Consider the following 144,179-nt stretch of genomic DNA (forward strand, 5'->3'; position numbering starts at 1 on the left):
AGGCAGCTGGCCTCCAGGACAGAGAAGCAGCCGGTACCGACAGGCACCCGGCTGCCCGCACACAGCCACAGGCACCCGGCCGCCTGAACGCACCCGGTCGCCACACAGACAGCCCACCCGGTAAGCTATATTCAGATTTTAAGACGCACCCCTCATTTCCTCCCAAATTTTTGAGAGGAAAAGTGCGTCTTATAATTTGAAAAATGCATTAAATACATTGAAAACGGTAATAGAAAATGAGTGGGACTCAGCACCAATATGGATGAATAAAAATCTTCATGCTTTATTTGAGAAATTTAAAAATAAAGAAAAAGGTCACAAATCATCCAAAATCGCCATGCGACTTGCCGTGCGGCTTGACGCGTTTCGGACACAAAGGGGGGAATTTAAAAACAGTCCTTAATCATAAGCCATGTAGAATGGGAGGCAAGAGATATATATAGCACCTTGGGTGAGCTGAATACTTTTTTCTCTACTTTCCTTGTTAAATACATTGAGCCTTACTCAGAACAACACTCCATAGTTTACTGCCGGTCAGAGCTGAGTTACTAATGCCACCGCTCATGAGGAATTCTGGGCTGCCATTGACATACAGTGATCTATACAGCCTCGGTCTGAGAAAGTTCAGAGAACAAAGCCCCATACGAATCGATGGACATTGTAGGACAATATGCTTTGTATTACATCGGAGCTTCCAGGATTTACTGTATTTTGAAGTAATGCAATGGTGAACAAGGGAGTATGGGGGAGTCTATATTTATCAATTGTATTATGTCGTAGCATCAAGGAATTTTTTACTAATAATTTGGACAATGATGGCATGTGGGGGAGGCATGTGGGGGAGTGTTTTTTCAAATAAACTGTTTTTTTCTCTGTCAGTGGTTTTTTTTTTAACTCTGTACTTGCCAGGTTAGTAAGGGGGGTGTCTGATAGATGACAATCCCTTACTAACCCCTGGGCTTGATGCCAGCTGTCAATTCACAGCTGACATCAACCCCAAAATTACTGCCACTAAACCGGGACAATTGGGAAAAGCCAGGCACAGCGCCAGAATTGAATTGATGCCCCACTTATGGGGTGGCTGCGGGCTGCTATTTTCCGGCTAAGAGAAGCCAAGTAACCATAGGCCTTTCCAGCCTTATAATATCAGCCTCCAGCTGTCTTCCTACTTTTGCTGGTTATAAACAAAAGGGCAGAGCCTAAGCTGTTTTTTTTAATTATTTATTTAAACAACTAAAAACAAAACGGCATGGGATCAACTGTATTTTTGATAACCAGCCAGGGTAAAACTGACATTTGAGGGCTGGTTATCAAACATAGGCGGGATCCCACTTTTTCTAATTCCTTATGCACATTTGTTTGCAGGGCAGTTGCCCCATTTTGCTTCCTTTTACAGCCCCTAGCCCTTACTACAACTATTTTACAGAACACAAGTTAAGGTCTCCATTGACTTAAATGGGGGTTGGCGTCTGTGGTTAAGTTTGATTCAAGTTCAGATCTCGAATCAAACTTTTCTTTTACATGCCAATTGAACCCAGGAAACCCAAACATCCACAGATCCGCTCATCCCTACAGTGGACCCTATCAATTGAATAAGGGTCTAAATTAGCTAATTTCTTCAACTGTGTAGACATAATTGTCTGCTCAGCTCTTGGCTTAGGCTGCTTTCACACATCCGGCTTTTGCAATGCGGCACAATCCGGCACTTTGCAGGAAAACCGCAACCGTTTTTTTTTGCTGCCGGTTGCGTTTTTCCTGCATAGACTTTAATTAGTGCCGCATTGTGCCGCATGGACTTGCGTTCGGTCCGGTTTTTGCCGCATGCGGCAGATTTAGCCGATGCGGCGGCCGGATGGAACGTTCCCTGGCACGTTTTTTGCTCCGGCAAAAAAAACCGCATTGCGCCGCATCCGGCCGATGCGGCGCTTTTCCCAATGCATCCCTATGGATGCCGGATGCGGCGCGATGCGGCAAAAACCGCATCCGGCCGCCGCATGCGGTTTTTGCCACTGCGCATGCTCAGTAGCATGCCGCAAGCGGCAAAAACCGGGCCGGCCGCATGTAAAAAACTTATGCAAAGGATGCGGTGTTTTCACCGCATCCGTTGCATAGGCTTCACAGCCGGATTGAGCCGCAGAGCTCAAACCGGATGTGTGAAAGTAGCCTTAAACATCCCTCCAATGAAAATATTCCATGACATGTAGCAGACAATAATGAAGTCACATGCTGAGTGATTCGTCCGTTAAATCAAGTCTTACAGACTAATTACAAATAATTGCTATTATACTTGACAATGCTAATCTTATAAATGTAGTTGCCTCTGTAGCGATTAAGCCTTAGTTAAAAACCTTTAAGGTCTATTTAGGAAGAGTTCTACACCCTGCGCTCATGATCAGATGAAAGATCAATAAAAATGTCCTTAGTAGAGATGAGCGATGTTCGAGGCTCGAGGTTTGCCAATTTCATGTTCGAGTGATTTTGGGGGGTGTTCGAGACTAGAGATGAGCGAACCGGTCGCGGTTCGGCTCGAGTTCGGTTCGCCGAACGGGGGTCCCGTTCGAGTTCGGTTCGTCGAACGTTCGACGAACCAAACTCGAACCTATAGGCTATAATGGGAGGCAATCACAAACACATAAAAATGCATTATAAATGTACACAAACAGTTAATAAACATTGCCATAACACTTACCGGTCCCCGCGATCCCTTCTGCACTCTGTCTCTGCCGCTATTCCATCCGATGATCGCTGAATGCTCCCGGTGACCGACACTGCAGCAGTGAAGCAGGACCTATCGTGACGTCAAAATAGCCATGTGACCAGTCACGTGGCTATTATCTCATTGGCTACAGACTGGTCACATGACTATGACGCGTCATGTAGGACCTGCGAGTGCATCTCTCCGGTACACGGTGCACATATGTGTATCGCCGTGTACCGGCGACATGCTCTAGCACACGGTCGACTCCCCATTCCGTTAGGGACTGGCTGACACAGCCGGTCATTAACGGAGGTTGCTATAGCAATGCAGTTAGCGGTGACGTCACCGCTAACCGCGGCTCCGAGAGCACCGTTGCTATGGTAACGCGTCTATCAGCGTTACCGCTAGCAGCACTGATCACTCACGGAGTTAAGGCTGCACGCTGCTTCCCGATTGTAGTGAGGATTGTAGTGAGGATGGAGGTTCCTCAGCCCCAAGTGATGAGCTGGGTAAACTCATCCTCACTACAATCGTCACTACTACTACACTAGTGAGGATTGTAGTGAGGATGGAGGTTCCCCAGCCCCAAGTGATGAGCTGGGTAAACTCATCCTCACTACAATCGTCACTACTACTACACTAGTGAGGATTGTAGTGAGGATGGAGGTTCCCCAGCCCCAAGTGATGAGCTGGGTAGACTCATCCTCACTACAATCGTCACTACTACTACACTAGTGAGGATTGTAGTGAGGATGGAGGTTCCCCAGCCCCAAGTGATGAGCTGGGTAAACTCATCCTCACTACAATCGTCACTACTACTACACTAGTGAGGATTGTAGTGAGGATGAGGTTCCCCAGCCCCAAGTGATGAGCTGGGTAAACTCATCCTCACTACAATCGTCACTACTACTACACTAGAAAGAAAGAAGACAGAAGAGCAGGATCGTGGAGGGCTGACAGGGGGTAATAAAGATGGAGTCTCTAATGTGTCTGTGTATTTATTTCTATTAAAGTATTTTTTCTCTGTGTGGTGGTTTTTTTTAACCCTTTATTGGAGATTCTTAATGGCCGGGTCAAACGTGCCTGACATTAAGAATCTCTGGCTTAATACTGGCTAGTAAAACAAAGCCAGTATTAACTCATGATTACCCAACAAGCCACCCGGCTCCAGGGCTGTTGGAAGAGTTGGATACAGCGCCAGATGATGGCGCTTCTATGAGAGCGCCATTTTCTGGGACGGCTGCGGACTGAAATTCGCAGCAGAGGCGCCCAGAAACCTCGGGCTAACCTGTGCTGCGGATTCCAATCCCCAGCTGCCTAGTTGTACCCGGCTGGACACAAAAATAGGGCGAAGCCCACGTCATTTGTTTTTTAATTATTTCATGAAATAAGTGAAATAATTAAAAAAAATGGGCTTCCGTATATTTTTGGTTCCCAGCCGGGTACAAATAGGCAACTGGGGGTTGGAGGCAGCCCGTGGCTGCCTGCTGTACCTGGCTAGCATACAAAAATATGGCGAAGCCCACGTCATTTTTTTGGTGGGCAAAAAAATTCTGCATACAGTCCTGGATGGAGTATGCTGAGCCTTGTAGTTCTGCAGCTGCTGTCTGCTCTTCTTCATACAGACAGACAGCAGCTGCAGAACTACAAGGCTCAGCATACTCCATCCAGGACTGTATGCAGAAGTTTTTTGCCCCCTGAAAAAATTATGTGGGCTTCGCCATATTTTTGTATGCTAGCCAGGTACAGCAGGCAGGTACGGCTGCCCCCAACCCCCAGTTGCCTATTTGTACCCGGCTGGGAACCAAAAATAAAGGGAAGCCCTTTTTTTATTATTTCATGAATTTCATGAAATAATTAGAAAACAAATGACGTAGGCTTCGCCCCATTTTTGTGTCCAGCCAGGTACAACTAGGCAGCTGGGGATTGGAATCCGCAGCACAGGTTGGCCTGAGCTTTCTGGGCCCCACTGCTGCGAATTGCAGTGTGCAGCCGCCTCAGAAAATGGCATTTTCATAGAAGCGCCATCTTCTGGCGCTGTATCCAACTCTTCCAGCACCTGCCTGCTATACCTGGCTAGCATACAAAAATATGGCGAAGCTCACGTCCTTTTTTTGTAGTTTTTTGGCAAAAAAAATAAAAAATGCTTCCCTGGATTTTCCATTGCCAGTGAAGGTAACACCAAGCAGTGGGGGTTAGCAGCCAGTAGCTGCTTGGATTACCCTTACCTAGCAATACAAAAAATGCAGCGGGAGGCCATATATTTTTTTATTTATTATTTATTTAAATAACTAAAAACAAAATGGGCTTCCCTGTATTTTGATTGCTGGACATCACAGTGCTGTAAAAATAAATCTTTAAAAAAATGACGTAGCGGTCTGCGGTATTTTTGATTCTCAGCGCAGATAAAGCAGACAGCTATGGGTTGCCACCCCAGTCTGCCTGCCGTTACCTTGGTTGGCAATCAAAATACAGGGAAGCCCATTAATTTTTTCTATTTAAAAAATAGTTAAAAAAAAAATGACGTTGGGTCCCCCCATTTTTGATAGCCAGCTAGGGTAAAGCAGACGGCTGTAGCCTGAAAACCACAGCTGGCAGCTTTATCGTGGTTGGGGATCCAATGTGGAGGTCCCCTCAGGCTCTTTTTTATAATTATTTTATAAATATTAATAATTACACAATAAAAGTAGGGTCCCCCCCAAATTGGATCACCAGCCAAGGTAAAGCGGACAGCTGTGGTCTGGTATTCTCAGGGTGGGAAGGTCCATAGTTATTGGGCCTTCACAGCCTAAAAATAGCAGGCCGCAGGCACCCCAGACGTGGCGCATCCACTAGATGCGCCAATCCTGGCGCTTCACCCCAGCTCATCCTGTGCCCTGGTGCAGTGGCAAACGGGGTAATAAATTGGGTTGATACTAGCTGTAAAGTCACCTGAGATCAAGCCCAGCAGTTTGTGATGTCATGGCGTCTATTAGATACCCAACATCATAAACTGTCAGTACTAACAAAAAAAAAAAAATCGACAAAAGAAATTTATTTGAAAAAACAGTCCCCAAAACATTTCCTCTTTCACCAATTTATTGTAAGAAAAAAAATAAAGGGGTCCCACGACGACTCTGGACCGTCTAGAATATGGGGGGGAGACACTCAGGGAACGTATCCCCCATTTTCTAGGAGTAAGGACCCTTCATGTGAGGAGTGTGGGTGCAATGAATCTGCACTCACTCTCCCCGGGTCCACAGCAGCAGAGTCCATGTCGTAATGGTTGCTACCAAAGCTGCAATGCCCTGCTCATGAGGTAAGGGCATGCCTAATCAGGAGAACTACTGTAGAGGAAGCTCTGCTCACTAGTATATAGGTGCTCAGAGGTAATAATAGATAAAATTAGTGAGTAGCCTCGGCACTCTAAATCTCCCAGACTAAGTCAGTAAGTCACAACGGATAGTAATGCAAAATCACTCTTTATTGGTCCGTATTAAGAAAAAAAAATTTTTCATAGGCATATATGTTTTTGTCCAAAACAAGTTACAAATGACGTTTCGGCCTGAGCCTTCGTCAGATTGGACTTATCTGCATGTAATCATGAAAAATGACAATAATCAGTATCACATAAGAGTGAGAGAACAATAACATAAACTCGAACAATGTAGAGGTACAATTGGGATGCAGCAAAAAAATTGCAACACAGCAAGAAAGGAAACACATGATACAAATGTCATAATACAGTACAAGGACAATATAGTAATGACAAATATGGGGTCAGAGTAGGCTTAGACAGCTCTGGTACGAAAGAGATGTCAATCATAAAGTAACATGTGCAGTAGGTGTAGAGCTACACTATGCATGGCAGAGCTAATGGGTAGACCGACCATAGAAAAAGAACGGAGAAAAAGTGGAGAAAAAGTGGAGAAAAAATGGAGAAGAAGTGGAGAAAAAGTGGAGAAAAAGTGGAGAAAAAGTGGAGAAAAAAATAGAGAAAAAGTGGAGAAAAAGTGGAGAAAAAGTGGAGAAGTGAAGAAGTGGAGAAAAAGTGGAGAAAAAGTGGAGAAAAAGTGGAGAAAAAGTGGAGAAAAAGTGGAGAAAAAAATAGAGAAAAAGTGGAGAAAAAGTGGAGAAAAAGTGGAGAAGTAGAGAAGAAGTGGAGAAAAAGTGGAGAAAAAGTGGAGCACCCTTTGGTGCCTTTCATGTGGCACTAAGGGGTGCTTAGCTTTGTAGTTAGCCAAAAAAATGAAAAAAAAATGACGTAGGGTTCCCCCTAGTTTTGTAGCCAGCTAGGGTAAAGCAGACGGCTGCAGCCTGCAGGCCACAGCTGGCAACCTCACCTTGGCTGGAAATCCAAAACTGAGGGCACCCCACGCTGTTATTTTAAATTAAATAAATAATTAAAAAAAAAAACACGTAGGGGTCCCCCAAAATTGGATTACTAGCCAAGGTAAAGCAGACAGCTGAGGCCTGATAGTCTCAGACTAGGGAGGTCCATGGTTATTGGACTCTCCCCAGCCTAAAAATAGCAGGCCGCAGTCGCCCCAGAAGTGGCACATCCATTAGATGCGCCAATCCTGGTGCTTCGCCCCAGCTCATCCCGCGCCCTGGTGCGGTGGCAAACGGGGTAATATATGGGGTTAATACCAGATGTGTAATGTCACCTGGCATTAAGCCCTGGGGTTGGTGAGGTCAGGCGTCTATCAGATACCCGACATCACCAACCCAGTCAGTAATAAAAAAAAATAGACGACAAACACATTTTTATTTGAAAAAACACTCCCCAAAACATTCCCTCTTTAACCAATTTATTAGAATGAAAAACAAATCCAGGTCTGGTGTAATCCAAGGGGTTGCCATGACGATCCACACTGTCCCAGTCAATGAAGAGCAGGATGTTCCCCATTGGCTGGGAGAGCAGTGCAGTGACCTGAGCTAACATCAATGGGTCAGCCCAGGTCACTGCAGGGCATGACAAGTGCTGCTGTCAGCGAGGTACATTACCTGCGCTGATCTCCAGCACACTGACAGCCCCTGTCACTGAGTTCAATGACCGCCGCCTTCACAGCCAAGAATCGCGAGAGGCCCGTGACGTCACCGCTAGTCAGTCTCGGGTCGGAAGCGAGAGAAGGTGATGTGACAAGCGGCGGCCATGGAGGACAGTGACAGCGCTGAGGTCGGGATGGCGGGACTTCATCACCGCAGGCAGGGCCGGCTCCAGGTTTTTGTGGGCCCCGGGCGGAAGAGTCCCAGTGGGCCCCATAAACACGCAGACACACACACATACACAGATACATACACGTACATATACATATTTAAAGACAAACTCACAAAAATACATATAAACAGACAAATCTATACAGTCATATACACTGACATACATAGATACACATCATACATGCATACATACAGAGACACACACTGCTATGCTGCATACATACATACATACATACAGACACACACATACTGCTCTGCATGCATACATACATATAGACAGACACACACACACTGCTCTGCTACATACATACATATAGACAGACACACACATCCTGCTCTGCTGCATACATACATACAGACACACACACACACACTGCTCTGCTGCATACATACATACAGACAGACACGCATACTGCTCTGCTGCATACATACATGCATACATACATACAGACAGACACGCATACTGCTCTTCTGCATACATACATACATACAGACAGACACGCATACTGCTCTGCATGCATACATACAGACACGCATACTGCTCTGCTGCATACATACATGCATACATACAGACACGCATACTGCTCTGCTGCATACATACATGCATACATACAGACAGACACACATACTGCTCTGCTGCATATATACATACATACATACAGACACGCATACTGCTCTGCTGCATATATACATACATACATACAGACACGTATACTGCTCTGCTGCATACATACATGCATACATACAGACACGCATACTGCTCTGCTGCATACATACATGCATACATACAGACACACATACTGCTCTGCTGCATACATACATGCATACATACAGACAGACACGCATATTGCTCTGCTGCATATATATACATACAGACACACATACTACTCTGCTACATATATACATACATACAGACACGTATACTGCTCTGCTGCATACATACATACATACAGACAGACACGCATATTGCTCTGCTGCATATATATATACATACATACACGCATACTACTCTGCTACATATATACATACATACATACAGACACGCATACTGCTCTGCTGCATATATACATACATACACGCATACTGCTCTGCTGCATATATACATACATACATACATACATACAGACACGCATACTGCTCTGCTGCATATATACATACATACATACAGACACGTATACTGCTCTGCTGCATACATACATGCATACATACAGACACGCATACTGCTCTGCTGCATACATACATGCATACATACAGACAGACACACATACTGCTCTGCTGCATATATACATACATACATACAGACACGCATACTGCTCTGCTGCATATATACATACATACATACAGACACGTATACTGCTCTGCTGCATACATACATGCATACATACAGACAGACACGCATATTGCTCTGCTGCATATATATATACATACAGACGCACATACTACTCTGCTACATATATACATACATACAGACACGTATACTGCTCTGCTGCATACATACATACATACAGACACGCATATTGCTCTGCTGCATATATATATACATACATACACGCATACTACTCTGCTACATATATACATACATTCACGCATACTGCTCTGCTGCATATATACATACATACACGCATACTGCTCTGCTGCATATATACATACATACAAACAGACACGTATACTGCTCTGCTGCATACATACATGCATACATACAGACACGCATACTGCTCTGTTGCATACATACATGCATACATACAGACAGACACGCATATTGCTCTGCTGCATACATACATACATACATACAGACACGCATACTGCTCTGCTTCATATATACATACATACACGCATACTGCTCTGCTGCATATATACATACATACATACAGACACGCATACTGCTCTGCTGCATATATACATACATACATACAGACACGCATACTGCTCTGCTGCATATATACATGCATACATACAGACAGACACGCATATTGCTCTGCTGCATATATATATATATACATACAGACACGCATACTACTCTGCTACATATATACATACATACAGACACGTATACTGCTCTGCTGCATACATACATGCATACATACAGACAGACACGCATATTGCTCTGCTGCATATATATATACATACATACAGAAACGCATATTGCTCTGCTGCATATATATATATACATACATACAGACACGCATACTACTCTGCTACATATATACATACATACATACAGACACGCATACTGCTCTGCTGCATATATACATACATACATACAGACACGCATACTGCTCTGCTGCATATATACATACATACATACACGTATACTGCTCTGCTGCATACATACATGCATACATACAGACAGACACGCATATTGCTCTGCTGCATATATATATACATACATACAGAAACGCATATTGCTCTGCTGCATATATATATACATACATACAGACACGCATACTACTCTGCTACATATATACATACATACATACAGACACGCATACTGCTCTGCTGCATATATACATACATACATACAGACACGCATACTGCTCTGCTGCATATATACATACATACATACACGTATACTGCTCTGCTGCATACATACATGCATACATACAGACAGACACGCATATTGCTCTGCTGCATATATATATATATACATACAGACACGCATACTACTCTGCTACATATATACATACATACAGACACGTATACTGCTCTGCTGCATACATACATGCATACATACAGACAGACACGCATATTGCTCTGCTGCATATATATATACATACATACAGACACGCATATTGCTCTGCTGCATATATATATACATACATACAGACACGCATACTACTCTGCTACATATATACATACATACATACAGACACACACATACTGCTCTGCATGCATACATACATATAGACAGACACACACACACTGCTCTGCTACATACATACATATAGACAGACACACACATACTGCTCTGCTGCATACATACATACAGACACACACACACACACTGCTCTTCTGCATATATACATACAGACAGACACGCATACTGCTCTTCTGCATACATACATACATACAGACAGACACGCATACTGCTCTGCATGCATACATACAGACACGCATACTGCTCTGCTGCATACATACATGCATATATACAGACACGCATACTGCTCTGCTGCATACATACATGCATACATACAGACAGACACACATACTGCTCTGCTGCATATATACATACATACATACAGACTCGCATACTGCTCTGCTGCATATATACATACATACATACAGACACGTATACTGCTCTGCTGCATACATACATGCATACATACAGACACGCATACTGCTCTGCTGCATACATACATGCATACATACAGACACGCATACTGCTCTGCTGCATACATACATGCAAACATACAGACACGCATACTGCTCTGCTGCATACATACATGCATACATACAGACAGACACGCATATTGCTCTGCTGCATATATATATACATACAGACACACATACTACTCTGCTACATATATACATACATACAGACACGTATACTGCTCTGCTGCATACATACATACATACAGACAGACACGCATATTGCTCTGCTGCATATATATACATACATACACGCATACTACTCTGCTACATATATACATACATACATACAGACACGCATACTGCTCTGCTGCATATATACATACACACACGCATACTGCTTTGCTGCATATATACATACATACATACATACAGACACGCATACTGCTCTGCTGCATATATACATACATACAAACAGACACGTATACTGCTCTGCTGCATACATACATGCATACATACAGACACGCATACTGCTCTGCTGCATACATACATGCATACATACAGACAGACACGCATATTGCTCTGCTGCATACATACATACATACATACAGACACGCATACTGCTCTGCTTCATATATACATACATACACGCATACTGCTCTGCTGCATATATACATACATACATACAGACACGCATACTGCTCTGCTGCATATATACATACATACATACAGACACGCATACTGCTCTGCTGCATATATACATACATACATACACGTATACTGCTCTGCTGCATACATACATGCATACATACAGACAGACACGCATATTGCTCTGCTGCATATATATATATATACATACAGACATGCATACTACTCTGCTACATATATACATACATACAGACATGTGTACTGCTCTGCTGCATACATACATGCATACATACAGACAGAAACGCATATTGCTCTGCTGCATATATATATACATACATACAGACACGCATATTGCTCTGCTGCATATATATATACATACATACAGACACGCATACTACTCTGCTACATATATACATACATACATACAGACACGCATACTGCTCTGCTGCATATATACATACATACAGACACGCATACTGCTCTGCTGCATATATACATACATACAGACACGCATACTGCTCTGCTGCATACATACATGCATACATACAGACACGCATACTACTCTGCTACATATATACATACATACAGACACGCATACTGCTCTGCTGCATATATACATACATACAGACACGCATACTGCTCTGCTGCATATATACATACATAGACACGCATACTGCTCTGCTGCATACATACATGCATACATACAGACACGCATACTACTCTGCTACATATATACATACATACAGACACGCATACTGCTCTGCTGCATATATACATACATACAGACACGCATACTGCTCTGCTGCATATATACATACATACAGACACGCATACTGCTCTGCTGCATACATACATGCATACATACAGACACGCATACTACTCTGCTACATATATACATACATACAGACACGCATACTGCTCTGCTGCATATATACATACATACAGACACGCATACTGCTCTGCTGCATATATACATACATACATACAGACACGCATACTGCTCTGCTGCATATATACATACATATAGACACGCATACTGCTCTGCTGCATGCATACATACAAACACACACCTTGCTCTGCGGGGCCCACACACGCGGCTCCGGGGGCCACACACACGGCTCTGCGGGGCCCACACACGCACGGGGGACAGGGAGGGGCGGGGAGGGAGTGATGTCCCACATACTGATCAGGTCACGGTGCAGATGGGGCCCACACAGCGCCGGAGGGAAGCGATTTGCTGGGGGTCGCTGGCTGGCACTGTGACTCCTTCATCTGTGCGACCGAGCAGGACGCCGGGCGGTAGCTCCGCCCACAGATGATGCTCAATGCAGGAGAACACAGTGAGCCTTAAAGGGCCGGCAGCCACAGTTTCCAGTGCCAAGGACTGCTGCCCCCGGGCCGACCGCAGGTAAGCCGAGCGGGACCATGTGTGTGTGTGTGTGTGTGTGTGTGTGTGTGTGTACATGCTGCGGGCAGGAGGGGGCGGAGTGAGCTGAGCGGGGAAGTGTGGGCTTCCTGCACGTAACTAGGATAAACATCGGGTTACTAACCAAAGCGCTTTGGTTGGATACCCGATGTTTATCTTGGTTACCAGCTTCTGGCAGGCTGCCAGCGATGGCTCCTGCACACTGTAGCTGTAAAAAGCCCTGCTTTTTGCTGCTAGAACCGTTCTCGAACGTATCTAGAACAATCGAGCTTTTGCAAAAAGCTCGAGTTCTAGTTCGATCTCGAACAGCCCCCAAAATCACTCGAGCCTTGAACTGGAGAACCTCGAACCTAGAACCGCGCTCAACTCTAATCGAGACGTTCCACGAACTCGAGCCTTTTGCTAAAAGCTCGACAGTTCGAGTAGTGTTCGAGAAAGGTTCGATCAACAAAAAGCCTACCTAATTAGTAGCTGGCTTTTCACTATAATAGTGTGAGTCCCTGTGAAACACGCTATTATCAAAATTCAGCGTATAGTGTGCGGGGGGGACGAGGTTTAGATCAGTGCTGCTGCTGAGTGCTGAGAGAATGCCGATCGACATTTTTTTTTTCCCCTAACCGCGCGTACAGTTGGGAGGGCCAGGCTGTCAGCAAATCACAGAGACACACTGCAAAGTGAATTTTTGCCAGACAAGCAAGGGCATGTGCCACAGGCTGTGCATGTCACATGTCCTTGCCTTATAAGACACGGCCATTTTCATCGTCGCCGCCATTATATCTCTGCTGTGTGTGGGTGACAGTCACCGCTCCCGATGCTGCTGCTGCTGTATGCGCTATAGAGATACAGTGCAATCTACACAGCGCTTTAGGGATTAGAGACTACTGGTTATTTCAGCACTTTTCAGGGCTGATTTACAGGCATTCATAGCCATAGCTGCTAGGCAGGTCCGTGCAAACGCTGTGTAGGCCTTTAGATAACAGCGTCTGGCTACCTCAGCTCAGGCAATTCCTTGCTGCATTTTTTCATTAGCAGGAAAAGAAAGTGAGGCTTCCTTTGCTTTCCACTGACCCATAGCACCCGTGCATTCTACCCACCTGCCCAGTTTTGCCACACTATTTTATTTCCCCAAAGAGCTGACACTTTTTCTGGCATCCTAAAAGTGTCTGGAATACTAAGTTAGTGTTCCTTTGCTGTCCACTGACCCACAGCACCTGTGCATTCTACCCACCTGCCCAGTTTTGCCATGCTATTTTATTTCCCCAAAGAGCTGACACTTTCTCTGGCATCCTAAAAGTGTCTGGAATACTACCTTAGTGTTCCTTTGCTGCCAATCATGGTACAGCACCTGTGCATGCTACACACCTGTCAATTTTTGCTACGCAATTCTAATTGCAAACTGTGCTGCCACTATTGGGGGCATACTAAAATTGACTGGGATAGTCAGTGTTGGTTCTTCAGCTGTCAATAAAGCTAGACCACCTCTGCATTTTACACCACCTCTCCATTTTTGCTACCACATTTTAAGTGTCCAATCTTGCTGCTAACAAAATGAGTGGCAAAAGGACAGATGCTGGTGGAAAGGGGAACAGGCATGTTGTAAAAGGAAAAAAAGTTTGTGTCCGTGGGGTAGGTGGGAAAGCTACATTAACATCTGCTGAAGAAAGGCCATTTTCAAGCAAAAGTAAGATATCTACTACTTTCCGTGGACAATCCGATCTGCTACCTTTTTTTACGGAACCGAACAACTGTAATAAAGGTAGATGATGCACAAAAAAAGAACATGCTTGAATGGATCTCAAGTGCTCTAACAAGTGGCCTCTCCTCCACCTCAACTTCAACATCCAAAAAACAACAGTCCTCTGAGTTGTCATCCAAATCGCAGTTGCTTTCTCCCAGCTCTTAAGTCTCCACCCGCCCTGCAGAGTATGGTGTAACAGAGATGGCTGAGTCTGCAGAGCTGTTCAGTCACACTATAGCCTGGGAATCAGAGGTCTGCTCCAAACTGCAGTGAGTACAGACCAGGAAATGGTCTGCAGTGATGCCCAGAAGCTTCAGGCCCTGATGACCAAGTTTCTGAGCACAATGTAGACCCTCATTCCCAAACTGTAACACCTGTTGGTGGAGACAATGAAGAACATACTGATGATGATGAGACGCAGATACCTGATTGGGATGACAACTTAACTATTCAGTCAGGGCAGGAAGAGGTTAGGTCTGAGGGTGAGGGGAGTGCAAACACAATGCTTGAAGATGGAGTTCTAGATCCCACTTACTGTCAACCCACAGTTAAGAACTGACGACGAAGTTACCTTGCGCCTTCCTGGACAGAGTCGGAGTACTAGAAGCACGTCATCAACTGCATCCTCAACCACAACTCTGCCTCTGAGCACAAGTCGGGGTGACTCTGCAAGTCGCATGGGCTCTAAGCCTTGCCTAGCCTGGTCCTTTTTAGAGATCGCAAAGGATCTCCCAAATCATCTGATCTGTAACATGTGTGGCCAATCTATAAGTAGAGGCCAAAACCTCACTAGTTTGACAACTTCTTTCATGAATCGTCACATGAATAACAAGCAAAAGTCCCAGTGGGAAGCTCACCGTGCTACAATGCGGCTTAGCGGAGCGAGCCAACCACCGTCTGCCCCTTCAAGTGCCTCCGCGCGCTCTTCATCCTCTGTGGGGACAGCTGTCACACATGTTTTTCCATGCAGACCTTCTACCTCTTTAACCACATCAGGCAGTTTGCTTGGCAGGTCATCAGTTGTTTTGGAAGGGGAAACAAGTGCTGGTGTAGAGCTCTCTCAGACATCAAAAGCACCAACTTTGGATGAAGGCAACATCATGTCTCCGCCTGTACTTTCTTCACAGACCTGCAGTTTTCCAGGGACACCCTACTCAACACCGTCTCCACACAGCAGCCAGATCTCTGTCCCTCAGATGTGGACCAATAAAAGGCCATTTCTATGACAAAGCTATGACAAAGCTAAGAGGTTGACTTTCACCCTCTGTAAGCTCTTGGCTACCGAAATGCTGCCTTTCCGCCTGGTGGACACAGAGGATTTTCGAGACCTTATGTCCGTCGCAGTGCCCCAGTACCAGATGCCTAGTCGCCACTACTTCTCCAAGAAAGGTGTGCCTGCGCTACACCAGCATGTCGCACAGAACATCACCGCTTCCTTGAGAAACTCTGTGTGACAGGGTGCATTTCACCACCGATACTTGGACCAGTAAGCATGGATAGGGGCGTTACATGTCATTGACTGGGCACTGGGTAACTATGGTGAGAGATGAAGGGTCTGCTAAACAAATCTTGCCATCCCCACGACTTGTGCGTCAATCCTCTGTATGTAGAAGTTCCTCCACTGCTTCTGCCTCCTCAACCTCGTGTGGGTCCTCCACTTCCGCCCAAAGCCTGCTTAGTCAGGCCACCCGCGTTGTAACTGCGCACATGGAATCCCGCACACCTCCTTACTATGCTGGCAGCAGAGCTCAACAGCATTCAGCGGTCTTTACCTTGAAATGTCTTGGAAATAAGAGTCACACAGCTGAGGAGTTGTGGTCAGCTCTTGCGAGCGAGTTTAGTAAATGGTTGTCTCCACTCAACCTGCAGCCAGGGAAGGCCGTGTGTGACAATGCTGCAAACCTGGGTGCGGCCCTTCGCTGGGGCAAGGTGACACACGTGTCTTGTATGGCTCACGTGTTGAACCTTGATGTCCAGCAACTTTTAACCCACTATCCCGGCCTAGATGGGCTTCTGCACAGGGCACGATCACTCTCTGCTGACTTCCGCCGTTCAACCGCCGCAGCTGACCGACTTGCATCGCTCCAGAAGTCTTTCGGCCTGCCGGTTCATCGCCTGAAATGCGATGTGCCGACACGCTGGAATTCGACTCTCCACATGTTACAGCGACTGTGGCAGCACCGCCGAGCCCTGGTGCAATACGTTATGATGTATAGCCTGGGCCAACGAGATGCAGAGGTGGGGCAGATCACACTGCTGGAGTGGTCTGAGATCAAGGACCTATGCACCCTTCTGCACAGTTTCGACATGGCGACGAATATGTTTAGCGCTGAAAATGCCATTTTCAGCATGACAATTCCAGTCATTTACATGCTGGAGGACACGCTAAACACTATTCGGAGTCAGGTGGTGGGACAAGAGGAAGGGGAAGAAATACAGGAGGATTCATATGCGCAAGGGATACCAACATCTACAAGGTCCAGATGTTCAGCATCACCAAGGCAGCAGGCATGGGACGGTGGGGGAGAGGGATTAACAAGGGTGCATGGTAGCAGCCGAAATGTTGAGGAAGGTGCAGGAGCCCAGGAAGAAATGGAGGACGTACTCTCGATGGGCATGGAAGACTCAGCAGATGAGGGAGACCTAAAGCGGGCTTTACACGCTGCGACATCGCTAATGCGGAGTCGTTGGGGTCACGGAATTCGTGACGCACATCCGGCCGCATTAGCGATGCCGTTGCGTGTGACACCGATAAGCGATTTTGCATCGTTGCAAAAACATGCAAAATCGCTAATCGGCGACATGGGGGTCCATTCTCAAATCTCGTTACTGCAGCAGTAACGAGGTTGTTCCTCGTTCCTGCGGCAGCACACATCGCTGCGTGTGATGCCGCAGGAACGAGGAAGCTCCCCCTACCTGCCTCCCGGCTGCTATGCGGAAGGAAGGAGGTGGGCGGGATGTTACGTCCCGCTCAGCTCCGCCCCTCCGCTGCTATTGGGCGGCGGTTCAGTGACGTCGCTGTGACGCCGCACGGACCGCCCCCTTAGAAAGGAGGCGGTTCGCCCGTCACAGCGACGTCGCCGGACAGGTATGTATGTGTGACGGCTGTTGTGCGACACGGGCAGCGATTTGCCCGTGTCGCGCAACAGATGGGGGCGGGTACCCACACTAGCGATATCCGGACCGATATCGCAGTGTGTAAAGTAGCCTTTAGTCAAATTTCGGTTGAACGAGGTTGGGGGGAGATGTCAGAGGAAGAAAGCACGGTTATCACCTCGCCGCCACAAACACAACGAGGACTTGATCCGCATGGATGTGCAAGACACATGAGCGCCTTCTTGCTGCACTACCTACAACATGACCCTCGGATTGTCTGAATTAGAAGTGATGATGACTACTAGGTTGCCACACTATTAGATCCCCGGTACAAGTCCAAATTTGGAGAAATAATTCCAGCCATAGAAAGGGACGCACGTATGCAGGGGTATCAGCAGAAGCTGTTACTCAATCTTAGCTCAGCTTTTCCATCAAACACCAGTGGTGCACAGAGTGAATCTCCCAGTTGTAACTTGTCAAACATGGGACTGTTTCGTCATTATCAGTCAAACCGTACCAGCAACACCGTATCTGGTGCTGGTAACAGCAATTTTATGGAATCGTTTCATAATTTTTTTAGACCATCCAATGCAAGGCCACAAGAGACAAGAAGGAGAAGCCATTTAGGAGCACCCCCCGATAGAATTTATCATCTCAAGGGGCTATGGTCAGTAGAAATTATTAATATATCAGGTTTTGGTAGAGAGAGACCTCATTAAGGATTTGGGTGTATGTGAAGTGAAAGCTGCACACCAAATTCAGAGAAATATGAACAAGCATAACTGCTCTATAATACATAAGGAATGAAAAATACAATTAGCCATATGAAAAATTGAAAAAATTGAAATGTGACATTGCATAACTGCTGAGGATTATTTGAAAGTTATGCAATGTCACATTTCAATTTTTTCAATTTTCTATTTTTTGGCTAGCACCCTGTTCACATTTACAATGGTGTTCCAGCAATCTTTTTGATTGTTATGCAGTTTTTTTCTGTCTGAGAACCCAGTCCCGCCCTTTAGCCATGTTTATTCAATTTCCTATATAGCCAAGTCCCTTGCTTCCCATACACAAGTAGGTTTCAACCGCACATAGAGGTAACATTTGGTTAGGTACCCATACACACAAGCAGGTTTTAACCACATATAGAGGTAACATTTGGTTAGGGACCCCATAAATAAGAGATTACCGTGAAGTTGGTTATGGGGCAGTAATGAGTTGATCAATACATTAGCTAAATATCTCTTTTTTCAAATAATCCTCAGCAGTTATGCAATGTCACATTTCAATTTTTTCAATTTTTCCCATGGCTAGTTGTATTTTTCATTCCTTATGTATTATAAAGTAGTTATGCTTGTTCATGCTCTGAATTTGGTGTGCAGCTTTCACTTCATATAGATTGTGTATTTTTTGGCTAGCACCCTGTTCACATTTACAGTGGTGTTCAGCAGTCTTTTTAATTGTTAAGGATTTGGGTGAACTTTCATTTATTGTACTTTTGTTTGTTCCTTCCCTTTTCTCATAAGTCCTAATTTTCTTTTTTTCTTCAGTTAACAGTAACACAGCTTAAGCCAGCTTTACACCTTACAATTAGGTGTGCGATCTCGTATGCGATGTGACACGCCCAGGTCGCATATGCGATTGAATGAGATCGCACGTAGGTCGTTCATTTGCTGTCACACGTGCGTTAGTAGTCTATGTTAAATTGATCAATTTTGTGTGCGATCCTTTAGATCATGTGTTCCGTGACGTATGCATTGGGCACCCTTTTTTTTTTTTTTTTATTTATTGACTTGCCAAGCGTGTGTAATGTGTAGGGATGCGTTTTTACTATGTCATCTGCCATTCAGCTCTGCTACATGGCCGCTGACAGCAGACACAGACAGAGCCGCACTGTCAGAATGAACTCGGGTGAACCTCACCCGACTTCATTGTCATGCTGCGGCTCTGTCTGTGTCGCGTCCTGATTAGCGGTCACCTATGAAGGACTCACCGGTGACCGCTAAACTCCTGAGTAAGTGAATTGAGCAGCCCTCTCTCATACTCACCGATCCCCGATCCCCGGCTCTGCACGGCATTCACACTGCTCTGGCGGCTTTTACTGTTTTGAAAAAGCCGGCCGCCCATTAAACAATCTCGTATTCCCTGCTTTCCCCGCCCACCGGCGCCTATGATTGGTTACAGTGAGACACGCCCCCACGCTGAGTGACAGGTGTCACACTGCACCCAATCACAGCAGCCGGTAGGCGTGTCTATACTGTGCAGTGAAATAAATAATTAAATAATTAAAACAAACGGCGTGCGGTCCCCCCCAATTTTAAAACCAGCCAGATAAAGCCATACGGCTGAAGGCTGGTATTCTCAGGATGGGGAGCTCCACGTTATGGGGAGCCCCCCAGCCTAACAATATCAGTTAGCAGCCGCCCAGAATTGCCGCATACATTAGATGCGACAGTTCTGGAACTGTACCCGGCTCTTCCCGATTTGCCCTGGTGCGTTGGCAAATCGGGGTAATAAGGAGTTATTGGCAGCCCATAGCTGCCAATAAGTCCTAGATTAATCATGTCAGGCGTCTATGAGACACCTTCCATGATTAATCTGTAAATTACAGTAAATAAACACACACACCCGAAAAAATCCTTTATTATAAATAAAAAACACAAACATATACCCTGGTTAACCACTTTAATCAGCCCCAAAAAGCCCTCCTTGTCTGGCGTACTCCAGGATGATGCAGCGTCGCTTCCAGCGCTGCTGCATGGAGGTGACCGCAGCTGCAGCAGACACAGCCGCTCCTGTCACCTCCACACAGCTAATGAAGACAGCCGCGCGATCAGCTGAGCTGTCACTGAGGTTACCCGCGGCCACCGCTGCATCCACCGCTGGATCCAGTGACAGCGGGTAACCTCAGTGACAGCTCAGCTGATCGCGCGGCTGTCTTCATTTGCTGTGTGGAGGTGACCGGAGCGGCTGTGTCTGCTGCAGCTCCGGTCACCTCCATGCAGCAGCGCTGGATGCGACGCTGGACCATCCTGGAGTACGCCGGACATGGAGGGCTTTTTGGGGCTGATTAAAGTGGTTAACCAGGGTATATGTTTGTGTTTTTTATTTCTAATGAAGGATTTTTTCGGGTGTGTGTGTTTATTTACTGTAATTTACAGATTAATCATGGAAGGTGTCTCATAGATGCCTGACATGATTAATCTAGGACTTATTGGCAGCTATGGGCTGCCAATAACTCCTTATTACCCCGATTTGCCAACGCACCAGGGCAAATCGGGAAGAGCCGGGTACAGTCCCAGAACTGTCGCATCTAATGTATGCGGCAATTCTGGGCCGCTGTTGGCTGATATTGTTAGGCTGGGGGGCTCCCCATAACGTGGAGCTCCTCATCCTGAGAATACCAGCCTTCAGCCGTATGGCTTTATCTGGCTGGTTTTAAAATTGGGGGGGACCGCACGCCGTTTTTTTAAATTATTTAATTATTTATTTCACTGCACAGTATAGACACGCCCACCGGCTGCTGTGATTGGGTGCAGTGTGACACCTGTCACTCAGCATGGGGGCGTGTCTCACTGTAACCAATCATAGGCGCCGGTGGGCGGGGAAAGCAGGGAATACGAGATTGTTTAATGGGCGGCCGGCTTTTTCAAAACAGTAAAAGCCGCTGGAGCAGTGTGAATGCCGTGCAGAGCCGGGCCGGGGATCGGAGATCAGTGAGTATATGAGAGAGGGGGTAAGAGGGATAGACTGACATGGACAGAGAGAGAGGGACAGAGATAGTGACGGACTGACAGAGATTAGTGAATGACAGACATTGTGAGGCGCTTCAGAACGCAGCTTTTCAGCTGCGCTCTGAAGCAGACCTTTTTTAAGCTGCGGTGCAGAGCGCACACCTGCGCACATAGCCTCAGACACCAAAATGGTATGAGGGATGTCACACGTTTCAATTGATTAGGTTCATACAACAAAATGTCCAATGTATAAGGAATAAACGACGTGTATGCGATCACCATATTTTCGTTCAATCATGATTGCACGTAGGTGTCACACGCAAATACGTCACGAACGATGCAGGATGTGCGTCACTTACAACTTGACCCCGACGACGGATTGAAAGATTTATTGAAGCGTGTAAAGCAGGCATTAGGCCGGAGTCACACTTGAGATTGACTCATGCGTGACTCACATCACATCACCTGGCACGACTTGCTGTTCTCAGGACAGGAGCGTCTCAGCTGCATTGAAATACATGCAGCCGACCCGCTCCTGTCAGGAGAATGTGCAGCGGTGCCGGGTGATGCGATGCGAGACTTGCACAATTTATGCCCGAGTCACTCACAAGTGTGACTCCGGCCATAGCAGAAGAATGATACTTTACCATATAATGCATAAAAAAAAAGAAACAAAAATTAGGTGGGTCTTAAAAGGGAAATAAAATTCAATGCAGCTCTTGTTTTTTGTGTTTTGTTTTCATGGAATGCATTGTGTGGTATAAATTAGATGGAAACATGATAATCTTGTTCAGATTGATTACCTTGATACCAAAATTAAATGCTGTTTTTTTTCACTTTAGTGGTTTGAAACAACGGGGCAAGGTGAGACCCCTAAACCAGTAGCGTAACTAGTTGTACAGTTTGAACCTGCCCCCCCCAACCGTACACTGACCATCGGGGTATGGGAAATGACACCGACACTCGGAGTACAGGATGGTGTCGATGACACTTGGATACTTCCCTCAGCACTCATATTTCCCATGATCTGAAACCCCTCTATCAGTGCCCAGCTTTTCCTATGTTCTGATATCCATCTTGTCCTCAGCACACACCATCCCAATGCTCTGCTATGCATGTTTCCCTCAGCACCCAGCTTTCCTAGGATATCAGAGCATGGGAAAGCTGGGTGCTGAGGGAAAGATGTATTGCAGAGCATGGGAAAGAGTCTCTTTCCCGCAGCACAAAACTTTCCCATCCCATGCTTTTATCTTTGTCCCCCCTCATATATAGCTCTCCAAATACTATAATGGCCCCCACATAGTCTTCACTATAGTATAATGGGTCCCACATAAGCTTCATATATTATAATGTGGTCCCCATAGTCCTTCATATTGTATTATGCAGCCCACATACTGTTTAATGCACATCCATAGGCCTCCATATATTATAAGGCAACCCCATAATCCTCCATGTTTTATAATGCAGCCCCATAGTCCTTCATATTATATTATGCAGCCCCCATACCATTTAATGCACCCCATAGGCCTCCATGTACTTGTGACGCCCTGGCCTATCAGGTTGTCACAGGGTATTGTGCAATCTGCCCTTCTGTGCAATATCCACCTCCTCCTTGACTAAAGGTCCCTAACCAAATGGTGTTGCCAAGACCAGCTAATCAAAATCCTAGGAACACTCTGCACCACACCCACCAGACACATCAGTGGACGGCATGAGTGGAATAGGGTCGCCCACTTGGGGGGTAGGTTAAGGGGGGTCAGGAGTGTCGGGAGCAGTTCAGTAAGTGAGAGTCAGTGAAAGTGAGAGGCAATTAGAAGCTGGGCTCCGTGAAGTACTAGGTAACAGACATTGGTCTGGGGCTGGTAGGAGCTGGACCCCGGTCGCAAAGGATCGTGACAAGGGGCACGGCATTGTCGTGGAGGACAGCCGGTGGCCTTGTATTATCACCGGGCTGGGACCAGGGCATGACGGGGTATGTGGAACCTAGGTCAGGGAGTCAGGTTTAGGCAATCTGACAATTTACCCTACGAGAACAGAGCCTTCAAGATCCGCTCTCCACCCGCTCCAAAATCGGGGTACTATCGCAACGAGAGGGATAGGACTTTCTACACATACAGTCCAGAAAATCCCAAGCGTGAACCCTGAGAGCAAGCTTCCCCAGTTAGCCATACTGGAAAGTGAGACCTGACTAGTTTAAGGCTACAGGGACCAACCAGAGAGAAACGAGGTGCCAAGGGAAGGTCACAGATCAACGTGCAACACCAACGGCAACGGGACCCAGGCGTGCTCCCCATCAGAGGCAGCGGTGTCCAGAACTTTGGTTTACTACAGTTGTCGGTGTCAGCGTTATAGGACTGAGTGAGAACGCAAGTGACCCTTGCCTCCCTAACGGCACATCCCTGTCACCACCACCAAGTCCCGGGGCATTCCCCCTACCCGTGGAGAGGTTAAACACCTGGCTGCCCACTACATTGCCACCAGGTACTCCCAGCCGCAGCGGTGGTACTCCCCCTTACCACACACCACGGGTGGCGTCACAAACTATTTCATACAATATTCCCCTGTAAATCCCCTCTCTTTTATATTCGAGTGGCCGCGAGACCCCCGCGTCTGGACGCCACTCGAGCCACCGCGGATCCGGATGCGAGCAGTCCGGCTGCTGACACGGGGGCGGTACATACTATAATGCACCACCATAATCCATCTATTACATGTCCTTCATATTGCATTATGCAGCCCCCATACAGTTTACTGCACCACCATAGGCCTCTGGCCACCGTGTACTCACTGATTAAAAAAAATAAACAAGTCATCACCTCTCCTCGATCCCCCGCTGCTCCGGTCTGAGCGTCCTCTTGTCCTGCACTCTGCGCTCAGCGTTAATTTGGATATAATGGCTCTTGCATACATTTCCTCTCAGCTTCATTCTTCCAAGCACGTTTCATGCTTAGTGACACTGGTATCAACAATCTTTCATAAACCTCGCAATCATACTATAGACATGAGTCGTACTTAGCCATTGCAATTCATTCTCTCATCCTCTCTTCAAAACCCTTTTAAAATGCAGCATTTACCCCACATAGAAAAACATATATTATTTTGTAAAGCAAGAAAATAAAACATTTAAGAGGATAATGTGTTTGTGCTGCATAATTTACTATAAAGCAGTAACTTGTCTGAAAGGAATAGCAATGACTTAGGTCACATCATGTTTTGATGTAATCTGCATTGACGCTCTTATTAATTATCCCACTTGACAGAGAAAATGTTCTCTGTGTGTACAGTTAAATGTGTATAATGGAGAGCCAGCTGCAGGACCTGAGGTTGAAAGCGTGGCCTATTATAAATCTTCCCTCGTATCAAAATTATATGTTAGACAATTCGATCAGTACATAGCAGAGACACATCTACTCCGTCACCGCCACATTCTTATCAAGCCAGTCTGCACATCACATTAGATGCCAGAGACAGTCCTGAATGGTCTTAATTACCGTATTTTCTGTATATGGACTCAAGGCCATAGAAAACTTGTCATTTCCATATTTAACATTTTATGATATGCATGACAATGTGGGGTGCCAGCAATTTCCATCTCCCTAAGATTTAATCATTCTTTTCAGTTGATATATTGACCTAAATGTAATTTCTGTTTTAATGTATATTCAAATGATTATATATAATGGTCAGAACTGATCATTGGTGATTTAAAGGGAACTAGTAATGGAAAAAAAAACACTATTAACTTGGATAATCCGCAGGTTAAAAGGGTTCTGACACAGTGCCGTCACCCCACTGAGAGCACCACTGCCGGGAGGAAAGAATTTGTTATACCTCCTTGCAGCCTCAGTCTTTCAGTCATAGTGTAAGGGGGTGGCCAGAAAAATATACTCATAATCAATGCTACATGGCATTTGTGCACCAACATCACCAGATGCTGGTGGACTAGGGTCACCAGGAACTGAATTGTAAGAAATGCTGGGAAGAGTTAAAAGGGAATTGAGGGAAGAGTTAAAGGGGGACACCAAGTCACAACTCTGGCGCAGTTACAATGTAAAAAAACGATGGGCTGGCAGCGAGAAAGTGCAGTTGGTGACAACATTATCAGGGGAGTAGATCTGTATGGAACGGAGCAGGCAACTGTCATATGCAGGGGAATCATCTGAAAGTGTACTGAGCCCAGAAGAAACCAAATACCGAATATCATCGCCAGAGCAACCCAAAGACCAATCACCAGAGGAAATTGCTGAATGAATATTGTCGCCAGAGGAACCTAAAGACCAAATACTGTTGCCAATGAAACCTGGAGACTGAATACCAACCCCAGGGGAACCCAAAGACCAAATATCATAGCCAGAGGAAGCCAAACACTGAATATGATCACCAGAAGAGGACCAGACTACACGTCCAAACACCGAAACCAGAACACTGAGTACCATCTCCGGAGCAGAGGCCAGACTACACAGTCAAACACAGAAGATTGGATATTGAGTACCAGAGACTGATAAAAGAACATTTGTGCTGGTGCAGCATCCAAGTAAGCTGTCAGTTTAGGGAATGGCAACACAACTGCGCCACGTGTAGCATACTGCTAGTGTGATGCCCTGGCAAAACCAGGGTGTCACAGAGCCTGCAAAAATCCAGCAAACTGCAGGCCATTCTCCTCCTTGGAAACCTGATCCCACACCAGTGCAGCAGGACAGACACCCCCCCCCCCAGTGTAAGAGCTAAACTGAGCAGGAGGGGAGGGGCGAGAGCAGAGTGTGGGGGAGATTGAGAGGAGAGGAGCCCGGAGTTGTAGCTCCCGGGCTGCTACAGAAGCGTGCTCCAAAAGGGCCGGGACAGGCTGTTAGTGAGGAAGGGACTTGAGGTGACCGGGGCATGGTAATGGCCCGCCGGTATCGAAAGAGATCCCGGATCACTGCAGGGGATTGGACTCTCCGTTCCCAGCTGAGGAGGAAAGAAAGAGAAAGAGTGGAGAAAGAGGCACCTGGCTGCAGGGAAAGAACAGGTGCTGCTGCACCATGTGTGAGACTTAAAAACCCTCCGTACCGAAGGCTGTGGACTCCGGCAGTTTCTAGTTTACCAGAGACTCTATGAATTTGTGCCTGAGTGAGTACAGCAGTGCCATCCGGCACCACGCTGCGCTGCCCCTGCAACCCTGCGCCCCGGCCATCCAGCCTCCACATACCACCACCGGGCCCCGGGATCACCAACCCCTACCCACGGAGGGGGAACCAACATCCTAGCTGCTCCCTGCCGTCGCTCCCGGGATCCCCGTCACCAGCAGCGGTGGTGCCCATTATCACCACGACCCGTGGGTGGCGTCACGGACTATCTCCCCAAACAAACCACACCCCTTTTCACTCGTGGGCGAGGAGCGCTGCTCGAGTCCCCGAGTCCGGCACACCGCTCGAGCCACCGAGCAGCAGCAGCAGCCGCGGACCCGAGTGCAGCGAGCGCGGCTCCTCCGCCCGCGACACTAGCGTACATAGATTTATGTAGAGCTTAAGTTTTCTTGCTTAATTATATATTGTGACTATGAGTAGGGTGGCGTTGATGTTTCCTTGATGGTTGGACTGGGATTGGGTTAATGTTAAGGGAATTTGTTCATAATAATCCTCAGTGATTGTGTGACCTTATCAGTCGAGTGTAACTGTGAAACATGCTAACTGTGATTTGATTTGTTTGCTTTGAACTTCAGTATTGTCTTCCGCTTACCGATTCCTTTTCCATCTCCCTGTTCCCGCCCAATAAATACCCGTTAGAGTCACCACTTAGTCATCTTTACTGAGTGTTTTATTTCTGTCCTGTTTTACAATAGGAGCATGGTTTCAGTTACTGCTATGTGCATAGTGTGTGACAGCTGTAACCACACCTTGGCACTGACAGCCTGCTCTATACTGATGCAATGCTGTGCCGGCTGTCAGTGCCGAGGCATGGTTACAGCTGCCACTCATTATGTACAGAGCGATGACTGAAGCCTTTATAATTGCAAGCCAGAGGCTGCTGGGAGGAATAAACCTAATTTCCTCACAGCAGTGAAGCTCTCAGTGTGGCAGCCATACAGTGGCACGACGATATTAACCTGCAGATTAACCATTTATTTGAAGGTCAATAGCATTTTTTTTAACTGACAGGTTTCCTTTTAAGTAGGTCCTCAATTATTTGATAATACTGAAAATACTCTTAACAAGAAACAATGGAGAGTAAACTCTCAATTCCAACTCACCTGTATGATGGAAGTTCATGTAGATGGTGCACGGAAATAAATCTTGGCCATGACACTAGGAAAAAACAAAAAGATCCAGCACGACATCAAAAATATAAAGTTTCTTTTTCTTTATTGATTCATAAATGGAGGGCTTGGAGGCTGAGTGGTTAGCACTGCAGCCTTGCAGCGCTGGGGTTCTGGGTTCTAACCCACCCAGGACAACATCTGCAAGGAGTTTGTATGTTCTCCCCGTGCTTGTGTGGGCTTCCTCCAGGTACTCTGGTTTCCTCCCATTCAAGAAAGACATACTGATAGGGATCATATCTTGTTCTATACTTACGTTGTTGTGAGCCGCTCCGAGTCTTCTGAGATGGGGTGGCATATAAGTTCGACTAATAAATATTCAGCTTGTTTGTGATTTATAATCCCCAAGATAGCTACGGCATTACCGTGTAGGCAGGCAATTCCCAGCATGTTTATTGGCTTTCTAACAGCTGCAAAACATGAGGGGTGGTGAATCGAGCATGGCGCTCGAGCACCCGCGATACTTGATTGAGTAACAAGCATTTAGACTTCTAGAGCACCCCGAAGCTCAATTGAGAATTGGACAGAAGTTGGTCACTGTTTTGGAGGAAAGTACTGTAGTAATAAAATATTGGTATCCAGAGGGGAAGTTGTCACAAATCCCATTAATATTGAAAGTCTGATATTCAGCAAGAAGACTCATTGATGTCCAAAAGAGGCAAAAGAGATGCGGATCTTTCATTTAATTGTCTTTTATTTCAGTGTTAAGTCATGAAAGATATCCATGATTTGAATTTGCAGAAATCCCATTAATTGTACGTTATATTGATTATATTTTCATTTTATTTTATCAGACTTTACATGGCAACAATAATGTAAGTATTTGTAAATGAGTTTATTGACTACTTTTTTGACAGGTGTATAGCAGAACCCTTCAAAATTAGTTATTACTTAGATAATGCATCATTATGTCTGCAAGCATGCAATTAGAAAATGTTAAAAAAAAACTAATTATGAATGGGGTTCCTATTGTAGCTTATAATTGGGGGCCACACCTAAAAAATTATGCAATGAGGGTTCAAGAGTCACACTGTACACAGGACAGGAGCATGGACAATGAGGAAATATGCAATGTTTAAACTGTTGATTTTATTGAGTCATATTGATAGGCATCTAGAATTTAACTTTCACAGCAGGGCCCATCACCCTTTAGTTACACCACTGACCCCATAATATGTTATACAATTTCTCCTGAATGTGGCAATGCCCCATATGTGTCTGTACAGTTCTGTGTGGCAACACGGTTGGGCTCAGGAGAGAAGGAGCACCATTTTATTTTTGGAGCACACATTTTCTTAGAATAGTTTGCAGACTCCATGTTCAGAACCTCTAAATGCCAGAACAGCATAAATCCTCTCAAGTGACTACATTATGGAAATTATTGGAAATTATGGAATCCTCTGGGAGTTCATCTATCGGCGTAGTGACAATTTAGTCTTTGGAAAATGCAGTGAATGTTTCAGAATTTAAAATTGAAAATAAGCCCTTGTAATGCCTAGTACATTGTAGTGCCCATACATTCTGTCCAGCTTGTGCATCTGGAGACACACATCACGTAAATTAAGCGGGCTATCCTCATTACAATAATACCACAAATGTGGACGTTAACTGTGGTTTAAGCACATTGTGGTGCACAGAAAAGAGGGGGGCATTTGGATTGTGTTGGATTTTTTTTTGAGGGGGGGGGAGCCATAGCATTTTTCTAGAATCTTTGTGCTACTAATAACCTGGAAGCCCCCTATATTTTCATTAAAACATGACAGACTTCAGTGGGGATTTATGTTTTTGCAAGTTGAGGTGAATGCTATTTAGCGGCAATTTGCTTTACATACATTTTGGGTCAATTCACATTTATTTTGTGCTCCATGCTGAGGACTTACATCAGTGTTTCCATTTACATCTCTAAAATACATAATTCAGATGAAAAGAGGTGAAGGATCCATTCACTAATGAGGCAGCAGAGTTAAGGCCCCGTCACACGCAGCGACGTATCTAACGATAGATCGCCGGGGTCACGGATTCCGTGACGCACATCCGGCATCGTTAGCGAAGTCGTTGCATGTGACACCAACAAACGTCCGTTAACAATCAAAAATACTCACCTTATCGTTGATCGTTGACACGTCGTTCATTTTCAAAAAATAGTTGATTGTAGAGGACGCAGGTGGTTTGTCGTTACTGAGGCAGCACACATCGCTATGTGTGACACCTCGGGAACGACGAACTACAGCTTACTTGCTGCCGGCAATGCGGAAGGAAGGAGGTGGGCGGTATGTTACGGCCGCTCATCTCCGCCCCTCCGCTTCTATTGGGCTGCCACTTAGTGATGTCGCTGTGACGCCGCACGAACTGCCCCCTTAGAAAGGAGGCGGTTCGCCGGCCTCAGCAACGTTGCTAGGCAGGTAAGTACGTGTGACGGCTCCTAATGATTTTGTGCACCACGGGCAGTGATTTGCCCAACACGCACAAATGACGGGGGCTGGTACACTCGCTAGCGATATCGTTAACGATATCGTGCGTGTGACGGGGCCTTAACTACAGACTCTATTCAACCTCTGTTCAGCAGTGTCCATCTTTTGAAAAGTGCACACAACTTTTGTTGACCGCAATTTTGTGCATCCTTAAAAATGCGCTTAAAAAGATGGATACTGCCAGACCACAAGCCAGGCGGAGGTCAAAGTAACTCCCTCTGTCTCATTAAAGTGAATTTTCTGTTAGGAATTTAGAGAGGACGGAGCATTGACCCCCCCTCCCCCCCCCGGGGCATTTGCGGAGGCCTGCATGACCCCTGATTGGTGGGGAGGTCAGGGTGTCATGGGTGGGGGGAGGGGGTGCGAGCCCGTTTTGAAAGGATTGGATGGGCAAAGGGGAGGAGCGGCACTTTCCCGCTCCCCTGGCTGAAGGAAGAGTCGCAGGCATCTTACCTGCGGCAATGGAGTCCGTGGAAAACATCCTGGAGCGGCTGCGAGCGGCGGCTGGCGTCCACCCTCCAGGCTGGCTGCAGGCGTCTGTGCAGGGACTCATCGGAGGGAGTCGGGAGGCGGTGGGGGCTCCCCCCCCACGTGAGCGGCGCCTCCGGAGATCCAGACCGCCGGAGCGGTTATCACCTGAGGTGACTCCCCGGGCCCAGCGACGCATTAGAAGCCCCTCCGGGGACCCTCCAGGCCGGGCGCCATGTGCTAAAAAGTCCAGCAGGCCCCGGTCTGGGAGGAATTCAAGAGTGCGGCCGGGTCCAGCGGTGGTGAGCAGGCCTTTCCTGGAGTTGGGGGCGGGGCCTGCTCCCACTGTGTCAACGGTGGATGTCGGAGCTGCGGCGGGGCGCTCTGGTGATGTGCCGGCCGAGCGCCCTGAGCCCTGTCTGCGGTGGAGGTCGGATGAGGGGGCGGGCCCTAGCGGAGGGGGCGGATCGCGACGGCTGGAATCTGTAGTGCACCGGGCCTGGAGTGCAGGGCCCTCATCAGCTGAGGCCCCGAATGCCGGGGGGGCCCCGTGGAGTGGGAGGTGGGAGCTGCGTCGGCAGGATCCAGAGGACCGGAGACAGCCCCCTGTGGCAGCCGGCTGGGGGGGCGGACATCAGCCACAGGATCAGCTCCTGGAGGGATCTTCCGGCCCTGCAGCAGCAGGGGCCAATGGCGGCGAAGCGGAGGTGCGGAGCCAGGAGTCTACTGAGCAGCCGGAGGGACGTCAGGAGTCTGGTAGTCCGGCTGACCGGGCCGCTACCCTCGTGCAGCCCGGTGAGTATGGTTCTATGTCTTGTTTGTCTGCCCAGTATTGTCAGGTACAGAACGCGAGGGGGGATGTAGGTCACCCAGGGTTTAGGAATGTGTCAGGAAGGGGGGAGGTGGTAGAGCTTATAGGTTGTGTGCGTACGTTGCTGGAGCGGATTGGGGGGGCACGAGAACACTCAGGGCCAGTGGGGGCTTGGATTAATCCGCCTCCCTTGGGCATTAGTGAAGCGCCGGTGGCGGGTATTGCTTCCCCGGTGTCGGTGTCGGTTCAGACGGAAAAGAATAAGGAGGACAGGCTTCATTTGGATGATCGGGCGCGGGGTGAGGTTTTCGTCTGTTTTGAGGGTCCCTTGGGTTCCCATCTTAAGACAGAGGTGAAGGAGAAGATATGGAAGGATGAATATGTAGAGATCTTCTCCCTGCTGCCGTTGGCAAAATTTAATTTGGACAAAGGTAAAAAGGATGAGAGCAAGAAAGAGGAGGAGAAGAAGCGGCGATGGCGCTTGATCCCTCAGACGTTCACTAATTGGTTGCAGGCTTTTGCTATTTTGGCGAGTGTGATAGGCGAGAAGGCGCCGGAGAACTGTTCACATTTGTTTTGCTATATGGACTCTATTGGTGAGGCGTACAGGGTATATGGGGGACAGACATGGCTTAGGTATGACGAACAGTTTCGTCAGCGGAAGGCCGTTCGACCTTCTATTAGATGGGACCAAAAGGACATCGGGTTGTGGTTACAGGTTATGGCGCCGTCGAGATATGGTCAGCCCTTTCAGGGCGGGGCCGGGTCTGCCGGCCAGTCCGGAACGCAGGGTGCCGGTAGTCAGCAAGGTCAGGGGGGTTCGCAAAAGCCCGGCGTGTGTTGGCAATTCAATGAGGGGCAATGCAAGTTCGGGGCCACCTGCCGTTTTAAGCACCTCTGTACCCATTGTAATGGGACCTCACATGGAGCGGCAAAGTGCTTTAAGAAAGGCAAATCCAAGCCCGGCACCACTCATACCCAAGGGTCTGACGCCGGTGAGCTTAGCCGCGATGCTTCCGTACCTAAATAGGTACCCTGATAGGGAGAAAGCTGAAGTTTTGCGGTTGGGATTTGGGGAGGGTTTCAGAATTCCGGCTCCCAATTTTAATGTGCCGGCGGCGACGAAGAACCTTTTGTCAGCATACCAACATTCGGTGGTCGTGGCCGAAAAATTAGGCAAGGAAGTGGCTTTAGGGAGGATGGCGGGGCCGTTTCAGGCCCCTCCTTTTCCTGATCTGGTGGTCTCGCCGTTGGGGGTGGTGCCAAAAAAGGAGCCGGGGAAATTCCGGCTGATTCACCATCTGTCTTACCCAAGGGGTAGGTCGGTAAATGACGGGATACCGGCTGAACTGTGTTCGGTGGTTTATACGTCATTTGATGAGGCCACAAGATGGGTAAAAAAATGTGGAAAGGGGGCACTTATGGCTAAGACGGATATTGAATCAGCTTTTCGGCTTTTGCCAGTGCATGCAGATTGTGTCCGGTTGTTGGGTTGCTTTTGGGAGGGGGCGTATTTTGTAGATCGCTGTTTGCCCATGGGGTGCTCAATCTCATGCGCATTCTTCGAAACGTTTAGTTGTTTTTTGGAGTGGGTTGTTCGGGACGTTTCGGGCTTGTCAGCATTGGTACATTATCTCGATGATTTTTTGTGTGTAGGTCCTGCCGATTCGGCGCAGTGTGCCGGGATCTTGGCAACTATGGAGTGGGTTGCGGACCGATTTGGGGTCCCCTTGGCGCCTGAAAAAACAGTGGGACCGACTACTAGTTTAAGTTTTCTGGGCATTGTAATCGATTCCGTGGCCTGGGAAGTCCGGCTTCCTGAGGACAAGGTTGCGGCCATGAGGGACGAGGTGGCAAGGGCACGGCGGGTGAAGAAACTGCAATTAAGGGAAGTGCAGTCCCTTCTGGGAAAACTTAACTTCGCTTGTCGGGTGATGCCAATGGGCCGGATTTTTTCGCGACAACTTGCCAGGGCAACGGCGGGGGTGATTGCTCCGCACCATTACGTTCGGTTATCAGCAGAACACAAAGCGGACTTAGCAGTGTGGGGACAGTTTTTGGAACACTATAACGGTCGTTCCCTGATCATGGAGGATGCAGTGGACAATTTTGACTTGGAGTTGTTTACGGATGCGGCGGGCAATTCAGGTTTCGGAGCTTTCTTCCAGGGTCAGTGGTGTGTGGGTCGGTGGCCGGACAACTGGACGGCTGCAGGCTTGACAAAAAATGTGGCGCTATTGGAAATTTTTCCAATAATGGTGGCACTTCATCTTTGGAGAGGCCAGTTGGCAAACAAGAAGATTCGTTTTAACTGTGACAACATGGGGGTGGTGCTGGCGATTAATCAGTTTTCGGCGTCCTCTCCTCCGGTCGTTCGGGTGTTACGGGAATTGGTATTGGTTTGTCTGCAAATTAATGCATGTATTACGGCGGCTCATGTGCCAGGTGTTCAGAACCTAATAGCTGATTCCCTCTCTCGTTTTCAGTGGGATCGGTTCCGGGTTTGCGCACCAGAGGCAGAGTCCAGTGGGTTGGAGTGCCCAGCACACCTTTGGAACGTGGTCTTCGGGCAGCGGGACCGCTAATTAGGGCGTCCTTATCGGGTAACACGTGGACCGCATATCAGGCAGCATGGGGGCTTTGGGAGCAATGGTTGCAGGGTGGGGATTTTTCTGAAGAGGATCAGTTGGGAATATTGTTGGAAAAGTTGGGGGAAGCGGCGGTAGCAGGGTGGTCGGTTGCGAAGGCAAATCGTTTCATGGCAGGGTTAGCATTTGGTTTCCGGTTACGAGGGTTACGAGATTTAACTAAGTGTTTTTTGGTTGTCCAGGCGTTGAAGGGTTTTCACAGAGGACGAAAGCTACTAGATGGTAGACGACCAGTGTCATTTGGATTATTGGAACGGCTGGGTGGGGTGTTGGGGGAGGTTTGTACATCTCCGTTTGAGGAACATTTGTTTAGGTTGGCGTTTTCATTGGCGTTTTTTGGAGCCTTGCGGGTGGGGGAATTGGTATCTCCCAGTAAGTTGTCCCCTGGGGGTTTGAGTCGTGGTAACGTTATGGCGGTGGACAGGGGAATTGAATTGTGGATAAGTAAATCTAAAACTGATCAACGGGGGGCAGGGAAGCGAGTGTGTTTGGGAGCGGTTAGGGGATCGGATATGTGCCCGTTGAGGTGTTTCAAGAATTTTGAACAGATTCGTAAAAAGGTGGACGGCCCGCTGTTATGTCATGATGATGGGTCTTTCTTATCACGATATCAGTTTGTGAGTGTTTTCAGGGCGTGTTTGAAGTTGTTGGGGTTAGATCCTAAGTCTTTTGGATCGCATTCTTTTCGGATAGGGGCGGCGACAGAGGCTTCCATGTGCGGTTTGTCTGAAGACGCGGTTAAACAGATTGGTAGGTGGAAGTCGGGGCGTTTTAAGTTATACGTCCGCCCCCAGGCGGTGGTCGGAAACTGAGTGGGGGACTGTTACGGTGAATGGGGGGGGGGGCGGCCGGGGTGTGGGTGTTTCGGTTGAGGGTATCAGGCACTAAAATGGTTGTTTGTTTGTGCTTTTGTATTGCAGAAACACCCCTTCCCTCCCCCCCGCTGGTCTGGATCTTGGGCCATTCTTACGTGTATTGGGGAGCCCGGCGAGCGGATGCGAGAAGGAACGGGAGACAGTTAGGCTTCGCCAGGGACGTGGCTCTCGTACGGTGGCTCGGGGTTCGGGGGTTAGGGTGGAGCAGGGTGTTACAAGAGGTGAATAAATATGCCCGATTAGACAGGCCTCCTGACGTGTTGGTCTTACACGTTGGGGGGAACGATCTAGGGGAAAGGCCTTTCAGAATCCTAATAAAAGACATCAAGCACGACCTGTTGTGGCTATGGGTGTCTTTTCCAGGGATTACGGTAGTTTGGTCAGAGATGGAGGCGAGAAGGAGTTGGCGGAAAGCGCGGTCTGTTGAGAGGCTGAACAAGGCGCGGGCGAAGGTTAATAGGGCGATTTCAAAGTTTGTTAGTCGGAATGGGGGTGTTTGTATCCGGCATGTGGAGTTGGAAAGGACGGAAGAGGAATTTTGGTTGGCGGACGGGGTACACTTAAATGCGGTAGGGATCGATTTGTGGACCCTCGGCTTGCAGGGAGGTATTGAAAGGGCTCTGAGGTTGAGGGGGGTCTCAGGCACTTGAAGGTTATCAAGGTGCCTTCGTTGTGGCGTGTTATTGGTGGGTCCTTGAAGTTGGTTAAAATTGTTCGGGGAATCCATACGGGTGTGGATCCCCTCATTGGCATAATTGCTGGTCACCTGGTGATTTGGAGGGGAATCCCGACGGGGATGTCGGGGCCCCTGTGGGTGTGTTGGGGTTAATGAAGGATTAACCCTTACAGTTGGTGCGCCTGAGCCAGTGTGGGTAACGGCTGGGAGCAAGTTGGTTTTATGGTTCGGTTTATGGGGATCACCAGGGTTGTAGCTTCAAGGACCTTACCATATTGCAATTTTATTGGTTATGTATTTATGTTAATAAAATGGCTGCTATGGCCAGAATTATCCAAAGATATTCGGTGTCTGCGTAGTCATTTTAGATAAGAATGGGAATGGTGGAAGGAGACGGGAGGAAGACCGGAGTCAGCAATTCCGGGGTCAAGAGAGGACGGAGCATTGCCCCCCCCTCCCCCCCCGGGGCATTTGCGGAGGCCTGCATGACCCCTGATTGGTGGGGAGGTCAGGGTGTCATGGGTGGGGGGAGGGGGTGCGAGCCCGTTTTGAAAGGATTGGATGGGCAAAGGGGAGGAGCGGCACTTTCCCGCTCCCCTGGCTGAAGGAAGAGTCCCGCCCGCCCTCCCTGATATTTATGGTATGTCTGGGTGTGCATCATATGTTAGACGGGGGGGGGCGGGGGGGTTTATCGGGTCGTAGTGGCTGATTGGCGTGTTATTGGTGGGTCCTTGAAGTTGGTTAAAATTGTTCGGGGAATCCATACGGGTGTGGATCCCCTCATTGGCATAATTGCTGGTCACCTGGTGATTTGGAGGGGAATCCCGACGGGGATGTCGGGGCCCCTGTGGGTGTGTTGGGGTTAATGAAGGATTAACCCTTACAGTTGGTGCGCCTGAGCCAGTGTGGGTAACGGCTGGGAGCAAGTTGGTTTTATGGTTCGGTTTATGGGGATCACCAGGGTTGTAGCTTCAAGGACCTTACCATATTGCAATTTTATTGGTTATGTATTTATGTTAATAAAATGGCTGCTATGGCCAGAATTATCCAAAGATATTCGGTGTCTGCGTAGTCATTTTAGATAAGAATGGGAATGGTGGAAGGAGACGGGAGGAAGACCGGAGTCAGCAATTCCGGGGTCATGTATGAATCACATTTTTCAGAGATATACACATAATCCCAGGTGTAAGCGCTCAGCGTAGAGCACCGCATAAATTTGAGCCTAAGTACTGTACTAAGATTTTTGGGAGGCAGAATGATTAAAATCAACAGCAGTTGAAAATTATCTTTATTTTTTTATGCCGTACATCATGCGATATAAGTGATAAGGCAGCTTTATTCCTCAGATCAGTACGAATATAGCGACAGATTTATATCGTATTTTTAAGTCTGGCTAATATCACACTTAAAATGCCTTTTTTACAAAATAAAGGTTTTTTTTGCATCACTGTATTTTAAATGCAATAGTTTTTATATGTTTCAGCCAACAGTCATGTGAGGGCTTGTTTATGTGGGATGAGATGGAATTTTTATTGGTTCCACTTTAAGCCACATATTTTTTTTTCTTTCTATTCTGCTGTATGTGAGGCAGAATCAAGAAGAAACAACAATTCAAGAATTGTTTTTTTATTTTTCCTTTTTTACGTCGATAACTGTGTCGTAAAAGTGATAAGACAGCTTCAGATCCATCCAATTACAGTGATACCATATTTATATTGTCCACGCAGAAGAGAAAAAAGTGGCACTCGCCATCGCTTTGCATAAAAATCCACTTTATTGAAGAAGGTGCTTATTGAAGACGGCCGTTTCACGCAAGCTGCGCTTCTACGGGTCCTTGGAGGAAACATGGACCCGCCTCCTAAAAAGGAGCACCCTGTCTACGTCACTGCCCATAAAAACAATTAGAAGTGCAACATAATAAGACAAAGAAGGTAACAATCAGAAAAAGAAAATTGTTACTTAAATACTATTACATAATTTCTGTCGTTCAAGCCTAAATTTCCCTGTGCCTTATACTTGATAAGTCTGGCTTCAGCTCTCAACCCCTCCCTGAGCTGTGGAATTAACCCTTACTAGGCCTGCAACTTGTAAAGAGTGTGAATTACCAGTATGGCTATCACAAATGTGATCTATTAGGCACGGGGAACCTTTGTCCGTAATTATAGAATTATAATGTTCCTTGAAGCAAACATAAAGTGGTCTCATGATTTTACTAATATAAAACCTCCCACTTTGGCAAAAAACAATATATACAATATATTAAGTTTTGCAAGAAATTAATTGTTTCACAGAGGGACCGGTTTTTATTGAGTTAGTGGTCATGTGTCTGGGGACACTTGGCTTCCAAATAACAGACATAGGGACATGCTTAAAGACTTAAGGTACCGTCACACTAAGCAACATCGCTAGCAACATCGCTGCTGAGGCACAACTTCCTAGTGATGTTGCTGTGTGTGACATCCAGCAACAACCTGGCCCCTGCTGTGAGGTCGCTGGTTGTTGCTGAATGTCCTGGGCCATTTTTTAGTTGTTGGTCCCCCGCTGTGAAGCACACATCGCTGTGTGTGACAGCGACAGAGCAACAACTAAATGTGCAGTGAGCAGGGAGCCGGCTTCTGCGGACGCTGGTAACTACGGTAAACATCGGGTAACCAAGAAGCCCTTACCTTGGTTACCCGATATTTACCTTCGTTACCAGCGTCCGCCGCTCTCAGCTGTCAGTGCCGGCTCCTGCTCTGTGCACATGTAGCTGCAGTATACATCGGGTAATTAACCCCATGTGTACTGTAGCTAGGAGTGCAGGAAGCCAGCGCTAAGCAGTGTGCGCGGCTCCCTGCTCTCTGCACATGTAGCTGCAGTACACATGGGGTAATTAACCCCATGTGTACTGTAGCTAGGAGAGCAGGGAGCCAGCACTAAGCAGTGTGCGCGGCTCCCTGCTCTCTGCACATGTAGCTGCAGTACACATCGGGTAATTAACCCGATGTGTACTGTGGCTAGGTGTGCAGGGAGCCAACGCTAAGCGGTGTGCGCTGGTAACCAAGGTAAATATCGGGTTGGTTACCCTATATTTACCTTAGTTACCAAGCGCAGCATGCTTCCACGACGCTCCAGCGATCCCTGCCAGGCCAGGTTGCTGGTGGGATCACTGGAGCGTCGCTTAGTGTGACATCTCACCAGCGACCTCCTAGCAACTTACCAGCGATCCCTATCAGGTTGTATCATTGTTGGGATTGCTGGTAAGTTGTTTAGTGTGACTGGGCCTTTATCCATACTGGGTCAACCCCATTCAATCTAACACGTTTGGAGATGAAATAACAGAGCCGATGAGTGATTGGTGCTGCTGAACCTCAAGCCCAACCTGGTGATGTGCGATAAGGGCGATATCTCTTAGCAGCTTAGGGACTAGCCATTTTTATGCAAATCAATTGCCTGGCCCATGTGCAGAATTTGGTGGTACAGACAGAGGTTTCTCCGAGAAGTCAAAGCTTCTCCAGAAAGTGAAGTCCATCTGTGTGCGCTGTTGGGGTTTTCACGCTGTTGCTGTTCACTTGTCTGCGCTGCAGCGCAACTTCTGCTTTCCTGCTCACCGCCTCATATGCGATGTACCCATAATGTGGAACTTTACCCTGCATATGGTGGAGAAACTGTTCAAGCACAAACAAGTAATAGTATAGTTTCAGCTTCAGCATACATCGGTGAGTTATTCTGCGGAACCAAACCCCTTCACGTTCAATGAGTGGACCTCCATACAGGACGTGTGTGCCATGTTAAGCTGGTTTGAGTACTCCACAAACATAGCCAGCGCTGAAGATTCCATCAACAACATTACTATCCCACTTATACTGTATATCTCCTTGAAATATGCTTGAGGTCATGATGGATGAGGTGGTAGCACAGGAAGAACGTGAGAAGGAACAGGGACCATTCACATGATTATCAGGCCAGTCGTCCACACATGGTTCGGGGAATGGGTTATTTCACTGACAGTGGCCAGGTTCACAACTATCCAGCCAGGGAACAATTTTGGATGATGATGAGGAGCCATGTCCACATCAGGGTGGCACCCAAAGCAGCTCACGGACATCAATGGAGAGTGGCTTGGGGATAAAGAGGTCACAGATGATACATCTCCCACAGAGAGCAGCTTGTCGTTGCCTCTTGGCAGCCTGGCATACATAAGAGAAAACATGCTGCAGTGCCTGTGCAATGACTGCCGAGTTGCCCAGATTGTTACTGTGACGCCCTGGACTAGCCAGGTAGTCGCAGGTAGGCCCTTACACAAACACCTCCCCCCCTTAATAAGGTGACAGCAGCCAACCTACAAAACCCTTGTCACCTCCCCCAGGGTTTGATGTACACACCAGGGGGCGGAGCCAGACAGTTGGCCCCGCCCACCGAGGAGTGCACAGGCCCTGAGGCAGGAAAAATAGTGTATTTTCCCATGGGGAGCAGAGTGTGAACACAGTAGTTGAGTCTGGACTGTGAAGTGGAGAGTCAAGTTCAAATGCAGCAGGCCTGAGGTGTCAGGCTTGCAGCGTTAACACTGACCGGTGCCGGGGTTGTAGCCCTGGTACCGTGGTGTTAGGGCCAGATGGACGGGCAGACCCGGGAGGTGGATCCACTGGGCCGAACTCCCCGATGAGGGAAAGGAGTCCGGTAGCCGGAGCACTTTAGGTAGCAGGACAGTCCGTGCACTGGAACACAATGGAGAAGTCCCTGGGACCAAGAGGTCACTGATGGTGGTCCGGGTGACGGAGCTCAGGTTCGGAAGCCGTGATGATGTCTGGCGGGGTCCAGAACCGTTGGAGCGAGATGACAGGTCACCGCAGGGAACCGAGATGGTACGGACTGTCAGGATGGCAGATGGGCAGCGTTCGGGGTTCGAGATACAGCAGGACCGGATGGCGTTGCAGGATCGGCTCTAGAAGACAGAGAGGTAAGTATCTCACAGAACACAAGGAGACCTGACTCCTAGCTTGGGAAAACACGAAGAACAGGCCCCGCTCCCTTGGACATTAACCCCCTTTATACCCTGTACCTGTATGCATCATTTCCTGTCAGTGGACACTGGCCCTTTAAGAAAGGGTCAGTGACCGCGCGCGCGCCCTAATGCGCATGCGCGCGGCCCGGGTGCCAGAAGCCAGGGCAGGAAGCTGAGAGGAGGACGCAGCAGAGCCGGCCAGGGACTGGGAAGCCGACGGGCGCCGGGAGCGGGAACCCGGAGGCTTGGGAAGCGTGGGCACAGGAGGCTGGAGAGCAGGGAGCGTGGCAGGTGAGCCGGGGAGCGGAGCAGAGGACCCGGGGAGCGGAGCAGAGGACCCGGGGAGCGTGACACGTGGCAAGGAGGCAGATGGTGGAGGTCGCCTGCAGGAGCTGGGATTACAGCCGATAGAACCATAAGGGACCGGGTAGTGGCCGGCCGGTACCAAACCGGGGAGCCGATTGGAAACCGGAGCACCAGGAGGGGTACTCAGACCCAGTACGAGGCCCAGAAACAACTTGACCGAGTCAAATCAACTGAAATAGGACTGGACTTTAGGCCCTTTCCCACCTAAGACCCGACTGAAGACAACAGCCCAACGATAGGGGTAGAAAGCGACCACCCAGGCATCGAGAACCCACGAGCCAGCATCTGCGAGCACACAGGCTCTACTGGCATACATCAGGCTGGGGAGCGGACTACCGTTGCTCAGGCATAGAAGTCATCATTTCTACAAAAGTGAGGTGCAGGAGAAAGGCGGAAACCACCAACCTGAAAAGGGAAAATGCGCAGCCGGCTGCGGGCACCGTCCACCATCTTGTTTAGGTGTACCAGAGACTCCAGCGTGTTTGTAATAGTGAGTACAACAGTGCCTTCGGGTCACGCACCGCACTGACACGCCAGGACGCATCATCCATTCCCCCGCTTCAGCACCTCCCTTGGGCCCTCGGGACCATCATCCCCCTACCCAAAGAGGAGTCAACACCAAGCTGCACAACACCATCCCCGGGAGCCTAGTCAACGGCAGCGGTGGTGTCCATCCATTCACCACAACCCGTGGGTGGCGTCACAAACTTAATCCCCAAACAACCGCGGCCCCGGCCGTGGACCTCTCCACCGAACACCACCCCTCACGTAGCGCCAGCGACTCCCTTTCAGAGTGACGTGACCCCCGGGTCCGTGAGGAGCTCGAGCCACCCACCGACAAGCATGGATCCGAGCGGCACGGCAGCCGGCCGAGCCCCGGGGCGGTACACATCGACTCTTCTGGCGTCACGAACAGGATAGAATCCATCCACATACCTGTGGAAGTGCGCCTTGAAGTTATCGTCAGCGGTGTCCCGTTGAAAAATTTCAGAATCCGCCATCTTGTCACTGAACTGTGGCGCAAAATTTCCCACCCAAGCCGTCTTCTACAAGCAAAAGGGCGTGAAAGTGAAGTCCCGCCACCTGAGAATAGAGCAGTGCAGAAGAAAAGCAGAGTGCCCCGAAAAGACCAAGGGGGAGTGGGTGAATTGGAAGCTGCTGATGACCGCTGGAGAAGGCAAGGATGTTGGCATTCCATGAGGCGAGCGGAGCGGTGCCCGTCACCGGATTGGTGGGACCCAGAAGCGGCCGAGGCGTAGTGGCTTTTGACCCGGAGGACCGCAGCCCGAACGAGCTTCCCACCGATTCCGTGTCCGGGTAAGAGCGCAGACCTTGCAGCAAGTGCTCGACTGGAAGGTGGAGGTCCGAAGGATGGTTGCCGTGGTGTGGGCCCGTGAGCAGAGGGCCGCCGCAGCCGTGCAGCGCCGAGATAAGGCCACGCAGACCCCCATGTCGTCCCTTATCAGCTGGGAGCTGGAGTCCGCCAGTACTGTGACCAGTGAGCCCGGAGTAGCGCAGCTCATGGAGGAAGAGGTGCCGTGTACGCTGCCCCCGCCGCCGTTCCTGCTGGAAGTTTACAGTCCAGGGAAATACTGCACCTGGAAGGGGAGCCCGATAACCCGTCCGACGATGGCGCAGTGCGGTCCTCTGTAATGGTGAAAACCGCCGCAATTTAACCCCTTCAGTTCTGACATTTTAAAGTTTTACAGTTACAAGTTTTAAAATACCCGCTTGTGCAAAAAAACCTCCTGGCTTTGTTGAACGTCCCCATGTTCCCGGGAGACGCCATCCAGCACACGGGTGGAAGGAGGAGGACCCTGCCCAACTTATTGAATGCCGCTGCGGTTGGAGTCCCAGTGGGCTCCATCAGGGGTCGGAGCCCCTGGTGGAGGACGGCAGGGAGTTTAAGGAGTGGGGACCGTTCCCGTTCAAAGCCCGGTTCACTGTACCCGCACCGCGGGCAGTAGAGAACGGGGTCTTTTATGAACAGTGTTACCGTGAGTGAAATGTCATTGGGGACCCGTGCTGCCCTGTGGTGGACTGAGGTAAAGTGACTGGAGGAGGCTGCGTTGGCAGCAAAGTTCTGTTTGTAAATAATCCCCGGACCGACCTACCCCGTTTCACAACCTCCAGAGAGGCAGACTGGAGGATGGGCCTGCGGAAAAGTGATGGCCGAGGCCCCGTCACCAATGCAACCGGTGCAATCCTCCGGGTCCGGGGGTCCCCTGGACGTGGGGCCCCTGAGATACAGCCGAGTGTGGAACACTGTACACGTCCTGTAAAGCAAAACCTGAGCCTGTTCCTGGACTGGGGAAAAGGGGTGCTGCCCCTTTGTTAGGGGCAGCATCAAGGCTAGGTTTGTTTGGGTGGGTAACAGAAGGACCCGGTCCCGTTCCCGTTGTTAATAAAAATGTTATAAGTTTGCAACGTTTAAGAATATGCCTCACGTCAAGGGAAGAAACAGAAACCTTTGTGATTGTAAATATGTTATTATTGTAATGTGTTATTTTTATCTTTTCCAGTTCAGAAAAATAAACCGGTGCTGGACGGGCAGCCCGCGGACGGTCTGCATTAAACGAAGAGTGAATGTGACGCCCTGGATTAGCCAGTCACAGGTAGGCCCTTACACAAACACCTCCCCCCCTTAATAAGGTGACAGCAGCCAACCTACAAAACCCTTGTCACCTCCCCCAGGGTTTGATGTACACACCAGGGGGCGGAGCCAGACAGTTGGCCCCGCCCACCGAGGAGTGCACAGGCCCCGAGGCAGGAAAAACAGTGTAGTTTCCCATGGGGAGCAGAGTGTGAACACAGTAGTTGAGTCTGGACTGTGAAGTGGAGAGTCAAGTTCAAATGCAGCAGGACTGAGGTGTCAGGCTTGCAGCGTTAACACTGACTGGTGCTGGGGTTGTAGCCCTGGTACCGTGGCAAGGAGGCAGATGGTGGAGGCTGACTGCAGGAGCTGGGATTACAGCCGATAGAACCGTAAGGGACCGGGTAGTGGCCGGCCGGTACCAAACCGGGGAGCCGATTGGAAACCGGAGCACCAGGAGGGGTACTCAGACCCAGTACGAGGCCCAGAAACAACTTGACCGAGTCAAATCAACTGAAATAGGACTGGACTTTAGGCCCTTTCCCACCTAAGACCCGACTGAAGACAACAGCCCAACGATAGGGGTAGAAAGCCACCACCCAGGCATCGAGAACCCACGAGCCAGCATCTGCGGGCACACAGGCTCTACTGGCATACATCAGGCTGGGGAGCGGACTACCGTTGCTCAGGCATAGAAGTCATCATTTCTACAAAAAAAGTGAGGTGCAGGAGAAAGGCGGAAACCACCAACCTGAAAAGGGAAAATGCGCAGCCGGCTGCGGGCACCGTCCACCATCTTGTTTAGGTGTACCAGAGACTCCAGCGTGTTTGTAATAGTGAGTACAACAGTGCCTTCGGGTCACGCACCGCACTGACACGCCAGGACGCATCATCCATTCCCCCGCCTCAGCACCTCCCTTGGGCCCTCGGGACCATCATCCCCCTCCCCACAGAGGGGTCAACACCAAGCTGCACAACACCATCCCCGGGAGCCTACTCAACGGCAGCGGTGGTGTCCATCCATTCACCACAACCCGTGGGTGGCGTCACAAACTTAATCCCCAAACAACCGCGGCCCCGGCCGTGGACCTCTCCACCGAACACCACCCCTCACGTAGCGCCAGCGACTCCCTTTCAGAGTGACGTGACCCCCGGGTCCGTGAGGAGCTCGAGCCACCCACCGACGACCATGGATCCGAGCGGCACGGCAGCCGGCCGAGCCCCGGGGCGGTACACATCGACTCTTCTGGCGTCACGAACAGGATAGAATCCATCCACATACCTGTGGAAGTGCGCCTTGAAGTTATCGTCAGCGGTGTCCCGTTGAAAAATTTCAGAATCCGCCATCTTGTCACTGAACTGTGGCGCAAAGTTTCCCACCCAAGCCGTCTTCTCCAAGCAAAAGGGCGTGAAAGTGAAGTCCCGCCCCCTGAGAATAGAGCAGTGCAGAAGAAAAGCAGAGTGCCCCGAAAAGACCAAGGGGGAGTGGGTGAATTGGAAGCTGCTGATGACCGCTGGGAAAGGCAAGGATGTTGGCATTCCATGAGGCGAGCGGAGCGGTGCCCGTCACCGGATTGGTGGGACCCAGAAGCGGCCGAGGCGTAGTGGCTTTTGACCCGGAGGACCGCAGCCCGAACGAGCTTCCCACCGATTCCGTGTCCGGGTAAGAGCGCAGACCTTGCAGCAAGTGCTCGACTGGAAGGTGGAGGTCCGAAGGATGGTTGCCGTGGTGTGGGCCCGTGAGCAGAGGGCCGCCGCAGCCGTGCAGCGCCGAGATAAGGCCACGCAGACCCCCATGTCGTCCCTTATCAGCTGGGAGCTGGAGTCCGCCAGTACTGTGACCAGTGAGCCCGGAGTAGCGCAGCTCATGGAGGAAGAGGTGCCGTGTACGCTGCCCCCGCTGCCGTTCCTGCTGGAAGTTTACAGTCCAGGGAAATACTGCACCTGGAAGGGGAGCCCGATAACCCGTCCGACGATGGCGCAGTGCGGTCCTCTGTAATGGTGAAAACCGCCGCAATTTAACCCCTTCAGTTCTGACATTTTAAAGTTTTACAGTTACAAGTTTTAAAATACCCGCTTGTGCAAAAAAACCTCCTGCCTTTGTTGAACGTCCCCATGTTCCCGGGAGACGCCATCCAGCACACGGGTGGAAGGAGGAGGACCCTGCCCAACTTATTGAATGCCGCTGCGGTTGGAGTCCCAGTGGGCGCCATCAGGGGTCGGAGCCCCTGGTGGAGGACGGCAGGGAGTTTAAGGAGTGGGGACCGTTCCCGTTCAAAGCCCGGTTCACTGTACCCGCACCGCGGGCAGTAGAGAACGGGGTCTTTTATGAACAGTGTCACCGTGAGTGAAGTGTCATTGGGGACCCGTGCTGCCCTGTGGTGGACTGAGGTAAAGTGACTGGAGGAGGCTGCGTTGGCAGCAAAGTTCTGTTTGTAAATAATCCCCGGACCGACCTACCCCGTTTCACAACCTCCGGAGAGGCAGACTGGAGGATGGGCCTGCGGAAAAGTGATGGCCGAGGCCCCGTCACCAATGCAACCGGTGCAATCCTCCGGGTCCGGGGGTCCCCTGGACGTGGGGCCCCTGAGAGACAGCCGAGTGTGGAACACTGTACCCGTCCTGTAAAGCAAAACCTGAGCCTGTTCCTGGACTGGGGAAAAGGGGTGCTGCCCGTTTCTTAGGGGCAGCATCAAGGCTAGGTTTGTTTGGGTGGGTAACAGAAGGACCCGGTCCCGTTCCCGTTGTTAATAAAAATGTTATAAGTTTGCAACGTTTAAGAATATGCCTCACGTCAAGGGAAGAAACAGAAACCTTTGTGATTGTAAATATGTTATTATTGTAATGTGTTATTTTTATCTTTTCCAGTTCAGAAAAATAAACCGGTGCTGGACGGGCAGCCCGCGGACGGTCTGCATTAAACCAAGAGTGAATGTGACGCCATGGACTAGCCAGTCACAGGTAGGCCCTTACACAAACACCTCCCCCCCTTAATAAGGTGACAGCAGCCAACCTACAAAACCCTTGTCACCTCCCCCAGGGTTTGATGTACACACCAGGGGGCGGAGCCAGACAGTTGGCCCCGCCCACCGAGGAGTGCACAGGCCCTGAGGCAGGAAAAACAGTGTAGTTTCCCATGGGGAGCAGAGTGTGAACACAGTAGTTGAGTCTGGACTGTGAAGTGGAGAGTCAAGTTCAAATGCAGCAGGACTGAGGTGTCAGGCTTGCAGCGTTAACACTGACTGGTGCCGGGGTTGTAGCCCTGGTACCGTGGCAAGGAGGCAGATGGTGGAGGCTGACTGCAGGAGCTGGGATTACAGCCGATAGAACCGTAAGGGACCGGGTAGTGGCCGGCCGGTACTAAACCGGGGAGCCGATTGGAAACCGGAGCACCAGGAGGGGTACTCAGACCCAGTACGAGGCCCAGAAACAACTCGACCGAGTCAAATCAACTGAAATAGGACTGGACTTTAGGCCCTTTCCCACCTAAGACCCGACTGAAGACAACAGCCCAACGATAGGGGTAGAAAGCCACCACCCAGGCATCGAGAACCCACGAGCCAGCATCTGCGGGCACACAGGCTCTACTGGCATACATCAGGCTGGGGAGCGGACTATCGTTGCTCAGGCATAGGAGTCATCATTTCTACAAAAGTGAGGTGCAGGAGAAAGGCGGAAACCACCAACCTGAAAAGGGAAAATGCGCAGCCGGCTGCGGGCACCGTCCACCATCTTGTTTAGGTTTACCAGAGACTCCAGCGTGTTTGTAATAGTGAGTACAACAGTGCCTTCGGGTCACGCGCCGCACCGCACTGACACGCCAGGACGCATCATCCATTCCCCCGCCTCAGCACCTCCCTCGGGCCCTCGGGACCATCATTCCCCTAACCACAGAGGGGTCAACACCAAGCTGCGCAACACCATCCCCGGGAGCCTAGTCAACGGCAGCGGGGGTGTCCATCCATTCACCACATCCCATGGGTGGCGTCACGAACTTAATCCCCAAACAACCGCGGCCCCGGCCGTGGACCTCTCCACCGAACACCACCCCTCACATAGCGCCAGCGACTCCCTTTCAGAGTGACGTGACCCCCGGGTCCGTGAGGAGCTCGAGCCACCCACCGACGACCATGGATCCGAGCGGCACGGCAGCCGGCCGAGCCCCGGGGCGGTACACATCGACTCTTCTGGCGTCACGAACAGGATAGAATCCATCCACATACCTGTGGAAGTGCGCCTTGAAGTTATCGTCAGCGGTGTCCCGTTGAAAAATTTCAGAATCCGCCATCTAGTCACTGTCCTGTGGCACGAAGTTTCCCACCCAAGCCGTCTTCTCCAAGCAAAAGGGCGTGAAAGTGAAGTCCCGCCACCTGAGAATAGAGCAGTGCAGAAGAAAAGCAGAGTGCCCCGAAAAGACCAAGGGGGAGTGGGTGAATTGGAAGCTGCTGATGACCGCTGGAGAAGGCAAGGATGTCGGCGTTCCATGAGGCGAGCGGAGCGGTGCCCGTCACCGGATTGGTGGGACCCAGAAGCGGCCGAGGCGTAGTGGCTTTTGACCCGGAGGACCGCAGCCCGAACGAGCTTCCCACCGATTCTGTGTCCGGGTAAGAGCGCAGACCTTGCAGCAAGTGCTCGACTGGAAGGTGGAGGTCCGAAGGATGGTTGCCGTGGTGTGGGCCCGTGAGCAGAGGGCCGCTGCAGCCATGCAGTGCTGAGATAAGGCCACGCAGACCCCCATGTCGTCCCTTATCAGCTGGGAGCTGGAGTCCGCCAGTACTGTGACCAGTGAGCCCGGAGTAGCGCAGCTCATGGAGGAAGAGGTGCCATGTACGCTGCCCCCGCCGCCGTCGTTCCTGCTGGCAGTTTACAGTCCAGGGAAATACTGCACCTGGAAGGGGAGCCCGATAACCCGTCCGACGATGGCGCAGTGCGGTCCTCTGTAATGGTGAAAACCGCCGCAATTTAACCCCTTCAGTTCTGACATTTTAAAGTTTTACAATTACAAGTTTTAAAATACCCGCTTGTGCAAAAAAACCTCCTGCCTTTCTTGAACGTCCCCATGTTCCCGGGAGACGCCATCCAGCACACGGGTGGAAGGAGGAGGACCCTGCCCAACTTATTGAATGCCGCTGCGGTTGGAGTCCCAGTGGGCGCCATCAGGGGTCGGAGCCCCTGGTGGAGGACGGCAGGGAGTTTAAGGAGTGAGGACCGTTCCCGTTCAAAGCCCTGTTCACTGTACCCGCACCGTGGGCAGTAGAGAACGGGGTCTTTTATGGACAGTGTCACCGTGAGTGAAGTGTCATTGGGGACCCATGCTGCCCTGTGGTGGACTGAGGTAAAGTGACTGGAGGAGGCTGCGTTGGCAGCAAAGTCCCATTTGTAAATAATCCCCGGACCGACCTACCCCGTTTCACAACCTCCAGAGAGGCAGACTGGAGGATGGGCCTGCGGGAAAGTGATTGCCGAGGCCCCGTCACCAATGCAACCGGTGGCAATCCTCCGGGTCCGGGGGTCCCCTGGACGTGGGGCCCCTGAGAGACAGCCGAGTGTGGAACACTGTACCCGTCCTGTAAAGCAAAACCTGGGCCTGTTCCTGGACTGGGGAAAAGGGGTGCTGCCCGTTTCTTAGGGGCAGCATCAAGGCTAGGTTTGTTTGGGTGGGTAACAGAAGGACCCGGTCCCGTTCCCGTTGTTAATAAAAATGTTATAAATTTGCAACGTTTAAGAATATGCCTCCCGTCAAGGGAAGAAACAGAAACCTTTGTGATTGTAAATATGTTATTATTGTAATGTGTTATTTTTATCTTTTCCAGTTCAGAAAAATAAACCGGTGCTGGACGGGCAGCCCGCGGACGGTCTGCATTAAACCAAGGGTGAATGTGACGCCCTGGACTAGCCAGTCACAGGTAGGCCCTTACACAAACACCTCCCCCCCTTAATAAGGTGACAGCAGCCAACCTACAAAACCCTTGTCACCTCCCCCAGGGTTTGATGTACACACCAGGGGACAGAGCCTGGTGGTTGGCCCCGCCCACCGAGGAGTGCACAGGCCCTGAGGCAGGAAAAACAGTGTAGATCCCTGTGGGGAGCAGAGTGTGAACACAGTAGTTGAGTCTGGACTGTGCAGTGGAGAGTCAAGTTCAAATGCAGCAGGCCTGAGGTGTCAGGCTTGCAGCGTTAACACAGACCGCTGCCGGGGTCGTAGTCTTGGTACCGTGGCAAGGAGGCAGACGGTGGCGGCCGCCTGCAGGAGCTGGGATTACAGCCGGTGGAACCGTAAGGGACCGGGACCGGGTAGTGGCTTGCCGGTACCGAACCGGGGAGCCGATTGGAAACCGGAGCACCAGGAGGGGTACTCAGACCCAGTACGAGGCCCAGAAACAACTCGACCGAGTCAAATCAACTGATTGAGGACTGGACTTTAGGTCCTTTCCCACCTAAGACCCGACTGAAGACAACAGCCCAACGATAGGGGTAGAAAGCCACCGCCCCGGCATCGAGATTCCACCAATACGCCAGCATGCATCATCCATTCCCCCACCTCAGCACCTCCCTCAGGCCCCCGGGACCATCATCCCCCTACCCACGGAGGGGTCAACACCAAGCTGCACAACACCGTCCCCGGGAGCCTAGTCAACGGCAGCGGTGGTGTCCATCCATTCACCACAACCCGTGGGTGGTGTCACGAACTTAATCCCCAAACAATTGCAGCCCCGGTTGTGGACCTCTCCACCGAACACCACCCCTCACGTAGTGCCAGTGACTCCCTTTCAGAGTGACGTGACCCCTGGTTCCGTGAGGAGCTCAAGCCACCCACCGACGAGCACGGATCCGAGCGGCTTGGCAACCAGCCGAGCCCCGGGGCGGTACATTACCAGTGCTGATTACTATGTGTCCACCCTGCTACAAGGACAATGTTCCATAATTACTTCCATCACTGGAACGTGATTGGAAAATGATGCGAATATAAGTGCATGCTGGAAGATGCACTAGTGATGGTGTTCCCACCTGACAGCAGAAGCAGAAGTGGAAGCATAAGGCAGAAGAGAAAGCGGAAGTCGCCAACACAGCTGGGGCACCAGTACACCTCAACAGGGGGGGGGGGGTTAGCCTGGCTGAAATATGGAAAAACTTCCTCAGCATGCCACAATATCTAACACCACCTTCTGATATGGTCTATATGAGTGTCGCGGACGGCGGGGCGCTGCGCTCACCACGCTCGGGTCCGGCGCTGCTGCTGCTCGGTGGCTCGAGCAGTGGGCCGGATCCGGGGACTCAAGCGGCGCTCCTCGCCCGTGAGTGAAAGGGGTGGTTTGTTGGTGTTTGGAATGTCGGTTTGTGACGCCACCCACGGTGTGTGGTGAGGTTGGGGCACCACCGCTGCTCTGTACGGGGATCCCGGGAGCGATGACAGGGAGCAGCTGGGATGTTTTTCCTCCCCTCCGTGGGTAGGGGGATTTTGGTAGGGCCCGGAGTTGTTGTCTGTAAGGTGGATTGCGGGGCTTGGCCAGGTGCAGGGTCGCAGGGCAGTGCAGTGCCTGACGGCACGGTGGTACTTACTCAGCCAGTAACGTACACGGAGTCTCTGGTAAAACAAACGGCTAGATGGACGAGTCCCACAGACGGCTGCGACGGTCACTCCCGGTAGGTTGGCGGTAACTGTCTCTCCCTGCACCGATGTTATGTTCTCGGCCCCGATGGCTTCCCACTGGTAACCCGCTCCGCAGCGGTATATTTGCCGGAGGAGCCCCTTTTGACTGCAGGCGCTGGCCCTGGGAACTCTAGCTGTGGCGGTAGCTGTATTTCCCTTCACGGTTGAGCGGTGGCCTTTAGTCGGGTCTTTACTGCTGGGAAACCCTGGAGGTTCCCGTCGCTGACGGATTTGACCGGTTTAACGGCGACCCCAAGCCTGGTCGGGGTTCGTAGGCCCTGCTGGATGGTGCTGGCTTCTCTTCGCTCCCCGATCCGGTACCGGCGGGCCACTGCCCGTCCCCGGTCCTTACGGTTGTGCGTCAATCGGCCTCTCCTGCAGACGGTCACCACCGTCTGCCAACCTTGCTCTCTGATGCCCGGGCCACGTACCCAGACACTGTCAGTCTGCTCCTCTACTACCACTTCCCTCCTTCCTTTCTCAACTCCACTTCACTCTCCAAAAACTCAACTCCTTTCCCGCCTCCAGGACTGTGAACTCATCGGTGGGAGGAGCCAACCGCCTAGCTCCGCCCCACCTGGTGTGGACATCAGCCCCTGGAGGGAGGCAACAAGGATTTGTGTCTGACTTAGGTGTTCCTAACCAGGGTGTGGGGTGTGTTGTTGCAGTCCCTGTGACGTCCTGGCTTGTCCAGGGCGCCACATGAGCAGGAAGCAGCAATTCAACAACATGATGGAAGAGTATGTGACCACACGTCTCCACTACACTGAGTGATGTGTCTGCCCTATTTAACTTTTGGGTCTCAAAATTAGACACATGGCCTGAGCTTACCCGTTATGACTTGAAAGTGCTGGCCTGCCCTGCATCAAGTGTACATTCATTAAAATGAGCCAGGCATGGTTCCCACAGAACTTGTCAATACCTTTTGGCTGACCAGAGAAGTATAGCAACTACACTCACCCATTGTTATACCCCAATGCAGTTAATTTGTTTTATTTGCTATTTCCAATGTTTGGGGCATCCCCAAATAAAAAAAATATGTTGGCTACCTACTCCTTTTCCATCTCTTCCACCTACACTGCCATGTCCACGACCACCTCCTCCTCAACCTCCTCCTTCACTTGGACCTCCGCTTCCATGTTGAAGTTTATTATTATTTTTATATCCAGTCTTATTTTAAAACGGTTCTGTGTGCTCTGTGGGTGAACTCTGCAACAAGCTCTGTGGAGGTACTTTTAAAATTTGGGATCTTTGAGAGAGTTTTGAAAATAAGTTATGTGGGGAAATTCTGAAACAGGCTCTGTGCGTTAAATTTTAAAATTTTTGCTTTGTGGCAGAACTCTGAAAACAGTCTCTGTTGTGGCACTATTAAAATTTTGGCTCTGTGGTGGAACTATCAAAATAGGCTCTGCAGCTGGCAGCACTCTTAAAATGTGGTAGAACTGTCAAAACAGGCACTGTAAGGGCACTCTTAATACTTTGGATCTGTGGGGGAAACTCTGAAAACAGGTTCTCTATGGGTACTCTTAAAATGTTGGGTCTATGGGGGAACTCTGAAAACATACCCTGTGGTGACACACTTACAATTTGGGTTCTGTGGGGGAACTCTGAAAATAGGCTCTGGGAGGGAACTTTTAAAATTTTTGCTTTGTAGGGAAATTCTGAAAACAGACTCTGTGGCGGCCCTCTTAAAATGTTGTCTCTTTGGCAGAACTCTGAAAACAAGCTCTGTAGGGGCACTCTTAAAATGTCTCTGTGCAAGGAACTCTGAAAACAGACTCTGTAGGGGCTCTCTTAAAAATTATTTTATTAATTTACTTCTTATTTAACCATAATTACTATTGTGACAGAAACCCTTTAAGTAATTGTAGCGCCCTGGACAAGCCAGGTCGTCACAGGTACTACACCAACACACCCTACACCCCGGCTAGGCACACCGAAGCCAAACACAAAATCCTTGTTGCCTTCCTCCAGGGGCTGATCTCCACACCAGGGGGTGGGCCAGGCGGTTGGTCCCGCCCACCGAGGAGTTCACAGTCCTGGAGGCGGGAAAAGAGACCAGTTAGTTGAGTTGAGTTTTGGAGAGAAGTGGTAGAGGAGCGGACTGATCGTGTCCGGGTGTGGCCCGGGCACTCAGCAAGGTTGGCAGACGGTGGTGACCATCTGCAGGAGAGGCTAATTGGAGCAAACCATATGGACTGTGGACAGGCGGTGGCCCGGCGGTACCGGATCGGGGAGTAAAGAGAAGCCAGCACCATCTGGCAGGGCCTACGGACCCCAACCAGGCTAGGAGTTGCCGTAAAACCGGTCAAATCCGTTAGAGAAGGGAACCTCCGGGGTTTCCCAGCAGCCAAGACCCGATTGAAGGCAACAGCTCACACAGTAGAGGGAAACACAGTCACCGCCAAGGCTACAGTTCCCAGGGCCAGAACCTGCGGGCAAAAGGGGCTCCCTCAGCATCCATCCAAGCTGGGGAGCGGGTTACCGGTGGGAAGCTATTGGTACGTAAACACAACACAGGTGCAGGGAAAGGCAGTCACCATCAACCTGCCGGGAGGAAAACAACCGCAGCCGCCTGTGGGACCCGTTCATCCAGCCGTTTGTTTGACCAGAGACTCTGTGTGGATTACTGCCTGAGTGAGTACCACCGTGCCGTGCGGCACAGCGCTGCCCCCGCGACCCTGCACCTCACCAGGCCCCGTAACCCGCCTGCATTCCCCAAACCCTCACCGGGCCCCGGAACAACCAACCCCCCTACCCATGGAGGGGAGAACCAACATCCAAGCTGCTCCCTGTCATCGCTCCCGGGATCCCCGTCCAGAGCAGCGGTGGTGTCACACCTTCACCACAACCGTGGGTGGCGTCACGGACAATAAATCCCCAAAATCCTTCCCCTTTTCACTCACGGGCGAGGAGCGCCGCTCGAGTCCCCGGGATCCGGCCCACTGCTCGTGCCACCACCGAGCAGCAGCAGCCGGACCCGAGCAGTGGGTGAGCGCAGCGTCCCCTCCTCCGCCCGCGATATAATGTTCCTATTTACATTTATTTGCAGGGCAATTGTCCTGCTTTTACCCCCTTTTTGCTTTCTTTTGCAACCCCCTAGCTCTTTCTACAATCATTTTATACCACCAACATTTGGGACTCCATTGATTTCTATTGGGTTCTAGGTCAAGTTCAGGTACTGAACTGAACTTTTAACTCCAGTTCAGCTCGTGATCATGGAGGACTACATGGCAGCAGGTTTACTAGTCCTCTAGAAATAATGTCCTGCTTATATAAACAGTGATTTTATCAAAACTACAGCAAGCAGCCCAGTAAGTGACACATCGCTGGAATCAGGGTCTCTATCTCTATGTCATGCTACTCTCATATTAGGTGGCAAAAATCTGGTGACATATTCCCTTTAACTCTCTTCATTATGGGCAGCGTTAAAGGTTTCCTAATGTTTTGACTGATTTGTCAAGTGCGACTTTTTAAAAAGTTGCACCTTTTTTCTACAATTATACTCTAGTCCATCTCCCAGGAGTGATTTCATGTATGCCTTTGCAAATTTTGAGTCATTTTAATGCAGCATGGGACTTTTTGAACTAAAAGTCACAAAACAGGTTAAATACAAAAAATGAAGACCATTTTTTATTTTGTGCCAAATTTATGAACCTTGTGCTCTAGTTTGAAGAATTTGGAGAACAAGACAAATAGTGCACAGTGCGGTACCCCAGAATATCTCCACCCTCATCTCTGTCTATCACCCTACCTGTTCTCTACGCTCTGCAAACGACTTTCAACTAATCCTAACCTCCCACTCCCGGCTCCAAGACTTCTCCCAAGCTGCAACAATCTACTGGAATGCTCTACCCCAAGAAACTAGGATGAATAACAATTTGCTCAGCTTCAGACGCTCCATAAAAACACTTCTTTTTAGAGGGGCCTATCACTTTCCCTAATCAAAGTCATTTCAGATAGATCCCCTCCACTATTTCTCAAAACATAATTATTGTCAGACCCAAAAGCATCACATACATTGACCGGTGACTGGCTCATGCAGCTTTTATCTATCCCCTATTTCTTTGAGATGGCTGGACTATCGTTGTAAATAAGCACTTGTACCAAGTTGTCACCCCACCTCACCCCATTGTAGATTGTAAGCTCTTGTGAGCAGGGATGTCATTATTTTTGCTTTAATTATTGTATTTTCTTTAAATGTTACTTATGATTGTAAAGCGCTGCGGAATACGTTGACTCTATAGAAATAAAGATTATTATTATTATTATTATTATTATATGAATATCACAAGACAAAATAAAGAAATGTTACTTGAAATCTACAAATGATAAATTGGGCATTTTGAATCTAAAAATTAAATCCCGTTAGAGATAATAAATGGAAGTAGCATAGAGAAAATGTGCCAAATATTCCATGCAGGGGTTAAAGGTGGAGCTGTCATTCAGTGTTGATGGATGGTCTAGTTAATATTATTCCATTATCACACAGTTCATATGCAGTCAATCCGAGTGATGCTGGAATTTACAGACAGCAGTGTTTATTATTATAAGGCTATCTGCGAGGTGGTTCTTCTAGAATGTTTATTCCTGGGGGTATAATAGATATGATTTACCTCCTGTAATAAATAGCTAACCCTGTAAATAGGCTGCGTCTAAACATTGTCCTTGCTAAGGACTGACACAGATATCATTTACTAATTACAATAAATTACATGTTCCGCTCATTACTGGCCTCTAATTACTTGAAAGTATTTATTATCCCTCTACTCCGCAGTTCCTGAAGATGTGTGATGCGGTTACATCTAAGGTGAAAGGAAAGATGACTCAGTCTGATCCTAAGGTACCTGTAAAACCTGCATGAACTGGTCCTATATTAGGCAAATTAATACCGCTGTCACCTAAATGCTTGGTATTAGTAACAGACTGCAGCACAGGGGAAGTTTTCAATATGAATTGGAAATTGGGCTTTTTGCAAGTAATTATCTTATTATGATCGCATTTTGGGGTGCCATCTAATTTTATGGGGCAACTATCTCAATAACAATCCGTAAAGCATTAGGCCTTGTGCACACAATGCGTTTTTGCCTTGTTTTTTTGGCGCAGTTTTGTGACAAAAGAAGGGAATTTTGTTACTTACCGTAAATTCCTTTTCTTCTAGCTCTTATTGGGAGACCCAGACGATTGGGTATAGCTACTGCCCTCCGGAGGCCACACAAAGCACTACACTAAAAAGTGCAAGGCCCCTCCCCTTCTGGCTATACCCCCCCGTGACATCACGGGTTCTCCAGTTTTAGTGCCAAAGCAAGAAGGGGGAAAGCCAATAACTGGTTTAAACAAATTAACTCCGAGTAACATCGGAGAACTGAAAAACCGTTCAACATGAACAACATGTGTACCCGCAAACAACAAAAAAATCCCGAAGGACAACAGGGCGGGTGCTGGGTCTCCCAATAAGAGCTAGAAGAAAAGGAATTTACGGTAAGTAACAAAATTCCCTTCTTCTTCAGCGCTCTATTGGGAGACCCAGACGATTGGGACGTCCAAAAGCTGTCCCTGGGTGGGTAAAGAAATACCTCATGTTAGAGCTGCAAGACAGCCCTCCCCTATGGGGAAGCCACTGCCACCTGCAGGGCTCTTCTACCTAGGCTGGCGTCCGCCGAAGCATAGGTATGCACCTGATAATGTTTGGTGAAAAAATGTGCAGGCTCGACCAGGTAGCTGCCTGGCACACCTGTTGAGCCGTAGCCTGGTGTCGTAATGCCCAGGACGCACCTACGGCTCTGGTAGAATGGGCCTTCAGCCCTGAAGGAACCGGAAGCCCCGCAGAACGGTAGTCTTCAAGAATTGGTTCTTTGATCCATCGAGCCATGGTGGCTTTAGAAACCTGCAACCCCTTGCGCGTACCAGCGACAAGGACAAAAAATGCATCAGAGCGGCGCATGGGCGCCGTGCGGGAAATGTAGATTCTGAGTGCTCTCCCCAGAACTAACAACTGTAAATCCTTTTCATACCGGAGAACCGGATGAGAACAAAAGGAAGGTAAGGATATATCCTGATTAAGAAGAAACGCGGATACAACCTTAGGGAGATACTCCTGAATAGGGCGCAGCACCACCTTGTCCTGGTGGAATACTAGGAAGGGAGCCTTGAATGACAGAGCCGCCAGCTCAGACACTCGCCGAAGCGACGTGATCGCAACCAGAAAGGCCACTTTCTGTGGCAGGCGCGAAAGGGAAACTTCCCTCAGAGGCTCGAAAGGCGGCTTCTGGAGAGCAACTAGTACCCTGTTCAGATCCCATGGATCTAACGGCCGCTTGTACGGGGGCACAATATGACAAACCCTCTGTAGTAACGTGCGCACCTTAGGAAGACGTGCTAGACGCTTCTGAAAAGAACACGGATAGTGCCGAGACTTGCCCTTAAAGGGAGCCGAGCGACCAACCTCTTTCCCAACCAGATTGCAGGAGGGAAGGCAAAGTAGGCAATGCCGATGGCCAGGGAGACACTCCCTGAGCAGAACACTAAGATAAGAATATCTTCCACGAGTTGTGGTAGATCTTGGCAGACCGCGGCTGGCTAGCCCGTCTCATGGTGGCAATGACGTCGTGCTCACGGTCGACCGACGGTGAGGTGCCACAGATCTCGGTACCACGACCTCCCCGGCCAGTTTGGGGCGACGAGGATGGTGTGACAGCAATCGGTAGCTGGAACTGTGACCAATCCTGAGCCAAGGCGCCTGTCGCCAGAGCTCTTTGATCGTAAGACCGCGTCATGAAAATCGGGACCTTGTTGTTGCCGAGAAGCCATGACGTCGACGTCCGTCTTCATCCTGCGGCTACAGATTTCTTGAAAACAAACGGGTGCAGAGCCCATTCCCCTGCGTCCACGCCCTGGCGACTGAGGAAGTCTGCTTCCTAGTGTTGTACGCCCGGGATATGAACAGCTGATATGGTGTATGCTCTGTCTTCTACCCATAGCAGAATCCGCCGGACCTCTTGGGAGGCTTGTCGACTGCGTAGTCCGCCTTGGTGGTTGGTGTATGCCACCGCTGTGGATAGTCCGACTGAATTCGGATCTATTTGCATTCCAGCCACTGCAGGAAGGCTTGCAGTGCAAGATACACTGCCCAGAGCTCCAGCCCACTGAGTTGAAGAGTGGACTCCTCTGAAGACGGTCTTTGACCGTCTGGAAAAGTGACACGTTCCTGTGTAGGGACATCGACTTCCCTCCCATAAGCGAAGAATGTGCTATTGAGGCGGACGCAGATGAAACTGCGTGAAAAAAGCTCGCCTCTGGATGAGGCGCCTCCTTGAAGGAGAGACTGCCCCCTCGTCTGTAGTGAACGCTGTTTGTCCAGCGGAAGCTTCACTATCGCTGAGAGAGTGTGAAAACTCTCCAGGAGATGCCAGCGATTGGGTTCAACCTTGAAAAGTTGAAGACCCACCCGAAACTCTGGGAAGGGTCCAGCGCCATGTTCAGGTTGTGTTGGCATGCTTCTAAAGGAGAGTGCCTTGACCAGTAGATTGCCCAAGTAAAGGATCACAGAGTGACCGTGAGAGCGCGGGACTGCTCCCTCTGCTGCCACGAACTTGGTGAACACCCGTGGGGCTGTCGCCAGCCAAAGGGTATGGCTACGAAACGAAATATTCTCGTCTTTAATAACGAATCGTAGCCAACGCCGGTGCCTCGGAGCAATCGGCACGTGTAGATAAGCATCCTGATGTCTATTGATGTTAGTAAAACTCCTTGAGACAGAGAGGCAATGACGGAGCGGAGTGATGCCATCCGGAACCGCCTGGTTTTCACGTGCTTGTTAAGCAGTATAAATGCCAGAACGGGACGGAAGGAGCCGTCCTATTTTGGCACCACGACCAGGTCGGAGCAAAATGCGTATCTGGTTCCTGAAGAGGAACAGGGATTACCGCTCTTTCCGCCTGCAGAAGAGCCTCGGCTCGGTCGGTGCGGTAGTTTGAAAACAAACTGACTCTCACTCACAGGCCCTTGACCTGCGGTAGGTAAATGCCGCTAAAGCGGGGGAGTCTGCCCCCCCGCGGTTGCGGAGTGAGAGGGCTGAAAATTATGAGGAAAAACACTTTGGTAGCGGGTCCTCCGGCTGCCTTCCCCGGGCGTGATTGAGCCCGCTAGGAATCTATGCCCTTCTGGGCTTTTTGAGTCGTCTTGGATAGTTGAATGATTTCATTCAACCCTTACCAACAGACTATCACTAGATAAAGGCAACCTGGTTAAGCACTTCGTTGGAAGCAGCCTCTGTTCCAATCTCTCAACTACTAGCCTCTGCGTAAAAACACGGAGTTGGCGGGTGCCACTGACGTCCGGCTCGTAGAGTCTCGGACAGCAATAACAGCATGATTCGCCATGCCGACATTGCGAGTTAAAGACGCTGCTGGGACCGAGAGTACCTGTGACAGCGACCCCCTGCGCAATACTAGCTGAAATAGCTTGGAGTGCCTTCACGGCTGCGACTGCCGGAGCAACCGACCTGCCGATAGCTTCATAGACAGATTGCAACCAGAGGCCAATCTGCCTGTCAATGGCATTTTGAAGTGAAGTCCTATCCACCACTACAACTATAGATCTAGCTGCAAGCATGGAGATTGGGGGATCCACATTTGGATACTGGGTCTAGCGCTTGACCACGTCAGGGGGGAGCGACACGTGTCTCATTAATACGGTCGGAGAAACGCTTATCGTGATAAGCGTGTCGTTTCTGGACTGCTTCTCTGGAGTCAGAGTGCTAAACAAGTACTCAATATACGCTTGAGATACTGAAATAGAGATTTCTCTTGCTGTGAAGCTGACCCCTCCACTGGAGGAGTTGAGGGAGAAATACCCAACCTTTCGTTGATGGACGCAATAAGATTATTCACTATAGCGTCACCATCCGGTGTATCCGGATTGAGAGCGGTCTCAGGATCAGAGTCCTGAACAGCTACGTCTGCCTCAACGTACAGAGAGTACTCCAGCTGGGACCTTGACCAGTGATGGAGTCGAGGGCTAATCCCAGCGAGCCCGCTTAGGCCATCTGGGACTGTCGACCGTGTCGGATGCCTGCTCTCTGGGATGCCTGGAATCACTCTGGCGCCTTGAGATGCTCCAAATCAGGGCGGCCAGGGTCATTGCAACCATATTGCCCACGGTCTGCTTGGGGTGCAAAGTCTGTAAGATGTCAGTCATAGTCACAGACAATATATCAGCGGAAAAACTGCAACTTCGTCCCTGTCTCTGGACAGAGATCACAGGTGGTTCTTTTGGCCACATATAGCGGAGACCCCGGTTGAGCAATTGCACGCACTGGGGGTCCTGGAACCGTATGACATGCAGTACAAGCAGCATAGAAAGCCCGTGCATTGGCAACTTGTCTTTTTCTGCTGTTGTTGTCTAGCTATCTAAGAGCCTAGCCGAGGATAGCGACCGTACAGTGAATAGTCATACAAGCATGAAGTACAAATAAACACTTCAGTACATGTAGTACACGCAGCATTGAAAACTTGTGGCTTGGCACATTTGCTCTTCTGCTGCTGTTGTCTATTTATCTAGGAGCATGAGACAAGGATAGCGACATACAGTGAATGTATAGCATACAAGCCTGACAGTAAACACTGCAGCCCATGCAATCCAAGCAGCATTGAAAGCTTGCGCGTTAGCACCCTAGCCTTTCTGCTGCTGTTGTCTATTTATCCAGGAACATTAGCCAAGGATAGCGACATACAGTGAATGTATAGCATACAAGCATGACAGTAAACACTGCAGCCCATGCAAGTCAAGCAGCATTGAAAACTTGTGCCGTAGCACCATTGCTCTACTGCTGCATTTGTCTGTTTATCTGGGCGCATTAGCCAAGAATAGCGACATACAGTGAATGTATAGCATAACAATAAACCGTGCAGCACATGCAAGCGAAGCAGCATTGAAAGCTTGTGCCTTAGCACAAATTGCTCTACTGCTGCTGTTGCCCAATCTGACAGTAAACACTGCAGCACATGCAAACGACGAAGCATTGAAAGCTTGTGCCTCAGCAGCATTGCTTATTTGCTGCTGTTGCCCAGAATAGCGACAGTACAGTACAGTGCATAGCATATCAGCACACAGTCCAAAAGCCCACTTCAGCATTAGTGGTGTCAGTACTGCTTACCGCCCGCACAAGAGCGGGTGTGAGGTCGCCCAAAAACCTGTGACTGGTTCCGTTCTCCCAGAGTGGAAACCATAATGGCTGCCGGCTTCTCTTCCCCGTCCTGTGCAGAGGGGCGGGCCGTGGGCGAGCCCCAGCCAAGAGCGGGAACCCGGCGTCTCACTGTGTTCAGTGAGAGGGGGCTGGAGAATGCAAAGCAGACTCCAGCTCCCTGCGCTGAGCTTCTGTACAGCGTCCCGCCCCTCCTCTGACTGGCAGGGCTGGGGCGGGAACGAAACGAAAGCTAGGCCGCAAAGCCGGGGACTCGAGTAATAAGCGCGGCCGTCCTATGTGCACGGCCGACGCCGAAGTCCCCCGGCGCACCACAAGTCCCAGCCGCGCCACAATGTAAAAAACAATCAGCAGCGGCCGGCGCGGCCGTTTTCAATACATAAATTCACTCAGCAAAGCTGCAGTGAATAATAGCACCAGCGCTCCGCGCTGTTGTCCCCGGCGCACTAACACTCCCAGCAATGCTGGTGTGTGTGTGCGCGCTTGCCCGGGGACACAGAGTACCTTGATGTAGCAGGGCCCTGTCCCTGACGATACTCAGCTCCATATCCAGCAGGTTCTTTTGGGTCTGTGGATGGAGCTCGGTCTCTGTGCCTGGAGACCGGTAAGATCCCACTTCACCCAGAGCCCCTCATGGGGATGGGGAAGGAAAACAGCATGTGGGCTCTGGCCTCTGTACTAGCAATAAGTACCTCAACCTTACAACACCATCCACGGGTGAGAAGGGAGCATGCTGGGGGCCCTATATGGGCCCTCTTTTCTTCCATCCGACATAGTCAGCAGCTACTGCTGACTAAAATCTGTGGAGCTATGCATGGATGTCTGACCTCCTTCGCACACAAAGCTAAAACTGGAGAACCCGTGATGTCACGGGGGGGTATAGCCAGAAGGGGAGGGGCCTTGCACTTTTTAGTGTAGTGCTTTGTGTGGCCTCCGGAGGGCAGTAGCTATACCCAATCGTCTGGGTCTCCCAATAGAGCGCTGAAGAAACGCATGTCTATCCTTACGCTAACAAAGTCTATGAGGATTCTGAACTGCTGTGCGCCCGTTGCTTCTTTTTTCCTTGCAGTTTTGGGTGCAGAAATAAGAAGCAGCATGTCTATTCTTGGTGCATTTTTTTTTCGTACATTTTGTATCCCTTCTAGTCATTGATTTCACTAAAAAGTGCATCGCACAAAAATGCACCAAAGTGCTCCTAAAAATGCATGTTTTCATTGGTACGTTTTTCTGACACAAGGTGCACATTTTGGCGCAGAAAAGTTCTGCATCCAAAAGCTCAGCGTTCGCACATAGCCTTAGGGTACGTGCACACGATCAGGACTTGCTGCGTCCTGGACTCAGTCGGTGCTGACCTGTGGAGCTGCGATTCTCCCCCGTAGGAGAACGCAGGAGATTGCAGCTGTTCGTGCCCATGATCAGTGTTTGGGGCGCTGCGGTCTCTCGCTTGTGTTCTCCTTATGGAGGACACTTGCAACTCCGCAGCAAACAATTGACATGCTGTGGCTCAGAAAGTCACACCGCAGATAAGTGTTTGTTGTGGGAAAAATAAGCACAGTGGGCCTGTGATTTCTAGAAATCCCATCCACTGTGCTTGTGCTGTACAATGCAGCGTTTTGGGCCCAGCTGAAGCATGCTTCATCCAAAACACTGTGTACACTGATCATGGGCACATAGCCTAAGGGTACAGAGTTTTGATGCAGCCTAATGTATATACATTGTTTTCCGTGGGCAGTTGTAGAGTCCTATAGTCAGTGTCAGAGATTTATCAATAGTATTAACACAATAAAAACAAAGCAGCCAAATATCATATTATTGATGCCAGAGGCATTGCTAAGGTCATAAAAGATCAGGGTCCAGAGCCCAATACCTCTCCATACGATCTCCTTGCTATAGATGAGCAAAGCTTTCGAGGTTCACTTCGCTGTGCAAATAAACCGAACCTCCACTGATCTGAACTTGGCCTAAGGAGGTTCGGAATCTCTGATTGGCAGTTTGAATCTCCGCCCACATCCAGCCAGCCGTAAGCAGATCACTTCTGGGAGGGGGTGGGCGGCTTTTTCAACTTTCTTCTTTTTGTTAAACACTACATCTGATCATGCTGTTGTTACCCCCAGTCCATGCCGTTCAAACACTGGAAGAGGCTCACACAGGGATGAGCACCAAGGGTACCTGAGCACAGCACAGAGGCGTCTCCAGGGGGCGCTGTCGGGCTGCCTGATGCAGCGGTGTGGAAGTCTGCCGGGGTGGGAGCCGCTATTCTCTGAGCGCAGCTGTCACGCTGACAGCCGCACTCATAGAAATTGCAGGGCACGGCTCTGCTCAATTGTCCTAGTATCTGTCAGACGCGAGGACAATTGAAGCGGTGACGCCGACGCTGACTTCCGGGTCAGCGCGACGGCTGTCATGTCATCAGGTCAGCTGATCAGACTGCTGACCCGGAAGCCAGTGCCACAGCGCAGAGGCGGCAGAGAAATGCTGAGAAGTGCTCCACTATGGAGCTGAAGAAGACACGGACGGAGGAACATTATGGGGTAAAAGGGGAATATTTATGAAACAGTATGGGGGACAGAGGGGGGGGAACTATTTGTGGACACACTATGGGGGGACAGAGGGTGGGGGAGGGAGCCATCTGTGCACACACTATGGGGGGACAGAGGGTGGGGAGGGGGCAATATGTATATACACAGTATGGATGGGGGAGGGAATTATCTGTGGACAGAGTATGGGGAGAAAGAGGATGAGGTTTCATGCATGGGGAGAGAGAGGATGAGGTTTCATTCATGGGGAGAGAGAGGATGAGTGGTGATGTATGAGGAGAGAGAGGATGAGGTTTCATTCATGGGGAGAGAGGATGAGGGGTGAGGTAAGGGGAGAGAGGATGAGGTTTCATGCATGGGGAGAGAAATGATGAAGGGTGATGTATGGGGAGAGAGAGGATGAGGTTTCATTCATGGGGAGAGAGGATGAGGGGGTGATGTATGGGGAGAAAGAGGATGAGGTTTCATGCATGGGGAGAGAGAGGATGAGGTTTCATTCATGGGGAGAGAGAGGATGAGTGGTGATGTATGGGGAGAGAGAGGATGAGGTTTCATTCATGGGGAGAGAGGATGAGGGGTGAGGTAAGGGGAGAGAGGATGAGGTTTCATGCATGGGGAGAGAAATGATGAAGGGTGATGTATGGGGAGAGAGAGGATGAGGTTTCATTCATGGGGAGAGAGGATGAGGGGGTGATGTATGGGGAGAGAGAGGATGAGGTTTCATTCATGGGGAGAGAGGATGAGGTTTCATGTATGGGGAGAGAGGATAAGGTTTCATGTATGGGGAGAGAGAGGATGAGGTTCCATGTATGGGGAGAGAAATGATGAGGGGTAATGTATGGGGAGAGAGGATGAGGTTTCATGCATGGGGAGAGAAATGATGAGGGGTGATGTATGGGGAGAGAGAGGATGAGGTTTCATTCATAGGGAGAGAGGATGAGGAGTGATGTATGGGAAGAGAGAGGATGAGGTTTCATGCATGGGGAGAGAGGATGAGGGGTGATGTATGGGGAGAGAGAGGATGAGGTTTCATGTATGGGGAGAGAGAGGATGAGGTTTCATGTATGGGGAGAGAGAGGATGAGGTTTCATGTATGGGGAGAGAAATTATGAGGGGTGATGTATGGGTAGAGAGAGGATGAGGTTTCATGCATGAGGAGAGAAATGATAAGGGGTGATGTATGGGGAGAGAGAGGATGAGGTTTCATGCATGGGGACAGAGGATGAGGGGTGATGCATGGGGAGAGAGAGGATGAGATTTCATGCATGGGGAGAGAGGATGAGGGGTGGTGCATGGGTCAGAGATGATAAGGGGTGATGCATGAGGACAGAGAGAATGAGGTTTCATGCATGGGGACAGAGAGGATGTGGAGCGAACTGGAAAGAAATTTTGAGGACACAGAATAAAGAGTGACATGGTATGAGGAGCAAGTGGGCAGGATGGGGAGTGAGGGGAAAACTATATGGACACACAGGAAGTAGTGAGGAGACAGTAAGGGATGAGAAGGATGTGAGGGGCACAGAATAAAGACTGGGTAGTGGAGGGGGTGGTATGGAGAGGGGCAGAATGGGAGGACAGTGGGAGGTTATAGCAAGGAGGGGGAGTGTGATGAGGGCACAGTATAAAGACGGTGCAGTATAAGGGGATACAGTGTAAAGGACACTGAAAACAGTAGGCTCAGTTTGGAAAGAGGGAATATGGAGGGCATGTACCATAAGAGGGACAGTATGGGTCATATTTTGTGCAGAGAATACTGTGAGGGGCCAATATTTGTTCAGGGGCACATTTAGGGCAGATATTTTTAAGTAGAAGCATTATAATCATTCTGCTATTTTAGGGGCATCGTGTCGGGATGTGATGCAGAAGACCGGAGAAGATGGAAATCTGCAGAGACGAGATGTGAATGGGAAAAGTCATCATGGCGTAAGGACAAGATGAAGAATAGAAAGAAATGACTAGAGACAACATCATCTATAAGGTACCTGAATGTAAATGTTTATTTGTGATACTGACAATGTCTTATCATAAGGCCTTGGTCCCACTTGCGCATTGCTTCTGATGTGAGCGCAATGGGACCCCCACTGATCAGCTGATTATGGTGCAGGTGGCTGGAAATGCTTATTTCTGGATCTGCTCCGTCCTCTGATGGTATCCGCGGCCAGGTACTGCACATCCGCCTCATTGATTTTAATAGGAGACTGCTGCCACTATCAGAAGACGGAGCAGATACAGAACTGAGCACTTCCGGCCACCTGCCACCACCGACACCTAGTGTAGGGAATTGGCGGGGTTTCCAGGTGCCGGACCCTGACTAGTCAGACATTGGTGACATATCCTAAGTAATGGTCATTAATGTTAAAGTAGTGGACAATCTCTTTAATAAAGTCTTGTGTCGTCTGACAAGTTAAGAGTTACTATGTTTTTATTTATGTTGTTAGGAGCATTAACCCCTTCAGCCCCAAGCCTATTTTGACCCTAAAGACCAGGACATTTTTTGCAATTCTGACCAGTGTCACTTTATGAGGTTATAACTCTGAAATGCTTCAACGGATCCCGGTGATTCTGAGATAGTTTTTTTGTGACATATTGGGCTTCATGTTAGTGGTAAATTTAGGCCGATATTTTTTGCGTTTCTTTGTGAAAAAAACGGAAATTTCGCGAAACGTTTGAAAATTTTGTAATTTTCAAACTTTTAATTTTTATGCTCTAAAACCAACGAGACATATGACACAAAATAATTAATAAATAACATTTCCCACAAGTCTACTTTACATGAGAACAATTTTGGGAAAAAAAAATATTTAAGGAAGTTATAGGGGTTCAAAGTTTATGAGCAATTTCTCATTTTTACAACAAAATTTACAAAGCCACTTTTTTTAGGGACCACATCACATTTGAAGCGATTTTGAAAGGTCTACATGACACAAAACACCCAAAAGTGACACCATTCCAAAAACGGCATCCCTCAGGCTACTCAAAACCACATTCAAGAAGGTTATTAACCCTTCAAGTACTTCACAGTAACTAAAGCAATGTGGAAGGAAAAAATGAACATTTTACTTTTTGCAACAAAAATGTTAATTTAGCCTAAAATATTGCATATTCACAAGGGGAGCAGGATTAAATGAACCTCCAAAATTTGTTGGGCAATTTCTTCTGAGCACGCAGATACCTCATATGTGGTAAAAAATCACTGTTCGGGTGCACGGCAGGACTCGGAAGGGAAGGAGCGTCATTTGACTTTTTGAACAGAAAATTAGCTGGAATCGTTAGCCGCACCATGTTGCGTTTGGAGAGCCCCTGAGGTGCCGAAACAGTGGAGCTCCCCCACATGTGACTTTATTTTGGAAACTAGACCCCTCATGGAATTTATCTAGATGTTTATTGAGCACTTTGAACCTCTGGGGGCTTCACAAAAGTTAATAGAGTTGAGCCAAAAAAATAAAAAAAAAAAATGTTCACTACAAAATTGTGACTTCAACCAGGTAGCTTTTTTTTCATAAGGGTATGAGGAAAAATTGCACCATAAAATGTATTGTGCAATTTCTCCTGAGTACACAGATACCTCATATGTGGTGGAAATCAAATGTTTGGGCGCACAGCAGGGCTCAGAATGCAAGGAGGTGGGATGGAAAAAAGAAGTCCTGTCCAAAGTCGAGTACGACTGCAGGACGATTGCTGATCAGGTACCTAATTGTTCATGTTTTGTTTTTTTTGTTTTTTTATTTTGGGTGCATAAAAAAAGCAAAAACTAGAACAACAATTACGTACCTGATCAGCCAATCACGTAGCTGATCAGCACTTGGCGGCAAGCGGGTGGGGGAGGAGGGGGGGAGAGGGAGTGGGAGATGCAATTGGGGATAGTTAGAAAAGAGCCACGAACAATACTTACAGGATGGATCAGAACAGCGGCAAATGGGGGGGTAGCAGATGGGGGGGCAGCGGCATATAAATGGAGTATCTGTGAATGTGAGACAGCGGCGGCTGGGATAGGGTGAGGGTGGATGGGAGAGGGCACAGTGGATGCAGGAGCGGCAGAGGATGGGGGGAAGGGGGGATGGGGAGTGGGAGGGAAGGGGAGTGGGAGGTGAGATTGGGGATAGTTACCCTACAGGAAATATCTAGGCAGCAGGATCACAGGAGATGAAGGAGGCAGCAGATCGGGGAGGGTGAGAGGTGGGAGAGGGAGCGCAGTGCAGATCATGGAGGAGACAGGTGAGGGAGCACAGATCACGGGGGTGACAGGGGAGGGAGCACACATCACGGGGGTGACAGGGGAGGGAGCGCACATCACGGGGGTGACAGGGGAGGGAGCGCACATCACGGGGGTGACAGGGGAGGGAGCGAACATCACGGGGGTGACAGGGGAGGGAGCGCACATCACGGGGGTCATAGGCAGGGCCGTATTTGGCATTCATGCTGCCCTAGGCACTTTAAGTTGTAACGCACCCTACTGGTAAGGCTGCTTTCACACTTGCGTTGTTTTCCATCCGTCACAATCAGTTGTGTGACTTATGTAACGGATGCGTTGCAGATAGTGGCACAACTGATGTGACTGATGCTGCAAAACAACAATCCGTTGTTTTTTGGGTTTTTTTTACTGTTTTACCAGCGGCTGGCTATTGTGAATGATCAGCTGATCACCCGGCGGCCAGCCGCTGGGCGATCACCTGATTGTTCACAGTAGCCGAGCGATCAGATGATTGTTCTCAAAAGCCAGCTGATCGATCTCAAAATCTAGCCGCCAGGCAATCAGCTGATCGTTCGGCCGCCGAGAGAGAGAAAGAAACATTGATTTCAATTATTAAACACAAGAGCTGAGCATGCGCAGTAGAAAAAAAAAAGGATTCAGACGCTCAAAAAACGCTACATGCTGCGCTCCTACGTTCGTACATAACTTCACAAGAACAACCATCAGTACATAAATACATCACCAGAACACACAGTCAGTACATGCCTACATCACCAGAACAATCATCAGTTCAGAAATACAGCCAAAGAACAACTGTCAGTACATGATTGCATCACCAGAACAATTGTCAGTACAGAAATACAGCCTGAGAACAACCGTCAATACATGACACATCACAGTTATACAGCGATCACTTTCAATGTCAGGTTAGCCCCTATCATATAAACTTGTATACCTTAACAATGGTAAGGAGATGATTGAAATTGTTACCAACTATCATCAAACTGGGTACCACAGTACTGATTAGTTTCTAGTAGCTGCACTAGTAAACATTTAAAGAGTAACTTAAAGGTTTGGTCCGAAGGCAAAGTACTTTTCATTCTAAATCCCTATCTATTTAGTGCCAAAATATATATTTTTTTTTAATATACTTGCATTAATAATTTCCTATCCTGTCCCTTGATGACGCTTCATTTCAGGGAGGGGCAGAGGCTGTGGCAGTGACTGCAGCCTCCGCCCCATGATAACGCTTCTTTCGAGTATCCCAGCATGCACCATGCTCTAGGATTCTCAAACGAAGGGTCATCAAAAAGGTCCATTAATTCTTAGACTGGTGCAGTAATGTGTCCTGAGACCCCCATAGGTGAAGTGCACGGCTCAGGAGACAGGACTCTGACTTTCTACTGAATCCGCGCTGCTCTGTCTGCTCTCCTGCACTTTCCTAATAGGTCTTTGGAGCAATTGTGGGGGACTCGGGACCGGGTTCCCCTCAGATCTGTTCAAAATTAATTACCCTAAGGCTACTTTCACACATCATGTTTTTTCCATCAGACACAATCCGGAAAAAAACGGGTAAAACGGATCCGGTACCACATCCGTTTTATCCCCATAGATTTGCATTGTTACCGGATTGCGCATGATGGCTTTGTGTTGCATCCGCTTTTTTCCGGATGCGGCAAAATTAATTAAAGCGGCGGCCGGAGGCAACGTATCTTGTAAAGTTTTTTTGTCCAGCAAAAAAAAAATGCATCGCACCGGATCCGGCACGATACGGCGTGTTTTACAATGGAAGCCTATGGACGCCGGATCCGTTTTGTAAACTGAGCATGCTCCAATATTTTGAAAAAACGGATCCAGCAAAAAAAAAAAAAAAACGGACAAAACTGATGCAAAAACGGATGCAAAACGGATCCAACGGATCCGTTGTTTTATGCATCCGGCATAACGGATCCGTTAAAAAACGGTTCTGGTGGATACGGTTTTTACATTTTTTGCCGGATCCATTGGATCAGGAAAAAAAAGGATTGTGCTTAAATGCAGAAAACTGATGTGTGAAAGTAGCCTAAAACATATAAAATAATTTCTGAAACATTAAGTCGCTCTTTAAGTGTGTTTACACTGCTGCGGATTATTGATCTACCTCAACAAACTGTCAATCACCACAATTTTCAGCAAAATATCTGTCACCCACAAAATGCCGATCATCCGGCACAAATATTCATAACTAGAAGGTGGCCCGATTCTACGCATCGGGTATTCTAGAATTTACGTATTGTGTAGTTCATGTATGATTTTTGTTATATATATATATATATATATATAGAGATGTTGTTGTGTGTAGTTACCAAGTGTTTGTGTAGGCGCTGTACATGTTCTGGGTGTTGTCTGGGTGTGACGGGGGGTGAGAGCGGTGTTGTATGTGTGTTGCGTGTGTTGCGTTGTTTGTGGAGCGCTGTGTGTCTGTAGCGTTGTGTGTGTGTTGCGCGGTTTGTGTGTGTGTGGTGTGTTTTGGGGGGAGGTATGTTTTGTGCAATGTGTGTGTTGTGCGGTATGTGCGTATATTTGTGTGTGCCGCGGTGTTTGTGTGTTGGGTGTTGTGTGTGTGCAGCGTTGTCTGTGTGTGTGGGTGTCTGTGTAGGGCAGTTGTTTGTGGTTCCCAGTGTGTGTGTGTGTGTGTGTGTGTGTGTGGTGTGTTGTGCAGTGCGCGCGCGTGTGTGTGTGTGTGTGTGTGTGCATCAGCCTCTCTTCTCTCAGCCTACCTCTCCCAGCCTCCCTCCTCCCAGCCTCCCTCAGCATCAGCCTCCCTCTCCCAGCCTCCCCAAGCATCAGCCTCCACCAGCATCAGCCTCTCTCCTTCCAGCCTCCCCCAGCATCAGCCTCCGCCAGCATCAGCCTCTCTCCTTCCAGCCTCCTCCAGCATCAGCCTCCCTCTCCCAGCCTTCCCCAGGATCAGCCTCTCTCCTCCAAGCCTCCGTCCTCCCAGCCTTCCCCAGCATCAGCTTTCCCCTCCCAGCCTCCCTCAGCATCAGCCTTCCCCAGCATCAGCCTCTCTCCTCCCAGCCTCAGCCTCTCTCCTTCCAGCCTCCCCCAGCATCAGCCTCTCTCCTTCCAGCTTCCCTCAGCATCAGCCTCCCCTTCCCAGCCTTCCCGAGGATCAGCCTCTCTCCTCCCAGCCTCCTTCCTCCCAGCCTCCCCCTCCCAGCCTCCCTCAGCATCAGCCTTCCGCTCCCAGTCTCCCCCAGCATCAGCCTCCCCAAGCATCAGCCTCCACCAGCATCAGCCTCTCTCCTTCCAGCCTCCCCCAGCATCAGCCTCCCCTTCCCAGCCTTCCCCAGGATCAGCCTCTCTCCTCCCAGCCTCCTTCCTCCCAGCCTCCTTCCTCCCAGCCTCCCCCTCCCAGCCTCCCTCAGCATCAGCCTTCCGCTCCCAGTCTCCCCCAGCATCAGCCTCCCCAAGCATCAGCCTCCACCAGCATCAGCCTCTTTCCTTCCAGCCTCCCCCAGCATCAGCCTCTCTCCTTCCAGCCTCCATCAGCATCAGCCTCCCGTTCCCAGCCTTCCCCAGGATCAGCCTCTCTCCTCCCAGCCTCCTTCCTCCCAGCCTCCCTCAGCATCAGCCTTCCCCTCCCAGTCTCCCCCAGCATCAGCCTCCCCAAGCATCAGCCTCCACCAGCATTAGCCTCTCTCCTTCCAGCCTCCCCCAGCATCAGCCTCCCCAAGCATCAGCCTCCACCAGCATCAGCCTCCCTCGTCCCAGCCTCCCCCAGCATCAGCCTCCCCCTCCCAGCCTCCCCCAGCATCAGCCTCTTTCCTCCCAGCCTTCCCCATCATCAGCCTCTCTGCTCCCAGCCTCCTCCAGCACGCCGTGCTCCTCTGCCGACACTCACACACCCGATCGCATCCACTCACACACACACGATCGCATCCACTCACACACACCCAATCGCATCCACTCACACACACCCGATCGCATCCACTCACACACACCCAATCGCATCCACTCACACACACTCGATCGCATCCACTCACACACACAGACACTGACGATATCGCACATACGCGCTGATACTCACAACATCCGGACATACCACATGCCTCTGGCCATGTGATCCTCCGTCAGGTCCTGGAAGATCACAACAGCACAGTATCGAGGCCGAGAAGCAAGCGATATCGCCGGATGCTGTGAGTGTGTGGATGCGATGTGAGGTGTGTGTGAGGTGTGTGTGAGGTGTGTGTGAGGTGTGTGTGAGGTGTGTGTGTGTGAGAGTGAGTGTGATCTGATGTGTGTGTATGTTTGTGTGTGTGCTGTTATGTGTGTGCGTGTGGATCTTCCGCTGCAGCAGGACCTTGATGCGCTTGTAACCATGCGAGCATGGTTACCAACGTATCCACACCACTCCCGTGCGAGCGGGGGCCGGGGGGGGGGGTGGGGGTGGGGGGGGAGTACAGTACTCACCTCCGTGACAGCCGTGTCAGTTCGGGGAATGCGCGGGGGGAGGGAGGGGGCGGGGCCAGAGCTAACGTGCATTGCGTGAGGGGGGCGGGGCGTGGCGTGGCCGAATTGCCAATGCCTGCAGGGTGCCGGGGCGAGAGGCCAATCTGTGGGGGGGGCGGAGCCTGGGCGAGCGGCTGGCCAATCCGTGTGGGGGCGCAGCCTGGGCGAGCGGCCAATCGGTGTGGGGGGCGGGGCCATGGCGAGCCCAGCGGCCAATCAGCTTTGTGTCACCGAAAGGACACAATTTTGGAGCATGACAGACAGACAGATAGACAGACAGACAGACAGACAGACAGACAGAATAAGGCAATTATATATATAGATAGGGAATGTCGCCCATAGAAAAATCATACCAGATGTATACAGCCCAGACAGAAATCACACCAGGTGTATACAGCCCATACAGAAATCATACCAGGTGTATACAACCCATACAGAAATCACACAAGGTGTATACAGCCCATACAGAAATCACACCGGGTGTATACAGCCCATACAGAAATCACACCAGGTGTATACAGCTCATACAGAAATCATACCAGGTGTATACAACCCATACAGAGATCACACCAGGTGTATATAGCTCAACTTAACATTTGATAAAAGATTCACTTTTGTTTATGGCATAGGCCACTCCAAAAGTGCACAATGCCCCCCTCACTGCAAAATAAATAAGTAAATTAGAAGATTTTTTTGTTAGGTTACACTGTTTCTACCTGGCATGATTTTTATATGGGCTGTGTTCCCTAAAAAATGTTTGTACAGTTTAATTGGCATTTGGGGGGGTGACAGACGCCTTTAAATATCTTTCTTGGCCGCACATTGTCCTGTGAACACATGCTGCCAAGAACAATGCTATTCTATGTGCACAGGACGATCATCGTAAAGATCGTACTGTGCACATGAAAGTGCGGTCACAGGCTCAGCAGCTATAAAACCACTGACCATCTGCTGGATGTAGATCAGCGATCACTTAAAACCTGCATTTAGCAATGTGTTTAGCCATCACCTGCATTTATCCAGCCTCAAACCTCGGTACCTCACAGGTCCTGGTGCCATGATGACTTCACATCCACAGCTCTTCTCTGCAGACCTCCATCTTCTCTGCTTTTCTGCAGCACATCACGACACAGTGCCCTTAAAAATAACATGTCATTATAAAAATAATCAACCATGCTGTTCCCTAAATAAGCCCCCAAAATAAATAACTGTCCCTCACTTTAATCCCTGCACAAAAAAATGACCCCACCCCCCCCCACACACACACACACACACTGTCTATATTATGGTACATGGCTTCCACACTGCCCCCTTTATAATACCACACCGTCTCTCCTCATGAGTTACACCCACTACACCCTCCTCACTTATGAACTATGATCGCCAAACTGTCTGCACCACATGCTGCCCCCTATCCAAACTGTCTCCCACACATTAGACTTCTACATACTGAGCCATGTTGCCCTTTCTCCATACTGAGCCCACCCCACGCTGCCCCCTTTTCCATACTGAGCCTACCCCATGCTGCCCCCTTTTCCATACTGAGCCCACCCCATGCTGCCCCCTTTTCCACAGTGATTCCACCCCGCAGGCTGCCCCCTGCCCCATACAGATCACACCCCGTGCTGTTAGCCCACACAGAGCCAACTACATGCACCCCCTTTATCATACAGAGCGCTCCCTCTGCTACTGCCCCCTGCCCCAAAGAGATCCCCCTCCATGCACCCCCTTTCCTATACAGCGTGCCCCCTATGGCTGCTGCCCCATAGAGATCCCCCTCCATGCACCCCCTTTCCAATACAGCGCGCCCCCTATGGCTGCTGCCCCTGCCCCATAGAGATCCCCCTCCATGTACCCCCTTTCCAATACAGCGCGCCCCCTATGGCTGCTGCCCCTGCCCCATAGAGATCTCCCTCCATGCACCCCCTTTCCAATACAGCGTGCCCCCTATGGCTGCTGCCCCCTGCCTCATAGAGATCTCCCTCCATGCACCCCGTCTTTCCTATACAGCGTGCCCCCTATGGCTGCTGCCCCTGTCCCATAGAGATCCCCCTCCATGCACCCCCTTTCCTAAACAGTGCGCCCCATATGGCTGCTGCCCCTTGCACCATAGAGATCCCCCTCCATGCACCCCCTTTCCAATACAGCGCGCCCCCTATGGCTGCTGCCCCATAGAGATTCCCCTCCATGCACCCCCTTTCCAATACAGCGCGCCCCCTATGGCTGCTGCCCCTGCCCCATAGAGATCTCCCTCCATGCACCCCCTTTCCAATACAGCGCGCCCCCTATGGCTGCTGCCCCCTGCCTCATAGAGATCCCCCTCCATGCACCCCCTTTCCTATACAGCGTGCCCCCTATGGCTGCTGCCCCTGTCCCATAGAGATCCCCCTGCATGCACCCCCTTTCCTATACAGTGCGCCCCCTATGGCTGCTGCCCCTTGCACCATAGAGATCCCCCTCCATGCACCCCCTTTCCTTTACAGCGCGCCCCATGGCTGCTGCCCCCTGCCCCATAGAGATCCCCCTCCATGCACCCCCTTTCCAATATAGAGCGCCCCCTATGGCTGCTGCCCCTGTCTCATAGAGAACCCCCTTCATGCACCCCCTTTCCTATACAGTGCGCCCCCTATGGCTGCTGACCCTGTTCCATAGAGATCCCCCTCCATGCACCCCCTTTCCAATACAGCGCGCCCCCTATTGCTGCTGCCCTGCCCCCTAGCGATCCCCCTCCATGCACCCCCTTTCATATATATAGCGCCCCCTATGGCTGCTGCCCTGCCCCCTAGAGATCCCCCTCCATACACCCCCTTTTCTATATAGAGCGCCCGCTATGGCTGCTGCCCCCTGCCCCACAGAGATCCCCCTCCATGCACCCCCTTTCCTATATAGAGCGTCCCCTATGGCTGCTGCCCCCTGCCCCATAGAGATCCCCCTCCATGCACCCCCTTTCCTATATAGAGCGCCCTCTATGGCTGCTGCCCCTGCCCCACACAGATTATACCCCATGTACCTCTTTTTCCCATAGAGCGCCCCCTATGGCTGCTGCCCCTGTCCCATGCACATTACACCCTGCCGGCTGCCGCCGCTATCTTCGGCTCTACAGCGCCTACCTCCCGACTCCGGTGACTTCTTTCCTCAGCTCCTCAGCGGCACTCAGTCTGCAGAGACGCCGGCAGTGGTGAGGTGACTCATCGCGCTGCCAGTGACGTCATCAGTGCGCGCGCCAGGCCAGGGAGCTGATTGCAGCTTGTGACCCCAGAAGTGCCCTTGCAGGTATGAAGGATGATTTGTATTAGCGTTTAAGACGCTAATACAAATTAGAAATGGGACCAACTAACACCTAACACCCCCCCCTCCCCGCAAAGACTCCGGTTATAGTAATGAGTCTGGGGAGGGAAATTTAAAGAAAAAAAAATTAGTTTTTTTTTTACTCTTGCCCTTGGCGCCGCCCTCCCGCAACCCGCCGCCCCAGGCACCGGTCCACGGGTGCCTAATGGTAAATACGTCCCTGACAGGGGAGGGGACGGATAGCCGATCACGGGGGTGAGAGGTGGGGGGGAGCGGGCAGCACATCACGGAGGGGAGGGGGCAAGCAGCACATAACAGAGGGGGCGAGCAGCACATAATGGTGGGGAGGGGGCGTTCAGCACATAACAGAGGGGAGGGAGCGCACATCACAGGGGTGAGAGGTGAGAGGTGGGGGGTAGTGGCCAGCACATCACGGAGGGGAGGGCGCGAGCAGCACATAACGGAGGGGGCAAGCAGCACATAACAGAGGGGGCGAGCAGCACATAATGGAGGGGAGGGGGCGAGCAGCACATAATGGAGGGGAGGGGGCGTTCAGCACATAACAGAGGGGAGGGAGCGCACATCACGGGGGTGAGAGGTGGGGGGTAGTGGCCAGCACATCACGGAGGGGAGGGGGCGAGCAGCACATAACGGAGGGGGCGAGCAGCACATAACGAAGGAGAGGGGGCGCGCAGCACATAAGGGAGGAGAGGGGCCAGGCAGCACATAACGGAGGAGAGGGGCCGGGCAGCACATAACGGAGGAGAGGGAGCGCGCAGCACATAACAGAGGAGAGCGGGTGGGGCCGGACAGCACATAAGGGAGGAGAGGGGGCTGGCAGCCAATCACGAGTGGAGGGGGCTGGCAGCACATCACGGAGGTGAGGGGTCAGGCAGCAGATCGGGGGGAGTGGTGGCACTGTGGCAGATGGAGGGCAGCGGCGGCGGATCGGGAGGCTTTTCGCCAGTTTCATACAGTGCAATGGCAGTGCGGCAACTTCCGGGTCCCATGCTCCGGTCGCATAACAACATGGGACCGGAGCTTGTCGCCCTGCCATTGCACTGTATACACTCACTGTGCTGGCGTGCTGCAGGGATCGACAAGTGAAGCTGATGGGGGCGGTCACCGGCAACAGGTCCACTGTGATTGGAGAGATCGGTCACAAGGCCGATCTCTCCAATCAGAGCTACTGGAGCTGGGGGAGGGTGATTCAGTGAGGTCACCCAGCTCCAGCCAATGGCCAGTGCTATAGCTGCACTGGACAGGGCTGGATTTCAATGTTTCAGTCACTTTAAATGGCTGGAACATCACAGTGGCTGTGATTGGTTGAGCGGCGATCGTCAGCCTCCGTAGGTCCGGGGAGGAGGCACCACCCCTCCTGAGGTCAGGAACAGGTCCCCTCCTCTCCGAATCTGCGGTTTGTGTTAACCAATCGCAGTTACCGGGGGCTCCGGTGCCGCGATTACGTCATGACGGAAAGATCCGTCCTTGGTCGTTAAGGCCCAGGGCACCATGACGGATCTTTCCGTCCATGATCGTGAAGGGGTTAAAGGGGTTATCCAAATTAGTGATGAGTCTGCAGTCACTCCTTGTGTCACTCTGTGACTGCAGCCATCTGAAATCTCACAGTGTGCACTCTGCATGCTGTCAGGATTCTCTGGTGCCGGCGGTGAGAGTGGGAAGTTATGAAGCTGCAAGTGTGCGATTTACATAGATGTGGTCACGTGCTGAACAAACATGCTCAATGAAAATGAATTGACTGAGGCTGGACACATCAAATCAGAATGTGGCCAGAAGTGTACAAATCTCATACTTGTGCTCACATGATCGTCCACTCTCTCCACTGGCATGCCACACCCCGCCGCAGTCCCGCTACTCAATGTCGGCCGGCAGCGCGCCTGACAGCACCCCCAAACTCCCCCCGCCGCTCCTCGCCTCATCTACTATGCATGAATACAGCTCAGTTCCTGAGGTTTCCTACATTTGTGGAACCTGGTGTGGATGTACAGCTATGCCCATATGCACCAAAGGGTTGACACTAGAGTTGAGCGCGGTTCGTGGTTCGTGGTTCTCCAGTTCTAGGCTCGAGTGATTTTGGGGCATGTTCTAGATCGAACTAGAACTCGAGCTTTTTGCAAAAGCTCGATAGTTCTAGAAACGTTCGAGAACGGTTCTAGCAGCAAAAAACAGCTAAATCTTAGCTTGGTTTCTGCTGTAATAGTGTAAGTCACTCTGTGAATCAAACTATTATCACATTTCAGTGTATAGTGTGCGTGAACAGCGCCTTCAGATCACTGCTGTTTCTATAATGGCGATCGCCATTTTTTTTTTTTTTTTTCTTGTCTTCCTTCCCTAAGCGCGCGCGTCTTGTGGGGCTGGCCAGCATGTCAGCCAATCACAGACACACACACACCTAAGTGGACTTTGAGGCAGAGAAGCAACGGCATGTGTGATAGGATCTGCATGTCACATGTCCCTGCATTATAAAACCGGACATTTTCTTCACGATCGCCATTATCTGCCTTCTGCGTCTTTGGTGTCAGACATCACTGTCGCAGTTCCGTCCTTTGTCCTATCGCCGATACAGCTGTATGCGCTGCATACACAGCGTTAGACAGCTTAGGGAGAGCACATTCTAGCAGTCCTTTTAAGGGCTCGTACCGGCAGGGTCAGAGAGCCATAAGTGACAGGTCCTGCAAACAGCAACAGCGTCTGTGTAGCCCAGGTCAGGGATTTCCTCCCTGCATTTCACCATTAGGAGGGAATAGAAAGGCAGGCTTCCATTCCTCTACCCAGAGCACCACAATCCTGCCACTGTACCCTCTTGTCCTCTGCACACTCCAACTCATTCTAACTAAGCCATTATACTAGCAAACACTCAGTGTACCTAGTGGCATCCTATCTGTGGCTATTGGACTTTGCTATAGTCCCACTAGTGCAAAGACATTTGCAGAGCACATCTGCCTGCGTTGCACACTCCAAGTTTTTTAAACTAAGCCATTTTACTAGCAAACACTCAGTGTACCTAGTGGCATCCTAAACGTGGCTATTGGACTTTGCTATAGTCCCACTAGTGCAAAGACATTAGCAGAGCACATCTGCCTGCATTGCACACTCCAAGTTTTTTAAACTCAGCCATTATACTAGCAAACACTCTGTACCTAGTGGCATCCTATACGTGGCTATTGGACTTTGCTATAGTCCCACTAGGGCCAAGACATTTGCAGAGCGCATCTGCCTGCGTTGCACACTCCAACAAATTATAACGAAGCCATTATACTAGCAAACACTCAGTGTACCTAGTGGCATCCTATACGTGGCTATTGGACTTTGCTATAGTCCCACTAGTGCCAAGACATTTGCAGAGCGCATCTGCCTGCATTGCACACTCCAAGTTTTTTAAACTAAGCAATTTTACTAGCAAACACTCAGTGTACCTAGTGGCATCCTATACGTGGCTATTGGACTTTGCTATAGTCCCACTAGTGCAAAGACATTAGCAGAGCACATCTGCCTGCATTGCACACTCCAAGTTTTTTAAACTCAGCCATTATACTAGCAAACACACAGTGTACCTAGTGGCATCCTATACGTGGCTATTGGACTTTGCTATAGTCCCACTAGTGCCAAGACATTTGCAGAGCGCATCTGCCTGCGTTGCACACTACAACAAATTATAACGAAGCCATTATACTAGCAAACACTCAGTGTACCTAGTGGCATCCTATACGTGGCTATTGGACTTTGCTATAGTCCCACTAGTGCCAAGACATTTGCAGAGCGCATCTGCCTGCGTTGCACACTCCAACTAATTATAACGAAGCCATTATACTAGCAAACACTCAGTGTACCTAGTGGCATCCTATACGTGGCTATTGGACTTTGCTATAGTCCCACTAGTGCCAAGACATTTGCAGAGCGCATCTGCCTGCGTTGCACACTCCAACTAATTATAACGAAGCCATTATACTAGCAAACACTCAGTGTACCTAGTGGCATCCTATACGTGGCTATTGGACTTTGCTATAGTCCCACTAGTGCCAAGACATTTGCAGAGCGCATCTGCCTGCGTTGCACACTCCAACTAATTATAACGAAGCCATTATACTAGCAAACACTCAGTGTACCTAGTGGCATCCTATACGTGGCTATTGGACTTTGCTATAGTCCCACTAGTGCCAAGACATTTGCAGAGCGCATCTGCCTGCGTTGCACACTCCAACTAATTATAACGAAGCCATTATACTAGCAAACACTCAGTGTACCTAGTGGCATCCTATACGTGGCTATTGGACTTTGCTATAGTCCCACTAGTGCCAAGACATTTGCAGAGCGCATCTGCCTGTGTTGCACACTCCAACTAATTATAACGAAGCCATTATACTAGCACACACTCAGTGTACCTAGTGGCATCCTATACGTGGCTATTGGACTTTGCTATAGTCCCTCTAGTGCCAAGACATTTGCAGAGCGCATCTGCCTGCGTTGCACACTCCAACTAATTATAACGAAGCCATTATACTAGCACACACTCAGTGTACCTAGTGGCATCCTATACGTGGCTATTGGACTTTGCTATAGTCCCTCTAGTGCCAAGACATTTGCAGAGCGCATCTGCCTGCGTTGCACACTCCAACTAATTATAACGAAGCCATTATACTAGCACACACTCAGTGTACCTAGTGGCATCCTATACGTGGCTATTGGACTTTGCTATAGTCCCTCTAGTGCCAAGACATTTGCAGAGCGCATCTGCCTGCGTTGCACACTCCAACTAATTATAACGAAGCCATTATACTAGCAAACACTCAGTGTACCTAGTGGCATCCTATACGTGGCTATTGGACTTTGCTATAGTCCCTCTAGTGCCAAGACATTTGCAGAGCGCATCTGCTTGCGTTGCACACTCCAACTAATTATAACGAAGCCATTATACTAGCAAACACTCAGTGTACCTAGTGGCATCCTATACGTGGCTATTGGACTTTGCTATAGTCCCACTAGTGCAAAGACATTAGCAGAGCACATCTGCCTGCATTGCACACTCCAAGTTTTTTAAACTCAATGGGACTACCTAGTGGCATCCTATACGTGGCTATTGGACTTTGCTATAGTCCCTCTAGTGCCAAGACATTTGCAGAGCGCATCTGCTTGCGTTGCACACTCCAACTAATTATAACGAAGCCATTATACTAGCAAACACTCAGTGTACCTAGTGGCATCCTTTACGTGGCTATTGGACTTTGCTATAGTCCCACTAGTGCCAAGACATTTGCAGAGCGCATCTGCCTGCGTTGCACACTACAACAAATTATAACGAAGCCATTATACTAGCAAACACTCAGTGTACCTAGTGGCATCCTATACGTGGCTATTGGACTTTGCTATAGTCCCACTAGTGCCAAGACATTTGCAGCACGTCTGCCTGCGTTGCACACTCCAACGAATTATAACTAAGTTACATTGTCAGGGATATTTATTCTTTATTATTCTGCTGTTAATAAAGCTAGACCACCACTGCAATCTTCACCACCTCTCAATTTTTACTACCACATTTTCAGTCCACAATCTTGTCGCAATCAACATGAGTGGCAAAATGACAGATGCTGGTGGAAAGGGGAAGAGGCGTGGTGGAAAAGGCAAAAAATGTTTTGTCAGTGGGGAAGGTGGCAAAGCTCCATTATCATCTGCTGAAGATAGACCATCTACTAGCAAAAGTAAGATGTCTACTACTTATTGTGGACAATCCGATGTGCTCCCTTTTTTACGGACACGAACAAGAGGAACAAAGGTAGATGATGGGCAAAAAAGGAAAATGCTTGAATGGATCTCAAGTGGTCCAACAAGTGCCCTCTCAGCCACTTCAAGTACCGCATCCAAAAAACACCATTCCTCTGAGTTGTCATCCCAATCACACTTGATTTCTCCCAGCTCTGAAGTCTCCATCAGCCCTGCACAGTATGGTGGAACTGAGATGGCTGAGTCTGCAGAGCTGTTCAGTCACACTATAGCCTGGGAATCAGAGGTCTGCTCCCAAGCTACAGTGAGTACAGAACAGGAAATGGTCTGCAGTGATGCCCAGAACCTTTGTGACTCAGATTCAGGCCGTGAGGACCAAGTTTCTGAGCATAATGTTGACCCTTTGTCACAAACTGTAACACCTGTGGTTATAGACAATGAGGAACATACTGATGAAGATGAGACGCAGATACCCGATTGGGATGACAACTTAAATATTCGGTCAGGGCAAGAAGAGGCTCGGTCTGAGGGGGAGGGGAGTGCAAACACAACAATTGATGATGACGTTCTAGATCCCACCTACTGTCAACCCCCAGTCAGGCACTCGAGGAGGTCAACAGAGGCGGTGGAGGAGGATGCAACCGACGACGAAGTTACCTTGCGCCTTCCTGGACAGAGTCGGAGCACTGGTAGCACGTCTACAACTGCATCCTCAGCCACCACTCTGCCTATGAGCATTATTCGGGGTGGATCAACAGGTCGCATGGCCTCTAAGCCTTGCCTAGCCTGGGCCTTTTTTCACATCGAAAAAGATCGCCCAACTCATGTGATATGTAACATTTGTCATGATTCTGTTAGTAGAGGTCAAAACCTCAGCAGTTTGACAACTTCTTCCATGAATCGTCACATGAATAAATATCATAAGTCCCGGTGGGAAGCTCACCGTGCTGCAATGCCGGCTAGCGGAGCGAACCATCCACCGCCCGCCCCTTCCAGTGCATCCGCGCGCTCTTCATATTCTAGGACTGTGGGGACAGCTGTCACACCTGTTTTTCCACGCAAAACTTCCACCACTGTAACCGCAACAGGCAGTTTGCTTGTAAGGTCGTCAGTTGGTTTGGAAGGGGAAACAAGTGAGTGTGTACAGCTCTCTCAGACATCGATAGCACCAACGTTGGATGAAGGCAACATCATGTCTCCGCCTGCACTTTCCTCACAAACCTGCATTTTTCCAGGGACACCCTACTCAACACCGTCTACACACAGCAGCCAGATCTCTGTCCCTCAGATGTGGTCAAATAAAAGGCCACTTCCTCCGACCCATGACAAAGCTAAGAGGTTGACTCTATCCCTCTGTAAGCTGTTGGCTACCGAAATGCTGCCTTTCCGCCTAGTGGACACACAGGATTTTAGAGACCTTATGTCTGTCGCTGTGCCCCAGTACCAGATGCCTAGTCGCCACTACTTCTCTAAGAAAGGTGTGCCCGCGCTACACCAGCATGTCGCACACAACATCACCGCTTCCTTGAGAAACTCTGTGTGTGAACGGGTGCATTTCACCACCGATACTTGGACCAGTAAGCATGGACAGGGACGTTACATGTCGCTGACTGGGCACTGGGTAACTATGGTGATAGATGGTGAAGGGTCTGCTGCACAAGTCTTGCCGTCCCCACGACTTGTGTGTCAATCCTCTGTCTGTCCAAGTTCCGCCACAGCTTCTGCATCCTCCACCTCATCTGGGTCCTCCACCTCCGCCCCAAGCCTGCCTGGTCAGGCCACCAGCGTTCTCACTGCGCAGAAGGAATCACGCACGCCTCATTACTATGCTGGCAGCCGAGCGCAACGGCATCAGGCGGTCTTTAGCTTGACATGTCTTGGTAATAAGAGTCACACAGCTGAGGAGTTGTGGTCAGCTCTGCCGTCCGAGTTTAATAAATGGTTGTCTCCACTCAACCTGCAGCCTGGTAAGGCCGTGTGCGACAATGCTGCAAACCTGGGTGCGGCCCTTCGCCTGGGCAAGGTGACACACGTACCTTGTATGGCTCACGTGTTGAACCTTGTCGTGCAGCAATTTTTAACACACTATCCCGGCCTAGATGGCCTTCTGAACAGGGCACGAAAACTGTCTGCTCACTTCCGGCGTTCAAGCGCCGCAGCTGAGCGACTTGCATCGCTCCAGAAGTCTTTCGGCCTGCCGGTTCATCGCCTGAAATGCGATGTGGCGACACGCTGGAATTCAACTCTACACATGTTACAGCGACCGTGGCAGCACCGCAGAGCCCTGGTGCAATACGTCATGACGTATAGCCTGGGCCAACGAGATGCAGAGGTGGGGCAGATCACCCTGATGGAGTGGTCTCAGATCAAGGACCTATGCACCCTTCTGCACAGTTTCGACATGGCGACGAATATGTTTAGCTCTGACAATGCCATTATCAGCATGACGATTCCAGTCATTTACATGCTGGAGCACACGCTAAACACTATTCGGAGTCAGGGGGTGGGACAACATGAAGGGGAGGAACTACAGGAGGATTCATATGTGCAAGGGACAACAACATCACCAAGATCCAGACGTTCATCATCACCAACGCAGCAGGCATGGGACCATGGGGAACAGGGATCGACAAGGGCGCATAGTAGCAGGCGAAATGTTGAGCAAGGTGCAGGAGAACATGAAGAAATGGAGGACGAACTGTCCATGGACATGGAAGACTCAGCGGATGAGGGAGACCTTGGTCAAATTTCAGTTGAAAGAGGTTGGGGGGAGATGTCAGAGGAAGAAAGAACGGTTAGCACCTCTATGCCACAAACACAGCGTGGACTTGGTCCGCATGGCTGCGCAAGACACATGAGTGCCTTCTTGTTGCACTACCTCCAACATGACAGTCGTATTGTCAAAATTAGAAGTGATGATGACTACTGGATTGCCACACTATTAGATCCCCGGTACAAGTCCAAATTTTGTGACATAATTCCAGCCATAGAAAGGGACGCACGTATGCAGGAGTATCAGCAGAAGCTGTTACTCGATCTTAGCTCGGCTTTTCCACCAAACAACCGTGCAGGTGCAGGGAGGGAATCTCCCAGTTGTAACTTGACAAACATGGGACGGTCTCGTCATCTTCACCAGTCTACCCGTACCAGTAGGACCGTATCTGGTGCCGGTAACAGCAATTTTATGGAATCTTTTCATAATTTTTTTAGACCCTCTTTTGCAAGGCCACCAGAGACAACAAGTCTGACACATACTCAACGGCTGGAGAGGATGATACAGGAGTATCTCCAAATGAACATCGATGCCATGACTGTGCAACTGGAGCCTTGCTCCTTTTGGGCTTCAAACATAGAAAAATGGCCAGAGCTCTCCAGTTACGCCTTGGAGATTTTGTCGTGTCCAGCTGCCAGCGTTGTCTCTGAACGTGTATTCAGTGCTGCTGGGTGTGTGCTGACAGATAAGCGCACGCGTCTGTCCAGTGACAATGTGGACAGACTGACGTTCATCAAAATGAACAAGTCATGGATCCAGAAGGAATTTACTACCCCTGTGTCATCCTGGGGAGAGTAAATGCTTGTGGATTTGGAATGTGCTTGATGCAAATCAAAACATCCTGTTTGCAACTAGGGCCCAAGTGCTGCCACTGATGGGGTGGGTGTCTGTGTGGCCCAATTTTTGGAAAAAAGGGAGACTCCGCTTGGAGTAACCCTTGCTTGCTGTGTTTTTAAAAGAAGCCAAGATGAACAGAGCTGGGATCAGGAAAGACTTTGCTACCTACCCCGGTGTCATCCTGGGGACGGATAAGAATGGCGTATTTTTGAATGTGCTTGATGCAAATCTAGCTGTGAAGTGTACAACTGGGGCACAACTGCTGCCACTGAAGGGGTGGGTGTGTGTGGGCCCAATTTTTGGAAAAAAGGGAGACTCCGCTTGGAGTAACCCTTGCTTGCTGTGTTTTTAAAAGAAGCCAAGATGAACAGAGCTGGGATCAGGAAAGACTTTGCTACCTACCCCGGTGTCATCCTGGGGACGGATAAGAATGGCGTATTTTTGAATGTGCTTGATGCAAATCAAAACATCCTGTTTGCAACTAGGGCCCAAGTGCTGCCACTGATGGGGTGGGTGTCTGTGTGGCCCAATTTTTGGAAAAAAGGGAGACTCCGCTTGGAGTAACCCTTGCTTGCTGTGTTTTTAAAAGAAGCCAAGATGAACAGAGCTGGGATCAGGAAAGACTTTGCTACCTACCCCGGTGTCATCCTGGGGACGGATAAGAATGGCGTATTTTTGAATGTGCTTGATGCAAATCAAAACATCCTGTTTGCAACTAGGGCCCAAGTGCTGCCACTGATGGGGTGGGTGTCTGTGTGGCCCAATTTTTGGAAAAAAAGGGAGACTCCGCTTGGAGTAACCCTTGCTTACATTGTTTTTAAAAGAAGCCAAGATGAACAAGTCATGGATCAGCAAAGACTTTATCTACGTACCCCGGTGTCATCCTGGGGACGGATAAGAATGGCGTATTTTTGAATGTGCTTGATGCAAATCAAAACATCCTGTTTGCAACTAGGGCCCAAGTGCTGCCACTGATGGGGTGGGTGTCTGTGTGGCCCAATTTTTGGAAAAAAGGGAGACTCCGCTTGGAGTAACCCTTGCTTGCTGTGTTTTTAAAAGAAGCCAAGATGAACAGAGCTGGGATCAGGAAAGACTTTGCTACCTACCCCGGTGTCATCCTGGGGACGGATAAGAATGGCGTATTTTTGAATGTGCTTGATGCAAATCAAAACATCCTGTTTGCAACTAGGGCCCAAGTGCTGCCACTGATGGGGTGGGTGTCTGTGTGGCCCAATTTTTGGAAAAAAAGGGAGACTCCGCTTGGAGTAACCCTTGCTTGATGTGTTTTTAAAAGAAGCCAAGATGAACAGAGCTGGGATCAGGAAAGACTTTGCTACCTACCCCGGTGTCATCCTGGGGACGGATAAGAATGGCGTATTTTTGAATGTGCTTGATGCAAATCAAAACATCCTGTTTGCAACTAGGGCCCAAGTGCTGCCACTGATGGGGTGGGTGTCTGTGTGGCCCAATTTTTGGAAAAAAGGGAGACTCCGCTTGGAGTAACCCTTGCTTGCTGTGTTTTTAAAAGAAGCCAAGATGAACAGAGCTGGGATCAGGAAAGACTTTGCTACCTACCCCGGTGTCATCCTGGGGACGGATAAGAATGGCGTATTTTTGAATGTGCTTGATGCAAATGTAGCTGTGAAGTGTACAACTGGGGCACAAGTGCTGCCACTGAAGGGGTGGGTGTGTGTGTGGCCCAATTTTTGGAAAAAAGGGAGACTCCGCTTGGAGTCACCTTGCGGTGTTTTACATGATTTTAGAAGGGCGTGCCATGCCTATATCTGTGTGTCCTCCTCTTTTTCCTTGTCCAGCTGTTTTGTTTTCGCATGAGTATATGTCCTTGTCACTTTCCAATGTGTTTGAGTTGTTTGTCACCTTTAGGACACCTTTGAGGGTGTTTTCTAGGTGTTTTTCTGTGTTTGTGATTGCCTGCCATTGTTTCCTATGCAGTTCGAGTTCGGTTCGTCGAACGTTCGACGAACCGAACTCGAACGGGAGGTCCGTTCGGCGAACCAACCTCGAGCCGAACCGCGACCGGTTCGCTCATCTCTAGTTGACACATCAGAAGCATTAAAGTTAAAACTTAACTGATAGTAATTACAATCATAATAACTCTAAGGGGTACTTTGCACGCTGCGACATCGCTACTGCGATATCGTTGAGGTCAAATCAAAAGTGACGCACATCCGGCGCCGGTAACGAAGTCGCAACGTGTAAAGCCTAGATGCGCCGATAAACGATTGCAAAAGCGTCGTAAATCGGTGATCTGTGTAGCGTCGGTCATTTTCATAATGTCGCACCAATAGGAGATACAATGTTGTTCCTCGTTCCTGCGGCAGCACACATCGCTGTGTGTGAAGCCGCAGGAGCAAGGAACATCTCCTTACCTGCCTCCACCGGCTATGCGGAGGAATGGAGGCGGGCGGGATGTTTACGTCCCGCTCATCTCCACCCCTCCGCTTCTATTGGCCGCCTGCCGTGTGACATCACTGTGATGCTGCACGGCCTGCCCCCTTAAAAAGGAGGTGGGTCGCCGGCCAGAGCGACGTCGCAGGGCAGGTAAGTGCGTGTGAAGCTGCCGTAGCGATAATGTTCGCTATGGCAGCTATTACAAGATATCGCATGTGCGACGGGGGAGGGTACTATCGCGCTCGGCATCGCTAGCATCAGCTAGCGATGTCGCAGCGTGCAAATTACCCCTTAGAGTTCCACTAACTTTAGGAAAATCAGACAAATCAATTTTTTTAATGCCTCTAAAAAAATCTCCTATTTGTACATATTTTCTAGTAATTCTATGTGGATTTACCGTGTGGAAATAGGGTGGAGCATAGCCCATTCTTTGGGTAGATAAAAGTCACTTGCCTGCATTAGAAATATCATGCATATCATTTTGTGGGCAATTTCATGAGATTTTGTCATGAGAGTATCACAACGGAGAGTGGTCCCTCCTATTTCTAGTGTCAGGAGATCACAGCACAGGGCTTCATACACATTTGCTCAGAATAATACTGTTGTCTGTGCAGATTCTCCTTTATCCAGTGCTGCTAGGGGCAAGTAGATCCTCTGGTCTCCTGAAACTTTGAGTGTGAGCAATAGTCAGCTGTTCTCTATTGCTAATTAGCTCTGCTATAAAGACTTCTCTCCTAGTCCAGGTAAGCTGCTGGTGATAGTTTCTATTATTCTTGCCTCTAGAGGGAACTGATGACCAAGAAGCCTTTCAGAGAACATTTACTGTGTGAAAGTTGTGTTGTTTTCCCTCCCTTAGTCCTCTTTGGTTTTCCCTTCTGGTCAGTTCCTCCTATTACCTCTTGTTGTTTGGAGTGCTTTGTATGATTGATGGTTATTTTACCCCTATCTGTCTTATCCTCTCTGTGTCTTTATCCTAGAGTGGGACTAGTGTTTCGGCTACCCTACACACCACATAGAGCTGAGTCCAGGGATTGACAATGATAGGCACGTGATCGGCGATGGGGTGAAAGAACCCATACAGGAACGTTAGGGATTGCAGGGATCAGTCTCAAGTGAGTTTAGGAGCTGACCCTGCTCCTATTTCCCTAGCGCAAGGGGCCAACGTTGTAATGTGTACTCTATTGCGGCGCTCACCGGGGGTTCACATATACATGGCGGAACCCCAGTAGTCACTGCTGACAGATTTACATCATGATACAGAGTGACAACTAGTGGAATTATTCACCAATTATGGTGTGAAATACTTTCATTATTAATCATAACAGTATTATTAGTAGTAGATATGCAGATATACAGTACAGTCCAAAACATGTTGGCAGGTGTGAAAAAAATGCAGCACAATAAGAATGTATTAAAAAACAATTTTTTTTCATTTTTTTCAATTAACAAAATGCAAAGTGAAAAAACAATAGATAAATGTAAACTAATAAATCAGTATGTGGTGTGACCGCTCTTTAACTTCAAAACAGCATCATTCTTCTGTACACTTACAGTTTTGAAAAAATTCAGCAGGTAGATTGTTCCAATCATCTTGGAGATCTAGTCACAGATGTACTATGTATGGAAGAAGGTTTGCACAAATCCTTTTCTCTTTATGTAATGTCAATGATGTTGAGATCACACCTCTGTAGGGGCCAAATCGTCACTTGAAGGACTCTATGTTCTTCTTTACCTTAAAGACAGTTCCTAATGACATTTGCTGTATGTTCTAGGGTTGGGGTACTTACCTGCGCTCAGCCTCCGATCCTCACAAGATCTACTTCTCTACTCCCCTCTTATGTCCTCTTCCCACAGTTGCGTGCAAGATTTCTCCCGTGCATGCCCCATACTGTGTAACTCCCTACCCAAACGGACTCTTCCGTATTGTGGAAACCTTCAGAAGGAACCTGAAGACCCACCTCTTCCAACAAGCCAACAACCTGCAATAACCCTCAATCCACTATACCACTGCACGACACGCTCTACCCTCGCTTATTGTATCCTCACCCATCCCCTGTAGACTATGAGCCTTCGCGGGCAGAGTCCTCTCTCCTCCTGTATCAGTTTGTGCCTTGTATTGTTCATGATGATTGCACTTGTTGTTGTTATGTATACAACTTTTCACATGTAAAGCGCCATGGAATAAATGGTGCTATGTTAATAAATGTTAATAATAATAATTTGGCCTTGTTTCCATGTTGAAGGTATAAGAATTTCTCAAACAGTAGATTGATGAAGCATGGTCCAACTGTTTGCTGCCAATTCTTAGCTATTGGCACTGGTGGACAACTTACCTTTCAAAGGCAAGTAATGAAGATGCATTAACTTTCCTTAGCCAACCTATGCATCTATTAGCATTGCCAACTTTGGAAGGTTTCTTCAAAACAACTTGACCTGCATATCTTGAAATCCAAGTCTATTTTTAAATCTACAGTATATCTTGGAAAGACCTTGATGATGCAGTGTAACTACTTTGTGTCTTATTCCTTTGCTTGGTCTCGCCATGGTATATGACTTGTAACATGAAACTCTCTTTTATAACCTCACGTTTGTAGCAGACTTTGTTTGTTCCTCACCCAGTTTCCCTCCTCTGTTTCCAGAAGCGTACCTAGAAGAATTGATGCTGTTTTGATGGCAGATATTAATTTTATTTAGATTTCTCCTTTATTCATTTATTTTGAACTATGTTTATTGATAACAATGACCTACTACCACTTATACTTTTAGAAACAATTGTACATTGCAGTATTTTAGCCCCACCAAAAACTTTTGCAGAATACTATATAGTTATATATAAATAAACATGTCCAGTCTATTAAGTATTGGTTACCACAAACAATGTGTTACGGGGGGCTGTCTGATAATAAAACCTAAAGGAATGTCAGACAGTCAGGGTCCACCGTGCAAAGACTCTGCTGCAAACTATGGCAGAGGATAAGGGGTATATAAGTGTGCCACTGTAAAAAATAATAGCACAAGTGCAGAGTGCAATACCTCTGTTAAACTCACAGAGGAATATAATTAGAAAATAAAGCAATTCCTCCCTTACTTGGAGGGTGTGTGGAATGGTCTCTGTTAAAGATCACAGAGACAAAAGCAATGAGTGTGAAATGGCACCTACCTAGGTCCGTTCCTCTAGTGGTGCCAGGAGACGGACAGCAGCGTCAGCCGCACAAAGCTCCTACCTGCGTTCGCTCCACTAGTGTGCGAGGACACGAACCACTAGATATGGCACCTGCCTAGGTCCGCTCTTCTAGTGGTGCAAAAGAGACGGACAGCAGCGTAAGCCGCACAAAGCTCCTACCTGCATTCACTCCACTAGTGTGCGAGGACACGAACCACTAGATATGGCACCTGCCTAGGTCCGCTCTTCTAGTGGTGCAAAAGAGACGGACAGCAGCATAAGCCGCACAAAACTCCTACCTCTGTTCGCTCCCCTAGTGTGCGAGGATACGAACAACTGCCAGACGCAGTATAAGGAACATTACCCTAGCGGCAACGTCCACCTACGAGTAGAATCACAAGGCCCAGCCGGACCATGTGCCTCAGGCACCTGCCTATGTCCGCTCCACTAAGAGGTAAGGATACGGACTGCAGCCTAAGCTGTAAGGTATAAGAAGACTACCCTGCCGGTAGCGCTCACCTAACATAGACAGAGAGATGCCTAGAGGGACGTGCACAGGGCGTCTATCCTCATGCATGAACCAAGAGGACTGAGCGCCGGGCGGCGTGCGTCAGGGTCTTATATAGACTCTGTGCCTCATCCAAGATGGAGGACACCAGAGCCAATCCGCTGCCAGAATGACAGCAATGACGTCATGCTGGCCTATCACTGAGCAAAGCGTCACAAGCACATGACCAGCGACCAATCGGCATAGAAGGTGTCAGAGACATGTGACTACGTGTCACAAGCACATGACCAGTGGCCAATCAGCTTAGAAGGTGTCAGAGACATGTGACCTCGTGTCAGCGATGATGTCACCCGCACATGTGCAATGGCTCCAAGATAGGACTTAGTCTCCAGCGCTTGCACATGTGCAGTAGCAAGAAATCCGGACAGTCTCCAGAGCCACAGCAACCGTAACACAATGGTCGTGAATCTACAAATTCTGGAATTTAAAACAAAATCAAAGAAATGAGCTGGAGCAAAAGATGCAATACGTGCAATATGTAGGTGCACATTCACACTGTGGCTATTAAGAAATATAACCGAGGTTAAAAACAAAAGGAGCAAATACCCTGCAGGAAGTAAATAAGCAAATAGCAATAGTACATGTAAATAACAGGGTACTTAGTTGGCACTAAGTTGATCAAAAAAGCGTAAAAACCATCCCACCGTGTCAAGGTGTACCCTATCAGGATAGTTCTATCTTTACATACTAAACATTAAATCATGTGTCAGCAGGCCTCAATATACAGTTAGGTCCAGAAATATTTGGACAGTGACACAATTTTCGCGAGTTGGGCTCTGCATGCCACCACATTGGATTTGAAATGAAACCTCTACAACAGAATTCAAGTGCAGATTGTAACGTTTAATTTGAAGGTTTGAACAAAAATATCTGATAGAAATTGTAGGAATTGTACACATTTCTTTACAAACACTCCACATTTTAGGAGGTCAAAAGTAATTGGACAAATAAACCAAACCCAAACAAAATATTTTTATTTTCAATATTTTGTTGCGAATCCTTTGGAGGCAATCACTGCCTTAAGTCTGGAACCCATGGACATCACCAAACGCTGGGTTTCCTCCTTCTTAATGCTTTGCCAGGCATTTACAGCCGCAGCCTTCAGGTCTTGCTTGTTTGTGGGTCTTTCCGTCTTAAGTCTGGATTTGAGCAAGTGAAATGCATGCTCAATTGGGTTAAGATCTGGTGATTGACTTGGCCATTGCAGAATGTTCCACTTTTTTGCACTCATGAACTCCTGGGTAGCTTTGGCTGTATGCTTGGGGTCATTGTCCATCTGTACTATGAAGCGCCGTCCGATCAACTTTGCGGCATTTGGCTGAATCTGGGCTGAAAGTATATCCCGGTACACTTCAGAATTCATCCGGCTACTCTTGTCTGCTGTTATGTCATCAATAAACACAAGTGACCCAGTGCCATTGAAAGCCATGCATGCCCATGCCATCACGTTGCCTCCACCATGTTTTACAGAGGATGTGGTGTGCCTTGGATCATGTGCCGTTCCCTTTCTTCTCCAAACTTTTTTCTTCCCATCATTCTGGTACAGGTTGATCTTTGTCTCATCTGTCCATAGAATACTTTTCCAGAACTGAGCTGGCTTCATGAGGTGTTTTTCAGCAAATTTAACTCTGGCCTGTCTATTTTTGGAATTGATGAATGGTTTGCATCTAGATGTGAACCCTTTGTATTTACTTTCATGGAGTCTTCTCTTTACTGTTGACTTAGAGACAGATACACCTACTTCACTGAGAGTGTTCTGGACTTCAGTTGATGTTGTGAACAGGTTCTTCTTCACCAAAGAAAGTATGCGGCGATCACCCACCACTGTTGTCATACATGGACGCCCAGGCCTTTTTGAGTTCCCAAGCTCACCAGTCAATTCCTTTTTTCTCAGAATGTACCAGACTGTTGATTTTGCAACTCCAAGCATGTCTGCTATCTCTCTGATGGATTTTTTCTTTTTTTTCAGCCTCAGGATGTTCTGCTTCACCTCAATTGAGAGTTCCTTAGACCGCATGTTGTCTGGTCACAGCAACAGCTTCCAAATGCAAAACCACACACCTGTAATCAACCCCAGACCTTTTAACTACTTCATTGATTACAGGTTAACGAGGGAGACGCCTTCAGAGTTAATTGCAGCCCTTAGAGTCCCTTGTCCAATTACTTTTGGTCCCTTGAAAAAGAGGAGGCTATGCATTACAGAGCTATGATTCCTAAACCCTTTCTCCGATTTGGATCTGAAAACTCTCATATTGCAGCTGGGAGTGTGCACTTTCAGCCCATATTATATATATAATTGTATTTCTGAACATGTTTTTGTAAACAGCTAAAATAACAAAACTTGTGTCACTGTCCAAATATTTCTGGACCTAACTGTATGTGGGCAGAGTAGGACCCAGACATGACTGTTTAAAAATCTGTCTGTAGAAAGCTATATAGACAAAATGTACAGGCCAAAAAGGTCTTATTTGCTTACTGCAGGGTATTTGTTCATTTTGTTTCTAACCTAAGGTCTGTTTGTTAAAGGGGTTTTCCCTTGAACAAAGCACATGAGCACAGGATAAATGTGATCCAAAATGTCATGTAAAATGTTCCCAATAAAAGATTCAACTCATTTAACAAAAAAAGTCCCACTCAGGACAGTTATCTGTCAATTGAAATATAGGGGTCTTTAACATTACTAGTAACCCAAAGGCTCTGGAAAAGTGTAATGGCTTAGCCCAAAAAGAAATGCAGCAAAATCTACAATCCCAAATCCAAATGCCCCCTTTCCTTCGAAGCCAAACACATCTAGTCTTCACATTACTGTAGTGAGGAGAGTCCACTTAGTTTGTAGAGTGTGTGTCTCCTGTAGCATGAGCTGGGCACAATGTATGGGCACTACAATGTATGGGCACTACAATTGCAGGTTGAACCTCCAGCTGTGACCGCAAATAATTTGAGTTGCATCATCGTGCAACTTATTCTCTGCTTGAAGCCTCACAGCATGCAGTTATGGTCTATGGCCCTTCGCTTACACTTCAGATGTATCAGAGCTGGAATTGTCTTGGGACTTCATGTGGATAACTTTGGCCCTGGGTGTTTTGGGGTTACAAAAGGGGTTATAGAGGGTGTGTTTTTTTGTATTTTATTTCAAATAAAGGATTTTTTCAGTGTTTGTATTTTTTCTTTTCATTTACAGATTATTAATGGGGGGTCTCAGACACCTCCCATTACTAATCTATCGCTTAGAGGCAGCTGTGGGCTGCCATTAATCCCTCATTACCTCAATTAACATCGCACCAGAGCAATCGGTCAGAACCAATAAAGTTCCGATACTGTCGCATCTAATGGATGCAACAATTTTGGATGGCTGCAGGCTGCTACTTTTAGGCTGGGGGGCCCAATAACCATAGGTCTCCCCAGCCTGAGAATACCAGCTCCCAGATGCCAGCTTTATCTTGGCTGGTTATCAAAATTATTTATTTAAATATTTTTTAAAAAATCCACATGTGGTTCCTCCAATTTTTATACACAGCCAAGATAAGCACACGTGTGTGGGTTGCAGCCTGTAGCCGTATGCTTTATCTGTGCTGGGTATCATAATATGGGGGGACCCTACACCATTTTTTTTATTTATTTATTTATTTAGTTTTATGACCAATGTACAGTGACCCCAGACAGGGTCTGTGATTTCAAGCATTCAGACACGCTGTCACACAGGCTGAGGGCGCTGTCTGACTGCAACCAATCACAGATGTCAGGACTGTCAGTGGGCATGGAAAGTAGTACATATGGATGATCAATAATGAGTGGCCTCATAAGTAGAATGAACAGCCCTGGAAGCAGTTACAGCCACGACAAAGACTTGGTACGTATAGCTTGCTTGATTTATTCTAATTTTCATTATTTTTCCTTTATCTTTTTTATTTTCCAAGTTGCTGGATCTGGATCATTACCCAGAGTTCCCTGAGAACTCTGGGCTCAGGCCCAGCGAGAACTCTGGGCTCAGGCCCGGCACCTGGGTACTTTTGAAACCATACAGATCAGGACTTTTACAGTCCGGGTCTGCCAATCGCTAGTAAAAACGTAATTATTTTTTTCACTACCCAATGGTATAAAATTGTATGAGGCACATATAATGTCAACATGCTCATAGCATCCCTAAATCAATTAATTGAGCAGTGTAGTTTATAAAATGGGGTCACATATGGGGGTCTCCTTTTTTTAGCACCTCAGGGACACTGCCAGTGTGACATGGCACCTTCAAACCATTCCACCAAAATATGAATTGCAGTATGGTGCTCCTTCCTTTCTGAGTTTTGCACTGTGTCGCAAAAATAGTTTTCGACCCGACCACATATGGGGTATTTTTAAAGTAAAAAACTTTGGGCCAAAGCAACTCTGTATTGGAAAAAAGGGGACATTTTTCCTTTACTCTCTCCAATGTTAAACAATTATGTGAATTGCCTTATCATGAAAAATGCACACTACACACCTAGATAAATTCCTCGAGAGGTGTAGTTTCCAAAATGGGGTCACTTGTGGGGAGGTTCTGCTGTTTTGTCATGTCACGGGATCTTCAAATGTGACATGGTATCTGCAATCTATTCTAGCCAAAATGACGCTGCAAAATTCAAATAGCGTTTTTTTTCTTCTGAACCCTGCTGTACACTCAAAAAGTGATTTGCAACCACATATGAAGTGTTGGTGTATACAGGAGAACTTCCACAAAAAATTGTGTGGTCCATTTTTTCTGGTTACCCTTATGAAAATAATACATTTTGGGCAAAAGCAACATGTTTGTGGGAAAAATTTGCAGCTCAATGCTAAAAAATTCTGTGAATCACCTGTGGGTTCAAAGTGCTCACCACACTTCTAAATAAATTCCATGAGTGTTGTAGTTTTCAAAAAGTGGTTACTTGTGGGGGGTTTCTACTGTTTAGACACATCAGAGGCTAATCAAGCATGACATGGCATCTGCTATTTATTTCATCCAATTTTTCACTCCAAATGTTGAATGGTGCTCTTTTCAATTGAGCCCTGCTGTGCCCACAAACAGTAGTTTTCCACCACATGTGAGATATCGGTGTACAAAAAAGAAATTTTACTATAAATTTAATTATCCACTTTTTTTCTTTAACCCTTGTAAAATTTTAAAATTTGATAAAGCAACATTTTTGTGAGAAAAAAAATATTTTTACATTTTCATGACTCAATGTTATAAAATTCTGTGGAGCACATGTGGGTTCAAGGTGCTCATAACACCTCTACATATAACACTTGAGGGGTCTAGTTTCCAAACTAAGGTCAATTGTGGGGCTTTCCACTGTTTTGGAACATCGGGGAGTCTCCAAAAGTGACAAGGCGTCCACAATCTATTTCAGCCAATTTTGCACTCCAAAAGTCAAATGGTGCTCCATTCCTTCCAAGCTCTGACGTGCCCCCAAACAGTAGTTTTCCACCACATATGGGTTATCATTGTACTCAGGAGAAATTTTAAAACAAGTCCATATTCTCCTGTTACCATTATGAAAATGCAATATTTGAGGCTAAGCACTATTTTTGTGGTAAAAAGTAAAATTTACATTTTTTCCTTTTACATTTCTTTTATCCCTGTAAAGCACCTAAAAGGTAATACAGTCATATGAATAAGTTTGGGCACCCCTATTAACGTTAACTTTTTTTCTTTATAACAATTTGGGTTTTTGCAACAGCTATTTCAGTTTTATATATCTAATAACTGATGGACTCAGTAATATTTCTGGATTGAAATGAGTTTTATTGTACTAACAGAAAATGTGCAATCCGCATTTTAACAAAATTTGACCAGTGCAAAAGTATGGGCACCCTTATCAATTTCTTGATTTGAACACTCCTAACTACTTTTTACTGACTTACTAAAGCACTAAATTTGTTTTGTAACCTCATTGAGCTTTGAACTTCATAGGCAGGTATATCCAATCATAAGAAAAGGTATTTAAGGTGGCCAATTGCAAGTTGGTCTCCTATTTGAATCTCCTATGAAGAGTGGCATCATGGGCTCCTCAAAACAACTCTCAAATGATCTGAAAACAAAGATTATTCAACATAGTTGTTCAGGGGAAGGATACAAAAAGTTGTCTCAGAGATTTAAACTGTCAGTTTCCACTGTGAGGAACATAGTAAGGAAAAGGAATAACACAGGTACAGTTCTTGTTAAGCCCAGAAGTGTCAGGCCAAGAAAAATATCAGAAAGGCAGAGAAGAAGAATGGTGAGAACAGTCAAGGACAATCCACAGACCACCTCCAAAGACCTGCAGCATCATCTTGCTGCAGATGGTGTTAATTTGCATAGGTCAACAATACAGCGCACTTTGCACAAGGAGAAGCTGTATGGGAGAGTGATGCGAAAAAAGCCGTTTCTGCAAGCACGCCACACACAGTCGCCTGAGGTATGCAAAAGCACATTTGGACAAACCAGTTACATTTTGGAAGAAGGTCCTGTGGACTGATGAAACAAAGATTGAGTTGTTTGGTCATACAAAAAGGCGTTATGCATGGAGGCAAAAAAACACAGCATTCCAAGAAAAGCACTTGCTACCCACAGTAAAATTTGGTGGAGGTTCCATCATGCTTTCAGGCTGTGTGGCCAATGCCGGCACTGGGAATCTTGTTAAAGTTGAGTGTTGCATGGATTCAACTCAGTATCAGCAGATTCTTGACAATAATGTGCAAGAATCAGTGACAAAGTTGAAGTTACGCAGGGGATGGATATTTCAGTAAGACAATGATCCAAAACACCGCTCCAAATCTACTCAGGCATTCATGCAGAGGAACAATTACAATGTTCTGGAATGGCCATCCCAGTCCCCAGACCTGAATATCATCAAACTTAAGTGAACTGGAATTGTTTTGTAAACAGGAAAGGTCAAATATACCTTCATCCAGGATCCAGGAACTCATTAAAAGCTACAGGAAGTGACTAGAGGCTGTTATTTTTGCAAAAGGAGGATCCACAAAATATTAATCAAGGAAGAAAAATATCCAGCGCGGTCCAAATTCTCGTATAAAAAATCATCTTTATTGTTTAATCCTTAAAAGTAGGAGTTTACAGGCGGTCAGCAAAAATACATGGATGTTAATAGGACCCCACAAAGCTACGCGTTTCGACGTGAGTCTTAATCATGCTTAAGACTCACGTCGAAAACGCGTAGCTTTGTGGGGTCCTATTAACATCCATGTATTTTTGCTGACCGCCTGTAAACTCCTACTTTTAAGGATTAAACAATAAAGATGATTTTTTCTACGAGAATTTGGACCGCGCTGGATATTTTTCTTCCTTGATTTCTATATGGCAGCCCAGCCCTCCGTGCGCAGCCCTGGATATACAGCGGATCACAGCAACTCGGTGAGCTGATTTCTCTCTTTTTTGTCTACAAAATATTAATGTCACTTTTATGTTGAGGTGCCCATACTTTTGCACCGGTCATATTTTGTTTAAATGCGGATTGCACATTTTCTGTTAGTACAATAAACCTCATTTCAATTTAGAAATATTACTCAGTCCATCAGTTATTAGATATATGAAACTGAAATAGCTGTTGCAAAAACCCAAATTGTTGTAAAGAAAAAAAGTTAACATTAATAGGGGTGCCCAAACTTTTTCTGTAAATATACTTCATGGGGTACAGTTTTTAAAATGGTGTCAATTTTGGATATTTTCTATCACATAGGACTCTCAAAGTAATTTCAAGTATGGGATGTGTTCCCTAAAAAAATTGGATCTGTAAATATTGGAAAAATGGGAAATAGCTGATAATCTTTTAACTCTTCAAATTTCTAAGCAAAAATCACATTATGTGATTTCTGTCGTGATAAAGCAGAATTAATCTCTGAAATGCATTGACTTATTAAAATCACAATCCAGGATTATTGCTATGCTTCAAGAGGAACCTCAAGACCCACCTCTTCCAACAAGCCTACAACCTATACTAGCCCTCAGTCCAGTAGACCACTGCGCAACCAGTTCTGTCCTCACCTATTGTACCATCACCCATTCCCTGTAGACTGTGAGCCCTCGCGGGCAGGGTCCTCTCTCCTCCTATACCAGTCTGTTTTGTACTGTTAATGATAGTTGTACATATACACTCTTTCACTTGTAAAGCGCCATGGAATAAATGGCGCTATAATAATAAATAATAATAATAATCTTTAACTTATTATGGCAGTGAGGCTTCAACCCCTTCTTCTCCATGAATTTCAGTCCTTTTCATACCCACAGTACTTGAATGCACAATAAGAGGAAAAATTACCAGCTCACCCACCTGGAGAACTACCAAAAGGAACGGTGCAGGGATCAGGACACAGCCAGACTGGGCTGCAGGCAATCACTGAACTTGAAAAAAAAAGGATCCAGCATCTAAGTTCCAATTGAATTAAAATTGTTCAGAGTAAGGAGTTGTCACTCTGAAACGCGATCCGTTTTTTTTCTACCCTGCCATGTAAATTGAATGTTATTTTTATGGAAGAACTTTTTTATCTTTGTTGAATAAAGAAAAAGTTTTTAATTCAATTGAAACTTGGATGCTGGATCCTTTTTTTTCTTCAACCACAGTACTTGAATGTATGAAGTAACTCGTCTTGTAGGATACTCACATATAGCTTAGCATTGAGATGATCATTGAATTTGGTCAAATATCCATTGACTTTGGCTCTGAAACAACTCCATATCGTCAGGCTTCCTCCACCAAGCTTAGGAGTTACTTTAATTTCTCTATCCATTAGCCCCTTTTCCCAGTGTTTCTTCCAGAGACCCATTTGCCACCATCAGAGACTAGTCTATTGATTTTCATCTCATCACTTCAAATCACCCACTTCCAATCTTCTACTATCCCCTAGTTGTACTTCTTTGCAAACTCAAGCTGATACTTCTTATAATGAAATTGAAGTCGAGGCTTCCTCACCCTTACTTGGGCCACCATCCCAAACTCATGTAACGTGTCACATAGTGCTTGCATGGATATAGGTGATCCCACTATTACGAAGCAAATTACCCACCTCCACTGCTGTGAGTGTTGTGCCAGAACTGATAGACCTTTTGATGAGCCAACCTGTTGACTCCAATATGTTCACCTTTTGGCTTTTCAATGGATGGACAGACTTCATTTTGCATTCTTCCAACTTTCATGGCACTCACATGATGCAGTTTGCGAATTTTCTTGGCTGAGGCCCTGCCATTGATGAACTGGATGAGGCTGTTTCTCTTTTACTAGGAAATCTTCTTCATGGCTGCTCCTTCATTCGAACCAGTGACCATTCACTTGGGAATCAACCTAATAACACTCTGAGCAATTAGGGAATGTGAGAACAGGTTGTTGTAACTTGTAGTATACAGGAAGAAAAAAAATTGCGAACACCAGGAGCAAAACAGTAAGAAAGCAGTGACTTGACAAGAATCTGTACCCAATCATGCTAAATAAATGTATCTTTGAGCTAGCCAAGATGATTGTTTATAGCATAAAGGTAGTCTCCCGCTCAAAGATGTAGTGGATGGTGAGATATGGAGTCTAAAAGTCAAAAGTTCAATACATTGTTACCCTTTTGCTCATCACTGTATGCTTTCTCTGAAAGGGTGAAGTGTGTAGGAGTAAAACATACTACTGTCTGATTCATGCTGCTCATGGTTTGGGCAGCATGATGAATCTACTATCAGGTTACCACTAATTTCGGTTTGAAGATGTACAAATTTTGAGCTAATGACATCAATTATAGTCAGGATAATGTGAACTAACACATAGCTTAATCCCTACATTCTTTGAAATTGGTATTTTACTTGTAATATTTCCAATAGATCTGTCTTAAATATGACTTTGTGGTTCTTAGTGTGAGCACCAGCATGTACTGTTCTACAAACATGAATAATCCGTTTACATGTTGCAGGGAATAATGGCTATACATCCATTATTAACTGCAAAAATACGCAGAATTCAACGTCAGTCAAATGATAAAACCTTGACATCAATGGCAACATTCACGCATTGTGTTAGGTACATTTTGTAGCAATAACAAGGTCACTCAGATTTATGGGAATATCAGAGACCTTGAGTCTTGGCCTATTTAGTTACAGATTTGTGTTCTGGGACGTAATTATAGCATTGCTACAATACAACTATAACATGGATATAAATCATACGCACATGGAATCGTACATCACCACTGTTACATAATAGTATAGTATTGTGAGGGCTGTGTCCACAATGCACAATGTTTCTTCATATTCATCAACTACTAAACACTACATAATAGCAGCCTGAATGTGGAGGTCTTCTAGCCCACAACAATGGCAATGTTTAGCCAGAAAAGGACGTAAATGTACAATATTTTTCCATTTTTTTCCAATATAGGTTTGCGTTTTAGGTTTCAAAGTTATGCACTTATTCCTGTAGATGAGGAACGGTGCGGTTTATCTCTGGCGCCACCAATGATTGTCAGTGAGCGATGGTAAATGGAATATATCTATCAAAAAAAAGTGTTTCTGACTTAATACAACTCCATCATCAGGTGCAATCGACAGGATGTTACCTCTGAGCTATATAGGAGTCAGTGGTAACGTATTTCACCAAGTCAATCAGAGGAAAATTACCACAATAGACACATAAATTGAGTACAAATAAGGAAAATTTTAAGGATGTAGCAAAAACAAAGTAGCTTCACAGCCGAAGATGTACCGGTACGTCCTAAATCATGAAGGGGTGATCACTGCCGGCTGCTGTGGAAGCTGTGGGCTGCCATCAACTCCTTATTACCTCTATTGCCACCGCACCAGGGCAACGGGAAGAGCTGTGTCAAGCGCCAGAATTGGCACATCTTATGATTGCGCCACTTCTGGGGCAGCTGTGGGCTGCTATTTTTAGGCTGGAAAGGGACAAATAACCATGGCCTTTCCCAGCCTAATAATATCAGCCCCCAGTTGTCTGCTGCACCTTAGCTGGTTTTAGAAAAATGGGGCTGACTCCACGTCATTTTTTAAAAAAAAAAATAAATCAAACCATTTAAAAAAAAGCGTGGGATCCCCTCTATTTTTCATAACCAGCCAAGGTACAGCAGACAGCTGAGGGTTGCAGCCTGCAGCTGCTGCTTTTCTTGTGCTTAATATGAAAAACGGGGGGGACCCCACATAACTTTTTTCCCCAAAAAAATTAAAAAACAGCTGGCAAAGCTAGCTATCCCTCTATCAAGCTATTCTCTTATTTCTTTCTATCTATTCTATCTGTTATTTCTATCTATTGTATATTTTCTTTCTTTACATCTATTTATTCTGGCCATCTATCAATTACCCTATCATATTTTTTTTCTCCTTTAAAAAACGCATTAACAAAAACGCGGAAAAACCACACCATCATTACAAGCGTTTTTGGACATTTCCAGTCTCTCTGTGACAAGGTTGCAGTTTGGGTGCAGTTAAAACTGCAGCATTTGAATATAGTCTTAGAGGCAGAATGAGCAAATCAACAGCAGCTGAAAAATTGTTTTTGTTTTATTTCTTTTTTACGCCATTCACCTTGCGGTATAAGTGATTAGGTGGCTTTATTCCTCGGGTCAGTATAATTACATCAATACCAGATATATATAGTTGTTTTAGGTTTGGCGACTATCACATTAAAAACGCTTTTTACAAATAAATGCTTTTTTCATAACTGAAATTTGAAGGCTATAGTTTTTATAGTCATGTGAGGGCTTATTTTTTGCGGGATGAGTTGGAGTTTTCATTGGCACTATTGTAACCACATAATTTTTGATTGATTTCTATTCCACTTTTTGTGAGGTAGAATCAAGAAGAAACAGCAACTCAGAAATATTTTTTTTTGTTATTTTTTATGCTGTTTACTGTGCCGTAAAAGGGATAAGACAGCTTTATTCTTTGACTCAGTACAATTACAGCGATACCACATTTATATCGTTTTTTTTAATGTTTTTGCACAGTCAGGTAGTCAGGTGACCGGGAGGTTGTCATGATGACCTCACGTCACCATGACAATAATCGGGTCCTCGCGATTAAGTTAGAGGGGCACTCCCCTAAGTACCATATATATTAATGGCGGCATTTAGGGGGTTAAACAGCCAGGGACGGCCTAGGCATCATCCCTGGCTGTAAGTATCGGGTCTCAGCTGTGAGGAAAGCTACCGGTGGCGATAGCAGCTGGCATAGCCCCTGTGCGCCTCCCGATGACCATGACATACCTATATATCATTGATCGAAAACAACCTCCCTTCCATGATGTATAGGTATATCAAAAGTCGTGAAGTGATTAATTTCGCAACAGCAGGTACTGTAACGCTGTAACACATTGTCCCTACTCCAGCAGAATCTTTCCTTAGTCCCTAAAAAAAATTACAATTTGGAGTACATTGGAGTACATTGATCCATATCCTGGATCAGATTAACCCACTATAAGTCAATGGGTGAGAAAAAGAAAAATTATATCACATAAAGGTTACCATCTGTATGTCATGTGATTTTCACAAATACATTTCAATTCTAAAGATAGAAAATTGTTTCTGTCATTTATTATTACATTGTTCATGTAAAACTTGGATGCCATACAGATGTACAAAATGGACACACGGATGTCTTACAGCTAACAATGAACACCACATTTTTCGTTTTATAAGACACACCAGATTATAAGACGCACCTCAAATGTAGAGATGAATAAATGTAAGATAAAATAAAAATAGGGTCCGTCTTATACTCCGGTAGTGTTTTACTGGAGGGGGGCTGCAGTAGTGGTGGAGCAGGGTCATAGGAGGCAGGAGCAATGGATGAGTAGCGAAATGCGGCAGGCGCTGTGGTGGGGTCTGTGCTGGCGGCGGTGGGGTCTGTGTTGGCAGTGCTGGGGTCTGTGTTGGCAGCGGTGGGGTCTGTGCTGGCAGCGGTGGGGTCTGTGATGGCAGCGGTGGGGTCTGTGATGGCAGTTGAGGGGTCTGTGATGGCAGCCGAGGGGTCTGTGATGGCAGCGGAGGGGTCTGTGCTGACAGCAGTGGGGTCTGTGCTGACAGCGGTGGGGTCTGTGCTGGCAGCGGTGGGGTCTGTGCTGGCAGTGGTGGGGTCTGTGATGGCAGCGGTGGGGTCTGTGATGGCAGCGGTGTGGTCTGTGATGGCAGTGGTGAGGACTGTGCTATCAGCGATGGGGGCTGTTATAGCTGTGTGGAGAAGGGTGGTGTGGTGAGTATCACAGATGCTATGTCGGCAGTGTCGTCTTTAAAGAAATGGCCCCCGGAGTCGGCGTGTGCGCAGATAGAGCTCTTTGCTCAATGACAACCCGAGAGCTCCATCTGCGCACGCACCGATTCTGGTCTCCATTATTTGAAGCCAGAGCATCTGGTACACCCGCTGCACTGCCCTGCTCCACACAGCTGCCCGCACAGACATCCTTCCAGCCACTGGCACAGACAGCCGCCGACACAGACAGCCACTGGCACAGACAGTCACCTGCACAGCCAGCCGCCAGCACTGATAGCCACCCGCACAGACAGCTGCCCACACAGACAGCCTCCGGCACAGCCAGCCGCCCGCACAGACAGCCCCCACCGCAGATTGGAAGGCAGCCAGCACAGCGCCCATTCTCCACCTCCCAGTAAGCTACATTCGGATTTTAAGACACACCTCTCATTTTCCTCCCAAATTTTTGGGAGGACAAGTGCATCTGTGGTGCCCCTGAGGCTCCAGTCACCACATGGTACTGCACCTCACCAGAGGTGCAGTATTCCTCCCGAGTATGGAGGAGGTCATTGCTGGTAAACCACCACAATCCACCAAAACACATAGTTGCCCTCTCACCAAGACTGGGTTGGGGTACCGTTATTTGGATGGTCACCACAAGGTATGGGACCTCCCACCCACTAGTTCAGTATCCCGGGTGTCAGGGTAGAAAATGGAGAGAACAAAGTGACATGCACACACAGATTCATTCAGTAACAGGCAGTGATGGTTCGTCAGCATCAAGCGAACAAGTGAGACGTGGGGAGAACACGGTCGCTGAGGGGAGAGCTGTGCCATAGCTCCCTCAGGACCGAGTGCACAGAACAGGGTGCGGAACCCTAGAATGGTGGGCACTACATATCCCGCCAGCAGAATCCTCTAGGCAGAGGATTTAAGTCTTCTGGCTCACACAAAGCGCCCGGGGCACATCAGCATATAGAGCCAGGAGTCGTGACAAAAGACCGGCACCAATAACGGACTCGCCCTGCCTGATATATTGGACAGGAATGGAGCCCATCCAAGGACTCAGTTCCCAGCGTAGCTTCAAGTCGTAGGGACTCACACAACACAGCGCAAGTAGGAAGGACTCACAGAATGAAACACCAGTTGTGACCTCCAAACTATCCGGGATCGGCTGGAGCCCATGACAGTGGAGTGTGGCAGTCCAGAGGCGGCGACATTTCAGTGAGTAAAGAACTTTAACTGCAACCTCTGTGTCATCCAATCCTTCCCGCTCCCTGCGCTTCTTTAATAGAGTGGACTACTACTCCCAACCTCTCTGTGGGCCTGAGCTCTGCCTGTGGAGAGCTATACCAACCTAGCTGCACTACCATCTGCCTTCAGAGGAAATAGCCGCAAACCACAGGTGGCGTCACGAATACAAACTCTTCTCTCCTGTAACTATTCCCTTCATCCATCTTTATTGACACTGCCGGGTTCACGGAACTGGGCCTGGCCGCGGTGATATCCTAAACCCCTTACACCGGCCCAGTGACGAGTAACCCCCCCAGACCGCGTGGGCGCGTCACATCTTATAATCCAAAAAATACAGAATATTGCAAAGCGATTGCATTTGAATGACAATACAGATTTAAAATCATCAGCTTTTCTTAACGTAAAATATTTCCATACTCAATGTGAACTTGGCCTTATTTTTGCAAATTTATTTCCCGCATCTTAAAATGGTCTGTGAGGGAAATTCTGGACTCGAAACAGAAGCTCCATAAATCCCGATATAATAATTTGCTATTGCCTTTCATGAATTTCCCTGTATGAGGGACAGCTTAATTAGGAGCTCAGAGATTGGAATTAATGGTTTGATCCAATGCCTGTGTTATCAACAGTAAATGTCTTCCACTGTTAGTTCTACAGCTAGGAAATTTAATTAACGGCCTCAGTTATCTCCATGTGGTAATGTTTTCATTTTTCGGTAAATAGCTGTAACTGTTGGTTTCACATTCTGAAAATAATATCAGATTTTTAATTTTTAATTAAGTTTTTCTTTTGTTTTATCACACGAGGAGGAAAATCAGATACACTCATTTTTTGCTAATAAAGCTGATTAATCCATTTGCCTTCTACACTAACTGTGCAAAAAGTTTGAAGGGCCCACACTAAGTGACTTCACATCTAGTGCCTTGAAAAAGTATTCCTACCCTGTGAACTTTCCACATTTTTCCACTTTAAACCCAGAAACGTAAATATACTTTATAGGGATTTTTTGTGGTATACCCACATAAAGTAGCAAGTATTTGTGAAGAGTAAAGGAAATGATAAATGGTCTTCTAAATATTTTAAAAATAGAAATCTGAAAATTGTGATGTGCATGCGTATTCAGTCTATGTAGTCTGATACCCCTAAATCATATCCTAGGTGGCTAATTGTCTCCACAAGTCAACTAATTAGTAAATTAAATCCAGTTATGTGTGATTTATTCTCAGAATAACTACAGCTGTTTTGTGAAGACCTCAGAGGTTTTTTTGAGAAGACTAAGGATAAAAAAAAATCATTAAAACCAAGGAACACACCAGACAGGTCAGGGATTAAGTTGGGAAAAGTAAAGCAGTGCCATAAAAAAAATAGCTCAAGTCCTTAGCAAACTATGGAGCAAGTTCAATCCATCATACAAAAATTAAAGGAGTATGGCTCAATTGCAAACTTACCAAGACTTGACTGACATTTCTAGCAGGCAGAACAGCAGCAAAAAAGCCCCAGGACACTATGGAGAAGCTGTAGAGATCCACAGCTCAGATGGGAGAATCTCTCCAGGAGACAACTATTAGTCGTATACTCCACAAATCTGGCAAGAAGAAGCTTTTTTGAAAGCGAGCCTTAAGAGGTCACAAGTACAACATTTTGGACTAAATCAAAAACACTGTGTGTGGTTAGAAAACTAACACTGCATATCACTCTGAAAACACCATCCCCACCATCAAACATGGTGGTGGCAACATCATGCTGTGGGGATGCTTTTCTTTAGCAAGGACATGGAAGCTGGCCTTAGGGGATGGCAGGATGGATAAAGCTAAATACAGGAGAAAAACCTGTGGGGAGTAGGTTCAATTTCCAGCAGGACAACAAACCTAAACATACTTTCTGAGCTACAATAAAAATGGTTTACATCCAAGCATATTCATTTGTTTGAATGTCCCACTTACAGACTCTCTCCATCCAATCTCACTTAGCTAGAGCTATTTGGCTAACAAGAATGGGCAATAATGTCAACATCCTAGATGTGAAAAGCTCGTGGAGACATCCCTCAAAAGACTTGCAGCAATAGTTGCAGCAAAAGGTGGACCTACAAAGTATTGACTCAGGGAGGCTGAATACAAATAAACAGAATTTTCTGATTAATAATTTTAAAATATTTAGAAAAACATGTTTCCTTTACACTTCACAAATACTTGCGATTTTGTGTTGGTATATCACATGAAATTCAATAAAATGTCTTTGTGCTTGTGGGTGTAATGTAAAATATTTTTTTAAAAAAATTCACGGGGCAAGATTACATTTTCAAGGCACTTTAAATACAAGAGGAACACATAGTGATGCAGTACCTCTCAAATCGATAAACATTTTTTCTTTATAATATTGTATATGCAGTTACCAATGTGTTTATCATTACATTGCATAGCTTACTAATTTATGAACATTTAACAACCATTTTAAACAGAACCTGTCATCATCTTTCCCATCATTAAACTGCTGTTTGTACATTATGTCCTTCTTATTTAGGATCCTAATGATCAGTTTCATTCTTATCTGCATAGAAGAAAGATAACCCCGGCACTCTACACTACTACTCTATTGTACACTCTACTCTATTGTAGAGTGCCGGGGTTATCTTTCTTCTATGGTCATATTTTACCCTAGAGCACCTACTAATCAGTGACGCAGAGCTTCCTTTTACAGTCATTCTTATCTGCAGCCTTTAAAAATTATCTTAATTCATTGCTCTCCTACAATGGTACTCATCACCGAGCGATTCAATGGGCACGTATGGATCAGCCTTTGGTCCAGTGGGCTGGATGCACTGCTCCACGTGCTGTCAGTCAGTGCTGGTGTGTGCCTACAGCCATTGTTCTCAGTGCCGTTTTCGGTAAAAATAAGATTATGCAGTGACTGTAATTGCTCCAAGCTAGCCTGTATGACAGGAAGCCGGCAGTTTCCAGGAGAAATAAAGTTTATTTTCTCCAGGGTTCCGCACCTTCAATACTGCGGTCCGGCACCTTCTTATCCCTGTTAACCTGTAGATTAGCCCTATATCAGCAAGTTAATAGCATTATTGGATCTGACAGGTTGCCTTTAACTCTAAAGGTACCGTCACACTAAACAACTTACCAGCGATCCCAACAACGATACAACCTGATAGGGATCGCTGGTAAGTTGCTAGGAGATCGCTGGTGAGAGGTCACACAGTCAGACGCTCCAGCGATCCCACCAGCAACCTGACCTGGCAGTGATCGCTGGAGCATCGCTACACGGGTTGCTGGTGAGCTGTCACCAGCAACCAGTGACCAGCCCCCAGCCAGCAGCGACGCACTGAAGCGATGCGGCGCTTGGTAACTAAGGTAAATATCGGGTAACCAACCCGATATTTACCTTGGTTACCAGCGCACGCAGCTACACGTGCAGAGAGCAGGGAGCAGCGCACACCGCTTAGCGCTGGCTCCCTGCTCTCCTAGCTACAGTACACATCGGGTTAATTACCCGATGTGTGCTGCAGCTACATGTGCACAGAGCAGGAGCCGGCACTGACAGTGAGAGCGGCGGAGGCTGGTAACGAAGGTAAATATCGGGTAACCAAGGACAGGGCTTCTTGGTTACCCGATGTTTACCGTGGTTACCAGCGTCCGCAGAAGCCGGCTCCTGCTGCCTGCACATTTAGCTGTTGCTCTGTCGCTGTCACACACAGCGATCTGTGCTGCACAGCGGGACAGCAACAACTAAAAAATGGTCCAGGACATTCAGCAACAACCAACGACCTCACAGCAGGGGCCAGGTTGTTGCTGGATGTCACACACAGCGACATCGCTAGCAACATCGCTGCTACGTCACAAAAGTTGTCCATCAGCAGCGATGTTGCTTAGTGTGACGGGGCCTTAAGGAGAACAACAACAGCTAAGATAAGATTTGACGCTTAAATATTATGTAGTCAGAAAGTTTCAGGAAGCAAAGTACTTGCAGGAAATCCGTGTCAACAAAGATTTTAAAAAAGCCAATTGTTCTTGTCTTCCAATCTGGTTCTCAAATATGCTAAGTGGAAAATGAATGTGTACTACCTGGGTATATGCCCTTTTCTCCTATCCCTTAAACCAATAAATGTTTCCAATAAAAACAGTCATTAGATTTGTTTCCTGGATTACGAGAGTCACGTTCAACCAGTTTTGGAGCAAAGAAGTATTGTTGAGGAAGTAACAATTGCCTTTTTACAAGAAATGATAATAGACTAGATATAAATATTGGATGCTCTTTCATTAAACGTGATGTGTATTTCAATATTTTCCTTAGAAAAGGTAGAATTATCCCTGAACCAAAAAAAAAAAAAAATGCAGTATATATATATACTATAATACTACAAATGTACTCCTTAACACTGAAATTGCAATGCCTTGAAGAAAAATCATAAAAATCTAGAAATTACAGGATTGATAGATATGATAGTGATATGCAAATGTTGAAAAAATGGAAGCAAAATTTTCAAAACATCTCAATTAATTCAGTGCCGAGTATAAGCACAACATGCAGAAATATACGCACCCATGCGCCTTCACTGCTATCTATGAGGTTATTATTGACTAGAAGGTGGCCCGATTCTATGCATCGGGTATTCTAGAATTTACGTATTGTGTAGTTAATGTATGATTTTTGTTATATATATATAGATGTTGTTGTCTGTAGTTAGCAAGTGTTTGTGTAGGGTGCTGTACATGTTCTGGGTGTTGTCTGGGTGTGGCGGGGGGTGAGAGCAGTGTTGTTTGTGTGTTGCGTTGTTTGTAGAGCGCTGTGTGTCTGTATCATTGTGTATGTGTGTTGTGCGGTTTGTGTGGGTGTGTGTGTGTGTGTGTTTTGGGGGAGGTATGTTTTGTGCAATGTGTGTATTGTGCGGTATGTGCGTATATTTGTGTGTTGGGTGTTGTGTGTGTGCGCGGCGTTGTGTGTGTGGGTGTCTGTGTAGGGCAGTGTTTGTGGTTCCCAGTGTGTGTGTGTGGTGTGTTGTGCAGTGCGTGTGTGGCAGTGTGTGTGTGTGTGTTTTGGGGGGAGATGTGCACCCCCCATCGTGCTCCATCCCCCATGCTGCGCACCCCCCATCATGCTCCATCCCCCATGCTGCGCACCCCCCATCGTGCTCTATCCCCACTCCCCATTGTGCTCTATCCCCCATGCTGCGCATTCCCCATCGTGCTCCATCCCCCATGCTGCGCACCCCCCATCATGCTCCATCCCCCATGCTGCGCACCCCCCATCGTGCTCCATCCCCACTCCCCATTGTGCTCTATCCCCCATGCTGCGCATTCCCCATCGTGCTCCATCCCCCATGCTGTGCATTCCCCATCGTGCTCCATCCCCCATGCTGCGCATTCCCCATCGTGCTCCATCCCCCATGCTGCGCATTCCCCATCGTGCTCCATCCCCCATGCTGCGCACCCCCCATCGTGCTCTATCCCCCATGCTGCGCACTCCCCATCGTGCTCCATCCCCATGCTGCGCACTCCCCATCGTGCTCCATCCCCCATGCTGCGCACTCCCCATTGTGCTCTATCCCCCATGCTGCACACTCCCCATCGTGCTCCATCCCCATGCTGCGCACTCCCCATCGTGCTCCATCCCCCATGCTGCGCACCCCCCATCGTGCTCCATCCCCCATGCTGCGCACTCCCCATCGTGCTCCATCCCCCATGCTGCGCAATCCCCATCGTGCTCCATCCCCTATGCTGCGCACTCCCAAACGTGCTCCATCTCCCATGCTGCGCACTCCCCATCGTGCTCCATCCCCCATGCTGTGCACCCCCATCGTGCTCTATCCCCCATGCTGCGCACTCCCCATCGTGCTCCATCCCCCATGCTGCACACCCCCCATCGTGCTCCATCCCCCATGCTGCGCACTCCCCATCGTGCTCCATCCCCTATGCTGCGCACTCCCAAACGTGCTCCATCTCCCATGCTGCGCACTCCCCATCGTGCTCCATCCCCCATGCTGCGCACCCCCCATCGTGCTCCATCCCCCATGCTGCGCACCCCCCATCGTGCTCCATCCCCCATGCTGCGCACTCCCCATCGTGCTCCACAGTCACACATCAGACATTAAACACGCACACATCTGATCGCATACACTCACACACACACCTCACTTCTCCCTGTGCCCACCGGTGGGCGGTCCCAGCAGCTGTGCTGCACGCCGTGCTCCTCTGCCGACACTCACAGATCCGATCGCATACACTCACACACACACACACACACACTCACACACATCCGATCACATGCACTCACACACACTCACACACATCCGATCGCATACACTCACACACATCCGACCGCATACACTCACACACACACACTCACATCCGATCGCATACACTCAATACACAATCACAACATCCGGAGATACCACATGCTTCCGGCCATGTGATCCTCCGGCAGGTCCTGGAAGATCACTACACAGTATCGCCGCCGAGAAGCAAGCGATATCACGGGATGTTGTGAGTATGTGGATGCGATCTGGTGTGTGTGTGTGTGTGTGTGTGTATGTGTGTGTGGTGTGTGGTGTGTGTTGTGTGTTCGTTCCGCCGCAGGACCTTGATGCGCTCACCTCGTGTGGGGGGCGGAGCCTGGGCGATCGGCCAATCCGTGCGGGGGAAAGGAGCCTGGGCGAGGAGAGCGGCCAATCCGTGCGGGGGGGAGGAGCCGAGGCGAGCGCCCAATCCGTGCGGGGGGGTGGGGCCATGGCAAATCCGTGAAGCCGAGCGGCCAATCCGTGCGGGGGGAGGGGCCGTGGCGAGCCCAGCGGCCAATCCGCTGTTTGTCACCGTAACGACATGGCCAATCCGTGCGAGGGGGGGCGGACCCGAGGCGAGGCGAGCGGCCAATCCGTGCGGGGGGAGGAGTCAAGGCGAGGCGAGCGGCCAATCCGTGCAGGGGGGCGGGGACATGGCGAGGCCAGCAGCCAATCCGCTGTTTGTCACCGTAAGGACATGTCCCGGGACACAATTTTGGAGCAAGACAGACAGACAGACAGACAGAATAAGGCAATTATATATATATAGATTGTCTGAAGAATGTTCTACCACGCTGAATGCACTTGGGGAGGAATTCATCAAGATCCATTTCTGGCAACTCCCTTTACTATTGTCAATCAGTGATGTCCCAGATGAGCTAAATGTGAGACAAATCCGGAGATGGTAGCTCATTTAGGCCATGCATGCTGCTCACAGTACCTTGAGCAACTTGAAGCCTGGCATTGTCTTGTTGAAAAAACAAAGCCATTCCAATAGTGTCAGCACTGTCTCTTTGGACCACAAGGGATTGTGTGACATTACCCTGTGTAATGTTGCACCCTGCAACATGGAGGGGTACTCACTCAGCATGCGGGTTCAGGTAGACACGGGAGGCACTTTGCTTAAAAACCTCAGGCTGCTTTATTTGGACTACATAAAGCATACCGCCAGTACTGAACACCAAGGGCATTTACATGCAAGAAAAACAGGCACATTCCCAAACATCAGATCTTCAGTGTCAGTCCAGCACATACAGTTAGGTCCAGAAATATTTGGACAGTGACACAATTTTCGCGAGTTGGGCTCTGCATGCCACCACATTGGATTTGAAATGAAACCTCTACAACAGAATTCAAGTGCAGATTGTAACGTTTAATTTGAAGGTTAAGAAGTCCCTGCAGAGACTTCTCAGAAGAGGTTTCCTCCCCTCCACCCACAGACAAACACAGAGCTACTTCCTCCAGCACAGGAACATACAGAGCAGACCCACAAATGTGTCCAGAGGCCTGGCAGTTTACCTCTGGGACTACACCCCGAGGTAGAGATATGGTGAACAGCCATCCCACCCATCTCTTTAGCTGTTCACAACAAACCCGGCCCAGGTAATACACATTAACCCTCTCAGCACCTAATATGCTGGAGTATTCCACCCAGGTTCACATCATTGATTTCAATAATTTCAGGGACACATCTCCCCCCTTGCACTGTACCAGTGATCATAACACATATTCCCCCCCTCTTCCCAAAGTCGTGGGGGTTTTGGCACCTTGATATAGCGGACAAGAGCACCCACTCTGTCTGCCCTTGGCTACAGCCCTTGACATACCGTCCGTCACAGTCACCAGACCCTTCCCAGTGAACTCTCATATACGCCCCCTGGTCAGACCTATCTCTCCATGGCTGCCGCCAACGGTCAGTGTGGTAGGGAGACTCTCCCTTAGTCGGTACTACCATCCTGTCTAACTCTGAGCTATCCTGTCCACTAGAGGGGTTACCATCGAGGGGCCTCAGCACTGAGCTGACAGAAGAGGCGCCATATCTAGACCCTCCGCATTGTCTGTTTGAAGATCTATTGTGGGCTCTTCTTCCAGGGCATCTTCATCTGTCTCTCAGATTTTGCACTCTCTTGTCAGCATCTTTGGCTAAAGACACATCACTCCTTTCATTCTGTCCTTTGGATTTTGTCTCAAAGGACTGAGACCTTTCAGAGTCTGTGCTATAGCCTGATGAATACCCGGGTCCTCTATGACCTTGGCTCATTTTACAGTAGGACTTGCTTTTGCCCTCTGAGGCAACACGTTCATAGAGTGGGCCACCCTTCTTTTCTTGGCCATAGCCCAAATATGGTCGCCATCTCCCACCAACTTGGCGAAGTTGGTTTGCAATTCTCTGTCCTTCTAGATTCAATTGTTTTAAGTCTTCCAAGTATCCCAGGCTGTATTCTAGGAGGGCTCGTATATCTTCAACACACTCTGTTCCCACAATGGCACATGGAACCATACCGACTTCACATGGCATCCTGGCTTCATTATTAATATCAATTCTTACTCTCGTCACACCGGTCTTATCAACCATCTCCTGCATGACTCTTCCATGTCGTCCAAGAAGCCTCATGACCATCTCTCTGGGCACTTGTATGATCTCTTCTGCAAACTCCAACAACCTTCGAGCTGTCTTCACCGCTTCTGCGGTTTTCTCATAGATACAAAATGTTCCACTGTCTTTTTCTAATTGCACAGCTGTAACACCTGGAACCTTCCTGGCTTGCTTAATATTATTTCTTAGCGCTCTTATTGCCAGCCCAATTAATGTTCTCTTCACAACCACCACTTCTTGAAACCCTGCGGTCAGCTGCTTCATCTGCGCCAAGCGTCTGGTGTCTTCATCCTTCTTTGCAGTGATGAGCCACTTCGTACGAAGACACCGTAGGTGCATCTCACTCAGGATGGCCACTCGCTTCTTTGTGACATCACTTAAAGAGCACACCCCCAACCGATTAGTCTCTGCGGCAAAGTACACTTTACTGGCTCCTACTGCCTTCCTGAATCTCTCATGCACCGTCTCACTGGCACAGGCTTCTCTTAAGTCTATCAGGCACTTGAAGACTGGTCTGCTTCCTTTACTTTCAAGGACACTAGACTGTTCCTGAGGTCTCTTGCCTCCCTCCATATTCTTCACCAAAGGCTTCACCTTTTGAGCTACACACTCCTCGGGTTCAGCCCCAGCCTCAGAGCCTTTGGGTTTCAGGCTCTTAGCTGAGTCAATCTTCTTGTCTGCGATCTTGGTCTTACCCACTGAGTCAGTCAAGCTCTCAGCTCCTGATGAGACCTTGGGTCCAGACTTCACCTCTTCCTCAGAGGCTCTTTCCACTTTTACAGCACCAGCTGTGTCTTGGGACTTCATTGTATTACATCCAACTTCCTCTTGGGTCTCTGCAGTGTCACCCTCAGCCTTCTCTTGGGAATTTGCAGCATCACCTTCTGCCAGGGTGTCACACCCTTCAGCATGGTACTCTGTTCCTTTTAGAGATTTGGGGCTGTATTCGCTGTTATCCACCCCAGCACTAGATAGTTCACCAGACTGCTCACCGTGGCCGTTGTGGATTATTCCTCCACCAACACTCTCCAGGATTTCTTTTCTTGTAGTGCTTTCCAGGATTTCATTTCCTATACCACTCTCACTTGACAGACTATCAGCTTCACACTTGGAAATCATAGGGGCCACCACCATTACTTCCTTGGTTGGCTCCTGTTCTGCAATTTCAGCCCGCTGATTTCTGTCATTACAATGTGTCAGTTCAGTCTCTGATTCCTCTTTCTTTTGCAGGATATCGCTGTTTGACTCTACTGTAGCAGTTGCTACTGGCAACATGTTTTCATTAACCAGGTATTTCACCTTCTCTGCACCCTCAGACGGCATACACTGTGCCACCTCTCGGCGCTTATTACGTCTTCAGCGTCGGGAGGAAGTTTTACCCTTCTCACCCTTCTGTACCTCACTGTACTCGTTTGTCACCTTTCTTGAGTCAGTGTCTTTACTGGAGTCATCGTCACTCCCCCTGGTGTCCTGGACTAACATGTCCCCGCTTAACCAGGTGTCAGCCCCCCTGTCTGGAGCTCTCCCATTATTAACGGTCACACTATCATTTGGTACTTTAAAGGTCATGTCACTAAGTTGGGCATGTCCCCCATTTTCTTTGGTCACCCCTAACTTAGGGCTGTTGCCTCTAAGAGGCACTCTCTCCTCCTTCTTACACAGAAACATACAACAAGGAACCCCTTCAACCTCCAGCTGTGGTGAGGCTTCCTTAGTACCACTCCGATTTTTGCATGAGCTTGTGGGCACTTTCCCCAATTCCCACAAGTCCTCAAAAAAAAATCAGTCCTGGCCTATTATGATGGGATGCGGTAACTCAGGCACTACACCAACATTAACGGATCCAAGCACCCTATCCGTATCAACGATCACTCGGGACCGTGGATCCTGTCAGAGTTCCGGGATTTCCAGTTTTCTTTTAAAGGAGCTTACCCTTTGTTAACATGGAGTTTTCTGTTCTGTTGCCCTACTTCCTGTCCATCTGTTTAAAAGCCGCCCCTAAGCTTAGTCCAGTTGCCTGAGTATACTGCTTCCTGTGTACTCCTGCCCTGCTGCTCTTGGTTCCTGATTGATATTTGGATCCTCTTGAAAAACAACCGACACCGACTCTGGACTTCACCTGGTCTCATCAAGCTGTGCCCGGACTCCGTCTGCCGTCTTTAGTCAGCACTTCTGCCCGGTTCCTTCCGTTTCGTAACCACTCTGGACTCTCATCACGTACGGACATTTTTGGACTATACCTATTGCCCTTTGTGTCCCGGCTGCTGCGCATTTAGGCCTTCTGGGGTGATTGCCAGACAGTCCCTGTATAGGGGTTCGCTCTTGGTGGTCTCCCTGGGGGAGTCCGGTGCTTGGCCCCGGGAATTCCCCTTCGCTCCGATCCTGAAAGGTATTTCCTGTGTTTATGTTCTACTGTGTTTTTGTTCTGTTTATGTACATATTGTCGGTTGCATATTATAAACGTTCTTGCACCAAGAACTCGTCTCTGGTTGTCATTGCCCTAACGCAATCGAAATCCTCAGTACATACAATAGTATTACAGATCCTCTCCAATGTTCCCATGTCTGCAGCTGGCTTCCATCTTTCCTAGAATCAGGTAAGTATTGAGCGAGGCCCTCACCAGGGACACCAAGCTCACCGAGTCTACCAGCCCAGTCACACATTTGCTATCAACTTCCACAGAACTCAGATGTGACTTCTTGTTAGCCAGGCAGTCTGTACCGCAGACTGGACATGCATAGCATGAGCACCATTGTCCTTGGCTACTGTCCATTGGTGCCCCTACACCTTCGGATTTGGGACGCTCCGTCCCTTTTTGGGTCACCACTGCTTTCTGGGACCCGGCCCCCTTTTGGGTAACCACCCCTTTCTGGGACTCCGCCCCCTTTTGGGTGACCACACCTTTCTGGGACTCCGCCCCCTTTTGGGGTTTCTGTGGCTTCCTTGCAGTGTCTTTAGACCCCAGTTCACACCGTTCCCCGTTATCTCCCTGGGCACTCTGTGTCCGTACTGGCCCCAGAAGGGAACTCACAAACTGGTCCACTGCTGCCACATCTCTGTGCACTGACCACTCCTGCTGTCCACGCACAAGGAACTGGTACAGCTCCTCCATAACATTCAGGCCTGCTGATCCACTAATGGCCGCTCAGCTCCCCCGGACCTTCGTGGACCCGCCGATCCACCGCAAGCCGCTTGAGTGCGCTGTCACTTTTCGTGGACCCACTGATCCACCATAAACCACTTCAGCAGTGTGCAGGAAAATCTTCATGGACCCAACTGATCCACAGGTGCATATATCCAACACATGCTCCTGGGAACGCTGCCCGCTATCTAGCACCAATTGTAATGTTGCACCCTGCAACGTGGAGGGGTACTCACTCAGCATGCGGGTTCAGGTAGACACACGAGGCACTTTGCTTAAAAACCTCAGGCTGCTTTATTTGGACTACATAAAGCATACCGCCAGTACTGAACACCAAGGGCATTTACATGCAGGAAAAACAGGTACATTCCCAAACATCACATCTTCAGTGTCAGTCCAGCACATACAGTTAGGTCCAGAAATATTTGGACAGTGACACAATTTTCGCGAGTTGGGCTCTGCATGCCACCACATTGGATTTGAAATGAAACCTCTACAACAGAATTCAAGTGCAGATTGTAACGTTTAATTTGAAAGTTTGAACAAAAATATCTGATAGAAATTGTAGGAATTGTACACATTTCTTTACAAACACTCCACATTTTAGGAGGTCAAAAGTAATTGGACAAATAAACCAAACCCAAACAAAATATTTTTATTTTCAATATTTTGTTGCGAATCCTTTGGAGGCAATCACTGCCTTAAGTCTGGAACCCATGGACATCGCCAAACGCTGGGTTTCCTCCTTCTTAATGCTTTGCCAGGCCTTTACAGCCGCAGCCTTCAGGTCTTGCTTGTTTGTGGGTCTTTCCGTCTTAAGTCTGGATTTGAGCAAGTGAAATGCATGCTCAATTGGGTTAAGATCTGGTGATTGACTTGGCCATTGCAGAATGTTCCACTTTTTTGCACTCATGAACTCCTGGGTAGCTTTGGCTGTATGCTTGGGGTCATTGTCCATCTGTACTATGAAGCGCCGTCCGATCAACTTTGCGGCATTTGGCTGAATCTGGGCTGAAAGTATATCCCGGTACACTTCAGAATTCATCCGGCTACTCTTGTCTGCTGTTATGTCATCAATAAACACAAGTGACCCAGTGCCATTGAAAGCCATGCATGCCCATGCCATCACGTTGCCTCCACCATGTTTTACAGAGGATGTGGTGTGCCTTGGATCATGTGCCGTTCCCTTTCTTCTCCAAACTTTTTTCTTCCCATCATTCTGGTACAGATTGATCTTTGTCTCATCTGTCCATAGAATACTTTTCCAGAACTGAGCTGGCTTCATGAGGTGTTTTTCAGCAAATTTAACTCTGGCCTGTCTATTTTTGGAATTGATGAATGGTTTGCATCTAGATGTGAACCCTTTGTATTTACTTTCATGGAGTCTTCTCTTTACTGTTGACTTAGAGACAGATACACCTACTTCACTGAGAGTGTTCTGGACTTCAGTTGATGTTGTGAACGGGTTCTGCTTCACCAAAGAAAGTATGCGGCGATCATCCACCACTGTTGTCATCCGTGGACGCCCAGGCCTTTTTGAGTTCCCAAGCTCACCAGTCAATTCCTTTTTTCTAAGAATGTACCCGACTGTTGATTTTGCTACTCCAAGCATGTCTGCTATCTCTCTGATGGATTTTTTCTTTTTTTTCAGCCTCAGGATGTTCTGCTTCACCTCAATTGAGAGTTCCTTAGACCGCATGTTGTCTGGTCACAGCAACAGCTTCCAAATGCAAAACCACACATCTGTAATCAACCCCAGACCTTTTAACTACTTCATTGATTACAGGTTAACGAGGGAGACGCCTTCAGAGTTAATTGCAGCCCTTAGAGTCCCTTGTCCAATTACTTTTGGTCCCTTGAAAAAGAGGAGGCTATGCATTACAGAGCTATGATTCCTAAACCCTTTCTCCGATTTGGATGTGAAAACTCTCATATTGCAGCTGGGAGTGTGCACTTTCAGCCCATATTATATATATAATTGTATTTCTGAACATGTTTCTGTAAACAGCTAAAATAACAAAACTTGTGTCACTGTCCAAATATTTCTGGCCCTGACTGTAAGTCCCTACAGAGACTTCTCAGAAGAGGTTTCCTCCCCTCCACCCACAGACAAACACAGAGCTACTTCCTCCAGCACAGGAACATACAGAGCAGACCCACAAATGTGTCCAGAGGCCTGGCTTTTTACCCCTGGAACCACACCCCGAGGTGGAGATATGGTGAACAGCCATCCCACCCATCTCTTTAGCTGTTCACAACAATCTCGGCCCAGGTAATACACATTAACCCTCTCAGCACCTAATATGCTGGAGTATTCCACCCAGGTTCACATCACTGATTTCAATAATCTCAGCGACACATCTCCCCCCTTGCACTGTACCAGTGATCATATCACACCTGGTACACAATGCCAGGAGAGGCAGAGCCACTGGAATGGCCCTGGATGTCAGTATAAGTTTTATTATTTTAAATTAGTAAACATATACAGTAGATTGAGAAGGGCTGTCAGAGTAGTGAAAAACCCCTTTAAACCATTACCTTTATATTAGCCCCTAAACACGTATGTCTGTGTGTTCTGTTTGTTTCGTCCAGTGAATAAAGTATTGCATGAAGTCAGTTAATTATAGATGTACCCAAGTCTACCTTAAAACCAGGATTTTGCAATGTAAGCTGAGGACAGCATGCTGCAAGAGTTAAAAAAGAAAAAACATATGTGCTTCTCTTATCTGTGTGCAGACATTGTTTTCCTATACTAAAGGGTTTATTGCTCTGTGATTAACATTGATGCGACCAGGTGCACCTCCACTCCATTCCGGTCAGGACTGCAAAGCCGTATTCTCAGGGATCTAGAGCCTCAATCTCTGATTTTTTTTTTTAAAGGCTATAATTCTTTTATTTTTTGGCCCACATAGCCATATAGGGGATCATTTTTGTAGGAGAAGTTGTACGATTGAATGATAGTATTCATTTTACCATTCAATGTTGTGGAAACTGGGAATAAATACCAAGTGCTGTGAAAATGAACATAAAAAAGCAACTATTCAACTATACTTTTTTGTGTGTTTTTTACAGTGTTCATTGTGCTGTAAAAATGACCTTGCAAATACGATTCTTTAGGTCAGTACGATTATGGAGATACTAAACTTGTATTTATTTATTTATTTTTTTCTTCATTTAAGTGTTCAAAAAAAATTGGGAATTTGGGGGAAAAATTTTTTTGCTGGTGTTACCATTTTCCCAGATCTGTAACGTTTTCATGTTTATATCAATTGAGGGCTAGTTTTTTGCATTGTGACCTGAAGGGTTTTTTTTTGGTTTTTTTTTTCAGAGCATTTACCAATCGGCATAATTGATTCTATATTTTGATAGACTTGACTTTTGTGATACCAGATATGTTTAATTTTTTTGCTAGACCTCATGTAGATTTTGTAATAACTGGTTATTTGAATGTTAACAAAGGGGTGGAAAAGGGTGGGGGGTTTTGGGGTTTTGAATTTTATTTCAACTAAAGGATGTTTGTGTTTATTTGTTTTCACTTACAGATTAGTAATGGGGGGTGCCATAGACCTTCCCCATTACTAATCTAGAGTTTAGTGGCAGCTGTGAGCTGTCATTAACCCCTGATATTACCCCGATTGCCACCACACCAGGGGAATCAAGATGAGCAAGGTAAAGTGCCGGGATTGTTGCATCTAATGGATGTGACCATTCTGGGTGGCTGCAGGCTGCTAGTTTTAGGCAGGGGGGGGGATAACCATGGTTATTCCTATCCTGAGCATGCCAGCTGTCGGCGTTATCATGACAAGGTATGAAATCAAAATTGGGGGGGACTGCACACCGTTTGTTTTAATTATTTATTTAAATAATTTTTTAAAAAGCCACATGGAGTCCCTCTTATTTTGATACACAGCCAATATAAGCACATGGCTGGAGGTTTCATCGTGTACCGTATGCTTTATCTGTGCTGGGTATCATATTATGGAGGGACCCTACGCCAATGTTTTCATTTATTTATTTTTACACCACTATAGGAACGCAGACACCAGGTGTGACTCCAAGCATTCTGACACGCTGTTAAACAGAGTGGGGGCACAGTCTGACTGCAACCAATCACAGATGCCGGGACTGCCAGTGGGCAGGAGAAGTAGTGCATATGCATGAGGGTAATGAGTGGCCCTGGAAGTAGTGATACAGCTGGGTATAATGTACCTGCTATAATCCCCTAGCACTTTCTATCACCATTTTAAAGCTCATTATTCGTGTCCGCATAGACTTACATGGAGATTGGCACTTGGGCAGATATCCAGGATTAATTCCGGTACCGAACTGGATTTTTTTTTAATCTTGTTGGACATACCGATCCCGGATATCTGTGTGTTTATCTATCACTACCGGTGATTATTCGATGGCTCATACTATATGCTGCAATACAAAACTATTGCTGTATTTTATACTGGTATTTATCGGTGTTTAAACAATATACTGCAGCTTCAAAGTATTGAAGTATGTAGTGAAGTTGCAGTTCTCCTATGAAGTCCACCCACAGGCTGGGCAAAACAGGATGAGTAGAGTATAAGTTCTTATGGTTAGCAAGGTCTTCTTTCTCTCTATCACGCCAGTAAAGTGTAAGTTCTTATGGTCAGCGAGGTTCTCTCTCTCCCTCACTGGTAAAATGTAAGTTCTTAAGGTCAGTGAGGTCCTCTATCTTTCCCTCACTTGTAAAGTGTAGTTCTTATGGTCAGTGAAGTCCTCTTTCTCTCATGCCAGTAAAGTGTACGTTCTTATGTTCAGTGAGGTCCTCTCTCTCCCTCACCAGTAAAGTGTAAGTTCTTATGGTCAACGGAGTCTTCTCTCTCTCTCACGCTGGTGAAGTGTAAGTTTTTATGACCAGTGAAGTTCTCTCTCTCGCTCACACCGATGAAGTGTAAATTCTTATGGTCAGCGAGGTCCTCACTCTCTCACACCAGTAAAGTGTAAGTTCTTATGGTCAGCGAGGTCCTCTTTCTCTCACGCCAGTGAAGTGTAAGTTCTTATGGTCAGTGAGGTTCTCTCTCTCACGCCGGTAAAATGTAAGTTTTTATAGTCAGCGAGGTCCTCTCTCTCCCTCACTGGTAATGTGTAAGTTCTTATGGTCAGTGAGGTCCTCTCTCTCACGCCGGTAAACTAAGTTTTCATAGTCAGCGAGGTCCTCTCTCTCCCTCACTGGTAATGTGTAAGTTCTTATGGTCAGCGAGGTTCCCTCTCTCTCTCGCTTCATGTATTTTCAGCAAAATTATGAGTCTTCCAGTATTGACATTTGTATGAATTTATTCACCAAGAATCAATTTTGGGGGGAGAAGTTGGAAAAGTTAGCACATTCAGATTTCATAAGATCCATTCATCTCCAGTCAGATGTCAATCTCCTTTGAAATAATTAAAAAAATTATAGTAGGCAGAGAAATGAGGCATAAACTTCAAACTATAAATCATCTTTCTACCTGAATGATTATATCAGTTTTTAGCCCTACAAGTTACTGTCTTACTTTGCAGGGGAAGATACAAAGCTCAACAGGCTTGTTAATGACCAATATAGAGTATATTTATGGGTATTCCTGAGTATCACGTAACCACTATAAAGTGGACAACAGGGATAACTGTAAGTTCTTCTCTATGTGGCTTTATATCTGTGCTACTTTGGGGCTTTAAAGGGTTGCGTATATGTATCTAGATTATAAATGTTTCTCGTGATCCAGGATTCCCAGGGGTAAGACCCTCTGCAATTGTACATTTCTGAGGACAGGAAATGAATGTACTAAGTAGGCAAACCCTTTGAATCTTTTATTTTCTTACATCCATTTTGAACACTTAAAGTATTTTCAACATTCTCCAATCAAGACATTTTTCATGCTGTGCAGCTTATCGATAGTAATGTACATTAATAACATATTCCAGAAACACATGGGTCTATTATAATCTAACCATAGCTAGATTTCCGCATAAAAAACAGAAATAGCTCTATGTGTTACATGAGTGCAGATGGTGCAACAGCTGGAAATGCAGGAGCAATTGCTTTATGTGTTTTTCTCATTTCAGGTCCATGCCAAACTGTTGAGTTATTCATATTATATTATGGGAAAAATGGCAAATATATATCTGCAGTAATATCTCTGTAACACTGGAAAATTAGTGCTATATTGTAGCCAGAAGGGCCCATTACTTCATTATGGCTCAGCACATTGCGCTCTATATATATTATATATATATATATATATATATATATATATATATATATATATATTCTCTGAAGTTCTCCACCAGAATCCATAACATTTTTGGTCAAATTGAGTTTTTTTCAAATGTTTTTGGAGCTGAAACGCTCCAAAATCCTTCTCAAGATCTGCTTTAAAAACATTTGGAGAACTCTTCCCATTTCCATTGGCAATAAACTTTACTGTTCATATGAGGAGTATTTCTAGAAGTATTTTTTCTGAAGAGGCTTTGAAAAACACATGGCGAGAGAAAAGAAAGTGAATGTCAATTTTTAGAGGTATTTCCTAAAAGAAAATTCTCCAAACTAGGCACTATCTAATCAATAGGCTAAAATAAACTCTTCAGGAAAAAAAAACCTTCTTCTAAACCTCTTCAAAATTGTTCCAAGAAATGCTTTAGTAAAAGAAAATCTCCTTAAGGTTTTAAACTCCTGAGTAAAACTCAGTGTGAACACAGCTTAAAGATATCTAAAGCGTTTTTTTCCCGCCTGTCAAAAAGTTTGTTTTTAAAGCAGCAACGCATATTGTTGAAACTTTTAAACCTATAAAACAACTACACTGGAGTAAATAAATAATTCCATCTTTGTTGAAACAATACATTAGCAATCGTGAAATTCATAAAAACAGATGTATAGCAGCAGATGATGACAAGAAAGGTTCAGCATGCCTGGGTAAGTGGCTGATAATAATAAGGCTGTAATAGCAAGATACAACAAATATCAGGAAGTACAGAAAAGTAGTGCAAATAATAATTCTTAATCACAATTATAAACAAATAGTGTCACTAAATGACACAAAATAATAATTGTTATGATCTGGTAACAGTGGACGATAGTAAAAAATCCCATTAATAACAAAACAACAAAACCACAAGAGTAGTTGGAAACTGAGCTAACCGCAATCCCCTAACAATCAGACAACACTAGAAGTAGCAGTGGGATGTTCCTAACACACCTAGACACCTCGTCACTGCCTGAGAAACTTGCTACACCTCAAAGATAGAAATGAGGAATCCTAAATTGCCTCAGAGCAGTCCCCAAAGAAATAGCAAGCCCCCAACACGCAACAACGGTGAAATAAGAAAACACAATACACAGAAAACATAGATCAGCAAAGGTGAGGCCCGACTTACTAGATAGAACAGGACAGGACAGATAACTGATTGCGGCCAGCAAAAAACCCTGCAAAAAATACCAATCTAATGATAGGAAAAAGATCTGAGACCACACAGTCTCTCACCCACTATATCAGGTACTCTTGTGCTAGACACTTTAAACAGAACTGCAGATATAATGGGAAGAAACAAAATCACAGAACAAATAATATTCTAAAGTGCAAATACTGCAAACATGCACAGGAAGCAAGCTCCCTTTCTTGCTGGAGGAACTGCCCTGCTCACAAAAGCAGAAAGACAGATCCTCACATACAAGAAACCAAACATAGAACCAAATGGAATATGCAAAAACACTCTTAAGTGCAAATCCAGCAATTAAGCACAGAAAAAAAAACAAAAAGCCAGCACCAAATGTGCACTACAGCACTAAACATTCCAAACTGTACTTATTATAAAAAATTTTTTGAGATTTTTGGCAAAAAATTGCAATTTCTTGAGCTGCTTCGCCACGTCACGGCAAATCTCATTTGAAGCAGTCCTACACTAAAATATTTTTATAAAATGTGCCATACGGCCTCACATATGAATAGTAGAACTGCTCTTAGCAGCACTCACCTGGTCTATTTCAATCCCGTACCCATGACTGAGTCATGGCTGTGGGCGGGACAGGTCCAAGCAAATGCTGCATGAAGTAAATAGCCTGTGGACAAAGCCTGATGACTTAATGTGAACAGTCACCAACCGCCAAAATCCAGACAGATGGAATACATCCCAAATTGGGGTGCATAGCAAGGTGGAGGTCAACCACCGACCAATTCAATGAAGAAAAAACAAAAAGCCAGCACCAAATGTGCACTACAGCACTAAACATTCCAAACTGTACTTATTATAAAAAATTTTTTGAGATTTTTGGCAAAAAATTGCAATTTCTTGAGCTGCTTCGCCACGTCACGGCAAATCTCATTTGAAGCAGTCCTACACTAAAATATTTTTATAAAATGTGCCATACGGCCTCACATATGAATAGTAGAACTGCTCTTAGCAGCACTCACCTGGTCTATTTCAATCCCGTACCCATGACTGAGTCATGGCTGTGGGCGGGACAGGTCCAAGCAAATGCTGCATGAAGTAAATAGCCTGTGGACAAAGCCTGATGACTTAATGTGAACAGTCACCAACCGCCAAAATCCAGACAGATGGAATACATCCCAAATTGGGGTGCATAGCAAGGTGGAGGTCAACCACCGACCAATTCAATGAAGAAAAAACAAAAAGCCAGCACCAAATGTGCACTACAGCACTAAACATTCCAAACTGTACTTATTATAAAAAAATTTTTGAGATTTTTGGCAAAAAATTGCAATTTCTTGAGCTGCTTCGCCACGTCACGGCAAATCTCATTTGAAGCAGTCCTACACTAAAATATTTTTATAAAATGTGCCATACGGCCTCACATATGAATAGTAGAACTGCTCTTAGCAGCACTCACCTGGTTTTTTAAAATAAGTACAGTTTGGAATGTTTAGTGCCGCAGTGCACATTTGGTGCTGGCTTTTTGTTTTTTCTTCATTGAATTGGTCGGTGGTTGACCTCCACCTTGCTATGCACCCCAATTTGGGATGTATTCCATCTGTCTGGATTTTGGCGGTTGGTGACTGTTCACATTAAGTCATCAGGCTTTGTCCACAGGCTATTTACTTCATGCAGCATTTGCTTGGACCTGTCCCGCCCACAGCCATGACTCAGTCATGGGTACGGGATTGAAATAGACCAGGTGAGTGCTGCTAAGAGCAGTTCTACTATTCATATGTGAGGCCGTATGGCACATTTTATAAAAATATTTTAGTGTAGGACTGCTTCAAATGAGATTTGCCGTGACGTGGCGAAGCAGCTCAAGAAATTGCAATTTTTTGCCAAAAATCTCAAAATTTTTAAAATAAGTACAGTTTGGAATGTTTAGTGCCGCAGTGCACATTTGGTGCTGGCTTTTTGTTTTTTCTTCATTGAATTGGTCGGTGGTTGACCTCCACCTTGCTATGCACCCCAATTTGGGATGTATTCCATCTGTCTGGATTTTGGCGGTTGGTGACTGTTCACATTAAGTCATCAGGCTTTGTCCACAGGCTATTTACTTCATGCAGCATTTGCTTGGACCTGTCCCGCCCACAGCCATGACTCAGTCATGGGTACGGGATTGAAATAGACCAGGTGAGTGCTGCTAAGAGCAGTTCTACTATTCATATGTGAGGCCGTATGGCACATTTTATAAAAATATTTTAGTGTAGGACTGCTTCAAATGAGATTTGCCGTGACGTGGCGAAGCAGCTCAAGAAATTGCAATTTTTTGCCAAAAATCTCAAAATTTTTAAAATAAGTACAGTTTGGAATGTTTAGTGCCGCAGTGCACATTTGGTGCTGGCTTTTTGTTTTTTCTTCATTGAATTGGTCGGTGGTTGACCTCCACCTTGCTATGCACCCCAATTTGGGATGTATTCCATCTGTCTGGATTTTGGCGGTTGGTGACTGTTCACATTAAGTCATCAGGCTTTGTCCACAGGCTATTTACTTCATGCAGCATTTGCTTGGACCTGTCCCGCCCACAGCCATGACTCAGTCATGGGTACGGGATTGAAATAGACCAGGTGAGTGCTGCTAAGAGCAGTTCTACTATTCATATGTGAGGCCGTATGGCACATTTTATAAAAATATTTTAGTGTAGGACTGCTTCAAATGAGATTTGCCGTGACGTGGCGAAGCAGCTCAAGAAATTGCAATTTTTTGCCAAAAATCTCAAAATTTTTAAAATAAGTACAGTTTGGAATGTTTAGTGCCGCAGTGCACATTTGGTGCTGGCTTTTTGTTTTTTCTTCATTGAATTGGTCGGTGGTTGACCTCCACCTTGCTATGCACCCCAATTTGGGATGTATTCCATCTGTCTGGATTTTGGCGGTTGGTGACTGTTCACATTAAGTCATCAGGCTTTGTCCACAGGCTATTTACTTCATGCAGCATTTGCTTGGACCTGTCCCGCCCACAGCCATGACTCAGTCATGGGTACGGGATTGAAATAGACCAGGTGAGTGCTGCTAAGAGCAGTTCTACTATTCATATGTGAGGCCGTATGGCACATTTTATAAAAATATTTTAGTGTAGGACTGCTTCAAATGAGATTTGCCGTGACGTGGCGAAGCAGCTCAAGAAATTGCAATTTTTTGCCAAAAATCTCAAAATTTTTAAAATAAGTACAGTTTGGAATGTTTAGTGCCGCAGTGCACATTTGGTGCTGGCTTTTTGTTTTTTCTTCATTGAATTGGTCGGTGGTTGACCTCCACCTTGCTATGCACCCCAATTTGGGATGTATTCCATCTGTCTGGATTTTGGCGGTTGGTGACTGTTCACATTAAGTCATCAGGCTTTGTCCACAGGCTATTTACTTCATGCAGCATTTGCTTGGACCTGTCCCGCCCACAGCCATGACTCAGTCATGGGTACGGGATTGAAATAGACCAGGTGAGTGCTGCTAAGAGCAGTTCTACTATTCATATGTGAGGCCGTATGGCACATTTTATAAAAATATTTTAGTGTAGGACTGCTTCAAATGAGATTTGCCGTGACGTGGCGAAGCAGCTCAAGAAATTGCAATTTTTTGCCAAAAATCTCAAAATTTTTAAAATAAGTACAGTTTGGAATGTTTAGTGCCGCAGTGCACATTTGGTGCTGGCTTTTTGTTTTTTCTTCATTGAATTGGTCGGTGGTTGACCTCCACCTTGCTATGCACCCCAATTTGGGATGTATTCCATCTGTCTGGATTTTGGCGGTTGGTGACTGTTCACATTAAGTCATCAGGCTTTGTCCACAGGCTATTTACTTCATGCAGCATTTGCTTGGACCTGTCCCGCCCACAGCCATGACTCAGTCATGGGTACGGGATTGAAATAGACCAGGTGAGTGCTGCTAAGAGCAGTTCTACTATTCATATGTGAGGCCGTATGGCACATTTTATAAAAATATTTTAGTGTAGGACTGCTTCAAATGAGATTTGCCGTGACGTGGCGAAGCAGCTCAAGAAATTGCAATTTTTTGCCAAAAATCTCAAAATTTTTAAAATAAGTACAGTTTGGAATGTTTAGTGCCGCAGTGCACATTTGGTGCTGGCTTTTTGTTTTTTTTTCTTCATTGAATTGGTCGGTGGTTGACCTCCACCTTGCTATGCACCCCAATTTGGGATGTATTCCATCTGTCTGGATTTTGGCGGTTGGTGACTGTTCACATTAAGTCATCAGGCTTTGTCCACAGGCTATTTACTTCATGCAGCATTTGCTTGGACCTGTCCCGCCCACAGCCATGACTCAGTCATGGGTACGGGATTGAAATAGACCAGGTGAGTGCTGCTAAGAGCAGTTCTACTATTCATATGTGAGGCCGTATGGCACATTTTATAAAAATATTTTAGTGTAGGACTGCTTCAAATGAGATTTGCCGTGACGTGGCGAAGCAGCTCAAGAAATTGCAATTTTTTGCCAAAAATCTCAAAATTTTTAAAATAAGTACAGTTTGGAATGTTTAGTGCCGCAGTGCACATTTGGTGCTGGCTTTTTGTTTTTTCTTCATTGAATTGGTCGGTGGTTGACCTCCACCTTGCTATGCACCCCAATTTGGGATGTATTCCATCTGTCTGGATTTTGGCGGTTGGTGACTGTTCACATTAAGTCATCAGGCTTTGTCCACAGGCTATTTACTTCATGCAGCATTTGCTTGGACCTGTCCCGCCCACAGCCATGACTCAGTCATGGGTACGGGATTGAAATAGACCAGGTGAGTGCTGCTAAGAGCAGTTCTACTATTCATATGTGAGGCCGTATGGCACATTTTATAAAAATATTTTAGTGTAGGACTGCTTCAAATGAGATTTGCCGTGACGTGGCGAAGCAGCTCAAGAAATTGCAATTTTTTGCCAAAAATCTCAAAATTTTTAAAATAAGTACAGTTTGGAATGTTTAGTGCCGCAGTGCACATTTGGTGCTGGCTTTTTGTTTTTTCTTAATTATACACAGAAACAATAAACTTTTCTGGAGTAGATTCAGGCACCAAATAAATGGTAAAAACAGAAGGGAAAACTCCCAGCCATCTTCAGAAGCAAGCAGGAACATTTATCACCGGCGACCGCCAGGCACAAAATGCTCTTCTAAATAAACTAGGCTGATCTGCAATAAGACTTCCTGGATTCCCAATTAATTCCATCACCTGTCTGAATCACAGATTCAAACTAAGATTCATTACCATTCATGGCCACCAGAGGGAGCTCCACACCAGCACCCACTCGGATGACATTCACAACAAATAATACAGTGACTATAAATAATTTAATAGCAAGTACATCCTGATAAAAAGTTATAAAGAAGCCATTAGCAGCCAAATAAATGAAGCCCTGTCACATAGTGAACAAACCTTATCAGAAGGACACCCTGACGCACATTTCGCCGTGGCATTGGACAAAGCTACGGCAAAACACGCATGAGTGTGTCTATCTGGTAAGGTTTTGGCTAAATAGAGCTGTAATGGAGGCACAAAATGAAAAAAGAAAACATTTGGGGAATGAAAAGTGGGTAGTGATGAGCCATTAAATAATTGTAGAAAAAAAAAAATTGTGTAATAAACAAATAAATGTAGCAAAGATTGAGACAGAGAGAGACTCATTGCCAAAGAAAATAGAAATAATCCAAAAAACATTTCTTCGACTACATAAAGAGTAAAAAACTTTAAAATGATAGTGTTGGCCTCCTAAAAAATGAAATGATTGAAGGATATGAGGGAAAGACCAATCACCGAATTGACTTTGTCTCTACAGTATTTACACAAGAAAATCCCATGACAGATGACAGGGTCAGGGATACCATAAATTCTAATTGAAATGTCTTCTGCTAAGTTAGACCATGATGAAGACGTCTAGTACGTCGAAAGGCGTTGTCTGAGATATACATCTAAAAGAATATATTTTGTCTGTCAGACATACATAGGATGGAATTTTATCCTTTCTTAAATAAAAGTTAATTGTTAAACTACAAGACCGCCTATTGGAGTGATACGCTGGATAAAAAAAAACCTTTCCTGGATATTGACCTCTGAGTGTGCTTCCACTCCCCTTAACCGTGCTGAGTCCTCCGCAGTCTGCAGCCATTTGATTAGACATTGGATTGGGGTACGCTGGCTTTTGTTTTTCCTTTTTGGAAAAAACAAGTGGGTAGTCAAATGTAAAGCCGAGTTCAATGAATGGGAAATAACAGGTCAAACACCAGAGCAGAGGTACAAACCAAGATAAAAAATATATTAACTGGCAGTGAGAGCTGTCTCTCTGGGGTTTTTATAGAACAGCCTCACGTAGTGCTGACAGTAACAAAAACTAAGATTAACCCTTACCGTCCAGACTGGAAAGAACCATAAGTTCCAAGAATAAAACAGGTTTGATGGTATCAAGCATCACCCGCAACAACAGTATGGTGGTGTGGTGCCCCCCTCCCCCCCCCCCATTATAATGGGCGTCTAGACACTTAGGGCACCTTCACACTTTAGCGATGCAGCAGCGATCCGACCAGCGATCTGACCTGGTCAGGATCGCTGCTGCATCGCTACATGGTCGCTGGTGAGCTGTCAAACAGGCAGATCTCACCAGCGACCAGTGAACAGCCCCCAGCCAGCAGCGACGTGCAAGCGACCGCTGCGCTTGCACGGAGCCGGCGTCTGGAAGCTGCGGACACTGGTAACTAAGGTAAACATCGGATATGGTTACCCGATGTTTACCTTAGTTACCAGCGCACACTGCTTAGCGTGTGAAGGGAGCAGGAGCCGGCAGCACAGGCAGCGTGAGAGCTGCGGAGGCTGGTAACGAAGGTAAATATCGGGTAACCACCTTGGTTACCCGATGTTTACCTTGGTTACAGCTTACCGCAGGCTGTCAGACGCCGGCTCCTGCTCCCTGCACATTCAGGATTGTTGCTCTCTCGCTGTCACACACAGCGATGTGTGCTTATCAGCAGGAGAGCACCAATAAAAAAACAAACCAGGGCTGTGTGTAACGAGCTGCGATCTCACAGCAGGGGCCAGATCGCTGCTCAGTGTCACACACAGCGAGATCGCTAATGAGGTCACAAAAAACGTGACTCAGCAGCGATCTCAGTAGCGATCTCGCTGTGTGTGAAGTACCCCTTAGGACTATGCTTACCAGGGAAAGAACAATGGGACTTTCTGATAAGATTGTCATCATTTATGTCATTAGTGGACAGCCACCATCTTTTCTCTGGTTCATAGCCTGTCCAGTGAAGAAGGTACTACAAGAATTGCCTTACTATCCTGGAATCGAGGTTTGTTTCCACATCATACTCGAGGCTGCCTCCAATCAACACAGGTGAGGGTGGTTATCAATAGGGTGCACCAGCGTATAATATTTCTTTAGCAAAGATTTCTGAAAGACACTGGAAGGCCGGAATGAGGGAGGAAGTTTCAAACTGAAGGCTCCTGGATTGAATTCCTCAATAATTTCACAAGGACCAATGAACTTGGGACCCAATTTAGCAGAAAGAGCCTTAAGTTTGATATTTTTAGTAGATAACCACACCTGGTCCCAAAAGCAAAGTTCTGCCCACCAATGCGTCTCATATTAGCCGATGAGATTTGTCTATTCTGTGCACTTTTCAGATTTTCACTGACTTCAGACCAGACAAGCTTCAACTTCTCTATAGATTTAGCAGCCTCTAAAATGCCAAATTCATAGGTGGAAAGAAACCAAAGTGTGGATGATACCCAAGATTACAGAAGAATAGATATATAATAATGGATTCTTGATATTGATTATTTAATGCAAATCGGATGCAATGGCGGCGGAGAGGTGAGTGAGATCATCCTGTGACGCTGCATATTCATTAGCATGATAGCACGCCCACAGAGACATGCTAATATGCAAATGGGGACGATTGGCAAGGTGAACTAAAGCCCAGGGTACTACTGCCCTTGTGACGCCCTGGGCAAGCCAGGGGTCACAGGTCATCACACCACCACACCCTACACCCCAGTTAGGTACATCAAAGCTAACCAAAAATCCTTGTTGCCTTCCTCCAGGGGCTGATGTTCACACCAGGGGGTGGGCCAGGCGGTTGGCTCCGCCCACAGAGGAGGACACAGCTCTGGAGGCAGGAAGAACCAGGCAGATAGAGTTCGGAGGAGGAAGTGGAAGGAGTGGAAGATTAGCCCAGGCAGGGCTCGAGTGAAGTTCAGTTTTAGGAGGAGGAAGTGAAAGTAGAAGTGAAGTGGAAGTGGTAAAGGAGGAGTAGGAGAAACTGAAGGAAGGTGAAAGGTGACAGAAAAAAAAGCCTGAAGAGAGTCCAGCTGTGTGCAGGACAGGGTCAGCAAGGTCAGCAACGGCGGTGACTGTCTGGAGGGGGACCGTTTGGAAGTTCCTGGAAGGACCGCGGACGGGTAGTGGCCCGGCGGTCTGGAGCAGTGTACCTAAGGACAGTCAGCACCAGGGCAGGGGCCTCTCGGACCCCGGCAAGGCTAGGAGTCGCCATAATTTGCCGAATCCGTCAGTGAAGGGGACGTAGATCCCCCAACAACCAAGTCCCGATTGAAGGCAACAGCCCAACCATTGTAGCAGAAACACCGCCACCGCCAAGGCACCAGTTTCTCAGGGCCAGCGCCTGCGGGCAAAGAGTAGAGCTCCTCCGGTCCAGCTTGAAGCCGGGGAGCGGGTTACCGGTGGGAACCCATCGCTACCAACACAGAAACAAAGGTGCAAGGAAAAGGGACATCACCGTCACCTACTGGGAGAGCAGGTGCAGCCGTCCGTGGGAACCGCCTTTCCAGCCATGTGGTTTACCGTAAAACTGTGTCAACGTCTCAGGCTGAGTGAGTACCACAGTGCCGCAAGGCACAGCGCTGCCCCCGCGTCCCTGCGCCCACCAGGCCCTGCATCTCCCATCTCATCACTGGGCCCCGGGATCACCAACCCCTACCCACGGAGGGGCAACACAACACCTGGCTGCTCCGCATCACCATCCCCGCGATCCCCATATTGAGCAGCGGTGGTGAAATCACCACAACCGTGGGTGGCGTCACGGACAATAAACTATCCCCACACCAAACAACCCCCTTTCACTCACGGGCGAGGAGTGCCGCTCGAGAAAACCCCGGGATCCGGCCCACAGCTCGAGCCACCACTGAGCAGCAACCGCCGGACCCGAGCAGCAGGGGTGAGCGTAGTGTGCTGACACCCTCCTCCCCGCCCGCGACAACTTGGCGTCACGAACAGGATCTTACCGCTCTGCCGTTGGGTAGAGGTGCGCCTTGTAACTGCCGGAGGTATCCGGCTGAAAAATTTCAGAAGTCGCCATCTTTGGCGCGAAAAGTTCCCGCTCGAGCGTCTTCTCGAGTAGCAGAGGCGCGAAGGCCAAAACCCCGCCCCGAGAGAAGAGTGGCCGGAAAGAGCTAAGGGGGACGCGATGGCGGCTGGCTGCATGTAGCTGCAGCTATAAAAGCAGGGACGCCAGGACTCTGCAGACATACCGTTCCTGGAAGAAGAAGTCACCATGTGGATGCCGTCCCGCGACACCGTAGCCCCCGCGCCTGGAACCGCGGCGTGGGTGGAAATCCGGACCGCGCAGCTCTACCAACGGCTGCAGGTGAAGATGCAGCTCCTCATGGAGGAGTGGGAGGCCGACATGGCGGATGTTATAGCCACCGTGCGGAGACGCGAGGAGGAAGCGGAGAAAGGGAGGGTGAGTGACCCACGCCCCTATGTCCCCGAGGGACCGGTTGCTGCGGCTGAGGGACCCGGTCCAAGCCCTCTCCCCCCGCTGCCTCCCTCGCCACCCGTCCCGGGGGCCGTAACCCCGCCATTAGGCCTGCTACCACCGCCACCGGTAGTAACACCCAGCGTCCCCGCCCAGGCGGGCCAACCTGTAGCCGGAGCCCGTAGTAAACCGGAGGTGTTGCCGTGGAAGATTCCGAAGGTTGAACCGGAGGCATCCCCTAAAAAGTCCCCCGAGCCGGAGCCGATGACCCGCTCCGAGCCGAAGGCCCAGCAGCGGAAAGCCCCTATGCCCATCCCCCACACCTCGGCTGAGGTAGCGCCGGGTTGTTGCTGTAAAGCAGCGCCCAAGGCCAAGACGCCGCGGGACACGCCGCCCAGATTCCTGACAGTGGGCAACGTCCAGAATGTCCCACGGGGCCCGACCCGTGCGCCGGAGCTCGCAGCAGCGCCATATTGGGATAGGGAGCCGGTACCACTGGGCCTGGAGATCGCTGAGAGGGAACGGAAGAAGGCCGAGCTGGTGGCCCGAGCTATCCGGGAGAAGGAGAATCTCCGCCAGGCCACATTCCGTGTCCGGGGTCCGCTGTACGAGGGGCAGGGGAGGCGGTTTGATGTCCGCCGGGGCTACGGGTTTATCTATGAACCGGGCCTGGAGTCCGAAGTGTTTGTGGCCCGGCGGGATGTGAATGCCCACCTGCCTGAGGAGCATCCCGGCCGCAACCTAATGCCGGGAGACATCGTTCAGTATACCCGACACTGCGGAGAGAGGGGGTGGTTTGCCCTGGATGTGAAACTGCGGGGCAGCCAGGAGAGCAGAGTGAGTCCTGCACCCCCTCCCTCGGATGAAGCTAAAGGCCTGGAGTAGGGCAGCGGAGCACCGTTGTCCAGTCCCCGTTGGGACCACCACTGAGTTTGTGTGGCTTCATGTTTAAAAGTTTGTTTGAAAATTCTGATGATGAAAAATGATGATACCGAGTACTTTACCTGATTTTCTGCTTGATTTGCAACCGGCCGGAGCCGGCACCGTTGTCCCCGTAGGGACCGTTTAAAAAGTTTTGCATGGGAACTATCCATGGACAAGCCCGTGAACTTGCAGGGCAACCACAAACGTTAAGTGGCTTGTAAATATGTTGTTTGCCGTTACCGTTTCCGCAATGCCGCCTCCGGAGAGGCAGGTTGGAGGGAGGGCCCTCAGCAGAGCAGGCTGGGGCCCAGCCACCAAAGGAACCGGTGGCTACCCTCTGGAGGGGAAGGACAGATCCCGCTCGAGTACCGTGTGCTGGACTGTGGGTCAAGGGGTGCTGCCTGGGCTTTAGGGGCAGCATCAGGGCCAGGTTGCTTGAGTGGGAGAGAGCGGAAACCGTAACAGTAAACCGTTTGAAACATTTAAGAAATGTGCCTCCCGTCATGGGAAGAATTATTAAAAATGTATATATGTTACCGATTACAATTTTATATTTTACAGAAAAATAAAACCGGTGTTGGACGGGCAGCCCACGGACGGTCTGCATTTTGCTAAGGGGGAATGTGACGCCATGGGCAAGCCAGGGGTCACAGGTCATCACACCACCACACCCTACACCCCAGTTAGGTACATCAAAGCTAACCAAAAATCCTTGTTGCCTTCCTCCAGGGGCTGATGTTCACACCAGGGGGTGGGCCAGGCGGTTGGCTCCGCCCACCGAGGAGGACACAGCTCTGGAGGCAGGAAGAACCAGGCAGATAGAGTTCGGAGGAGGAAGTGGAAGGAGTGGAAGATTAGCCCAGGCAGGGCTCAAGTGAAGTTCAGTTTTAGGAGGAGGAAGTGAAAGTAGAAGTGAAGTGGAAGTGGTAAAGGAGGAGTAGGAGAAACTGAAGGAAGGTGAAAGGTGACAGAAAAGAAAGCCTGAAGAGAGTCCAGCTGTGTGCAGGACAGGGTCAGCAAGGTCAGCAACGGCGGTGACTGTCTGGAGGGGGACCGTTTGGAAGTTCCTGGAAGGACCGCGGACGGGTAGTGGCCCGGCGGTCTGGAGCAGTGTACCTAAGGACAGTCAGCACCAGGGCAGGGGCCTCTCGGACCCCGGCAAGGCTAGGAGTCGCCATAATTTGCCGAATCCGTCAGTGAAGGGGACGTAGATCCCCCAACAACCAAGTCCCGATTGAAGGCAACAGCCCAACCATTGTAGCAGAAACACCGCCACCGCCAAGGCACCAGTTTCTCAGGGCCAGCGCCTGCGGGCAAAGAGTAGAGCTCCTCCGGTCCAGCTTGAAGCCGGGGAGCGGGTTACCGGTGGGAACCCATCGCTACCAACACAGAAACAAAGGTGCAAGGAAAAGGGACATCACCGTCACCTACTGGGAGAGCAGGTGCAGCCGTCCGTGGGAACCGTCTTTCCAGCCGTGTGGTTTACCGTAAAACTGTGTCAACGTCTCAGGCTGAGTGAGTACCACAGTGCCGCAAGGCACAGCGCTGCCCCCGCGTCCCTGCGCCCACCAGGCCCTGCATCTCCCATCTCATCACCGGGCCCCGGGATCACCAACCCCTACCCACGGAGGGGCAACACAACACCTGGCTGCTCCGCATCACCATCCCCGGGATCCCCATATTGAGCAGCGGTGGTGAAATCACCACAACCGTGGGTGGCGTCACGGACAATAAACTATCCCCACACCCAACAACCCCCTTTCACTCACGGGCGAGGAGTGCCGCTCGAGAAACCCCCGGGATCCGGCCCACAGCTCGAGCCACCACTGAGCAGCAACCGCCGGACCCGAGCAGCAGGGGTGAGCGTAGTGTGCTGACACCCTCCTCCCCACCCGTGACACCTCGCTCATTAGCATACGATAAAAAGATCTTTAGAAATACTTTTTCTAAAGATCTCTTTATCTATGCTAGTGTATACAGGGATGGATAAGCAGGGATTATGAATATGTACCCAGAACTGCTCCTGGCTCTGTGTGCGTATTGCACCTGACAGGTTCACTTTAAGGGGTACTTTGCACATTGCGACATCGCTACCAAAATATCGTCGGGGTCACGGTTGTTGTGACGCACATCCGGCACCGGTAGCGACATTGCAATTTGTAAATCCTAGGAGCGACGATGAACGAGCATGAAACAATTAAAAATCGCTGATCTGTGTCCCGTCGTTCATTTTCATAATGTCGCTCTTGCTGCAGGTACGATGTTGTTTGTCACTCCAGCGGCGTCACACACCACTGTGTGTGAAGCCGCTGGAACGACAAACATCTCCTTACCTGCAATGCGGAAGGAAGGAGGTGGGCGGGATGTTATGTCCCGCTCATCTCCGCCCCTCCGCTTCAATTGGCCAGCTGATTAGTGACGTCGCGGTGATGCCGAACGCACCTCCCCCTTGAAGGAGGGATTTTTTGGTGGTCACAGCGACATCGCCGACCAGGTATGTGCGTGTGACGCTGCCATAGTGCCATAGCAATAATGTTCGCTACGGCAGCAATCACAAGATATCGCATGTGCGACGGTGGCGGGTGCTATCACACTGGACATTGCTAGCCGATGCTAGCGATGTCGCAACATTCAAAGTACCCCTTAGAGTTTAAAAGAAGTTGAAAACCATGAACATATGAGCAGCAAGTCATTCTTCCATAGAAATGAATAAGTCCATTCTTTTGAGCATAAGGAAAAGACAAAGTACGAACATACTGCTCTAAGAACGCCCATTGTTTTTGGGCAGTTCGCCTTTTAGTCAATGCCTGAGCCAACCACAACTTCTTGTTCTGGTAGATAGCACCTGTAGTGGAGTATGGGATTGACACTGTCATGTAGGCTTTTGTCTAAACATCTAATATATGCATTTTTTACAGTGGTTCTCTGCTTTACAGCTTGTCTGACGTTCTTCCTCAGGTTTTTGAGGCCATTCAGAAAGAGAGTTGAGTATAGGGTATCATGGTATCATTTAAAAAAAGGTCACTTGTTCCTGGCAGATGGGCTCAACACTTTGATGAACATGTGCACCAAGAACCTTACATTCTTACTTCTATAGCAATAGAGCAAGTCATGTATTCAATGCTGTGGGCATAGTGTCTACATACAGAATAAACATTAGATTTAGCAGCCTCGTCAGGTCTCACATCTACTCAATAATGCATACCATATGTAGTCTAAAACATGGCGATATATGCTCTCTAAAAACATTACTGCAATATACATATGATCTCAGTGATAGACTATTCTTCTGAGCCATCCGTTAATACAATGTGCATACAAAGTTAGACTTTTGACGGAGACGTCACGAATATTTGGTTATCATTGAAACAGACTGTTCTGTACAAATCTCAGAAACCTCAACATTCCTAGTAATGTAAGATTGCAACACAAATGAATCCCAGAAAGTATCCACTTGAATATGAAGCAATGAAGAGATTGTTACTTGAGTTAGAACGTTTAAAGTTCAAGGACATCTATATTGTTTTCACAGATTGTAACAGGTTATAACCATGTAAGAAAATTGTTCATGTAAACTGTTTAAGAAAATCCCCATTTGAATTAACAGGAGCATTCCAAGACGGGACCAAATGTAGCCAAAATGCCATAAAATAACACAAGAACCAGTATGTACAGGTGCATCTCAATATATTAGAATATCATCAAAAAGTTAATTTATTTTGGTAATTCAATACAAACACATATTATATAGAGTCATTACACACAGAGGGATCTATTCCTATATATTATATAGAGTTATTACACACAGAGGTATCTATTCCTATATATTATATAGTCATTACACACAGAGGGATCTATTCATATATATTATATAGAGTCATTACACACAGAGGGATCTATTCATATATATTATATAGAGTCATTACACACAGAGGGATCTATTCCTATATATTATATAGAGTCATTACACACAGAGTGAACTATTCCTATACATTATATAAAGTCATTACACACAAAGTGATCGATTCCAAGTGTTTATTTCTGTTAATGTTGATGATTATTAATTACAGCCAATGAAAACCAAAAAGTCATTATGTCAGAAAATTAGAATATTATATAAGAACAACTGAAAAAATTATTTTATACTCAGAAATGTTGGCGCCTACTGAAAAGTCTGTACAGTAAATGCCTCAATACTTGGCCGGGGCTCCTTTTGCATGAATTACTGCATCAATGCGGCGTGGCATGGAGGCGATCACCCTGTGGCACTGCTGAGGTGTTATAGAAGTCCAGGTTGCTTTGATAGCAGTCTTCAGCTCATCTGCATTGTTAGGTCTGGTGTCTCTCATCTTCCTCTTGACAATACCCCATAGATTCTCTATGGGGTTTAGGTCAGGCGAGTTTGCTGCCAATCAAGCACAGTGATACTGTGGTTATTACACCAGGTATTGGTACTTTTGGCAGTGTGGACAGGTGCCAAGTCCTGCTGGAATATGAAATTTCCATCTTCAAAAAGCTTGTCGGCAGACGGAAGCATGAAGGGATCTAAAATTTCCTGGTAGACGTCTGCTCTGACTTTGGTCCTGATAAAACACAGTGGAGCTACCCCAGAAGATGACATGGCTCCCCAAACCATCACTGATTGTGAAAACGTTACACTAGACCTCAAGCAGCTTGGATTGTGGCCTCTCCGCTCTTCCTCCAGACTCTGGGACCTTGATTTCCAAATTAAATGAAAAATTTACTTTAATCTGAAAGTCCAGTTCTTTTTCTCCTTGGCCCAGGTAAGACACTTAAGCGTTGTCTATTGGTCATGAGTGGCTTGACACAAGGAATGTGACAGTTGTAGCCCATGTCCTGGATACGTCCATATGTGGTGGCTTTTGAAGCACTGACTCCAGTAGCAGTCCACTCCTTGTGAATCTCCCCAAAATTTTGAATGGCCTTTTCTTAACATTCCTATCAAGGCTGCGGTTACCCCGGTTGCTTGTGCACCTTTATCCACCACAATTTTTCCTTTCACTCAACTTTCCATTAATATGCTTGGATACAACAGTCTGTAAACAGACAGCTTCTTTAGCAATGACCTTTTGTGGCTTACCCTCCTCGTGGAGTGTGTCAATGACTGCCTTCTGAACATCTGTCAAGTCAGCAGTCTTCCCCATGATTATGTAGCCTACTGAACCAGACTAAAGGACCATTTTAAATGCTTAGGAAGCCTTTTCAGTTGTTTTGTGGTAATTATTCTAATTTTCTGAGATAATGACTTTTAGCCGTAAGCCATAATCATCAATATTAACAGAAATAAACACTTGAAACAGATCGCTCTGTTTCTAATGACTCTATATTATATATATGTTCCTTTTTGTATTGAATTACTGAAATAAATTAATTATTTCCTTTATTCCATAGGTTAAAAAATCATTAAAAATAGAGAAGAGAGACGTAATTCATGCGCATAAGAGCTAATTGAGTCGCTTACACATTTCAAACCTGATGTTCTTAGTCATAGCATAATATGCTATAATTAAGAATATGATTTTAATTCCAGACGTGATCCTGGATCCTTTTCCACTTACCTGCAGTCCAACTGGAAACTCCACATTCAGTCTCCCATGCACCACCCGGACATAATTGAATTTACCTGTCTACTGCCTGGTGTTGGGTGAGATGAAAGACTTTTCTTATATGTACACTGGGCTCCAGTATATAAGAAAGACATGGCAGAACTAGGGTTGGTGCAGAAAAGGTAGACCAAGGTTATTAACCCTTCACACCCAGCCATTTTTCACCTTCCTGACAAGGCCGAATTGTTTAATTCTGACCAGTGTCATTTTATGTGGTAATAACTCTGGAACGCTTAAACAGATCCCAGTGGTTCAGAAACTGATTTTTGAACACGCATTGTACTTCATTATAGTGGTAAATTTAAGTTGATATGATTTGAATTTCTTTATGAAAACATGTAATATTTGACAAAAATTTTCAAAATTGTTCAATTTTTAAACTTTTACATTTTTTTGCTCTCAAAACAGTCATAGCCACAAAATAATTAAAAAATAACATTAATCACATGTTTACTTTATGTCAGCATTATTATTGAAACTTTTTTTTTGTTAGAAAGTTGTTAAAAGGGTTAAAACATTAACAGTAATTTTTCATTTTTCCAACAAAATTTTCACATATTATTATTTTTTTAGGGCCCAATTCACTTTTGAAGTTACTTTGAGGGTCTTATGCGTCATAAACGCCCAATTATGACATCATTGGAAAAATGTCATCCTTAACAATATTCAAAACTGCATTCAAGAAGTTTGTTAACTCTTCATGTGTTTCACAAAAATAATAGCAAATAGGAAGAAAATAATCAAAAATTTAAATGTTTCCCGAAAAACATTGATTTACCCCCAAATTTTTAATTTTCACAACAGACAGACCACTCAATTTATTGTACAATTGCTCCTGAGTTCATCAATGCCCAATATATAGGCGGAAGCTACTGTTTGGGCCCACAAGAGGGCTCAGAAGAGGAATGCTACTTGACTTTTGCAGATTTGACCAGAATAGACTGTGGACGCCATGTTGCATTTGAAAACCTCCCAAGGTGCCAAAACCGCAACAACCCCCCACAAGTGAACCTATTTTGGAAATTACATGCCTTAAGGAATTTATCTGGGCGTGTAGTGAGTATTTTGAAACAACACTTGCTTTACAAAATTTTAAAACACTTGACTGTGAAAATGAAAAGTTAAGATTTTTTTACCAAAACTGTTACTTGAGCCCCTGAGTACACAATATATGGGGGGGACTACTGTTTAGACATATGGAAGAGATCAGAAGTGGAGAAATGCTATTTGACTTCTTGAGTGCAGATTTGAAAGTAATAGACTGTGGAAGCGCTGTTTGCATTTACCTCTTCCATGGGCCATTCCTATACCTATCAACTCCAAGAACATCATTCTGAAGAAATAAGTTCTTAAAGGGCCAGTGAACTACTGCCTGGAAGTACCTCTCAGCCTATGTCTGAGAGGCACTAGGTATTTAAGGTATCCTCCCACTAGGGGATGGCCCTGAGCAATGTGATTAGTCAGTTACCCAATTCCGAGCTAGTTGTTAGGTCCTATGTATCTTGTGCCCTAACCTGCACCTGTGCACACCTTACCTGTACCTGCCGAATCCTCTGTACATACCTGCACAAGCAATTCTGTCTGCATCAGCTGTCCTGGACTTCACTTGTCTGTACTAGAGACTGTCTGTCCATACCTGAGCCCATCCCTACCCTGGGGGTATGAGGTGTTGCTGAGTGAGAGTGTTGTGCTTTACGTGAACCGGTGGTGTCACAGTCACAGACACTGTCCTGGAGGTGGCACCTGGTGTCTACCGGCAGCCAAGCCTATCCTCACCATCAGAGGCTCTGGTGAATACCTGGAAGGCATTTTGTTGAGCCCCTCACATGTCAGGGTAAGCCTGGGTTCCCCCTGTGGTCCAGTGGGTCCACTCCCGCTCGCCACCTCAATCTAACGGATGGCTACAGAACATGTGTACTTAATCTAACACTGACTTACAGTATGTAATGTATTGCAATGTATGTGCATTGCAATACATTATACCAGTGATCAGTGTAATAGAAGTTAAAGTCCCATAGGAGGACGAAGTAAAAAAGTGAAAAAAAAAGTAAAACTATATTTAAAAAGTCCCAAAATAAATAAAAATAAAAAAAATTACACCAATATTTACATATATTTATGTAACAATAAACTAACAAG

General features: G+C 47.6%; 1 pseudogene; it reads right to left on the minus strand.

Moving 5' to 3' along the window:
* Positions 1–39,571: 39,571 nt before the first annotated feature.
* On the minus strand, positions 39,572–115,776 carry LOC142289977 (RNA-binding protein fxr1 pseudogene; annotated as a pseudogene).
* Between the last annotated feature and the right edge of the window lie 28,403 nt (positions 115,777–144,179).

The sequence above is a fragment of the Anomaloglossus baeobatrachus genome, chromosome 2 (genome assembly GCF_048569485.1).
Source record: "Anomaloglossus baeobatrachus isolate aAnoBae1 chromosome 2, aAnoBae1.hap1, whole genome shotgun sequence".
Taxonomy (NCBI): Eukaryota; Metazoa; Chordata; class Amphibia; order Anura; family Aromobatidae; genus Anomaloglossus; species Anomaloglossus baeobatrachus.